The following is a 141787-nucleotide window of genomic DNA, read 5'->3' as shown; positions in this document are numbered from 1 at the left end:
CATGCAGGAATAATTTAGTCTTAAAGTTCTTGTTTCAACTCGATGAGGTCACATGATCAGGAGTAGATGCACGTTCATGATAAGTGATCATCAGTGTAATCAACAACCCTAAATTACTTTATAAAGCCACACGTTTTATTGTTTTTAGTATTTTATTTATGGTTTGTCATCTCTGAGAGGTGGTATATTTAATATATGTATTATTATTAATATTATTAATATTTTTATGTTCCACTCTGTTTTTGGGCAACTTACATTCACAAAAATGTTCCAATAGTAAAAAGTTCACATCAAGTAAATCAGCAGAATCATAACACATGTAGTGTCAGTAGTGTTTGAGCTTATGAAATATAAATATTACTCTTAGGTTCACATCATTCTGTGACTCAACAGTAAAGTAGATTAATGCTCCGTAGAGCTGAAGGGAATTGTGGAATTAGGTAATAAATTCCTGTGGGTTCGTCACTATGAGCAACCTCTCTCATATACAGGTAGTCATGTGATCCTTCTTCATGCTAAAATATTCATGATTGCAGCTTTGAACTCCAAATTCCTTCAAAATAAATCGTGATAACTCTTAAGTCAAACAAGTTCTCTTCAATCTCTCGTGTGCAGATTAAGAACTACTCTGTTGGTGTGACTGGTTCTCAATGAGGCCCGATGTTCTTCAGATGCACTTTTGAATTATTCTGGTTTACAGACTTTTTTCATATTCAAAATTCCCTTACACCCAACATTCATCTCGACGCAGCCCTCTTGTCCACGATGATTGTCTGGTTGATTAGGAAGCCATCTAGCGTAGTCAAATTCAGATCCATCAGTGTATATGAACCCCCCCTGAAGAACACAAAGGTGAGGATCAGTGATGACATGTGACACATTCTCCTCTATGTATCGTCCATCAGGGTCTTTCCTCCCTCTGATCACAATGAGGCGTTCACTGCTTACCCCTGATCTCTTGCCTCCGCTCCAAAATGGTTGAGGTTTCGAATCAGAGTTGTATTTCAAGCTCAGACACATCACAAGAATCATCTCCTCCTCATTGTGTATCGACACCAGTTCAGCATTCACAGAGTGGCAGTAATCCTGAAATCAACAGAAATGTGAAAGAGTGTTTGTCTTCATCAGAACTTTATCAGAACATGTAAGAGATGATAAGGATAGATTTATCTTCCTTTTTTCTAATGCCTGTGTGTGTGTGTGTGTGTGTGTGTGTGTGTGTGTGTGTGTGTGTGTGTGTGCGTGTTTTATCACCTCTGCCTCCTGGAAAGTTTTAGGAATCTTAAAGTATTTCACACAGCGATCACAATTCAAGCGGATCCATTGATCATCCGCACGACCACAACTGTCAAAACTTCGGTCCTTGCACATTTTTTGAACATCATCTGTGAAAACACAAGTTCTTCAATGACCGAGTTTCTTGGGTTTTAGTTGGATAATGATTTGCTGATAGCATAGTACTAACTGGTGCTCCATGCTGTCACGGTGTTGATGGTGCCCACCAACAGCAGGACAGCAGTTACCACAGCTGGATGCATGACTCAGACCTCACTAACTCTCAGTGCTTCTCAGCTGGAATATGACCTGGAAATGTGACAGTTTGAATGTATAAATGACTGAATGTTTAAGGTGGTTTAAGAAAACATAATCACTGGATCATATTCCTGTAATTCAGCTCTTTAAGTATGAGGCAGTTTGTATGAGCCAATCAGACTTCAGTATTCACTGAATCACCTGAGAGATATATGTGTTGTTCTGATATCCTAAAACAAAGAGAGAAGAAGAAGCTCACCACAGATGTGTTCTGGTCCCTCGTTGCTCTTCTGTCTGACTGTCAGGTGGATCTTCCTCTCACTCTTATACTCAACACTCATGGCCTGTGGACATGTCAATGTTCTGCCAATGTCACCAAATGGATCATTTTCATATGATTCATTATCAGAACAAACAGTAATAAAGTATTCCATGTGACTGAGAGACAGACTCTTGTTTAAGGTGTTCAACTGAAACTCACTTCAGCTGAGTTGGGGTTCTGTTTCATCCCACAGTAAACTGTCACTAAGCGTGTTTTCAACAACAACTCTCTCTGATTTCACTGTTAGAATTTAAATAAAACTGATAAACACAATAAATAAGTAATGTAAATGCATTTGTATCATTTCTTCCACTCACAGCTCATTAAAGAAATCTATTGACTACACAGTTTGGGTCTGATCCAACTCCCTGACTCAGATGTGGCTCCGCAAACAGAACAAAAGTAGTGACCCCCTTTTATTTTCAGACTGTCCCAAACAGAGTCCGTCTCTCTCTGTGTGAGACGATAAGATCAGTACTGAGTTCAGTTCAGGTGAGTGACATCACCTCGGGCCTAGAAACCGTTGAAATGTTTGAGGAACATTTGAATTCTTCACTTTATAGGAGGAAATTCAGAGCCGGGAGGAAGTTCACATCGGTGAGAACCAACAATGATAGTTTGCTTTGACAACACTGAATATTTATAGTTGAAGGGTGGGGATAGCAAATATTCAACGCACTCAAGTCCCTAAACGGCCTTTTAAATGTTCCTTAGCTTCATGTCGTGTCTGGTTCTACTTGAGCCCAGATGTCAAAAAATGATGTTTGTGGGTGAAAACATTTGACTTTAAATGAGTCACAAGGAGAGACTTTTGCTTTACTAACGTGTAACGTGAAGTGAAAGTAAATCCTGATCAATTTCTCTCACATTATAATTTTTATAATCTGGCTTTAATTCACCTCCTCACCATCTGCGTCTCCACAACGGTCGTATACGATCGGGTCAAAGTTTCCTGCCAAGTTCATTTTTAAAGATGAAAACGTTTGCGTGGGACGCAGCGTTGAAGCCTCTTTCAGGCCCAATTTGATGCGTTCACAGTGGTTAGAAACAAAGACCCATGAACATCTCATCCACCACTGCTGGAACTGGATTTTTTGGATCATGTTTCTTTTTCTCAATCCCACCTCTGCGATGCTTTTCTTTTCTCTCCTTCCTCTGTTTGAACACAGAGAAGTGGACGGTTCACTCGTTTCTGACACACTGATGGCAGGCAACTCAAATGCTTTACTGTTTATTGTTGGGGCACGAATTCCAAAAGGAAAGCCATCGGGGTTAATATTGCACCACTTCCCCGTTTCACAAAGCATCCATCCATCCATCCATCCATTTTCCTCCACTTATCCGGGGTCAGGTCGCGGTGGCAGCAGATCCCAAGACCCCCGAACCTGTCGTTCTCCACCCAGTCCATGAAAGTCACGAACAGACCGGGGACAAAGGGCAGCCCAGGCGGAGGTGAAAACACGGACACAGCTCCTACTGCAGTTGTACAGAGACCGAATGGCCCGTTGTAACGGGTCCGGCACCCCATACTCTCGCAGCACCCCCCACAAGAACCTCTGAGGGACCCAACTGAAAGCCTTCTCAAAGTCCACAAAGCACATGTAGACTGGTTGGGCAAACTTCCAGGACCCCTCCAGTAGTTTTTCAAGGGTAAAGAGCTGGTTCACTGTTCCATGGCTGGGACGGAATCCGTACTGCTTCTCTTGAATCCGAGGTTCGACAAACGGTCGGAAACTCCTTTCCAGCACCCTGGCATAAGCCTTCCCCCGGAAGCTGAGTAGTGTGATACCCCGATAATTCAAGCACACTCTCCGGTCACCCTTTTTGAAAATGGGAACCACCACTCCGGTCTGCCAGTCTGACAATACTTATTGTCAGATTTCATATTGAGCTGGATTCATTATAAATAATTTATACTCTAATAAGTAAAATGAAGGGTGAATTAAAAAATAAAATACATATCAGTAAGCTTTTGAAAAATGTGACTAAGTACTTAATTTTAGATGAATGAATTTAACTGAATTGTCTTTGCCCTGCAGCTTTAAATTGTGAGGTGTGAAGTGGTCAATCAAAAAAGCAACGATATATCCATATTATTCTTATCTTCTAAAAAGGGATTTTATCTGTGGTTTTTAAACCACTTGTTTCAGCTCTATTCCTCTCTGTTAACATCATTGATGGACAGTGAATTCATGTGTTAGGATTCTGATCATTTTGGGCTCTTAGATCATTTATTTTTTGTACCATCATTTCGGATTTGAGTGTGTGCTTTGTCTCGTAGTGGCACTTCACATTACCGCTTCTAAACTCACTCCATGGTCTCTGAACATGAGCCATACTGGTTTTGAACTGCCTGTAGGAAGAATGAAGATATACGAGTCTGTCCATTCTTGGTTAAAGAATCTGGTGTCTCTGGTCACATTTCTCTTCTAAGAGAACACAATGTGAAATAACTTCTCCGACTGTTGGGTCTCTCTCCCGTGTGTGTGTGCAAATGTCACTGGAGTTGCAACGCTTATAGGAATACACATATATGATTTACTGTTCCACGGCTAGGACGGAATCTGCACTGCTCCTCTTGAATCTGAGGTTGGACAAACGTTCGGAGCCTCCTTTCCAGCACCCTGGCATAAGCCTTCCCCGGGAGGCTGAGTAGTGTGACACCCCAATAATTCGAGCACACTCCCCAGTCCCCTTTTTTGAAAATTGGGAACCACCACCCCGGTCTGCCAGTCCTTGGGAACTGAGGCAGTCTTTGGAAGCCTGTTGGTATTTACCTGCTGTCTTTGTGGGGAGAGACCAACACATTCACTATGTCGCTCTCTCTGTTGTTACTGCTGGTCAGCGTCGCCCAGGCTTCTCATTTTTATGGGACAGTGATGAATTACTACCCAAAAAACCCTGACGCATCTGGATCCATCACGGTACGTACACAGCTCCCCTCGTCAATAATTACCAATAGAATGTGACAAGACAGAAGAAAAGATCACTTTTAACTGTTTTAAATGAATGAATAAAAGCAGGAAATAAAAAGTGAGAACAATAGTTCTGGGATGCGTCTCAACAATGTTTTAAATATACTACACAATAAAGGGTTTTAAGAATAACTTTCCATGATGTTTTTTTCTGTGGAACCATCTAAACAGTTAGTCACAAAAAATGAAGCAAACTGATTCAATTTGAAACAATTTGGACATTTGATTGAAACAGTTAATAGAATATCTCAAAAACAGATTTAAAGCAATTCATCAGTAGGAAAGTCAAATGTTCCTCTCAAAATATAATTGAAGTAACAATATAAACATTTTGAATCTCTTCAAACAAAATATACATTAACATCAAAGGGAACATTTGACCCAACTCTGGATGAAAATTGTTAAGCAGCGACAATGACAGACTTTCACATCTTTTCATCAAAATGTGGCTGATTCCAATGTCTGCTAACTGGAAGTGACACATTTCCAATATCTCTGTAGAAGACAGTTCGGGTTGATCTAATCCGGCATTTGTAGCTTTACCTATGAAAAATAATGAGGATATCCCACAACATTTATTGTGCATGTAATCTTGAACGAGGAAGTATAAAGACCGCTAAATCACACACCGGGCGGGAGGGGAGGTCAACGGCTCCAACAAACTGATCTTTCTACCAGGAGACCGATGTTCGTTCCTAACGTGAAACGAGAAGTCAACGTTGATGTTTTTTGTCAAGTAACTTGCCAAATTCAGGAACAACACTTCTGGGTTACTTTAATCCAGGAGATGATCTTTTTCTAAACTTAACTAAGTATTTCAGCATCTTTTATTCAACCTAAGTAAGTTGTTTCCTTTGAGGACGTAAGTTTATTTTGTATTCATGTAACAAGTGGAAATTGACATGTTTCTGTACTTTCGTTGGAAAACGCACAAAAAATGTATTACTTTTCATAATAAATCATAAAAGCCTTTGTATGAGGAAATATTGCACAGTTTTATAATACATTCAGTCCAAACACCACTACTCTCCTTGGATACTATAAAATTGAAATATTACCTTCATAAAAATCCCCACAAAAGTTAGTGATTTTCAGATGTTTTAACATCTTAGATGAGTGCAGGTGAAGGAAGGAAAAACTGACCTTCAGAGGACCAGAAATGAACCATGCACCAACCAACCTGGCCTCTGTCCTGTGTCTGTCTTCACAGTAAGATGTTTTCTTTGACTCGTCTCCACTGTGACACTACAGGTGGTCTTCCGCTATAAGCTGACCTTCCACAGGTGCACATATATCGACTCGTGGACCTGCCTCAGCGGGAACTGTGGGACCCAGATTCCTGTAGTGCTGAACATCGTGGACCAGGAGCTCAGTGGAGAGTGGTGTCAGAGAGAGGGAATCATGACTCGGCAGTTTCTCAGCAACGCTCCATTGCAGCTGCAGTGAGTGCACCAAATGAAGGATGTAGGCAAGGAAGTAGTTAAACCACATACAATTACAGACAAACCGACCAACAACAGACAAAAGACAGGACTGCAAACACACAAGAAAGGAATGAGACAACTAGACACAGGTGTGCAGACATTAAGGCAGGCTGGACACTGATTGGTGGTTGAGACAATGGCAACAAAAGAGGCTAAATAAATACAGGTGATACACAGAAAAAAGACAGGAAGTCAAACAAACACAGGACACAAGACGCAGGTACAAACTAAAACAGGAAGTGCAAACTAAAGTCTGTGACATGTTTCTATTCTAAAGCTCTCAAGGGAGTATCAATCAGATTGGGTTGGTTTTAATTATAAGCGTTAAAGCCTGTAGGGTTATTTTGATTTGTTATCCGCCTTTGAGCTGGAGCGAGCTAGAAACAGGAAACTTGGCCCCAAAAAACTGGAAAAGATGTGCAAGAGTTGCACATCTTTGGTTCTGGTTCATTAAGCAACTCAATAAAAAAAATATTGCATATATGTAATTTGCCATGTGTATCACACACTTTGATAGTTGTAGGGGCGCCCTGTCAGTCATTTAGGAGGAGACAGACAGATTTCCTTGTGTCTATTGTTATTTTTATAAATATGCAAATGATCTGTTACTTTCCTTGACATCCCAACAACATTTTTAAAACTGTCGGTGCTGCTGCTCAGGTATCATGTGAAATAATGATTTATTGGCACACTTTATATTAGGTGGTAAAAATGACTTTTTCATAATTTCCCCTGAAGGTTGACCAGTAGTGCCTGGATCAGTAACAAAAACAATGTTGTATTTTGGCAAGCTGTGACTTTGGTGGAGTTGAGGAACCGGTCGGACACCGACCGAGCCAACGGGTCCCCCCAGACCACCATTGTACCAGTTCTGAGGTAATTATGGAATTGTATGTGTTTTTGTCACAACACATATTTTATGTTGCTGAAATTATGACCTTACGCCACTGTTTGCCTCTCTGTGCTTTTTCACTGCGGTTTCTGTCAGATCAGCAACACTAAACATGTTCTACACAGACGTGAAATACATTATTCTATGTAAAGAAAGGACATATAATAAAAGAGTCTACAGATATTACAGTGGTGACAAACAATGAGAAAGAAAAAGTCACGCGCTCAACCCAGTTTGTGAGGGATTGCGCAATCTGAGGTGAGGCACAGCTCATCACTGCCTCACCTCACTGTCTCCTCTGTTTGAACAGGACATGAGATCACTCAGAGATTCTGATTATAAAAATGCGTGAAATAACTGGAATCATACAGAAATTACATTAATAGCACAGATCAGTAGAGAAATATTAATATTTATTTTATTTTAGCCTCACCTGCCTCACCTGACCGCACGTCCCTGCTCTTGACATTGAATAGATACCTTTGTCGAGACAAAACTGAATCATCAGCAGCGAGTGGCTTCCTGGCTCAAGCTTTACATGGAAATGTTTCTCTCCATCAGAGTTCCTTCAAACTGTCAGAGAGATTTCCACCTGTTGGCGTTCGACCCCGACGGTGACGAGATCAAATGCAGATATGGAAACACAACGGCAGCAGAGTGTGACGTCTGCACACCGCCCTCCGTTCTCAGCCTCTCCTCAGTGAGCGAACACAAACACTGATGTTTTATAATCGCACCATTATAGTCCAATCATAATCCAGGATCAGATCCTTTACTGCAGTGAAAGTACTTAATCACACTGTGATAATACTACAAGTAAAAGATCGTCATATGTTTGTAGCGTCGCTGTCCTGTGAGAACCACGTATCTCTAAAAAGAACAACAGCTATGTGACGAAACATTTTCCAGCTGATCCAAGAGGCTTTTAAAGAGTTTATTTAGCTGTGAGACAAATGTAGTAAAAAGTACAATATTTATCTCTGAGAAGTAGTACAGTAAAAAGTACAATATTTATCTCCGAGATGTAGTACAGTAAAAAGTACAATATTTACCTCCGAGATGTAGTGGAATAAAAAGTGCAATATTTTAGAGGAGGAGAAGAAATAAATAGAATAAAATGAAATACTTTACACCTCAAGTACAGTTCTCAAGTAAATGTACATAGTTACATTCCACCTCTGGTTTCGGCTCACTTTGACCAAAAAGACCAAACTGATAAAACAAGCAAAAAAATGAAAATAGCTTTAAAGCTGAGATTTTGTTCCAAATTAAATGTACATGTTGGGTATTTCATTAAGTGACAGAAAGTACATTCTTTTGACCTCATGTCCCTTTTTGTCCTCTTGCAGTCCTGCACTCTGTCATTCAGCCCCACCAATAGCATTAACGAAGGTTCGTACGCTGTCCAGCTGGTGATGGAGGACTTTACCAGGCAGACCATCACCTTGACTCAAGACAACGGGTCTGCGACGATCTTAAACACAAACATCGCTATCAGCAAACTGCCTGTCCAGTTTGTTTTGACTGGTAATATTTGTTGTTTTGGCAGAACCTGGATAAATATACAATTAACATTGACGATTTTCTTTCAATAATGTTGATGATGGATTGGATGCTTCCTCTGCTAGCTAGCGCTTGATACTATTGCAAACATTATTATACTAACTAAGTTGTAAGGGTACCAACAACAACATTCATTTTCAAATTTAAGTAAAAAAAATGCCAAAGTTTGCAAATGTTAAATGTTGTACAAACTGAATAAAATAGTCTGAATTTGACATTATTAAAATTCACTGTTCCTGTAAAGCATACTGTAAAATATACTCTGCTAATGTTACCGCCACAGATTTTTAGGTAGCAAGGTAATGTTTTAGGATCATATATATATATATATATATATATATATATATATATATATATATATATATATATATATCACTGTTTCACAACATTTGACCATAACTAGCTCCAAATCCAATAAACCAGCCTGAAAATTAAGAAAATCTGAAACGATTGCTTGAGCGTCTATGGAAAGGTCAATTGCTAATTTGGTGTCTCTAACATTAAGCTCAATGTAAAGCTCCAGCAAGCATGTTTGTTCCAGTCAATATAGTAGATGTGAAGATTTTTCACAGAGCAAGTGAAACTCTTGAGTCATTAAAGTCATTAGGATTCATCCTCTGGGCACCATGAATGTCTGTAAAGCATGTTATGGTAATCAAACAGTTTATAGAGATATTCTAGTCCAAACCAAAGTGGTGGACCGACAGGTGGATGGACGAACCGACTGGTATTTCCATCCTTAGAAAAAGTCTTGCTCGTCTTTATTGTTCCAGTGGATCCTGTGGTGCCGTCCTGCACAGAGGGACTCTATCTGCCCAAGTTCCTGCCTCCAACCCCAGCAAACAGAGCTCGGCTGTACACGCCTGTTGATCAGTCCCTGAATATCAGCATCATTGCTGAGGCAAATGTCTCCACGTAAGTCCAAAGAAAACAAACACTAGATATTAAGGCAGATGTATTGTCAAAGCTCCTCGTTAGAAGTCTTTATAGAAACTAGGCCATATATAAGCATCCATGACTGACTCAAATGTCGTAGATGTGCTCGTCCAGAATGGGGCTATACTTAATGTAACCTTAGCCGTATATAAAATAACTACAGTTTGGTATTTATTCTCATTTGATCCTTCTGTATTATAGATTATTTTATAATAGCCATTTCAAAATGTGTTCAGATTGAACAGAAGTCCATTTTAGAAGTAAATAAACAGACCTGCGACAAGACGCAGATTTGCTCCAGGTTGGAAACATTTCAACTTAAAGAAAACTTTCACTTTGTGTTGATCTTGGCGTGGACTAAGGCGTGTTTTCCACGAGTGCCGCCGCATTGTGTCGTAAAGATTTTGATCTGGCCGACAAAGTATAAGCCATATTGTGTAAAAAATTGGATTCTCTAAAGACAAAAAAGGTCTTCCTTTTAACTGGCTTACAGTATATACGACCAACTTCCCCTGTGAAAATGTAAACATAGACTCTTCCGGTCTACGCGTCGTAAACCGGTTCGTCAGTAGAAAATATAGAAATAAACAATCTTATTTCTGATGGTCTTGTTTACTTATGTAGGTCATTTAGAGGCATCAGTAATACACTGACTGTTTCATAACCAGTTAAAAGTTTGTTGTAGTAACTTTAACAAATAAATGTTAATCCCAAATCTATGTGTGTTACTCACAAAATAATTTTTTTATGGAACAGTTTTGACAATGGCAAATAACGCAAATTAAATTGCTTGCATCCAAGCTTTATTTGTGTTAATAAAAGATGGCAACTCATTAAATGTCAGCCAGTCAAACAACAAGGGTCACTGAACTAACAAAGGAATAAAGCTCAGTCAGATGGCGGGACACAGGTAGTAAATTTACTACATTTGGAAGCGTGGACTGTTTAAGAAAAAGTTTTTTTGACATCTGTTTCTTACAGGATCTCTGAGCTGCTGTTCAGCGGGCCGTACAACATAAACAAGGCTCATTCCGGAGCAGGACAGTACATCCTGAGATGGACGCCGTCTGAAAACGAAGATGGAGAAAGCCACCCCATCTGTTTCGTCGTCCAAGCTGTTCTAAAGTCAGTCTTTACATGGAGTTAGTACTTAATACAAATGTTGAACACAGACAAGAATATTCTAGAAATGTTGGAATCAGATGTGCAACTGTAATTAAAGTACATTTCAATGATGAAATGCTGTTTTGGCAATAAAAGCTCTCCTTAATTGCCCGAAACAGAAAGGGTAATTGTTAACAGTTAGGGAAGCAGGATTATTTGATTATGTTTTGTACTGTCTTCAAAAATGGACGTCCCATTTTGTAACCAAGCTCTTCATTTATTTCCTCAGTTCAATGAAGTATCACTCAGAGCAACGATGTCTTGTTGTGAGCGTTGGAAACGGTGAGTTTCTATGTTTTAAATTCCATGGCAGATTTTGTAGAGTAAGGGCAGTGGTGGAATATACGATCACACTATGAAGTACTGGTACTTTACTTGAGTATTTCTAACTTATGTTACTTTATACTTCTACTCCACTACAACTCTAGAGGTAAAAATTGAACTTTATTTCACTTTGACAAAAACAGTGAGTAGTTACTTTTCAGACACGGATTAATAATGCAAAATATGAATCAACTAATAACTGATGATGTAATATTATATGTTAGGTCTACCAGCAGCATATGAAGTAAATCAAAAGACCTCCACCTCTACCAGCTGCAACATTAAAGTGATGAAGACATTCATGAACCAATGATGATATCCAGCAATATAATTTTAATTATATTATTAACTGCATAAAGAATACTTTTATGTTTGGTGCATTATGTATATTTTGATGCTAAGACTTGTAGTACTGTAACAGATTATTCCTAAATAAGTTTTATTACTTTTCTATAGATACTACTTCCACACATGCAAACCCATTAACTACACCAAGTAAAACTACACCCGAGACTGCGTCCACTCGGAGTAAAACAACAGCAGAAAATTCGTCCACTGGGAGTACAACTATACCCGAGACTGCGTCCACTCGGAGTACAACTACACCGGAGACTTCGTCCACTGGGAGTACAACTACACCGGAGACTACGTCCACTCGGAGTACTACTACACCGGAGACTGCGTCCACTCGGAGTACAACTAAACCAGAGACTGAGTCCACTCGGAGTACAACTACACCGGAGACTGCGTCCACTCTGAGTACAACTACACCAGAGACTGCATCCACTCAGAGTACAACTACACCGGAGACTACGTCGACTCGGAGTACAACTACACCCGAGACGGCATCCACTCGGAGTACAACTACAGCGGAGACTTCCACCACTGAGAGTACAACTACACCGGAGACTTCGTCCACTCGGAGTACAACTACACCGGAGACTGCGTCCACTCTGAGTACAACTACACCGGAGACTGCGTCCACTGGGAGTACAACTACACCAGAGACTGAGTCAACTCGGAGTACAACTACACCGGAGACTTCGTTGACTGGGAGTACAACTACACCCGAGACTGCGTCCACTCGGAGTACAACTACACCGGAGACTGCGTCCACTCGGAGTACAACTAGAGCGGAGACTTCGTCCACTGAAAGTACAACTACACCAGAGACTTGGTCCACTGGGAGTACAGCTACACCGGAGACTGCGTCCACTGGGAGTACAACTACACCAGAGACTTGGTCCACTGGGAGTACAGCTACACCAGAAACTTGGTCCACTGGGAGTACAACTACACCGGAGACTTCGTCCACTCGGAGTACAACTATACCGGAAACTGCGTCCACTGGGAGTACAACTACACCAGAAACTGCGTCCACTCGGAGTACAACTATACCGGAGACAGCGTCCATTCGCAGTACGACTACATCAGAGACTGCGTTCACTCGAAGTACAACTACACCAGAGACTGAGTCCACTCGGAGTACTACTAAACCGGAGACTGCGTCCACTCGGAGTACAACTACACCCGAGATTTCGTCCACTGGGAGTACAACTACACCGGAGACTTCGGCCACTCGGAGTAAAACTACACCAGAGACTGCGTCCACTCGGAGTACTACTAAACCGGAGACTGCGTCCACTGGGAGTACAACTACACCGGAGACTTCGGCCACTGAGAGTACAACTACACCAGAGACTGCGTCCACTGGTAGTACAACTACATTGGAAACTGCGTCCACATGGAGTACAACTACACCCGAGACTGCGTCCACTCGGAGTACAACTACACCAGAGATTGCGTCCACTGGGAGTACAACTACATCGGAAACTGCGTCCACTCGGAGTACAACTACTGCAGAGACGTCGTCCACTGGGAGTACAACTACATCAGAAACTGCGTCCACTCAGAATACAACTACACCGGAGACAGCGTCCATTCAGAGTACAACTACATCAGAGACAGCGTCCACTATGAGTACAACTACACCGGAGAATACGTCCATTCGGAGTACAACTACACCCGAGACTGCGTCCACTGGGAGCACAACTCCACCGGAGAGTGCGTCCACTCGGAGTACAACTACACCCGAGACTGCGTCCACTCAAAGTACAACTACACCGGAGACTACGTCCACTCGGAGTACAACTACACAAGAGACTGCGTCCACTCTGAGTACAACTACACCGGAGACTTCGTCTACTGGGAGTACAACTACACCAGAGACTGCGTCCACTGGGAGTACAACTACACCGGAGACTGCGTCCACTCGAAGTACAACTACACCAGAGGCTGCGTCCACTCGGCGTACAACTACACCGGAGACTGCGTCCACTCGGAGTACAACTACAGCGGAGACTTCGTCCACTCGGAGTACAACTACATCGGAAACTGCGTCCACTCGGAGTACAACTACTGCAGAGACGTCGTCCACTGGGAGTACAACTACATCAGAGACTGCGTCCACTCGGAGAACAACTACAACGGAGACAGCGTCCATTCGGAGTACAACTACATCAGAGACTGCGTCCACTATGAGTACAACTACACCGGAGACTACGTCCATTCGGAGTACAACTACACCGGAGACTACGTCCATTCGGAGTACAACTACACCGGAGACTGCGTCCACTGGGAGCACAACTACACCAGAGACTGCGTCCACTCGGAGTACAACTACACCCAAGACTGCGTCCACTCGGAGTACAACTACACCGGAGACTACGTCCACTCGGAGTACTACAACACCAGAGACTATTTCAACTCGGAGTACAACTACACCGGAGACTGCGTCCACTGTGAGTACAGCTACACCAGAGACTGCGTCCACTGGGAGTACAACTACACCGGAAACTGCGTCCACTCGGAGTACAACTACACTGGAGACTGCGTCCATTCTAAGTACAACTACACCGGAGACTGCGTCCACTGGGAGTACAACTACACCGGAGACTGTGTCCACTCGGAGTACAACGACACCGGAGACTGCGTCCACTCGGAGTACTACTTCACCCGAGACTATTTCAACTCGGAGTACTACTACACCGGAGACTGCATCCACTCGGAGTACAACTACACCGGAGACTTCGTCCACTGGGAGTACAACTACACCGGAGACTGCGTCCACTTGGAGTACAACTACACCGGAGACTGCGTCCACTCGGAGTACAACTACACCAGAGACTGCGTCCACTCGGAGTACAACTAAACCGGAGACTGCGTCCATTCGGAGTACAGCTACGCCAGAGACTATTTCAACTCGCAGTACTACTACACCGGAGACTGCGTCCACTGGGAGTACAACTACACCCGAGACTGCGTCCACTGGGAGTACAGCTACACTGGAGACTTCGTCTACTGGGAGTACAACTACACCAGAGACTGCATCCACTCGGAGTACTACTACACCGGAGACTGCGTCCACTCTGAGTACAACTACAACGGAGACTGCGTCCACTCGGAGTACAACTACACCAGAGACTTCGTCCACTGGGAGTACAACTACACCGGAGACTGCGTCCACTTGGAGTACAACTACACCGGAGACTGCGTCCACTCGGAGTACAACTAAACCGGAGATTGCATCCATTCGGAGTACAACTTCACCGGAGACTGCGTCCACTCTGAATACAACTACACCGGAGACTGCGTCCACTCGGAGTACAACTAGAGCGGAAACTTCGTCCACTGAGAGTACAACTACACCAGAGACTGTGTCCACTGGTAGTACAACTACATTGGAAACTGCGTCCACATGGAGTACAACTACACCCGAGACTGCGTCCACTCGGGGTACAACTACACCAGAGATTGCGTCCACTGGGAGTACAACTACATCGGAAACTGCGTCCACTCGGAGTACAACTACTGCAGAGACGTCGTCCACTGGGAGTACAACTACATCAGAAACTGCGTCCACTCAGAATACAACTACACCGGAGACAGCGTCCATTCAGAGTACAACTACATCAGAGACTGCGTCCACTATGAGTACAACTACACCGGAGAATACGTCCATTCGGAGTACAACTACACCCGAGACTGCGTCCACTGGGAGCACAACTCCACCGGAGAGTGCGTCCACTCGGAGTACAACTACACCCGAGACTGCGTCCACTCAAAGTACAACTACACCGGAGACTACGTCCACTCTGAGTACAACTACACAAGAGACTGCGTCCACTCTGAGTACAACTACACCGGAGACTTCGTCTACTGGGAGTACAACCACACCAGAGACTGCGTCCACTGGGAGTACAACTACACCGGAGACTGCGTCCACTCGAAGTACAACTACACCAGAGGCTGCGTCCACTCGGCGTACAACTACACCGGAGACTGCGTCCACTCGGAGTACAACTACAGCGGAGACTTCGTCCACTCGGAGTACAACTACATCGGAAACTGCGTCCACTCGGAGTACAACTACTGCAGAGACGTCGTCCACTGGGAGTACAACTACATCAGAGACTGCGTCCACTCGGAGAACAACTACAACGGAGACAGCGTCCATTCGGAGTACAACTACATCAGAGACTGCGTCCACTATGAGTACAACTACACCGGAGACTACGTCCATTCGGAGTACAACTACACCGGAGACTGCGTCCACTGGGAGCACAACTACACCGGAGACTGCGTCCACTCGGAGTACAACTACACCCAAGACTGCGTCCACTCGGAGTACAACTACACCGGAGACTACGTCCAGTCGGAGTACTACAACACCAGAGACTATTTCAACTCGGAGTACAACTACACCGGAGACTGCGTCCACTGTGAGTACAGCTACACCAGAGACTGCGTCCACTGGGAGTACAACTACACCGGAAACTGCGTCCACTCGGAGTACAACTACACTGGAGACTGCGTCCATTCTAAGTACAACTACACCGGAGACTGCGTCCACTGGGAGTACAACTACACCGGAGACTGCGTCCACTTGGAGTACAACTACACCGGAGACTGCGTCCACTTGGAGTACAACTACACCGGAGACTGCGTCCACTCGGAGTACAACTACACCAGAGACTGCGTCCACTCGGAGTACAACTAAACCGGAGACTGCGTCCATTCGGAGTACAGCTACGCCAGAGACTATTTCAACTCGGAGTACTACTACACCGGAGACTGCGTCCACTGGGAGTACAACTACACCCGAGACTGCGTCCACTGGGAGTACAGCTACACTGGAGACTTCGTCTACTGGGAGTACAACTACACCAGAGACTGCATCCACTCGGAGTACTACTACACCGGAGACTGCGTCCACTCTGAGTACAACTACACCGGAGACTGTGTCCACTCGGAGTACAACTACACCAGAGACTTCGTCCACTGGGAGTACAACTACACCGGAGACTGCGTCCACTTGGAGTACAACTACACCGGAGACTGCGTCCACTCGGAGTACAACTAAACCGGAGATTGCGTCCATTCGGAGTACAACTTCACCGGAGACTGCGTCCACTCTGAATACAACTACACCGGAGACTGCCTCCACTCGGAGTATTACTACACCGGAGACTGCGACCACTGTGAGTACAACTACACCGGAGACTGCGTCTACTCGGAGTACTACTACACCGGAGACTGCGTCCACTGGGAGTACAACTACACCTGAAATTGCGTCCACTCGGAGTACAACGATACTGGAGACTGCGTCCATTCTAAGTACAACTACACCGGAGACTGTGTCCACTCGGAGTACAACTACACCGGAGACTGCCTCCACTCGGAGTACAACTACACCTGAGACTATTTCAACTCGGAGTACTACTACACCGGAGACCGCGTCCACTGGGAGTACAACTACATCCGAGACTGCGTCCACTGGGAGTACAGCTACACTGGAGACTTCGTTTACTGGGAGTACAACTACACCAGAAACTGCGTCCACTCAGAGTACAACTACACCGGAGACTGCGTCCACTCGGAGTACTACTACACCCGAGACTATTTCAAGTCGGAGTACTACTACACCGGAAACTGTGTCCACTGGGAGTACAACTACACCCAAGACTGCGTCCACTGTGAGTACAGCTACACCAGAGACTGCATCCACTCGGAGTACTACTACACCGGAGACTGCGTCCACTCTGAGTACAACTACACCGGAGACTGCGTCCACTCGAAGTACAACTACACCGGAGACTTCGTCCACTGGGAGTACAACTACACTGGAGACTGCGTCCATTCTAAGTACAACTACACCGGAGACTTCGTCCACTGGGAGTACAACTACACCGGAGACTGCGTCCACTTGGAGTACAACTACACCGGAGACTGCGTCCACTCGGAGTACAACTAAACCGGAGATTGCGTCCATTCGGAGTACAACTTCACCGGAGACTGCGTCCACTCTGAATACAACTACACCGGAGACTGCCTCCACTCGGAGTATTACTACACCGGAGACTGCGTCCACTCGGAGTACTACTACACCCGAGACTATTTCAAGTCGGAGTACTACTACACCGGAAACTGTGTCCACTGGGAGTACAACTACACCCGAGACTGCGTCCACTGTGAGTACAGCTACACCAGAGACTGCATCCACTCGGAGTACTACTACACCGGAGACTGCGTCCACTCTGAGTACAACTACACCGGAGACTGCGTCCACTCGAAGTACAACTACACCGGAGACTTCGTCCACTGGGAGTACAACTACACTGGAGACTGCGTCCATTCTAAGTGCAACTACACCGGAGACTGTGTCCACTGGGAGTACAACTACACCGGAGACTGCGTCCACTCGGAGTACAACTACACCCGAGACTGCGTCCACTGGGAGTACAGCTACACTGGAGACTTCGTCTACTGGGAGTACAACTACACCAGAGACTGCATCCACTCGGAGTACTACTACACCGGAGACTGCGTCCACTCTGAGTACAACTACACCGGAGACTGCGTCCACCCGGAGTACAACTACACCGGAGACTTCGTCCACTGGGAGTACAACTACACCCGTGACTGCGTCCATTGGGAGTACAGCTACACTGGAGACTTCGTCTACTGGGAGTACAACTACACCAGAGACTGCGTCCACTCGGAGTACAACTACAACAGAGACTGCGTTCACTCGGAGTACAACTCAACCGGAGACTGCGTCCATTCGGAGTACAGCTACACCAGAGACTATTTCAACTCGGAGTACTACTACACCGGAGACTGCGTCCACTGGGAGTACAACTACACCCGAGACTGCGTCCACTGGGAGTACAGCTACACTGGAGACTTCGTCTACTGAGAGTACAACTACACCAGAGACTGCATCCACTCGGAGTACTATTACACCGGAGACTGCGTCCACTTTGAGTACAACTATACCGGAGACTGCGTCCACTCGGAGTACAACTACACCGGAGACTGCGTCCACTTGGAGTACAACTACACCGGAGACTGCGTCCACTCGGAGTACAACTACACCAGAGACTGCGTCCACTCGGAGTACAACTAAACCGGAGACTGCGTCCATTCGGAGTACAGCTACACCGGAGACTGCGTCCACCCTGAATACAACTACACCGGAGACTGCCTCCACTCGGAGTATTACTACACCGGAGACTGCGTCCACTCGGAATACTACTACACCAGAGACTTCGTCCACTGTGAGTACAACTACACCGGAGACTGTGTCTACTCGGAGTACTACTACACCGGAGACTGCGTCCACTGGGAGTACAGCTACACCAGAGACTGCCTCCACTGGGAGTACAACTACACCTGAAATTGCGTCCACTCGGAGTACAACTACACTGGAGACTGCGTCCATTCTAAGTACAACTACACCGGAGACTGTGTCCACTCGGAGTACAACTACACCGGAGACTGCGTCCTCTCGGAGTACTACTACACCGGAGATTATTTCAACTCGGAGTACTACTACACTGGAGACTTCTTCCACTGGGAGTACAACTACATCCGAGATTGCGTCCACTGGGAGTACAGCTACACTGGAGACTTCGTCTACTGGGAGTACAACTACACCGGAGACTGCGTCCACTCGGAGTACAACTACACTGGAGACTTCGTCCACTGGGAGTACAACTACACGGGAAACTGCGTCCACTGGGAGTCCAACTACACCGGAGACTGCGTCCACTCGGAGTACAACTACACCGGAGACTTTGTCTACTGGGAGTACAACTTCACCGGAGACTGCGTCCACTGGGAGTACTACTACACCGGAAACTGCGTCCACTGGGAGTACTAGTACACCGGAAACTGCGTCCACTCGGAGTACAACTGCACCCGAGTCTGCGTCCACTCGGAGTACAACTACATCGGAGACTACGTCCATTCGGAGTACAACTACACCGGAGACTGCGTCTACTCGGAGTACAACTACACCGGAGACTGCGTCCACCCGGAGTACAACTACACCGGAGACTTCGTCCACTGGGAGTACAACTACACCGGAGACTGCGTCCACTGGGAGTACAACTACACCCGTGACTGCGTCCATTGGGAGTACAGCTACACTGGAGACTTCGTCTACTGGGAGTACAACTACAACAGAGACTGCGTTCACTCGGAGTACAACTCAACCGGAGACTGCGTCCATTCGGAGTACAGCTACACCAGAGACTATTTCAACTCGGAGTACTACTACACCGGAGACTGCGTCCACTGGGAGTACAACTACACCCGAGACTGCGTCCACTGGGAGTACAGCTACACTGGAGACTTCGTCTACTGAGAGTACAACTACACCAGAGACTGCATCCAGTCGGAGTACTATTACACCGGAGACTGCGTCCACTCTGAGTACAACTATACCGGAGACTGCGTCCACTCGGAGTACAACTACACCGGAGACTGCGTCCACTTGGAGTACAACTACACCGGAGACTGCGTCCACTCGGAGTACAACTACACCAGAGACTGCGTCCACTCGGAGTACAACTAAACCGGAGACTGCGTCCATTCGGAGTACAGCTACACCGGAGACTGCGTCCACCCTGAATACAACTACACCGGAGACTGCCTCCACTCGGAGTATTACTACACCGGAGACTGCGTCCACTCGGAATACTACTACACCAGAGACTTCGTCCACAGTGAGTACAACTACACCGGAGACTGTGTCTACTCGGAGTACTACTACACCGGAGACTGCGTCCACTGGGAGTACAGCTACACCAGAGACTGCTTCCACTGGGAGTACAACTACACCTGAAATTGCGTCCACTCGGAGTACAACTACACTGGAGACTGCGTCCATTCTAAGTACAACTACACCGGAGACTGTGTCCACTCGGAGTACAACTACACCGGAGACTGCGTCCTCTCGGAGTACTACTACACCGGAGATTATTTCAACTCGGAGTACTACTACACTGGAGACTTCTTCCACTCTGAGTACAACTACACCCGAGACTATTTCAACTCGGAGTACTACTACACCGGAGACCGCGTCCACTGGGAGTACAACTACATCCGAGATTGCGTCCACTGGGAGTGCAGCTACACTGGAGACTTCGTCTACTGGGAGTACAACTACACCAGAGACTGCATCCACTCGGAGCACTACTACACCGGAGACTGCGTCCACTCTGAGTACAACTACACCGGAGACTGCGTCCACTCGGAGTACAACTACACTGGAGACTTCGTCCACTGGGAGTACAACTACACGGGAAACTGCGTCCACTGGGAGTCCAACTACACCGGAGACTTTGTCTACTGGCAGTACAACTTCACCGGAGACTGCGTCCACTGGGAGTACTACTACACCGGAAACTGCGTCCACTCGGAGTACAACTGCACCCGAGTCTGCGTCCACTCGGAGTACAACTACATCGGAGACTACGTCCATTCGGAGTACAACTACACCGGAGACTGCGTCTACTCGGAGTACTACTACATCGGAGACTGCGTCCACTCGGAGTACAACTACAATGGAGACTTCGTCCACTGAGAGTACAACTACAACAGAGACTTCGTCAACTGAGAGTACAGCTACACCAGAGACGTCGTCCACTCGGAGTACAACTACACTGGAGACTGCGTCCAATCAAAGTATGACCACCATTCCCTTTACAACTACATCGCAACACAATGTATCCTCATACTGTTCATTTACTCACGAAAAGTTACTCCTCATGTTTTACTACTTAGTTATGTAGTAAAAGGTGGTGAAATACTTTGTCTGTCCTGGAGGACTCTGATTAACCAAAAGCAATGCTATTGCAGTTTTCTTCTGTCCTGCAGTGTAACGTTGTGTTTTCTAGTCATCGTAGGACTGAGAGTGGGGTTTTCCTCTTCGTCTCTGCTATCTGACGACGACATCAGGAATACTGTCATACAACAGGTAAGCCTGCTTCTTTCCCGTCAAAGTATCACACAAACACGCAGAGATACTACCACTATGCAGTACTTCCAGTCTTTAAAGGTTAGGGCTGATTTTCAGAAGCAGTGGTGTTAAAAGTATTCACTTAATTAGTACAAGTTCAGCTTTAAAATTTTACTCAAGTAAAAGTTTAGAAAAATACCAAAAATAAAACAAATTTTAGAATAATATGTATTATTTCATTGTATTATAATTGCTGATGCATTAATGTGTTTGTCACTTAAATTAAACTGCTGCAAAGCTCGTCAATTTCCCCTGCAGACCCATTCAGTTTGATCTTAATCAATAAAAATGTATTGTGTTTCTTTTTATTAAAATCTGCAAAGTAACTAAACTTACTAGATAAATGTATTACAGTACAAAAGTACAGTATTTCCCTCTGAGATATAGTGAAGTAGTATAAAGTAGCTGAAAAAAAAATGGAACTTCAAACTTGTACTCAAGTACAAAATGTACTCAGGTACAGTTGTGCAAAAAATGCAGTGAGACCGGTAACATGTACAGTTCACCTTCTAACCCATTCTCAACACTTTGTGTCTCCTCCTCCAGCTTCAAGAGGAGCTGGTGAGACGGGGGATGCCAGCAAACGTCACTCTGAGTTTGGCCCGAATCCAACGTCCCCAAACTCTGAACCCTTAGGGACCATTTCAAACAGTGTTTTAATTAAATAGTGGTGTATTGCATCTTTGGTAAACTACTTTTCCAAAATTGATGATAAAAAATGTCTTTGGGACTATTTCAAGTCACTGAAGCTGAAGGGGGGGACATTGATGCACATTATTTTGTTTCCCCACAGAAGTCAATAAAGTTATAGGTTTTTGAATTTCCAAACGAGCGAGCAGAAATGAGTGTTAAATGTTTGGCAGTTAGCAAAGTGATGACTTTGTTTGTACACACATTCCTTCCTGCTTGTTTTATTTCAGCCAACAGCTGGTTAGGAGGCACCAGTGTGGATTAAGTGAGACAAGCGCACGCCGTCGCACCACTCATACAAAAACGTTCAAACCTTTTTTAAGCCATCTTCTTCTTCCTCTTCCCTCCTCTTCTTCCTCTCCTTCCTCTCCTTCTTCCCTCCTCTCTCCACAGTAAGCTGATCTCTTCTAGCCACATAAAGGTCAAAGGTCAGGAGGAGTTTGTAACAACAGGAAGTCTGAATGTAACTGATGAATCTTTAATAACACGAACAAACTGTTCTGGACGAAGGATTTATCACTTAAGTCTTTGTGTGTGTGTGTGTGTGTGTGTGTGTGTGTGTGTGTGTGTGTGTGTGTGTGTGAGAATGATTAAGACGTTCAGTTATTGAAGAAATTGTTTAATTATTGATAAGATTATGAAAGCCAATAAAAACAGCTGATTGCATTATTGATTAGGCCAGATAAAGGTTCCACAACACTATTATGAGATCACGAAGGACACACACACACACACACACACACACACACACACACACACACACACACACACACAGTTCCTGTCTGTATGTACAGGTGAATGTTGAACACCATAAAAACTAAAGGAGACAAAAGGAAGTAAAACATATTGTTGTGATGTGACAACTTGATACTTTATATTACAAACATAAAATCGTAAATATGGTAAATACATTTAAAAGCAAAAAATATCAAGAATAAGTAAAAGAACAGATATTGAATTACACTGTGAAATCATTAATTATGGTATTTAACGGCAGATGTAGATTTTGGTTTTGCTGGCCTCCAGTGGTTGAAATCCTGATGTCAGAGTTCAGTACATCCTGACACCTAGATGGCATCTTGTGAACTTTATGAACACAAGTAGTTTTTGTCAGAAATACTTATTTTTGTTTTATATAGAAATGTATAAATAAAATCCTTTAATCCTCCATAGTTGTGTTCGTATATATTGGAGGGGGGGGGGGTCAACCTTTATAAAACGGACCAAGAGCATGCAAGAGGAAGCAACAAAAATGTCGGACAAAGCGCCGAAAAATACCCAAATACAGTCCCTTGCAAAAGTATTGAACCATGTTTTTGTTGCGTTGCAATGTGGAATTCAAATTCATTTTTATTTGAATTGCATGTAATGAGCTACACAAAATAGTCAAAATCGGTGAAGTGCAACGTAAATTATTGTTTCTATTTTGTATTCAAAAAACTGTCGGAACTGAAAAGTGGTTTGTGCATATGTGAGCTGCCTGAACTTATATTTTATAGTTTTACAGCCACATGTTGAAGATCATTAACAAATGTAATTTAATCTTGTGCCATTGTGACTTGATTTTATCACACAATTGCCTTGCAGCTTACACAAAATAATAATCTATGCATGGAAGAATAGACCAAAATCTCAAAGTAATATTTGTTGTGCATATGACAAAGACAGACTTGAATAAACAGCGGTGTCTTTGATCAAAACTATAAGAAGACATTTAGACTTTTGCAACTATAACATCGACGAAATGACAAAACGTTTTGGAAGATGAAATATTTTACATGAATCACCAAGTAGAACAGATTTATAATAATGAGCATTAATACTGTGTGTGTGTGTGTGTGTGTGTGTGTGTGTGTGTGTGTGTGTGTGTGTGCAGCAGTATCGGATGTAGAGGGGCGTTTGTGCACGTGCAGCCGTGCATAAACAGCTCTGCTAATGTGGAAGGAGAGGTGAGACGTCATGGATCACACACACACACACACACACACACACACACACACACACACACACACACACACACACACACACGTCAGAAGTCAGCTCTTGTACTTTTACTGTCTGCCGGCCGATTGAACAGTACTTTTCTTCGTAGTATCATAATAATAGTCCTAATCATAAAGTTATTAACAGCAGCAGCACGTTTGTTTGCAGGAAGAGAAGTCCGATGACTAACGGAGGTAAGACAACATCCTTCTGTTTAGATTATGTAAAGTTAACAGTGGAGAGACTCTAGAACATTCAGTGATGCAACATGTTGAGGTTGATGTTCAGCACCTTTAAACCAGGGAGGACGTGAAGGAAGAAGTGATTTGGACGACATGAGAAATGTTATGTTCTTTTCATTAAACTTGCTCAGTTGCTGAACAATCGTACAACTTGCAGAGCTGCAGCCGTCAGGACGCTGGCGAAGTTTATCCCGTGTTTTCCATGTGTGTGAATGTGAATGCAGCCTGGATGGTCTTTTGGGAGCGTTGAAGAGGATGAGTTAAAGGAATAGTTTGACAATTTGGAAAATCTGCTAATTTGGTTTTCTAGAAAGATGAGAAGATGTTTCCATGTTTGTTTTTGTATGGATAAAAAGAAGAAAGTAGAGCATATAACATTCTGATGAGTGATCGTATGGACGGAGCCAGGATAGCCGTTTCCCACTGTTACCAGTCTTTATGCTAAGCTAAGTTAGCCTGCTGCTGGCTGAGGCTTCATATTTAGTGTGGTATCGATCTCCTCACCCGATTCTCAGCAAGAAAGAGAATTGTAGTATTTACCAAAACAGATATGAGATGGCGTGAGATCGTTAATGGGAGAGGAAAGAAGAAAACATTACTTTTATTTTTGGGCTTTTCTTTAATCTTATTTAGATTAAACCAATGGAGAGGTTTACAGCAGACACATCTCTCTTTGGTGGTGATTGATTTCTTTTGTCAGAGATCACAAGACAAAATGGTTGGAAACAACTATCATCATTTTTAACAATGTTTCATATTTTATGACTGCATCACCTTTTATTAATGCATAATCTTAATTGGAAAAGTAACCGGTAACAGTACCTGCCTACATATAGTGCAGTAAAAAGTGCAATATATATATATATATATATATATATATATATATATATATACACTACTGAGATGTAGTGGAGAAGTAGCAGGAAATGTAAATACTCAAGTAAAGTACCTCAAATGTGTACAGATCTTCAGTAAATGTACATACATGACACCACTAATACTGTTGGTTTATGCAGCTGGATCTGACTATGTTCATCTGAAGTCCTCCACCTCCTTCTTCCTCTCCTTCCTCTCCTTCTTCCCTCCTCTCCCCACAGTAAGCTGATCTCTTCTAGCCACATAAAGGTCAAAGGTCAGGAGGAGTTTGTAACAACAGGAAGTCTGAATGTAACTGATGAATCTTTAATAACACGAACAAACTGTTCTGGACGAAGGATTTATCACTTAAGTCTTTGTCTTTGTGTGTGTGTGTGTGTGTGTGTGTGTGTGTGTGTGTGTGTGTGTGTGTGTGTGTGTGTGTGTGAGAATGATTCAATGAGACATTCAGTTATTGAAGAAATTGTTTAATTATTGATAAGATTATGAAAGCCAATAATGACAGCTGATTGCATTATTGATTAGGCCAGATAAAGGTTCCACAACACTATTATGAGATCACGAAGGACACACACACACACACACACACACACACACACACACACACACACACACACACACACACACACACACGTTACTGTGTTGACATGTTGTTGATGTTCATACTGCTTATAAAAGTTTTAAAAACCTTTAAACTTGCCGTCCTCTAGATGTCGTGGCGTTCGTCTTTCCGCTGCTCAAAGTTCCGTCACGTCTTCGGGAAGCCGTCCACCAAGGAGCACGGCTACGATGGGGTGCCAATCACGCGCAGCGTCCACGACAACCACTGCTGCTCAGCCAATCCCTGCTTCATCGCCGTGGTGACGGAGTGCGCCGGGGGCGGGTCCTTTTTAGTCCTGCCCATCCATCATGTGCGTAGTCCTTCGTGGTCCTCACCTCCTCCTGTTGAACACCAAAAAAATAAAAAGGATTATAGCGTTTGATATAGTGGACAAAACCTAATTTTTTTTATAAATAAACAAAAATAATTAAACAAATTTCTGAATAAATAAATGGATAAAACAATACAGAAAGAAATGTGTAAATAAAAGCCTTTAGTCCGCCATAGTTTGGGTCGTTTATGGACGTCAAACGTAGCGACCAGGTGCCATGGATCCAAGAGGATGTTACCTAGCAAAAGTACTGAACCACCTTGGCATTTTCCCTTTTTTGGTGCATTACCTACACTAAATACTAACAACTGTGAAATGAAACAAACTTGTTTTAAAAAATTCTTAAGAATTCTCAAGAAGAAAACTGAAAAATGCTTTTAAGACCAAGGTCAATGAGGTCTTCTTATTGTAAACAAACGTATACCTGAGATAGAAACGTCCATAATTGTTACCCCATATGATAAAAGGATCAATAGTTAGAGATATTATTGGTTAGCTTTGACTCAATTGTTTGAATTAATTAAAAGATAGCGCTGTTCTCTCAGACAGGCAGGGTGGACCCTCAGCACCCGAGGGTGTGCGGCCACAGTGGGAGGGTCCTGGACGTCAAGTGGAACCCGTTTGACGATCACTGCATCGCCTCGTGCTCAGAGGATTGCACTGTAAGCACACATGTCCTGTCTTTTTTGTTTACATTCATGTTGTTTAAGCCAAAATGTCCCCGCGAGTATAGTAAACATAACCCAGTACCGTCTGTGTGCAGACGAAGATCTGGGACATCCCGGTCTGTGGCGTCCAACAGAACCTCACCAAGGCCAGGAAGACTCTGATTGGTCACTCCAGGAGGGTGGCGCTTATTGAGTGGCATCCGACAGCTGAGAACCTGCTGCTAAGCTCCGCCTATGACTACAAGGTGAGGATCCTCATTGGTCAGTGGCAGCCTCAGTCAAAGTTCTGACATTTAATTTGGTCCAAAGCCACGCACAAATCAACACTTTTGTTATTGTAGTTTTTTGTGATTAGGAATTAGAATCCGTTTTAATGTAGTAAATCCTAACCATGTACTTTATCATATTGCAAAATATTAATTCATATTTATACACCATTCAATCATAAGGCACTAATGTTAAACTTTTGTTTGTATATTTCTCACAGACAAATGCACAGTATTCTTTTACACATAACCCAGCATCTATTTTAAGAATAGGGATGCCAAATATCCCGTGAGAGGCTGGACACAAAAGAGAAACATCCCTCAGTTACCGTATAGTCTATAAAATTACACCACAGTGTTTTTCTCCAAGAGGAAGTTAACAAAGTCAGCACGCTCAACTGTGTTCTGTCCAGAGACCGTATATAAGAAGTGGACATAGTGACCACAGCGTCAGCCATTAGTTACTACGGTTATGAAGTCTTGTGTTTGACATTTTGGTCATAGCATTTGGTCAAGCATCCCCTGCTTTATGGTCTGTTTGACTCTAAATGGAGCATAATGTACTAAATGAACATCATGCTGTATTGAAGAAGACTGTAAACTAGAGATTGAGACCATAAACTCATGTTTACAATGTTTACTGAGGGAATAAATCAAGAGAGAAGTAGAGTCATTTTAGACTAGACTTCTATACAACCAGAGGAGTCGCCCCCTGGTGGACACTAGAGAGAATGCAGCTTTAACATATGAAGCTTTGACTTCACTTTTCAGAACAGGAGGTTTCTGCCTGGTTCTGGCTCTAAAGGACCACATTTGAAACAGGAATAGCCAACATTGAGTATTTGGTCTGGCTTTAAAATTAAGAATAAGTTGCAATAAGCACCACTGAGTATATTTGAACCACTGTCAGCTGCCAGAGTTTGACCAGATTTAGGCCAATTCTGGCATGTAATTTACCCCAATTCTGAACAATGTAAATCTGGCCACCAGGCACATACATGCTGCACGTAATGTGGTCAGATTGAGCTATTTGTGTTTTTTAAACTCACTGAGAGAAACAGCCCTGACATCTCTTTTTGCCCCAGGTCCTCCTCTGGGATGTGTCCCAGGTAGGTGCGGTCATCAGGTACCCGGTCCGGGTGGTTCTGATGCCCATCCACCACCGCTACCCATCCGATACGCTGCTGCTGTCTGTCAGCTTCAGCAGTGATGGCAGCAGACTGGCGGTCACGTCCAAAGACAGACGGGTTCGAGTCCTGGACCCACGGACAGGAAGGATCCTACAGGTGTGTTTTTGAGCTATTCATTTCAGCTGAAGGTGTAAAAAACTGAAAAATTATAATTACTTTCCGGCAGGTGTCTAGCAGCAAGTCTCACAGATCCAGCAAAGTTTTATACATCGGAGGTTTGAAGATGCTTCTGTCGACCGGCAGCTCACCCTGGAACCACAGACAGATCGTCCTCTGGGACCCTGTAAGACACAAACACTTCTACATCTAACTGAGAGATTGATTATTTGAATAGATTGAATGATTTATGAAAAAAACTCCAAAAAATGTTTGTCTTCCTGCAATTTTCCTCTTCATTTCAAACCAGAACCTTTGTTCTGAGCTATGCTAGAGGACAATTATCAGCTTGTTAATGCAGTAGGAAACACAACAACATGGATCTATAAATATGGATGAAAAACAGCTTAAACTGATCTTCTTCATAAAGAGAACTAGGTATATATATAACTAAAATGACAAAACAGAATACAGAGGAGGATTTAATGAGATGCATTATGTTCCAGGGATTAATTACACTGGAGTATACATACCTCTACAATTAGGTTGATACATTAAGTTTGTGGCAAAATTCATACAAAAATATGCAATGGTGGTCTTGCTAGATTTAATGAGCATCAAAGCCTCAGCACATTTCAGTCCATCTTCAAGTATGACGAATTAGTTTTTTTGTGTGCAGGACGATTTATCTGAGCCGCTGTATGAAGAAGATTTGGACGGATCTGCTGGAGTCCTCTTCCCGTTCTACGACCCAGACACACACATGCTCTACTTGGCAGGAAAGGTCATACAACACACACACACACACACACACACACACACACACACACACAACACATCTACCCATAATTCTTGGATTTATTTGCTGCAGTTGTTTGGGATTGAGCCTTCTATAACTTCATATAACCGTCGTTTGCATTCCAGTTTGGTTGTTGATGCACTCATACGTTTTTCTTCTATGAAAAATGTTACCGATCCGAAGTTGCCTAAATATGCTAGTATCGAATGTGGCAAACAGAACTGATGTTCCCTCAAATGCCTTGATTTAGGGTGACGGGAACATCCGGTACTACGAGCTGAGCACTGAGAAACCTTACATCAGCTTCCTGATGGAGTACAGGTCTCTGCTGCCACAGAAAGGACTTGGTGAGATCAACACATACTTGGAGAATTTTTGGAAATTTCTTTTTAAATTGTGTGTATTCATGCTCACTATTACATTTACCTTTAAACTTAAATTTCCACTCTGGAACGCAACCCTAAAAATACCAAGTTTAGCTCCCAGTCCCATAGAGTGCTGTAGGATTGAGCCCTAATACCCTGAGATGAGTCAGCTAGTTCCATTTACACTTTAAACAAAGGCAATATTAACTTATTTGAGAACACATTTTGCTAGCTGAGCCAAATGTATTTGTAGCTACCTAAAAAGTCTGTTTCTGAATTACCTGTGACGTGTTACTTCACTTCAGGGGTGATGCCAAAGCGCGGCCTGGATGTGAGCGCCTGTGAAGTTTTCAGATTTTACCGTCTGATCGCCATCAAAGACCTGGTGGAACCACTGTCAATGATCGTACCCCGAAAAGAGGTGAGCAAATTGGTTTGCTCTCACTTTTCTTGCATTTACTGATGACCAAGACAGAAACTAGTTGCAGCGTTTCCTCCGTCCTTTCAGTCAGGTATCTTCCAAGAGGATCTGTACCCACTGACAGCTGGAAACCAGGCGGCCATGACGGCTCAGGAGTGGCTGTTGGGGATCAACAGAAGTCAGTAATGCATTAGTGTCTTTTAGCCAAAAATGTCTGACAGATATATGATAGACCCATGCCTCTCTTACATATCTTCATCAGGCCCAGTGCTGATGTCCTTGAAGCCTGGGACTCGGGTAGCCAACCCTTACCCAGAAACCCCGGCTGAGAAAGGGCTAGTGAGGCAGCTGAGCTCCCTGAGGTTCCAGATGGATCTGGCTGTCGGTGCAGGGACCGGGACCAACCTGGACATTATGGAAGAGGTATAATCACGTCAGCACTGGAATGTAAAACAGTTGGCAGCTGAGTTACAGTCAGATATCGGTTTAGATCTGGCGGATTTGCCACTCCGATAGGAAACACTGGTTTACGTCAGACCAGAAGGACTACATCGCGATCTCATTCTTTTGGTCACTACGTAAAGCTCGTGAACATAGTTGAGGGTTGCAACGTAGATAGTTTGGTAAATCTAGAGCTTTTTGAAAACCGAGTTTTGAGCTCAGTGTAAAATGTGTTAAATACAAGTGGCATGCCCAAAGTAGAACTGCTGCAAAGTTTAGCATCTGGCGAAAAGCAATTCTGTGATCGAATTAAAGACTTCTTGCAGCTATTGTTTACAGTAAACTCAACTTGTCTCCAAGTTCTGTCCAGCTCTGTTTTGTTGCCGTCATATAAACCAGCTGAGCCTTTCTCTTGAGGCCTTCCTTGAGGAGCAGCTGGCCTACCAGGACGCCAAATACCCCAGGGAGATGAGCGATCTGTCGGGGTGGCAGCCAGATGAGACCCAGATCCCGCTGTGGACGTACTGCTGCACTCCGCACTGCTGTGAACCTGCAGAGAGGCCGCCGCCTACAACCGAGAGCGAGGTGCGGCTCAGATATGCGCGTGAGAATACAGAGTGTGCCAATGTTTTGGTTGGAGTTTCTCCTCTTCCTGCCAAGAGACTTGTTTCTCTAATTTCAGCTCCTGCAGGCATTTTACAGACAGCAAGACGAGATCAGAGGCCTGAGAGAACAACTCAATGCCAAAGATGTTGGTATTCAAACACGCACACACAAAAATCAAAAGCCAAACACCTGTAAGATTTAAACTTATCACTATTACAGTGATTGTTTCTGTTGTGCAGGTGAGGATCACTCAGCTGGAGCTGGACATCAAAAACACCAGAAACAACATGAGGGCAACCTTCTGATTCAACCAATCAGCTCTCACGCTGCTGTTTTAAAGCTGAACCAATCAAACTACTCAATATTTCCACCAATAAAAAACCCCACAGCTGACATCATGATGTACTTATAGTGTTTGTTTTAGTTTGTTTTGCGCTTACCGTATTTTTCGGACTATAAGGCGCACCGGATTATAAGGCGCACTGTGAATTAACGTGTCTATGTTCACACATAAACCGCACCGGATTATAAGGCGCATTAAGCAAAACAACACAGTCCGGTAAATCAAACTTTATTCAACTCAGTTGTAACAACAAATACCGGTACAGAAAAATACACTCACTTATCGATTCATTCCTCTTCCACAAATCCATCGAATTCTTCATCTTCAGTGTCTGAGTGAAACAGCTGTGCGATTTCGGCATCAAGAATGCCCGAATCCCTCTCGTCATTTTCCGAGTCAGTCTCGTTGCCGTTATCGGTACTTGGCTGTTCAGTGATGATTCCAGCTTTCGTGAAAGCTCGGACGACGGTTGCGACCGATGGTTACTTGTTGTGCTTATTGATCGATTTTGACTTTTAGTTTAGACATTACATTCCTGTTACGGGGCCGATCAGGTAGTGACACAGCGTACCGTAATGCTCCGAATATCCATTGAGCGGAGCGGCTTCGTTGCTTACCAAAGTCGTACTTACACATTTCGGCAGATTTTTGAGCGCATTGTACCACATAAAATCGATCAATAAGCACAACAAGTGACCATACATAAGGCGCGCTGGATTATAAGGCGCACTGTCAATTTTTTAGAAAATTTAAGGATTTTAAGTGCGCCTTATAGTCCGAAAAATACGGTAATTTCTTTAAATATGGATAGCCATTAGCTCAGGCACATTCTCGGCGACCAATAACTTGGTAATTAATATTTATAATAATAACATCTGCATCATGATGCAAGATTAATGGGAATGTTGCATGGCTCACTTGTCCAGAGCAGGTCAACTTCAGGGAAATAAAAATACAAATTCTGCAGGAGAACAAAAGACTAAAGCGACCGGAGTTCTTCAATCTGCACTACCGGAACGCAAGAAAAATAATGTACGCTTATTCGAGTTGTGTGTGCGCAGTAAACATAATTAAACTAGCCAACATTAAAGGGGTAATTTCAGGTTTTTTTAGAGTGGGATTGTATGAGTTTCATAGTCATAGGTCAGTGTATTACACACAGTTGATGACGATTGACAAACCAAAGTTTGAAGAAAGAAAGCACGGTAAAAAGTATATTTTTCACATACAACCCCCATAAAACATGTAGAAAATGAAGTGTCAAGTTTATTATCTTGTATTCAGGTCCTATAGTGTGTCAGTCTTTAGTTTTCACTGTTCATTGATCTACCAGCAAAATGAGGTGCAAACTTGATGAAGTGAATCATTCAGGTGGTGAGTGGTGCCTCCCCACACTCCCTAAAAGGAACACGAGGAATGTGACAAATCATCTTCTAATGAGCCTCTAAATTAGTTTGTTCATTTTTAAATGCTGTCCTGCACTATTGCACTGTGTTTACAGTTGCGCACCAATCACCAAGCAAAATTCCTTGTATGTGCAAGCGCACTTGGCAATAAACTGTCTCCGATTCTGAGTCCGGTTGGTTCTTTCTGTCATGGTGCAGGAAGCAGAAGCAGTTTGTAATGAAGGTGTTTTAGTGCTTTCAAGCCAATCATTTACTTGAGCACCGCCTATATGAAAGAACATGTGTTATATGGCACGTGATAAATGAAGGAGGAAGTCAAAGTGAAAACAATAACAAAGCAAGTAGCTCACGCGGTGCCAAGCAGGACTTGACTTAGAAGTAAATGCGTCTTTACACTCAAGTGTAAGTAAAGGAAAGATTGGACCCAAGCAGGTAGCTGGGAAGGTAAGTGGCTTTAAAAACAACCTGGAGATGATTTTGAGTGGTTAAAATGAATTGAATCCATCATGTTTGTAAAGTTACTATAACTGTGACGCAGCATTTCAGGTTGTAGCTGACGGAGTAGAGCAGCTTCACTTTTGGGAAATATAAAAAATAAAAACTATGCAGCATTTTGTTGTTCTGGTTCGGCATCTTGGATATCAAGCTTTAAGAATCGTACTGCTCATCCGGTGAAGGATTTATACAGAAGTTATTGTATATTTATTAACATATTATCATAAATCTGTATGTCGAAGGTTTTGAGTACGACGCATTTAAATTTCAAATGGACTTTAGCTTCAACTCTTTTGTTCTACATTTTATCTTAAGCAGCTTGGTCTTTTAAAAGAACGCATGTGACAGTACGACTGATTACTTCCTGGAACTAGCAGTTATTGTGGTTTCCCCTTTAACCGTCGATTGCAGCATGCAAAAACCACAGGCAGTCTTCTGGCGAGCACTAAAGATGCACGATTTGTTTCTTTAACGGAGAAATAGTTCTGTTTTTGCATCTTGCTCAGTTTGCAACAGATTATCACACAGCATGTGAAGAGAACAAAAACACAATGGTGAATTAAAAACTGCGAGAGGAAGAGAGCAATGAACCTGAAAAGCAAAGCAACACAAAACTTTCCCTTACAAAGTGATTCACCACGACCCAAAGCTTAAGTGTTTATATTGTCAAAAGATTTCTTTACTTTCAAGTAATTCTTTGTAACTATCATGAACACAACCCGGATGATCATTTTCTTCCATTTCACAACTTTTGTGTTCATTTTCAGAATCATGGGACACTGAATCTGCTGATGCAGCTCAATCATGGCCTTCAGTGACTTCACAGTTCTGCTTTTTCATCCCCTGATTGTCTTCCTTTTCCTGTCACAGCCACACGGAGGTAACTGCGGTGCAACGCGTGAATAATGGCACTGTGTCCAAGGACACAAATCAACTTTTAAAATATTCAACATTTTGTATCCATATTGATTGATACTCAACAGATTCTAAGTTTCAGCTGCTTATGTTATCGTGAGTGTGACCGACTGGTGCCACTCTTCAAGTGTTCTATTTAAATACTGCTAGTCAGCTTTTCTAAATCCTGAAAGGACCAATCATGCATTTGTTGTAAAGTTTTTGAGTCCTGAACAATGTCAACGTATCCTCATACAACGGAAACTACAAAAGCCAACAGTCCACGAGACTAATGTAACCAACAGGCATTCAACTAATGAGACATCCTTACCTTCACGTCGGTATTTTAAAGCGCCTTAATTTAATAGACCTGTGGCAGAGCTGCATCAGCTGTCCATTGTTTTACTATACTGCTGTATTTTATCATCTGTCAGATGAGCGCAAGAGTGTTCAGACAACGTATACAGTCACCACTGCAGCCTTTATCTCATTGTGTGAAGCACTACAAATGTTTGAATGACTCCTATAACAACATGAAATACAGCAAATTAGTGCTGAATGCAAGAGAATGTTGTTGTTGATTTGATCATGTCATGATTTTAGCAGTTGAATTGTATGCACTGAATTAAAACGGTAATATCAAGATAACATTTGTAGAGGTCCGCTACGGTTTGAAGTTATTCCAGCTATGTGTCACGCCTCTTTTAAACTTGTGCCAAAAAGACTTCCGCAAAGGATACACTGGTGTTCCCTCACTTAGAGCTCCTCCAGCAAGCCTCCTTGTATTGGGATGTCATCAAGATGTGGTGCTGAGATTGATTTCCGGGTCAAAAGCTAGACATTGTTGTATAAAGTTGTTGAATCTGGGCTAAGTGTGGACTAATATAGGCCATGAGTATTTCTCATATCCCGGTTTTGGGTCACAAGCCAGAAGATTAGGGTGCAAGGAGAGAAATCAGAAAGACCCCATGTATTTTACTCTTTATTGATACTGGAAGTAGACCCTGACCTGAAGACTAATCTAGAACAAGCTGAAGTGTTAAAAGGCAGTCGGGAGTGTCGGAATTAACCCACAGTTCTGTTTCTCCTCAGGTCAACTTCAGGTGATTGGTCCATCTCAGCCAATACTGGCCACAGTTGGTGGTGACGTCATTTTGCCATGCCGCCTGGAACCTGCCATGAATGCTTCTGACATGAGGTTGGAGTGGGCGAGACCCGACCTGAGCCCTGGGTACATACATGTGAGGGCAAACCGTCAAGAATACGTAGCTCACAAACAGCCGTCATTCAGAGGAAGAACGTCAGTGTTCATCAACAAACTGCAGCACGGAGACGTTTCACTGAAACTCTCCGAAGTGAGAGTGTCAGATGAGGGAACGTACAGATGCCTCGTTCCCTCACTGGGTCCACCCACTTTAATCAAGCTCGTCGTTGGTAAGTAATCTTTCAATCAGCTACTCTTTCAAACCTTACAACGAGGACCTCTAGCCAACCCGTTCTCATGCTGAACTCGGCACAAACGGATGCTCAGTCAGGACCCATTGGCGCCACTTAGGTTTAGGCAACAAAACTCCTTGGTTAGGTTCGGAAAAGATGGCGGTTTAGGTTAAAATAACATTTGTTCTTCAGTTATGTATGTGACATAAGGCAAGTAGTCACACAGGACACACACAGCAGTCTCCTGGGTGAAAGAAACTAGGCCGCATATAACGTTAACTTGTATCAGACAGACATCATTAACCCTAACCCTACAGCCGCCCTGACAAAATGTTATTGCAAACAAAGTCATACCTCCTCTCTTTTATTTAAAAGGTGCCGTCTCCTCGCCTGCTATCAGTTCAATATACACATCCAGCCGCAAAGTGGTGTTACAGTGTGAGTCTAGAGGCTGGTATCCAGAGCCGGAGGTGTTGTGGCTGGACGGTGAGGGAAACCTCCTCTCTGCTGGACCTACAGAGACAGTCAGAGGTCCTGATCACCTCTATACTGTCAGCAGCAGAGTGACTGTGGAGAAGAGACACAGCAACAGCTTCACCTGTAGAGTCCAACAGAGGACCATCAACCAGACCAGAGAGACTCACATCACTGTTCCAGGTAGAAGAGATTAATACATGTATCATATGCCTAATCAAAATGCAATGTTGTTGTGTAATTTGTCATTTCCATTGATATCTTCACAGTCCTGCCTCAGTGGATGAAACTTATCTTGGCTCCATGCTTTCTCTGTGTCGTTCTGGGTGTTGGATTCACATTACATGGATGGAGACTGGGTAACATATTGCTGCTTTTCATTTCAAGATACTGTCACTATTTCTTCCATTGCATCAGAGTAATGGATAACTGCTGTTTAGCCAGGTTTCACATGGACGCTACAGATACAAATAGGTGACATATTCCTGAAGATAGAGGGACCGAGGGTCGAGACATTACAGCAATTGAACTTTAAAACCAATGCTATAGCTAACTGCAAACCGGGCTAAATATTTTATGAGAGATTGGCGCCTAAAGACAAATGGCAGCACTGGTTTCCGTTAACAATGAAGATGAAGTAACTGATCAATTACCTGTTTTGTTGTTTAGGAGGTGAGAGGCGGTCTGTCTTCATACAAAACAGAAAACCAGCCGAGACAGAACAGCAAACGGCTCCAGCATGACGACAACTTCAGGCAGAATAAGAACAGGAAGTAGAGCTTCTGAAAAGTCTGGAAGAGATCAGACAGCAGCTGAAGAAATGACACATTCATACGACATGCACGCCAACCAACAAAGAGCTAATAGAAAATGAACTATCATTGCAGTCGATGCCACTGGATTCACACATCAACATTGTCCTTGTGAACACAAATAACTGACAAAAAAAAACAAGTTGTGCTGCCGAGCAAATACCGTCTCACTGCTCCTGTGCTATTTGCACTTCCTGAAATAAGTTAGTATGACGACATTTGGTGCACAATGGGCCCATTTCTATGCAAATGAGCGTCATTGCAAAAACAGTCCAATTCACAAAGTTCAGTGCTAATAGCCACACGCAGTTCAAGTGAAATGTCTTGCTTCTTCACAGAGTTGGTGGTAACTTAAGGGCATTTATACTGGGACTGGGATATTGAGCCCTCGTACCCTGGACATAGACCGTTTCAAATTCCTCTGGTTGGGACTACTGAGCATTACTGGCGGTCGCTCCTAGATGCCCTTTCAGTGGAGTAAACACGATGCAGTGCCATGGGCTTCCCTACATGCTGGAGAAGGGTTCCGCCACTGTAACTAAGTAACATACAACAAAGCAGCCAGACACAAGAAGAACTTGTTTCTATTCACCATCACGTCGCCACGTAAGGTCTAATAATAACAAATTGTAAATACAGCTTATAGAATGTATATTATAATGTAATAGAAACATTATGCAATAACATGTACAACATTTTTTTCTTTTGTTACCTGCAGGTCTAAAGAGACTGTATACTGCACATATACTCTCAATAGAGGCATATTAAAGGATGTTGTCTATCGGAGATAACACAAGTCTTTATTATTCAGACAGCACATTGTTAAGAGTTTGAATATATTTAATAAGCTTCATATCTTTGTTTAACTGCGTCCGTATCATTTGTTCTCGACACGGTATTTATTTATAATGAAAGATACCGAGAATTGAAGTCTAATTCCTTGTATTATTTATCCACACAGCTAGTTATTAAAGCTGATTGTGATACTGATTATGAAGGTACTTTCAACTGGTACAATCGATTTAATACTGCCTCAGAAATGTACTACTGCAATATTGTACAAAAATGCACTGATGATTGTGAGATAACACTCCCCTAACCCTTTTCATTAACTACTGATAAAATAAAGTTTTTTAAGGATTGAGTCTTATGTCATCGATTTATCTAGTAACCAGTATTACCTTGAAATCATTTTGATCGGATGAGAATGTAAATGTAAAGCTCGTATTACCTTATTTTGCTTCTCTACCCACCAGGCAACCACCTTTCCGGGGATGGAAAGAGTACTAGAATACACGAGTACTACATATACACAAGTAAAATGACTTGTGTGAAATGTACTCAGTAAACTTAACTCTATTACATTTAACCGGAGACCGACAATGAATAAAAGAGCTGTGGACACCTCGGCTGGTGCAACAAGCATCATTAACCCACATGAATAAAACATCATCACAGCAACAACACAGAGATGTATAATCTATGAACTCCACACAAACATCTACACACGTCAATGGCCATTTCATTTATTTTGAAAAGGTTTCTAACTGGACGATGATAAACATGAGTAGCAGGACTTAAAGTAACAAGAGTTTTAGCACAGCATTAATGCTAATAGCATGAGAACACGTACGTAGCACTTTCAAGCTGTTAAACAAAATTATCTTTTAAAAGAATCAACAACATCTAAGACGATTTAGGGAACAGGACTGAACGTTGAGTTCGACATTCTCAGTCACACTTACAATATGATCAAAAATACAGATGATAGAGCAAGAGAACTTACTTTTGGTCCTCATGTTCTTCAGGAAACTGAGACAATCTCTTTCCTTTCATTAGGAGACAGGAGGAAATATTTTATTTACTCTTTTTTTTGTCAAAAGAGCTTCAATAACAAAATGTAAAGAAATGTTTGATGAATAAACCAGGTGTGTAAAATGGTCTCTGTTTGCATTCCATCTTATATCCCTAATGTTTCTGGGTAAATTGAACATGCCAGGCTGAACACCCATGTGACGTCCTCTTTGTTCACATGTAGACCGACTAATGAGAGGAGTGAGAACAGGTGAGAAGGTCAGGTGACTGCAGGGCTAAAGGGGGACAGGTGAAACTAATCAACCAGGTGGGAAAAACACACACAGACAGGAAGTGAAGTTATCTGAAACGAGAGGAGAGGTGGGTCACAAAATAAAACAGGAAACACAAAACATGAAGGAACAAGAGGACCATCAACCAGACCAGAGAGACTCACATCACTGTTCCAGGTTTAACTGAGTTCTGAATGAATCAAACACAATGTCACTGTTTTAAACAGTTGGGTTGAACGCGTCATTCTGTTCTGTGTTGTATCATTTCAGCTGATTTGTTCATGGATCTGTCCTTTTTTAAATTTCGAAATTTTTAAACACTCTTGGGGGCATTACTGTCTTGCTGTCACTTGTTTTCACTCTATTATTGATCAAGAAATGTAAGTCACATATATATATATATTTTCCTTTTTATTGTATGTGATATGTGATATGAAATCCCAAATATCAACCAAACAAAGATAGATAGATAGATAGATAGATAGATAGATAGATAGATAGATAGATAGATAGATAGATAGATAGATAGATAGATAGATAGATAGATCCCACGAAGGGAAATTATTTCGTTACAAGCAGCAATAGGTTCCAGAGCAGCAATAAGGTCACAGGTATAAAAATCTTAATATTATATATAAAAAAAAAGAAAAATACACATGTCACAATATATACAATTATAATAGAGTAAAGATGTTACATAAAAATATATAAAAGACCAGAATGTTTCGGGTTTAAATCAAGATATACCTTTATGTAATGTAGGTTAAATGCAAACTGGTTTCTTTTTCTGGAGAGAAGAACCAGACGACTGTAATGCAGAACGTTGTCAACGGGCGTTTCTAGGAGTTGACAAGGTTTGTGCACTCACGGAAACGTGTCACCCAGTGAAAGAAAAATGACATAATTGTAATTTAATTTTACACGCAAATACATTTTTTCAATACATCTTTTCTTCATGTATATTTGGGAATCATGATTTGCTCTATTGACAGTATTTATCATCTTCCTATTTTATCAAACAGATTCAAACTGTGCCGCGTAAACAAACCTTTTTTATTAAAATCATCAGGTCCAAGTTTCATGTAGAATATGAATTCAAATATGTTAAACAGAAAATGAGCAGAGGAACAAGAGGCTTGACGGCTTCACGCTGAACTGAAACAGAACTGACATGTGAGCGCCATCTGCTGTGTTGTTGCAGGAATGAGAAATTCTGAGATCATTTTCTGTGGATAGCAGATTCACACAGCAGTGAGTAAAGAGGCGGGGCTTAGCAATGAACAGATGAACAATGAACTTTAAACATAAAAAACCTTCACACCACCCTTCTTCCTTTCTTTTCCTTTTCTTGATGCGAGGGTCTGAGGACAGAGGATGTTGTACATTGTAAAGCCCTCTGAGGCAAATTTGTGATTGTGGGCCATACAAATACATTGAATTGAATTAAAAGTTATAACGTCGCCTTGTACGATTTTCATTACATAAATAAATTGATTGATTGAGATTGATTGTGAATGAATTTCTTCATTTTATTTGTTTGATATACACACGGCATCCTGCAGCAACAAGAGCACAGGGCCAACGTCAGCCGGCCATGCAACACTGAGTAGTCTCCCCATAACGGCCATATTCAAAGAATGCAATTGTGTGGCATTTTAGCATTTTAGCATTTTATTCACTTTTCAGAACCGGAGGTTGGCGTCTTGTGCTGACACACTCTTGCAAACAGGAAGCTCTATACACATTGAAGATGATGTAGCGTTCATGATCACCTGAAAGGTGAGTTACACATCCCACATGTTATTTTGTGGTTTAAAACTTCTATTAATTACTCAAAACATGCAAAGTGTAAAATAGTATTCACTATCATAGTTCGAGCTGTTTGAGGTTCAATATGTAAAGATGTATGGATAGATTTATGACAGACCAGCTTGTTTCAATGCTTGAGCCTTTTATTCATGCAGAAAGAAAGATCGGTTATATGTGTAGAATAAATGTAAGGTTGTGCTGAAAGGATTCTTTCCATAAAACACTCTTATTGAGGCACAAGGCCTCAAAGACAGTCCAGCTCCTGTTGATGTCACTTGTCATATCGTTCCTTAAGTAGCATTACAGCGATAGAAAAGAAAAGAAAACTATAGATATGAAATACAATCAGATGTATTTGAGATCATGCACACAACAGTACTCCCTCTGTGTTTGTGCTTTTTACGGGTACTTCATGCCTCGGTCCACGAATCAGACTCTCTTGACACAGACAGACGGTGCACGATACCTGCAGTCTATGTCATCCCAGCACTTCTCACCTGCAAGTACAAAAACAAAAAGGTGAGTCAGTGACTGTTACTCAAACTGATTCATGTGACCAATCAGTATTGATGGATGAAGTCAGCTAACACCTTATAACACTAATACAAATACAAATCATGAATGTAACACAAGAGGACCTTGCTGAAGATACAGTATGTTATAGTTGAGCTTGTTTGTTTGATTTCTCAAGAACTGCTCATCCAAACAACTTCACACTCAAAACTGGACGTCCTTGAGTACTAAAGAACACAGCCAACAAGTGTGACGTTGATGTGCTGAACGGTTACCAGAACATAAATACATGCAAACACAGAGTCGTTCCCTTTTAGTCAAAATTGACTCTTTCAGAATCGATTTCATTCGGAATCTTTTTTTCCTGAGTTCACGCTCCTATTTTCATCCATCTCTTATCACTAGCATCACTCCTACAGAAAGCACTGTGTTGTTTTACCTCCATGATTCATATGTAGACAATGCTGCTTCCCACTTTGGTTGTTAGGCTCTCCATCACACCAGTTCATGTAGCCGAAAGAAGTACCATCACTCCAGAACCATTTGTTCTCCTGGAAGAAAGAATATAATTGAGTATTACAAGAAATAACAGTGTTCAAGTTATTTGATTTAAGAAACTTAAGATAAGCCTTAATTAGTCCCCAGAGGAACAATCCATTTGTTGCAGAAAATTATTAATAATAATAAAATTATATAGTATATTAAATACAAATAATACAAATAGTAATAGAAAGAACAATTTTAGGGGAAAAGTGGCCATGTAACTAGAGTGGAGCAGAGCAAAAGAGAGAGAAAGTAATATTATATCTGTTAATATAATATGGTAAAGTTTGAGTAAAGATTAATATACAATACATAATAAATAAATAAATATGGAATGAATTATAATAACATATAATTAATATTATATGTATTTTGTGTGCAATATTTGCAAATGGGGCATTGATGAATAAAATACCTCTTGTGCATCAGAGCCTCCAATCCATGTTGATTTATACTCATGACTGCCGCTCATGATGATCCTCTGAATCTCATGGTACTCCATCACGCTGTGAACGGATGCAAGGTTTCCACCCATGGACAGACAGTTTTTCTACAGTACAGGAGATAAACAGAGAGAAAGAAAGAGAGAGACAGAAAAAGAGAGACAGAGAGAGAGAGAGAGAGAGAGAGAGAGAGAGAGAGACAGAGAGAGAGAGAGAGCGAGAGAGAGAGAGAGCGAGAGAGAGAGAGAGACAGAGAGAGAGAGAGAGAGAGACAGAGAGAGAGCGAGAGAGAGAGACAGAGAGACAGAGAGAGAGAGAGAGAGAGAGAGAGAGACAGAGAGAGACAGAGAGAGACAGAGAGCGAGAGAGAGACAGAGAGAGACAGAGAGAGACAGAGAGAGAGAGAGAGAGAGAGACAGAGAGACAGAGAGAGAGACAGAGAGAGACACAGAGAGAGACAGATAGAGAGACACAGAGAGAGACAGAGAGAGACAGGTTTTGCGTGTGTCAGGCAAGATTCTCAATTTCTATTGCTAAAGTTAATTTGGCTTCCACTTCATGTCTGTCTTTAACATGTACAAAAATGACAGTGTCATCCGCATACATGTTTTCAAAGCCACCAACATTACCTCAGATTTAGCCCAAGTCATCGGTTTTGGAATGTAGCGGAAACAGCGACCACTGAACTCAGTCCAACCCGGGGAACAAGATGTTCCCCTCTTGACCAGATGACTCTTTGCTGAGAAAAATAGAGTTTAGTGGTTAATGTGGAGTTCACTGAAAGTCTCTTCATGTAGAATATTTACATTACTGTATTGAATCAATTTATTTTGATGGTACATAGATGCTAAAACATGACATAACAATATACATATATATATACATAGATATATATATATATATATATATATATATATACACATACATATATATATATATATATTATATATATATATATAATATATTATGACGCAATGCACAACAAAGTAACACAATGTAATTTAACACATTATAAGACAACATAAGATAATATAACTTAAAATAACATAAAGTAACTAATGCAAATTTTGTTATTCTATGTAATATTAAAATGGAAAATCAAACAATAATAAAATAATATCAACTGTGTAGGTGAAGCATCTCAGCAAGACACAATCTGTTGAAGTGAAAATCTAAAAGCTACTCACCTGTTTGGTCGTTTTCAGGCATTCCCTCTGGAAGAGCTAGAAAGTTTGACATTTCAGTTATTGACCTGGATTATTACTGTTCATTGACAATAAATTACTCTGTAACAGTTTCTATATATAATACTCACCAGCAGCTCTAGTCAGAGCAATCATGGCACACACAAGTGCAGACACAGTCATCGTCTTCATGGTGAAGGCCATGAGATGATGCAGATGCTGAAGATGAAGACAACAAAGACAGATATATTACTTATAGTTCTGTAGAGAACAATGACACATGTCAGACCAGTGAAGTAAAGTCAAAAGATGATAAGAAAGTTTGCAGCAAACCTGATGTCTGTAGCTTCAGCCGTCCTGTGATGAGGTGCAGAACAAGAGGAAGACCTAAATAAAGCCCCTTATCTTACCATCTCTCAAAAAAGAGGGAACTGACGACGCAGATGTGGGACTGTTGTCATACACAGAAAAACATTTCTTTGTTCTTCAGATGCAGATAACATACAGAGAAATGGAGAAGTTCCTATGGTGGCCACAAGTGCTCTGCACATTGCAGATAAACAAAACGCAAGCAAATTCAGAAAAAAATTGCTACCAATTTCACAGCACATATGGGTCAAACGGGAGGAGTATTGTAATACACAAATGGACGGATGGATAGATATATATATATATATATATATATATATACACACACTGTATATATATATATATATATATATATATATATACACACACTGTATATATATATATATATATATATATATATACAGTTGTGGTCAAAAGTTTACATACACTTGTAAAGAACATAATGTCATGGCTCTCTTGAGTTTCCAGTTATTTCTACAACTCTGATTTTTCTCTGATAGAGTGATTGGAACAGATACTTCTTTGTCACAAAAAACATTCACGAAGTTTGGTTCTTTCATGACTTTATTATGGGTTAACAGAAAAAGTGACAAAATCTGCTGGGTCAAAAATATACATACAGCAACATGAATTGGCAATTTTGGTGACTTAGAAAGTTGTGTCAATGAAATGAGCTTCATAGCATGGCCTCTTAACTTCTTGTGAGTGATTATGAGTGACTACAGCTGGTGACTTCTCTGAGGCCATTTAAATAGGGCTCATTGGATACAAACACCCACAAACGCTACAATGGGAAAGTCAAAGGAGCTCAGCATGGATCTGAAAAAGCGAATCATTGACTTGAACAAGTCAGGAAAGTCACTTGGAGCCATTTCAAAGCAGCTGCAGGTCCCAAGAGCAACAGTGCAAACAATTGTTTGTAAGTATAAAGTGCATGGCACTGTTTTGTCACTGCCACGATCAGGAAGAAAACGCAAGCTATCACCTGCTGCTGAGAGAAAATTGGTCAGGAGGGTGAAGAGTCAACCGAGAACCACCAAAAAGCAGATCTGCCAAGAATTAGAAGCTGCTGGAACACAGGTGTCAGTGTCCACAGTCAAGCGTGTTTTGCATCTCCATGGACTGAGAGGCTGCCGTGCAAGAAGGAAGCCCTCGCTCCAAAAGCGGCACCTTAAGGCTCGACTGAAGTTTGCTGCTGATCACGTGGACAAAGATAAGACCTTCTGGAGGAAAGTTCTGTGGTCAGACGAAACAAAAATCAAGCTGTTTGGCCACAATGCCCAGCAATATGTTTGGAGGAGAAAAGGTGAGGCCTTTAACCCCAAGAACACCATGCCTACCGTCAAGCACGGTGGTGGTAGTATTATGCTGTGGGGCTGTTTTGCTGCCAATGGAACTGGTGCTTTACAGAGAGTAAATGGGATAATGAAGAAGGAAGATTACCTTCAAATTCTTCAGGATAACCTAAAATCATCAGCCCGAAGGTTGGGTCTTGGACGCAGTTGGGTGTTCCAACAGGACAATGACCCCAAACACACATCAAAAGTGGTAATGGAATGGCTAAATCAGGCTAGAATTAGGGTTTTAGAATGGCCTTCCCAAAGTCCTGACTTAAATCCCATTGAGAACATGTGGACAATGCTGAAGAAACAAGTCCATGTCAGAAAGCCATCAAATTTAACTGAACTGCACCAATTCTGTCAAGAGGAGTGGTCAAAGATTCAACGAGAAGCTTGCCAGAAGCTTGTGGATGGCTACCAAAAGCGCCTAATTGAAGTGAAAATGGCCAAGGGACATGTAACCAAATATTAGCACTGCTGTATGTATATTTTTGACCCAGCAGATTTGATCACTTTTTCTGTTAACCCATAATAAAGTCATGAAAGAACCAAACTTCATGAATGTTTTTTGTGATAAAGAAGTATCTGTTCCAATCACTCTATCAGAGAAAAATCAGAGTTGTAGAAATAACTGGAAACTCAAGAGAGCCATGACATTATGTTCTTTACAAGTGTATGTAAACTTTTGACCACAACTGTAAATAGATAGATAGATAGATAGGTTTGTAGCCTTTTTGCCGATGACTTTCACCGTAGTCTGAATCAAATGTGATAACTTTGACTTTTAGGATACAGAAATGTAGTCATTCCATATCTGATTACACTCACCTGATTAAACTAAAACATACCCAGTCCACATGCATATTCCTTTGATTAAGTACTATCAATGTGGACAACAAGGTACTTATAGGACAAAACTTGTGTAATTGGCTGGTAATGTATAACCACTGGACTGTGATCACAAACTTCTTTGGGATCAAAAATATTCTCGTTTTTTGTTTTTTTTTACATTTAAAATGAGGTGATTTGGGTTGCACCAGATAAGATAAGATAAGATGGACTTTATTGTCCCGAAGGAAATATGTCTTGGAAACATACAATGTCTGCTGTTAAAACAATACAAAATAACATATTGCACACATACATTACATGCACAGACTGCCACCAGCCAACAAATACATTTCACACTGCCCATCGTACAACACACCTGTAGTGTATAGTTAAGCCATATAGCCAATATGCCAAATAAACAGAAATCGGTGTTACAGGGGTTAGGCTCTGGCTAGCTTGCCGTTTAGGGCTTTGATGGACAGGGGGACAAAGGAGTTCTTAAAGCGGTTCAGTCTGCACTTGGGGACTCTGAAGGGGTCTGAAATAATCTTCTGGGCCTGTCTGATGATAGTTTCATCAAAGACAGCCTGGAGTGTGGGATGCTGTCTGACTCCAATGCTTTTCATGGCTTGTTGTGTTAGCCGGGTGATCTGGGCTTTCAGCTGTACACTGAGGTTGCCAAACCGCAGGATGCTCTCAGCTACGGCGTGGTAGAAGAGGACCAACACTTTCTGGTTGACACCAAAGACCCTCAGCCTACGAAGGAAGTATAGCCACTGTTGGACCCTAGTGCAGACATTTTCTACCTGAGTGCTCCATGTCAGTTTGTTGTCAATGTGTATGCCCAGGTATCTGTAGGAGTCAACCTGTGCTATGTTCTGGTCATGGATAACCACCGGTGGTCTCCAATGTATTTAGGGTCCAATACCATCTCCTCTTGACGTTGAGGATGAGGAAGTGCTTGTCGCACCACTGGACAAAGTTCTGAATCTCGTGTTTTTATTCAGCTGTATCTGATGTGTCAGACATGAGAGCTAGGATGGCTGTATCATCAGAACACTTTATCATGTAATTGTTAGCAGTGCTGCATGTGCATTCATTAGTGTACAGGTGAACAGGAGTGGTGAACTGACGCACTCCTGGAGGACGCCGATGCTGATGGTCAAGGGTTTAGACAAGGTCCTGTTCCAATCAACAAAACCCTTTACATCTGAAAGAAACATGTTTGTATCATCAGGCCTATAGCAGAATCATAGAAGTTTGATATCATAACTGAATTCTCAGATACTTTATAAAAAGACATTTTTCACCACATTTGGTGTGGATTCTTTTGTCATGTTTTTTGTTCGTAGAAAAGCTTCAATAAGACTGATAGACTGTATTCATTTACATAATGAATGGAGTAGCCTGGTCCGGCTTTTGCTCCTCATGCAGAGCTGTCTATTGAACCAGAAAGGTTTAGAATGATTCTTCCATCTCCGTGTTTGTCGTTAGAGTTTCTGGGTGTGTGTGGATGTCAGACGTTGCGTGTCATTTTAAACTGAGAAACCTTGAATGTGGTGGAGATAAAATGATAACTCTGATGAAATCATAACTCAGCTTTTCTGTTGAAGTTATTTTCAGAATTATTCTACTTCTTCAAAAAGCTCTGGGGCAGTGAGATACCAAGCTGTTCGTTAATTGATAGCCATCTGCAAGTCATGTTGTAAAACATGCAGCACGACAGTCTTTCACATCCAAGGCTTCTTTTTAGCTCTCTGTATACTTTGTTTGATGAAGACAGGATCAAGCATGATGATGATGTTAAATTAAATATGTTTCACTATGAACCATTGATATGCAACAACATATTCCTGAGGCCTTGTTGTTGCAGCAGTGAGCTCGTCAGGTTTGGTACCATCATGCCTGTACAGAGAACAAAACGACGTGCTCAACATCCGTATTTAGAAGCCTGCAGAAATGTTGCACAGAAGTGCTCAACTCAATTCAACTTAATAGACAACAATAGACTTTTGCATGACTAAAAGTATAACAATAAATAAAATTAATAGTATTTAACTTGACTGTCGGGGTCTTTCTCTGGAAATATGCATCACAGAGAATACAAATGTATTACAGGAAGACACAAAAGTATTGTGAAGGATCACAAAGGTAGTTGACGGTGACCTTTTAGGGGCTCTGTACTTAGTTTTATTTCTGACTTACCTGGTAGGACATTTTCAGAAAACAAAAACAAAACTTGTTTTAATTTGAAAGGCTGAAATCTTCTTTTTTTTTAAGTCACGCAACTACAGGTTAAAGTTTCTGACATATTGTATTTCTACTTGAATCATAATAATAATGATGAAACGCATCTGTTAACACATCAACAAGTGACAAATAAACCTACACGATGGTATTAGTCAATATGCGCCATACAGGGAACACATTTGGACAATAATGTCTGACTTACAGCTGGACTATGAAGCTAGTAAAACATACAAACTGTTATTGTTATCCTACTGGAGGGAGCACTGACTGTGTTGCAAGTTGAATAACAATACATGAGGTTATGGAAAAGTTTTTTGTTTGTTTCAACTATTACAAACAGTCTGCTGATCCAGGTGACTCAGTCCAATGTCTTCAGGGAGTTTAAACACTGGTGTTGTCACAGCTATATTTATTTTAACCAGTGTTTGAATTACACTGTGGCTCCTGGGGTTCTGATCACAAGCTGCTGCTCAAAGCTGCAATATGTGCAAATATGGCTGAAATACAGCATTAAATTCAAGCATATGGTAATCTTATGTCATGATCAGATCCAACCTCCAGTCACTGACTTAAAGTTCAGATTATTTTATTATCAGTCACTTGGTGACTTCTTCTCTTCACTCAAGTCTGTTAGGATCAAGATTCAATTATATTCTAATAACTACTTCAAACTAATTAAAAAGTTATATCATATTTGTTTAATATTCTGTAAAATAACTAAATCTCCAAAACGTGATTTTATTGGGATTATGTGACAGACCATTTCATGTAGTCTTGTTGTGATTCAAAATGAGTACTGTCACATTTCCAGGCCATATTCCAGCTGAGCAGCACTCTGAACCGGCTACGCAAACAAAGCACAGAGGAACTCGGATTACAACACACGCAAGAGGAGAATGACATCATGCCCTGCTCAGGTAGACATTACTCCTTTACACTTTATCCATGACCTGATTTCAAATGTAGCACCTTTAAAAGGAAAAGGCTCATCATATTCTATATGTTTCTTTCAATCAATAAATCCCCCGAAAAGTCCAATTCCAGCAATGAATTGATTCTGACAGGGATTGTGTATCAGAGCCTGACACATCTTCCTCCTCAGTGCCATAGAGCTCAATTGCTGTCCAAAACCTAATAACCCTCTGGTTGTGTTCCAATCCAATTCAACATATTTAGTTTTCTCTCTGAAAAAAGTAGTTCATGTAAGAGGTTTACGCCATTTCCCCATATTTTGGTCTTCCTGATCTTCTCTGTTTCTTGATATAGAACCTCAACACTTTTATTTGATGTTTTTGTCAAGTTACAAAAATGTCTCACCTGGCACATCTGCCTATAGTCTCTACAGTAACAACCATCAGATCACAGATACAAGAACACACAAACAAAGAAGCACATGGCAACTTAGACAAACTGGCAAGAAGTGTGTGGAAAAGGGACGGTTATAAAGCACAGGGCTGATTAGGGAAAGCAGGAACAGGTGTGTAGGTGGGAGGGGGTGTCAGGTGACAAGAGAGACACAAGAGCGTGTGAGGGCACCTAGTGGATGGTTCGAGGAAAGTACAGGTGAGCAGGTGCTAGAGACAGGAACAGTTCGGGGGAGGAAAAACCATCCGACTAGAAAGTCCTCGTGAGTTTTTTTACTCGGTACAAAAACTGAAATGCTAAAATTGCATGTTCTTGTTTTATATAGCTATCTTCGTATTTACTTTACATACTTGAAACACATGTCAACGGTATCACTTTCCTCATCTAACTCTCAGCAAGGAAGCAAATAAGCACACTTCCCAAAAATACTTCAGGAGTTATTTCATGTTGAGGGTGGGATACTTCATGTCTTGCACCCCATGCATTGCCCAGTTTGTCCATAGGTCTGTTATGTTGACCGCATGGCCCCTTTCAGACACACTGACCAGCTATTCGTGTGCCGTGGGGATGGAGAGGCCGGTAAAGCCAAATCCAAGAAACACTGGCTTCGTGAGTGCATCTCCTGAGCCGATAGGCAATCAGGAAGAGACCCTTCAATTCTGTTCATAGCAGTGCCGGCTGCTTCGTCTCTGTCTCTTGGACACTTCAGGCTCCTTTTCAATGTCGGAGGAAAGTGTGTTTCCAATGTTTTGCTTTTATAATGATTTTTCGTCCATTATGTTCTTCTTAGAACGTTGGTTCATGTGACTTATGATCAACTGCGCTGCTGTTTGGGTGGACCATGACTCACTAATAGAGTCGTGACAGTGAGATGTGAAACAGGTGAACAGCCCATCAGCATGGAGAACACTGTGCGCTGTCACTGGTCAGGACTACATTTGTGTGTCATGAAACATCAGCCAATGCTTTAAATACATACACCGCGTTCCAAATTATTATGCAAATTGGATTTAAGTGTCATAAACATTACATTTTTTGTTTTTCAATTAAACTCATGGATGATATTGTGACTCAGGGCTCTTTAGATCATTGAACTCAATCTCAGACACCTGTGATAAGTAGTTTGCCAGATGAGCCCAATCAAAGGAAAACTGCTTAAGAAGGATGTTCCACATTATTAAGCAGGCCACAGGTTTCAAGCAATATGGGAAAGAAAAAGGATCTCTCTGCTGCCGAAAAGCGTGAAATAGGGCAATACCTTGGCCAAGGTATGAAAACATTAGATATTTTACGAAAACTTAAGTGTGATCATCGTACTGTGAAGAGATTTGTGGCTGATTCAGAGCACAGACGGGTTTGTGCAGATAAAGGCACAATGAGGAAGGTTTCTGCCAAACAAATTCGTCGGATTCGGAGAGCAGCTGCTAAAATGCCATTACAAAGCAGCAAACAGGTATTTGAAGCCGCTGGTGCCTCTGGAGTCCCACAAACCTCAAGGTGTAGGATCCTCCAGAGGTTTGCAGTTGTGCATAAAGCTATTATTCGGCCACCCCTAAACAATGCTCACAAGCAGAAACGGTTGCAGTGGGCTCAGAAATACATGAAGACTAATTTTCAAACAGTCTTGTTTAATGAGTGCCGTGCAACCCTGGATGGTCCAGATGGATGGAGTAGTGGATGATTGGTGGATGGCCACCGTGTCCCGACAAGGCTGCGACGTCAGCAAGGAGGTGGCAGAGTCATGCTTTGGGCCGGAATCATGGGGAGAGAGCTGGTAGGGCCCTTTAGGGTCCCTGACGGTGTGAAAATGACCTCGGCAAAGTATGTAGAGTTTCTGACTGAACACTTTCTTCCATGGTACAAAAAGAAGAGCCGTGCCTTCCGTAGCAAAATCATCTTCATGCATGACAATGCACCATCTCATGCTGCAAAGAATACCTCTGAATCATTGGCTGCTATGGGCATAAAGGAGAGAATCTCATGGTGTGGCCCCCATCTTCCCCTGACCTCAACCCTATTGAGAACCTTTGGAGCGTCCTCAAGCAGAAGATCTATGAGAGTGGGAGGCAGTTCACATCAAAACAGCAACTCTGGGAGGCTATTCTGACATCCTGCAAAGAAATTCAAGCAGAAACTCTCCAAAAACTCACAAGTTCAATGGATGCAAGAATTGTGAAGGTGATTTCAAAGAAGGGGTCCTATGTTAACATGTAACTTGGCCTGTTAAGATGTTTTTGATTGAAACAGCTTTTGATTTCAGTAAATATGACCCCCTAATGCTGCAAATTCAACAAATTAGCATTTTTAGTTCTTTAGAATCTATAAAATGTTTTTAAACTGTTGTGCATAATAATTTGGAACAGTGCATCTTGAGTTTTTTATTTAAAAAAAAAATACTGTTATCATTGGGAGGTTTGTTCAATAAAATTTGAATTATACTCTAACAGTTGATGACTTGAAAATTATTCTGACTTTCATTTACATCGACTATTTAGGAAAATTTGAAAAAAATATAATTTGCATAATAATTTGGAACACGGTGTATAGTGTGTTTGTGTGTGTATGTATGAAAACGTGCAACCGCAGAGTGTGTTCAGGAAGGTGAAGAGAAGATGTAGTTACAGAAATAATGTGCTCGTTCTTCATGTCTTAATATACCAACACTGTGTGACAAAGCTGATGATCCTTCATCAACAAGTCAGAGTAATAATCTCCGAAAACTGTGTCTATCATGTAGTCCCTACAGAGGAACCTATGATATGATAAGATATGCTTTACTATGCTTTATTATAAAATGTACTAGTGAGTACTATTTAGACGGGTCTGAAAGAGTTTATTAGTTCAAGGCTCACTCGTTCAGGTCAATTCAACCACGCCCCGGTTATTAATAACCATCGCTATGCTGCTTCTTCGTATGCTTTGACAGTCAGTCAGCATCAAGACAGGACGGAGCTCACAGGTTTCCTCCTCACACTCTGTGAGTAACTTGTTACCTTATTACACTTTTCATAAGTCTCATATCAAATACACTTTTTGTTCTAGTGGAGAATTTCATCTATTCGCAACTTTATTCGTCTTCGCAGAAGTAACATTTCATTTCCAACATTCAAACTGGAGGTTGTAGGTGCTTAGCTCATGAAACCTAAAGAACTGCAAGCCCTGTTTTACAGAAAACAGCTGTTTTTGTTTCACTGTGAAACCAAATCCCTTAATGTCTTGCCTCGAAATCCCATCCATTTTGTCACTAGAGAATGTGATGGCTTTCATGCTAAGGTACGCTTTCAAGATCTTTTAACCCTTAACAACTCAATGAAACATCCAATATGTTACAATTCATTCATTTACCTCATATTTGAATTATTAACTGAATAATTAGGTCCTTTCAAAGTACAAAGTAAGTGATATCTTAATGTTATTTTTTAATTCATACATAGTTCATTTGTTAATATTTTTTTTAAGTTGGTGTGTTTTTCAGGGGTTTAGTTTTTGTCTTTTTGAATTAAACAAAAGAGGATGGTGTCTCTGGCTACCATATAGAAAATCTTGATTTAGATTATATTCAGGATTAAGAAGTGGAAGTAAGGAGATTGTTGTTTTGTCCTCTCTGCAGCCTCCATCACAGTCTCTCCGAAGAAATCTCAGTTCTTGAAGTACGAGTCTCTCTCTCTGAGCTGTGGCGGGGACAGGAAGTCCCCTGTATGGAGAGTAAAGGCCAAAACGGTGCGAGGAGTCTCAGAGTGTGGACGCGACTGGGGCTACCTGCAAGCTTCGACCTGCATTATCAACGAAGCCTACAGCTGGAACAGTGGCGAGTACTGGTGTGAGTCCGCAACCGGAGAGACAACTCCAGCTGCCAACATCAGCATCACCGGTTAGTCCATCACTGTGGGAAGGAGGGACGTTTGTCCTCCAACCGATCAAACCCTTACTCGTTGGTTATTTGTCATGTTGTACGTTTAACAATCACATATTTGATGAACAGTCACAGTGACAAGCATGTTGCATATCCTGTGACTGTTTCACAATAAAAGCCATCCCATATATGTGTATAAAGAAGCACACAGATGCACTCGACTTAATAACCGTAAAATATCTCATAACTCTGCCCTCTGGTGCACTACAACTGGATTCTCAGGAAATAAAAATCAATTTATTATATATATATATATAAATAAAATAAGCTACTCACATATACAAGCTCTAAGAATGCCTTTTTGCACACGGTCGTGAGGTCTGGTTCCCTGCAGACGACGCCTTGTGAAATGAACGATTTCCTGCAGAGATCAGAACAATATCGATGCAATGTTTGATGAGTGAGTATCTACTCAGCATGCTGTAACTTCAAACCAAGATGACAGAACATTTTAGAATGTATTACTCTGAATGTGTTCTGCAATAACTGGTTGCTTTGTCAAACAAACAATATACAAAAAAAAAGTAACACGCAAAAGCTAAATTATGTAACGACCTGTTGAAGCTTTTTTCTTTACAACTTTTCAATTATCTTGCGTTTCTAAGACAGCAACGTGATCCTGGAGAGTCCTGTGTTTCCTGTGACAGAGGGAGAATCTGTGACTCTGCGCTGCACAACTCAAAGCAACTCCTCAAACCTGAGAGCCAGCATCTTCATGAAGGACAGATCGCTTGTCGGTGCCGCCGTCACGGGGCAGATGACCATCCCCGCAGTGTCCAAGTCTGACGGAGGCCTCTACATGTGCGTGATCGCCGAGGTCGGGGCGTCAACGGAGAGCTGGCTCACTGTCACAGGTAATACAATGGTCAAGCCCATATGTTCTGTCTTCCTGTAATCTGTCTTCCTGTTCTGATGGACAGATCCCTCCAAATGCACTTTCAATAAATGTTGAGGGACAGAATCCAAAGTAACAATTCTATGCAAAAATATATTTAAAGTACATTTTTGCAATCCTTAACCTCACCACTAGATGCCGCCAGATCATACCCACTGGTCTGTTAAGATAGGCTTGAAAAATTGCACAAGTGGACGTTGCACATTTTAAAGTGATATCTATGACAGAAACAACTCTTTTCATTCACAGAAGGAGCCACAGAGAGAGAAGAGGCAGGTCGGCCGTCTGAAGGTTTGACTGGAAACGTGACAGAAGGTGAGCTCAGAAAACAGGTTATTTATTCACTTCTATAATGATCTGTTGAACATTATTTACTGGTCATGAGGCCAACATGTCCCTTGCTTTAAAACACACAGATGGTCCACATCCCCTCTCATGTTTGGCTCTAATATCAGATACAGTATGGATATTGGAGAGGAGGGGATACACATGTTTCTGCTACCCGTTCTCACCTCCAACTCGCCAAATACTGATGGTTGGTCGGTGCTCCTTGGAGTCTGACACCGACGCATGAGGAGGAGGGGAAAAATGACATAGTTCATCGTAATTAAATATCTTTAATATCAATGTCCGTTTTTTAACCACATCTACGAAACAGGAAGTCAGTGGTAAAGTAGTAAAGCCCGCCTCTTGCTTGATTTGATTGGCTGCCTCGGTCAAGCGTGACATTGACGAGCGGAGCGGCTCCCCGACTGGCGCTGAAGAGTTGAAAATATTTTTCTGTGCGTCAAAAAAACACCTGAAAAAGCAAGCGAGGAGGTGCGCCGTACCGAAGGAAGACGATGGTTTTTCGGGTGAGGCGTTTCCAGCGACGCGTCTCGGCGTGACGACAGAAGGTTATTTCGATGGACACAGTGAGACCGTGTCCCTGACACGTCCAAAGCTAACGCTAGAGGGGTACAAAAAGTATCTTAGTTTGAAGTTTAGTGCCACTGAAGAAGATTTGGCATTTGCCGAGTTGGGAGTGACAATGTTTTGGTTTGTGATGCGTTTGAAACTAATGCCGAGTTCGACCACCAGCAGGTCCTGGTGGTCCAGCAGCTCTCCTGCTGTCCGTCTCCAGGCTGACGTTCCACCTGGTGGTGGGAGCTCCTTACCTGCTGTCCACCATCTTGTTAGCTCTCATATGCAGAGACAGAGCGAGAGGTGAGTCCTCATGACCGCGGTGATGGAGGTAAACTGGGAGAGAGGGGAAGACATTTAATGTTCTTCATCTTCTGCTTCCTTTCAGATGATATATATTTGTACACATGGTTTTATGTTTCACACTCAAATACATCACAACTTCTTAACTTCACCTGCAGGAAAGACACCAGGCGTCACCATGGAGACACCACGGCGCATTGAAAGCGAGCAGCGATTGGCTAAGGATTATGTAAATGTCACCACTGAGCACGACTTTTAATAAACTCTGCACAGCAGGTGTGTTACAGTGAAGCTGCACAGCTGTGACCAATTATTACAATGGAGGGATTCAACTATAGTGTTTTTATTTGTTAAACTTTTTCTGTTTGTCAGAAACCAGACTGGGAACTCTCGCACCTGCATGTGTTATAAACCAGTTATTAATAGTTTTTACTGCTTAGAAATGCTAAATAATTGTAGATTTTAGAGTCACTGAAGCCGGTGATGATGACGACAGTTTGCTTCTACCAATAAAGCATTGATCTTTTTTATATTTCAGGATTGTTAAAGTTATAATACTCTTACAAAAGTTGTTTTAGTCAGAGTGTACTATAATGCTGCTTACGGCTTAGTTTTACAAGCACACAAGTTCATAATTCTTTTTTTTTCCAATATGAAGGAAAATGTAAAAACAAAGTCAAACATAACCAATCAACCCAACGTTATTCCTGAATATTACAAAGTTAGTGTCATTCAGTCTGACATGATGGAGTATTTTTCCCTGCAATGAAAGTCTTATATTTGAAACTACTAAAGATAAATGTGATCTAGCTTCCTTTCCTCCACACTGGTCAACGGTAATCTAGTGAAGGTGTGGTCAGCTTGCTTCCTGTCTGCTAGTTTTCACTGCATGAACGATGATGTGTGTAGTTTATACATAGTCTTGTATGGTTTTGTGCCTTGTCCTATTAAAGGACAGTGAATTAAAAAAATGTAATAAAGACTTTGTTTTCCTTTTTTTGACCTGTTGATTTGTAACAGAAGCGTTGTCAGATCCCGTGGCGTCGCTTTTTACAGCGAACTATGACACCGCACTACGGCCGCAGTGAACACCGGGTCAACGGGAATTCAAACCAAAGCACTTGCTTTCAGGTTTTAGCAACAAAGGCACTCGTATTCAGGAAAAACACCACGATTGGGCTTAAAATAAGTACGTTAACTAAGTAAAACAAAAGCAACGCAAACTCTAGACCTTTATGCAAGAAACAAATACGTTTCCTGCTCATCAGTCAAAACATTGTCAGATAAATAAACATGAAAATGATATTGATATTGTGTGTGGTGAAAGAAAAACTCATCTTAAGGTTAGTGGTCCAGATCCTCGACCAAGCTGTCGTTAAACTTTTAACCTTATATCATATTGTCACACGCATATCATTTTGTTTATGCATGTTTTTACTGTTTGTTCATTGGTTCTTTGGTCATTTAGCACTAATTCAAACGAGATGAAGGAGGCTCTCCATTAAAGCAGTTAATGTTGGTCCATGAACATGTTATTAACATGTTATTAATATGTTAATATGTCACTGCTGACCCTAGTTAGCTCTGAGAACCTTTCTCTTCTCATCTCTCAGGTCAATCACCGAGCTTCTCTCTTTAACACAAACCCTCCACTATCGCAGCTCTGCCTCATATTTCTAGATCTACAAGTCCAACCTTCTGCTGCATCAACACCAGAATGAATCCAAACAGGAAGAGGAGGATCTGGCCTACATCATGTCTCATCTGTATTTCAGTCTGATGCTCAGACAGTCAGCAGCAAAGACATCATGGAGGTCACAGCTCTCTGCATCAGCCTGAGTGAGTACTGAGTCTTTGTTTGATTCTCTCAGCAGACCAATATGAACACCGAGTGTGAACTTCACCTCTCTTCATGTGTCTCTCCAGTGGTGGAGGTGTTGGTCCTGCTGGTTGACCACAGTTACTTTGCTCAGAAAGCTGGTAAGTTGGACTTCATTCCGTCAGTGTGCCAGTGTGATATTCTTAATACTTACTCATGTCACATATATTATAACCACAGTTCTATGAACACACTTTGTTGTCCTGCTGCTTCAACATCTGCTAAGCTGCTCATACTTCTGTCAGGATGTTTCATATTTAACTTATTTTGCTCACTTTCTCTGTGTCTGTCTCAGATGCAGCTCTTCCTCGTGTTCTTCCAGACAGGCAGCAGTTCTTTGAGTATGAGACCGTCAGTGTAGTCTGTGAAGAGTTCGGTGGATCGACTGAATGGAGAGTGATGAGGAAGCTCCACCAAATAAACCCAAAGACTTCTTACAGCTGGAACTCGTCGGCACCGTCCTGCACCATTTATCCCACCTTTAAACGTCACAGTGGAGAGTACTGGTGTGAGGATGCAGGAGGGAACACAAGTGATGCTGTCAACATCACCGTCACTGGTATGTTAAGTCAATTATAAATGTGACACAGTGACTTCAAGGTCTTAATATTTTGTACGTCGGCGTCTGAGGCCAGAAGTAAACAATATAATAATAATAATAATATGATCTAACTATTTATAGTTGCATTTATCTTTTGCACTTGGTTGTTTTATTATTTTCCCCCTTGTGCTAGAAAAATCCTGCACAAATGAAGTTTGTGAAGGAACGTTTTATAAACAACAATTATAAATCAAGAGTTTTCAAAACGTATTGATGTAGGTATACATAAGGTAAGATATATCATCTTGTATAAGAAGAAGATCTTCTCCCCTCTCAGGGCGACCAACATAAATGCAGTCCAAGACACTATTCATTCCCAAAAAAGGTCTCGCACATAAAATAATACTACACTTTCAGGGTAAAACTACAATGTAGAAAATCATCTGAATGCACAGATACAAATAAAGTATTGAGCGTACAGAACTCCGGCTAGAAAAGTCCTGCACAAATGAAGTGATCACTACTGTTACATGCGTCAATATACTGTCATGGAGTGGACCCTCTTCTAGGCAAAGTACATGCGGATGTTTAACCCTAAACATGTAAGATATGTTTCCCCACATTGTTCAGCTGGGTCAGTGATCCTGGAGGTTCCTGCCCGTCCCGTGAAGGAGGGAGACGACGTGATTCTACGTTGTAAGAAGAAAACTCAGTCTGAACAAATTGCCGATTTCTACAAAGACGGTTCTCACCTTGGGACGCTGTATGAAACCAACCTGATCATCCAAAATGCTTCCAAGGCTGATGAAGGACTCTACAGGTGCAGCATCTCTGGAGCTGGAGAATCACCACAGAGCTGGCTGGCTGTTCTAAAACTGAGTGAAGGTGACCTGATGTGTTTGGATGATGTGTTTCTCTCCAGGTTCAAGTTAGATGATGAAAACTTGTTTATTATCTTCTTTGCAGCAGCAGACGAGGAGACTCGTCCTCCGCTCAGCCGCTCCACTAACCCCCTCTCCCTGCTGTGGGTTGTACCCGGCGTGTTGGTGGTGGTCCTGCTGCTGTTGATGGTGATGGGGCTACTTCTCCGTAGGGAAGATGGAGGTACCAGAACAACATTACGTTTGCATAGCCCTGGTTTGTCTTCTCGATCACGTTGTTGTTCAGCCAGGAGATGTTTGTGTGATCATATTCAGCTCTAAATGTGTGAACCTCCCTGAAGTCGGATAATGAGAGCTCACAAGCTTGATCAACATCCAGACGCCCGTCCGTGGGTTAGGGTTAGGCAACAGAATGTTAATTAAATAACAAAAATACAATAATCAATTAAAAACCATATATATATATATATATATATATATATATATATATATATATATATATATATATATATATATATATATATATATACTGAGTAGTTCACTACTTGAACACGCAGCATCAAATCACAAGAATGCTGGATAAATAGTTTTAAGATGAAGACCTATTGAATAGTAAATCATTCAAAATATGTTTATTTGTTTCCCAAACAGAGCCAGAGGTGTCCGCAGCAAGAACCAAACCACGTCTACCGGAGGAGAGTGTCTTCTATTCTACAGTCTACTATCGGTGAGACGCCGATACAGAATGTCTTTCCTCTAACAGTTCATGTACTTCTGCACTCAACTCAGTTACAACCACAGGTTAGCGGAACACTGTTAGAGATTACAGAAAGAAGTGCTTCACTAGAAAAAGCTTCACAGTGAAGTCCAGTGAAGCCAGTTCTACCTATCTGTAGGTTCCCTGTACAGGGAACTTGAGATTAACTTTTGCACACACTGTTGTGAAGTGAAGAAGACTTCCCACCATTTCCCTATCTGAGGGATCTCCATCTTGTGTGTTTTACAGACATCGACAGCTGACTGAAGGAGAGAGGAGGTGATCTGTTCAAAGCTCTACTTCTGTTTGTTAGTTAGGAAGTCACACTGTCACACTCTTTCAGTAGATTAGAAGATGTCTTATACATCTTATAAAATGTAAAAACATTCTATTTTCTAGATCTTAAATTACCTTCAAAACACGTGGTTTTCTTTCCATTATCAAATGGATATTTTTAACCATGAATTGCATTGTGATGTCAATTTCACAAACTATTTTAATCTTGTCATGGTCATGGGGTCCAGGTAGTATAGAAACCAGTTTGATAGCAGATAATGATCTCTCTTTCTTGAAGTCGTTTTTAGTGTCAGATCCTCAGAGAAGAAGGAGATGACAGAGGATTGTGAGAGACATTGTTAGATTGGTAACATTTCTGTTCGGTCTGTGTATAATTGTGTAGACGGTTACAGTCATCGCTCCTCACAGATTGCACTTTGTCACATTTTGCTTCTAATTTTCCACCTCAGCAAATCATAGACTCTAGTTTGTGATTTTCAGACTTTTTAATCAAATTTCTGATGTTTATTATGCTCAAATTAAAAATGTGCATAACAACAGGTGGATGGAAACTCTCTTACTGCCAGTTCTCATGAAGGAACGAAACTATTTAAAGTAGTCAAGCTGTTTACAGCAGGTGAAAAAGGGTCATGTGGTTTTTCTCTATCTGGGGTCATAAGTATTTTGGAGGTATGCGGTTTGTTAGAGTGTTTGATCTGATCTGTTCACATGTCTGAGGAGCTGCTGCTGCTTTTAAATACACTCGCTGTGGTCAACTGGCAACACGATGCTGCTACAGCAGAGCAGAAACAGACACGCCGACTTTACAGACACATTTAGAATAAGTGCCATTAACATTTTAAAGCCACTGACGTCTGTCACTGTGACTTGCCTGTCAGAGAAGCAGATCATACTAATAAACTGGAAGCATGTAAAACCAATTCTTTTAACTGTTTCAAACGGGAAGTCTGTTCACAGGTGTTGTGGAGTACCACCGCATCCATGCAAGTAGCTGTAGCCTTTTGTGGCTCCAGAGGGAGCAAACGGAACTCTGATAATGTTGCTGTGACGTAATTTTGTTCACTAACTTTCTAAATAAAATAGTATACAATTCATACTTAAAATGTAATTCTGTTTGCATTTTGTATTTCAAGGATGTTTTACATTAGAGAGTAAATGTCTCTGCACGAGTGAAATCAATCCTTAATTGTGTTGGAACAATTTAACCCAAAAATATGTGTTGTCTTTCCAACCATGTACAATGTTGCACAGTCAGATGTAAGCACATGCGTTGTTCAAGGCCTTAAATAAAAATGTCTTCAGGCTTTTTTTTGAGAGGTGTCGGTTTAATAGTGTTGCAGTTAAAACCACCTTGTGGTCCATGTTTACAGGAACAGAGCTGCTGCAGCTTTTAAATGTGCTCACAGCTCAGAGTTAGACCTGAGTCAAGCATAGTGACACACAGAAACACAGTGTGGGACCTGTCAGTGTAATGCCCTATTGATTATTAACATAATCACAGTTTTCAGTTATGCACCAATGCTATCAAATGCTATTAAAGGCGCCGACCCAAAATATACAGGGAAAGAGTCATTTTTAAGATATTTAAAAGGATGCATTTTTCGTTTTACATTTTTTTTCTTTTTGTTTTGTTTTAATTCTTCTACAATAATATTTACAGGCCTATTGCAACTTTGATAGAGTTCATGCTAGTTATATAGTAGCTTTAGGATTATCCTCTCTGCTGTGATAGTTGTCCCACCCACAATATTCACAATATGTGTCACATCGTTGGTATGCCTTATGCAGTTTATTATACAGGGTTTGACATAGCTGGAACACTTGTACCGTCTACTTCAATCAATGACTATATTAGTATTGTATAAAATGCATAAACATAATTAACTACCTTCCTAATCTACATAAATAGCTGATATAAAAAAGTAAATAAGAGGCTGTACTTGTTGTGGTGGCAGAGTGGCAAAAGCAACACTTCAGTCCTCCATCAGAGTCTATACCAGGGGAATGTGGTCAATGAGGTCCAGTTAGAGAGAATTTCCTCATCCAAAGGTCCAGAACATCACAGTAATGTCTAACTTGTTCTATGATTTAGTCTCATATATACTGAAGTAGCCAACAGTTGTATGTCTGTATGTAGTCAACAGCTGACTGATTAAAGTTCAATTAAATAATATCTCAACAATATTTATTGTCAGATTTCAAATTGAACTGGATAAATTATAAATAATAATATGATATAATCTATTAATAAATAAATGTTCTCTCGTTTAAAGTAAAATAAGGGCTGGATTTAAAATTACAATACATAATGGAAAGCGTTTCAAAAATGTACTTAATTTTAGATAAATTAATTTAACTGAATTGTCCTGCAGGTTTAAATTCGGTTCAATCATGGTGAAGAAGGGATGTCAATCAAAAACACATGATATTGTATTTTTGTCATCTTCTGAAAAGATGACAAAGATGTGTGCAGGGACTTTATCTGTGGTTATTGAGAGCTCTGGTCTACACCATCCATATACCGCCGTGTACTCAGATTGTTTTGACAGCCAAATACACAATCAATATATTGACGTGTAAAAAAACTGAAAGAAATGGATTTGAAGCATAACATTAAGCCTCATCTTGTTATTACCACACAGTATGAGTGATGTGAGCTGCTGTTTGAAGTCGAAAAAGTAGTGCTGAAAACACAATAATGCCCAATGTTACTCATCCCCAAAACAATAAAAAAAAAAAAGTATGGATTGTGTCTGTGAACGCTTCACTGCCAACTTAACGTAAATACCGAACGAATCGTTCCCCGATACCTTCTTAACGTTTTTATTCAGGCATCTCAAAGAACTGGATTTGAATAAAAAAAAAAAAATGGTTTTGAATTAAACCAAAATGTGATTTTTTTATAAAAAAAATGTAAAGGTAAGTATAGAGTATTTTATTTGTAAAGGTGCAAATGAAAAAGGTACTAAATCTGTCTGTAAATGAATCCCCAAGTGACAGGCCTTTGTATTGCAATGTGTGTAATGATGCTCTACTACATATCCTACCCTCAGACCTATCCTTCAGCAGCCAGGATTCTACACTTTGATTCACAGTGAAAATGCGTGGGTGATGTTTTAGTGATGAAAAGTTTCTCTCACGGGACTAAAGACATGTTAACTGTTTCTGTTCCTAAAGCGTGGCCTTTCTTTCCTTAGCTAGAATATGACATATCAAAAGCAAAATAGCAGTCTGAGAACAGCATTGTTTGTGAGTGAACATTAATAAAAAATATGCACTATTTAAAAAAACTTCAAAACTGTTTTATGAGGAAGGAAATTAAGCAAGTTTAACACATTTGATTAGGTCATTTGTAAGACCTCAACGACACACACAATTTGTTTTGGTGAGAACATTGAATGTTAGCAAAGCCTTCAAGAAGCCTACAGGAAGTTGTGTTGTACTGGTGTAATACAGGGAAGGAATCAAGGACATTCTATTTCATGATATTACACAGTGTCTTCAAAATAGACCGTGGGATGGATGAAAATACAAAACTACATAAAAAAAGCATCCACTTGTTGCTTTGAGTTTATACTCAAACATAACAAAACACTCAATCTTTAGTCATTAACTTTCTTCGTATTTTCTTCATCCATGTGGTTCTGTGCTTCCTTCTTCTTGTCCGTTGTTCCATCAATCACCCTCTCAGTCATCTCTAACAGTTTCTTTGTATTCAGCACTAGTTGTTCAAGTTCCCTCCCTCTGTCAGTCAGACCCCATTTATACAGAGAGATTATTTCTTTCAGCTTTGTGCATCCTGGTGCACTGAAGAATCTTCTATCTTCATCTTTCTCTGTTAAATCTTTCTCCACTGTCCGAAGCTTCGTATCAGTGTCCTCCACCAGACTCTCCATCTTCTTCTGTTGCTCATTCAGTTGATCTCTCTGCTTCTCCAACTCCTCCTTCTGTTTCATCAGCACACCGACCATGTCTTCATGTTCTTTCTCTTTTCTCTGTAATTTTTCTTCATTTTCTGCCATTTTCTTCTCAGTATCTTTCGTCTTCTGACTCTCTGCCATGAGCTGCTGTGTTTCTCTTTGTGAGGCCATCATGGTTTCTGTTAGCAAGTAGACAGGCAGTTGAATTTTAAGTGTACATATATGTGTGTGTCATTGCTGTTTGTGCATTGAACATGAGTTGATACAACCTCAGCTGAAACTTAAAGGGTTCAGTTACAATAAAAAAGAGCTCAATTTAAAATCATCATAAACTGTTTTTTCCCACTTTTTCTCGTAAAAACTCAGTAAATGATCTTGAATTCTAAAATGACGGACAAAGGTTAAAATGAATTTGTTTGTAACTTACTGTTTTTGTTTCGCCTCAATCTCCATACAGAGAAGATAACTGCAAGAACACACGTGAAACAAGCCACCAAGCTGATGGTGATACAAGCAGCAGAACTACACGGGACCACGAAGAAATCATCTGAAATAACCAAACAAAGGATGAAGTTTCACATCAGCTGTTTGACATGATTCATCATAACTGTATTAATCTCTTCTACCTGGAACAGTGATGTGAGTCTCTCTGGTCTGGTTGATGGTCCTCTGTTGGACTCTACAGGTGAAGCTGTTGCTGTGTCTCTTCTCCACAGTCACTCTGCTGCTGACAGTATAGCGGTGATCAGGACCTCTGACTGTCTCTGTAGGTCCAGCAGAGAGGAGGTTTCCCTCACCGTCCAGCCACAACACCTCCGGCTCTGGATACCAGCCTCTAGACTCACACTGTAACACCACTCCTCCTTTGTCTCTGTCCATCCCTGATAAACTGATGTCGGGTGAGGAAGCAGTTCCTGATGAGCACAGCGAGATATTAGCTTAAAGAGTCCATGATCTTTTCTGCCTTGACATATATCCACTTGATGTCTGTTGCATATTCAAAGAACATGTATGACGCAAGTTGCAAGTATGTTTGGAAGATCTTGTGTGATGCATGACTGAGTAATTGTTATTAAAAAGCTACATTATTAGGAGAGTGTATTCATTTTAATTCCCTTCCAAAATGTGAGAATATGAAGCATGCAGTAGTTATGTCCAGTAAAACATATTGCACAATAATGATGGTAATAATGATAATATATGTATACTTACCAACAACAAGCTGCACAGTTGAGTCTTTATCCAAATCTGGAAAGTAACATCTGTATGTTCCCTTATCAGAGAGTTTAACTTTGGAGAGAGTCAGGGAAACGTCTCCGTGCTTCAGTTTGTTGACAGACACAGATGTTCGTCCTTTGTAGGACGGATGCTGGTTTACGTGAAGGTCTTGGCGTTCGTGCCACACGTGGACGAATCTGGGATTCAAGTCAGGTCTCGCCCACTCAAACGTCATAGCAGCAGCATCCGCAGCCGGTTTCAGATGGCATGGCAATGTAAGGTCATCGCCAATCGTTACAATCACTGGCTGGAGGGGTCCAACTACCTGAAACTCAGCTGGAAAGAAACATCCTGCAGTTAGATTTTAAACTTTTCATATCTGTAATGAAACATATTCACCAGCCCAAAGTGCTTCATTTGTCTGCTGTATGTCTACATTCAGTTGATTGGCAATAATTCACTTTTTTGACTGACATATTCTGATATGTGAGACCTGAACATATTCATTAGTATCACAGTACAGACAGCATCTTTATCCACAGAAAATGTACCAGTTTCAGCATCTCCCCACACTGAAATACTTCCCTTTAAACACCAGGTTGTTTCTGTTGTGTTAGTGTATTAGTCATACCTCCACAGTAGTGTGTCAGGAGAAGGACGGCAGCAGTGTGATAGAAAACCAAAACACTGAAAGCATTGAGCTCAGCTCTCAACAGCCTCTTCTTCAGGTGAAGCATCACAGAGTTCTGTAAAATTAAAATAAAAGTAAAACAAACAACTTCAAAGATATTAATTCCGAAAGACAGAATGGAAAAGTGGGTACATCTGGTATCTGTAAGGCCACTGCACATTATATTTGAGCAGGTAGATGCAGGGAGTCCGCCTAGGTTTGATTCTTGGTTCTCCAATGTTCAACCTCTACATACTCCATTTAGGCCAAATCATGAAAGACAAAGCACACAAGAGAAGCGGTGATACTTATAATCGCTTTGCATATAACAGCCAGTTTTACTGAGCTCTTTTAATGACTCTCTATATACAGTCCAGGAGTCCACCTCGCTGGAGATAAAGACATCACTGAGCTATTTAGTGGCATTCAGCTCTTGACTTGATTTAAGCTTTAACAATGTGGATCTGTAGGAATATGGTTTGAATTGAAACACTGCTAAGTTGGAAAGGTGATACAAAAAGGGAACGTTGCATACAGCCAAACAGGTGACTACTGTTCCTCAGCTGGCTATTTTGTGTGGTCCAGTGCAAATATTAGTATAGGTGTCTCTGTCCCACCCTGGTTGACTGTAACCGTCGGTAACTAATGTCAAGTCTGCACTCGGTGTGGCAGTAAAGGCTGTAAAACATTAACTAGCTGTAAATAAAAGTCCCGCTGTGGGATATGTTCAACATGTTTACAATAGCCACTGATCAAATACCAGTTTATTTCTCTTGTTTGAAAAACTCATATGTCATTAACATGATGCGACCATTGTTTTACACATTAAAACTGTAGTTTCCTTCATACTGAGGCAGTAGTGGCGTTCTAATTGGAATAGTAAAGCCTCTACTTGTAAAACAGTTTTTTTACATATTAAAAATGCAATAATTAACATCATCGTTACTTATACACAATTTTGACTCTACAAAATACAGATGATCAGTTGTGACGACAGACCTGTCTTAACGACAGACGGTTAAGACATTATTATTAACATCCTTACAATGAAAAGTTGGTGAGAGCATCCCGGATAATAGGAATTAAAAGATATAAAGGAAATCTCATACCTGGTGTGTGCCTCAATGATCGTCTCACTGCACCATAGGACGCTGCACCAGCAAAGTCCTCAAATGAAAGACTTTGACCCCTGCCATCTGTTATAAAAAGGTGTGTCCATCTTCTGATTTCCTGTCAGTGCAACGTCTAACAACCATGTTTAGCCAATAGACTGAGCATACCGGGAAACTTTGAGGTATGAATGTGTGCAACTGTGAGGATCAAGGATGTAAAACTATACAGCTAGTTAGGTTTTATTTGTCTGGGTTTTGAATTATGTGTCTCTCAAATATGTGCTGCCAGGCCAATATAATGTAGATGAATTGAATAAAAAATGTTGACACTAGAAGCATTTAAAAATTCCATTTTACAAACTATACAAACAATGTGATCTTCTTAAAACAGTATTTCAGTTTAGGCCTTAAGACACTAGGGAGTGCTTTTTTCCTGCAAATAATTTGAATGTCAAATTATTATATAATATAATATAAAATATAATATTTAAACTATTGTTTTGGTATAAGTCCTTTCACACATAATGCAATTATTACATGGCGAAAAAGTATTGTCAATTGTTTCTTGAGCCCTGCACACCGTGGGTAAAAGCATCAACCAAACACGTTGTGGTTGTGGAGACCGTAGCTTGAACCAAGATGGCCGACTTTATTACTCTTTCAGCCTTGACAAAGGCAGCTCAGACTAGATCCACCTGTTACATTCTTACCTTTCACATTAAGAGCACTATAAATATATCTTCATATATCTTACATGCATTAATATCTACATCCACTGGATTAAAACGGATGTTCTGCCTTTTACATACCTGTTGCCATGGTGAATCGTGGAGTCGTGGTGTTGATTATGGTGGTTGAAAAATATCAAAGTTACCCTTTAAGTAATTCATAATCTGCAAATTACTTTTCAGCTTACTTTATAGAATAGATACAATGCATAAAATCTGTAAAATGCATCATCTTGATAGAAGTGCAGCTGTGCACAATGGCCAAACAACAACAAGGAGTTTAAAGGGAAAAATGAATATGAAAGTAGAATACATAATAAATAATAACAAAAAAATCCCACTGAATAAAAATAAAAATAATATGAATACAGTTAAAAATATTAAAACCCATACCTATCTTCTGCTTTGTTCTTTTCTACATCAATGGGTATTTTTCAGACTAAACAGAACGTCTTTCAGCTCGAGTGGACTCTCTACTGTACTGTCTGGAACCTTGGTCCCTCTAGCTGTGAATAAACACAGCATAACCTACTTTTCCCAACGGATATAGACTGAACAACCATCTTGATTACACCAAAGTAAGCAACAGGCAAAAAAAAGACTTTTTAAAAGACTTTTTCCCCTCTAACACTCATTTGGTGACAGTTGCATTCTCAAGTTCCTGGTCCACTACCTGAAGCTTCTCCTTGAGCCCCTGCTGTTCTGTCCCCACTTCCTCCAGCTGTGACCGGAGTTCCTCTTCTAGTCTTACTGTTTCGGTCTGCTGTTCCTTCAGCGAAGTATCAGTGTTCAGTTTCTCTTCCTCGTTTGTTGAGAGAATGCGCGATGCTGGATGAGAAAGAGAAGGCATAACAGAAATGTTGTTTTGAAGCTCTTGTGGATTTGTAGCCCGAGAAGCACCATTTCATGACATCCATCCTCAGTTTAATCACAATCACAGTTAATGTTACAAAAAATAGCTATGATGCTGTGCTTTAGCTTGCACAATCAAGGAAATAGCATGTGTGCTTTTGAACAAACAGCAAATTTGCACATAAACTTGAAATTTGTACTTGTCAGCAGCAACAATGGTAAGAGATGACCAGTCAGCTTGTTTGTTGTATCAGAGGTACTGTATATGGTTATTGTATCATTTACAGTTTGGCAGATATATCAGGTGACTTCCTTGTCACCTTGGTTACCCAGGAACAGAGGTATAAAACATGTCTGACTTACTGCAGAGGGCAGAGTAGGACCTATTTGACATGAGCATAAGAAAGTTACTGGTTGTAGTTAATCTTTTAATGCTTAGCAGATTGTGGGCAGAATCTGAGACTGTGTGCATTGACCACACTAATTTATTATTTGACTTATTTTAAAGATCCCCTCCAGGTATGTTTCAAAATATATAAATATACTCAGCATTGAAAAACACTTTGAGAGTGATAAAGTTTTTCCACAAAAACATGTCACTCCTCTCTTATTGAAAAATACTTTTCTCTTGATAAGTTAAACTGCTGGACACAAGATGTCGCTTTGTCTCTGGGTCAAAATACGTACTTGGTTAAGGCAAGGCACCTTTACTTACACAGCCCATTTCATTACAAAGAAACTCAATGTGCTTTACATTTAAAAAAAATTTAATTAAAATTAAAATTAAAAAAATTAAGGATACCACAATGGTATAAAAAAAAGATAATGCAAAAATAAAAACATGAATTTATACATACACCCAATACCTACACACACGTTAACCGTAACCTAATACTAACCTTACCTTATGCTAACCTTAACCATACCTTACCCTAACCTAATGCTAACCTTACCCTAACCCTAACCGTGGCATAAAAAGGTGAGTCCCCATTGTGACTGTGTATTCAGATTCATGTCCCCTCAAAATGGGTAAAAACACAACTACACACACACACACACACACACACACACACACAGACAGACCCACGCACACACACACAAGAACACTGTTCATAAGCTTGTGAAAACTGCCCATGTGCACATACATTACTCTGCACAGTAAAGGCCTGTTATGAAGGTGAAAGGTCTTGCTACTTTCCTTAAATTCAGATTTCAACTGACAGGCTGTGTTTTTTTGTGGCTTAACATTAATTTCACTTCACACATTAGTAGAACTCAAAACCTTCCATTGCATCAACACCAAAAATACCACAAGAAGAGGAGGTTCTGACCTCCATCACACTTTGTCTGTATTTCAGTCTGATGCTCAGACAGTCGGCAGCGAGACAACATGGAGGTCACAGCTCTCTGCATCAGACTGAGTGAGTACTGAGTCCGTCTCCCAGTTCCTGAATGAGATTTCAAAACAAAGGAATACAAAAGATGCATTTGGCTTCTTTCTAGCATTATGTTTTATTAAGTTTAGAGTCATACAGCCGTAGACATTCTGCAACTTACATGCATTTGTGATTGTGTACGTTGTAAAGTCAGAGTTCTATTATTACAATTATTTTGCCAACTGAAACTGTCACATAGACCACCTGCACTTGTCAGAGGCTTATCATATTTAATCATATAATTAAGTGGTGCTGAAGCAGCAACATGTACAGTTGTCTCTGTCTGATACTCGGCTCTCTTTCTTTGTCCAGTGATGCATGTGTGGATGCTGGCTGCTCAAGTTCACTACAGGTATTGTGCTCAGAAACATGGTAAGCCACAGCTAGTTAAACATCCACTGTTCATGAAGCTTCATTTAAATGCACTTTGTTATATGTAAAATGCAACAATGCTCAATACACTGATTCCCACAGACTGTCGTTTGCAGAGCAGCAAACTGACATTTGAATGCACACGCTCAGCAAATTGGGTTGTTCCTGTTAGGCTAACCCCGAATAAAGCTGCAGTAATTTTACCCTGCATTAAAAAAAATGCAACTTTCACACAAACTTCAACCTATATCGAGACTATAGATTGAAGTGCAGTCGCGCACTATAGATCATGCATGTTTGACACGAAAGGTTGTTTGTTGTACACATATCATTTTTTTTATGTTTTTGAAATTTTGTAACGTCGAGTTTTGTCGCAATCCAATTAAATAGTGTATTGCCATGATAATGCTAATGCTACTGCCATAAAAAATACATCAAACTGTTTAAATGTATTCATTTCTGTCTCAGTTTAACAAGTTGCGTTCTGTGTCTCAGATGCAGCTTTTCCTCGCATCCTCCCGAACAGACTGCAGTTCTTTGAATACGAGTCCATCTCTTTCGCCTGTGACTTTGATGGCTCGGCTGGATGGAGGCTGATGAGGGAAATAAAACCGACAAACTTTTCTAACTGGGCGCCATCGGCGGGGTCCGGCACCATTAAACCTGCCTTCTCCTCAGACAGTGGAGCGTACTGGTGTGAAGATGCAGACGGACTGAGAAGCAGTGCTGCCAACATCACTGTCACTGGTGGGTTTAGCTACTAACTCCACATACATCACAGCTTGTTTTAGTCTAAAAATGATTGATAAATTGTTTTGATTATGTCAATAGTAGAACGCTTTGGTGAAAGTCAAGAAACTGCAATGAAATACTTCCTCACATGGCAAGTAGCACACTACTAAGTAATAGGAATTAAACACATGCATTTAGAATTTAATTTAGAGCCCTATGCACACATGTCCTCTTGTTAAGATTTGTATTATGCATGACACCTTACATTTAAAGAGTTTAGAAATCTGGTAAAATAAGTACAAAATCAAAGGATATTTGGTTCTTTCTACTAATGCCTATTATTGTTTCTGTGGTTAATATTTTCTATTTAATGTAAATCCTACCAAATATGATAAACCTAAAATATTTCTCCCACATTGTTCAGCTGGTTCTGTGATCCTGGAGAGTCCTGTTCTGCCGGTGAAGGCGGGAGACGATGTGACGCTGAGCTGCAAAAAGAAAAAAAGTGCCGGCAGCCTCATAGCTGACTTCTATAAAGACGGCCTCCGCATCAGGACCGGCTATAAAGGAAACACGACCATCTACAACGTTTCCACATCAGATGAAGGACTCTACAAGTGTAACATCTCTGGAGCTGGAGAGTCAGCAGAGAGCCCGCTGGCTGTCAGAGGTGAGACGTGGAATAATGCAAAACTAGGTACAGGCTACATGAATTGTTTGCATGGTTCAATGGGAGGAGGAACATGTGGCATTGAGAGTTTTGTTTGCTGTTTCAGGTGGATATATAATGTAATCAGAGTTACAAAAAATGTTGACTTGATTAGCTTAAATACGTGAAGTAAAATGCTTCATAAGATAAGATAAAACTTTATTCAGCCCAATGGAAGTTGCTGCGCAGCAGTTACAATACAAAGCAGGAAGAGCGCAAACATAGAAAGTGTTAGCTAACAAGAGTGCTAATATAGAAAATATTGTTTTGGATGGAAACATTGCATGATGAAGTTAAAGTATGTTCTTTCTTTAGTCTTTTCAGAACCTCATGAAGAAGAGACTCATCCTCCCCATAGTCACGGCCCTATGTCCCCCAAACTGCTGTGGAGCGTTGTCTCTGTTTTACTGGTGGCCCTGCTGCTGTTTGTGTTTGTTTGTGGAGTACTACAATGCAAAAAACACACAGGTGAAAGAAGCACCACCAAAGGTAACTGCACTTGGAAGTGTCTGCTGCACGCCTGGTTTAACTGAGGTTTAAACTCCAAGAGTTCAATATGAGGTCATTGAGTCCTACGAGTAATTCTTTTGATGCCAGAAAATCAGAAAGCCGAAACAAATTCCCTTAATCACCACTGACCGAGGATAACGAATGTGCAGTATTATGCAGGGTTTCTTCTGAATCACTCGTGGAGTGCAGACAGTGTAAGTTAATTCTACATGTACATCTGGTTTAGCTGATGTTACGACGTGGCTCAGGTGGCCGTAACACAAAGTTAGACACAACAGAACATTTGACAACAGAAATGTTATCAACTAATCTGAACCAAATTGAGATAAGGATAGTTAGGGTGTGGGGTGAGGATGTCAGGATAATCAGTGGTGTCAGTATTAGTGAGTGACGGGTGTGTTTGTGTGTTGTATGGTTCAAAACAAGGCATAATGATAACTTTAAACAACATACTAAACCAAAACTGAACCGGTACCTGTGGGGAACAGGCGGAGAGCTGCAGCCAGGTCTTTAGGCCCAGGTGTTTCCACTTGGCCCTAACGACCCCCTGCCCCCAGCTATCTGGAAAACATGGCAAACAACAGGGGAAGTAGGGGTCTTCACACTGTATAAATACCCTAGCTATTTAACAATGAGACAGTCCACTCATCTCATAAGTCATTCTGTTGTTGAAGAGAAACATTAAACCTTATGTGACCCAATTGGCCGAATGTGAAAAGAGTTTTTTTAAGTGCATAGGTGCGTACTGGACGAACCCCTGTCTGCTGGCTTTGGTCACATATATGCTAATTTCCTGTTGTAAGAATCTGTGCCTACAATTTTTTTTCTGATAAAATACAGCATGCTAACAAATTCTGCTTGTTTTATGTTTTAGTATCAGGAGGTGATGGTTTAGTTGATCCAAACCATGCGACATATGCTGTTGTCAAAAAATCCAAAAGGGTGAAAGGTATGATGTAGTTTAACTTGACCTTTACTTAACTGGTGTGTACATTCTTCAGCACAAAACCACAGACAGTCTGTGATGCAACAGTTGTCATGGGTTATTGGATGAGTTTAGGAAATCCCCAAAATAGCATCTTTGTGTTTTCAACGTTTCAGTCTCGGGTGTTGATGATGTGGTTGATTCACCCCACGCGACGTATGCTCTCGTCCAAAAGCAGAGGAAGGAGAAAGGTACAATGATAACTTCAAGTGTATGACCATTTCAGAGGATGCACGAAATGGTTCTGTTCTGACTAAACTTGACTGTTGGTTTTGTTGCCCTAACCTCACTGTTGTTTTTTAAGGTAATGTAATTCCGAAGAAAAGTTGTGCCAAGGGACACAAAAATACGAACAGTTGTCCCTGTGGACAAAACCATTAGATTGTATTTCGTGACTTTTTCACGAACTGCCGTGAGACTGTGTTTTCATAATATACTGGCAGCTAAGTGAATATAAGCAGTTTTTTGAGATTACAGTGAGGACCAGCCACCTGCAAATTAAGATAACTTGCTCATCGTTGCTGATCTGAGCAATGAGGCGCTTGATGTATTCTGCCACAACAGCACCAGCAGATCAGCTTGGCTCCTTACATTGTATGGACAGCCTGGCAAATAAAAGCTGGCATCTGATTTTACTCCACTTTTCCTAACATAGTATAAACATTGTTGCAGCACAAAACCACAGCAAGTCTGTGATGCTACACATTCATGTTATTTGAATGAAGTGTTATAAAATGCTTCACATGTACACAGCTAAAAATGAAAAATGCATCATAGACTACAAATAATTGTTTTGTTTTGGGGTTTTTTCTATTTTTTTCAGTCACAGGTGGTGGCGATTTGGTTGATCCACATCACGTAACATATGCGCTTGTTGAAAGGAACGAAAAAGGTACTTGTTTAAAGAAGAAGTCATATACTTTAGAAAAAATCACCAGCTTGCAGGTTTCTCATGGCAACAGTAACTAGATGTCACATACTGTTTAAAAGAGCGATGATTGAGACCCATTGGTATATTTACAAGCAGGCTGTCTGCCTTCAGATATGGGAGATAATTATCGGTCATAAACCACACGAGAAAACCACAGACAGAAACCAGCTGCGCCTCAGTCTACATGCAAGACGTGCAGTTTGACAGTTGGGGAGAGGGAACCTTAAAAGAACAATCCACAAATATACAACACAGTAAATGTTTCCATCATTAACAAGAGAAAAAAAACTGTTATGATTGAACCCAGACATGAGACACACACACACACAGACTTCAGGGCATCTTCTTATTAAAGACATGAAATTGTGACCAGTTTTAAATGTTGATCTTTTATAGACTTTTATAGCCCTGAAGTGATATACTGACATGCAATTGAAATTACATTTTTTTTAACAGACTGATATAAAATGTACCTTTGATTCCAAAACAGAACCCAAAGAATCTACGAAGCCACATCTACCAGAAGAGAGTGCTCTCTATTCTACAATAAACTTTGCTGTGGGTAAGCCTGCCCCTTTTTCTTTTAAAATGTAAGTAATTACTGTATTAATCACGTTACTAACCAAAAGCTCAGTTTAACACTTCCTGTATATTTGTCCCTGTAGAGATATAGTATCACCTGGTTCTAAACAAAGTACATTTGGTCAATTTAGCTCCCTGGATTTTTTTAACTAACCTTTATACAGATTAACCCATGAGTGAATAAATAATTGTGTGTGTGTAATACCAGATTTAAATGAAGATAAGAAGACAAATGACTTACATATTTGTTTCATAGTATTTCTATTTTCTGACAGGAAATGTGTTGTCCAGGGAGAGCAGACACACCTGACTGAAGAAGAGGAAGTTCACACGCAGCGATGTTACAGTGACACAGTACTTATCTTTTTCTTTTCATATTTCACTTTTTTTTTCATTTTAACATGTTATTTTGCATCGCCTTTGTCTCTCCATTTTGATATTACAATAATGTTTTTTAAAGGTTTATGTTTTATAAAGCCATGTACTGTAAATATCACCAAATGTCAGCAGTGCATTTACATTCAGACATCGCTGAAAACAAGATAATACTATACTCAGCTTTTGCTGTAAAGTGTCTCTGATTCCATGTCATGGTTTGGTCCAACACATTCTCACCTCAGTGCGTCAAATACAGCATCTTGGTTAATGCTCTCTAAGTTTCAAACTATAACACTCAATTTGCAAAAATATGATGGAAATATGACAATTCTGTTTAATGTGAAGATGCTTACAGTCTCATCTCTCCACACAGATTGCATTTTGCTTTTATTAATTCATCGACTTTTCCATCAAAACAAAGCATATCATCTTTTTTTGTGATTTTCAATCAGATTTCTGGTGTTAATTTATGCTCAAATTGAAAGAACAGGTAGATGAATTCACTCTTACTGCCAGTTCAAATGGACGGAACAATTTAAAGTGGTCAAGCTGCTACAGCAGGTGAAAAGGGTCACGTGGTTCATCGTCCCCCTCTGTCTTTATCTGGGTTAGTCTTTGGTTTCGTCACATTATCAGTGTCCATTTTAAGAGTCAGTGGTTTAGCCACATTGTTTTATCTGATCTGATCGCACGTCTGAAGACGCTGTTGAATGGAGCTGCTGCAGCTCTAAATACACTATATTGACAAAATAATGCTTTTTAACCTGAAGCAGACATACTGAGTTTACAGACATTTATATTTAGTTTCCATTAACTCATTAAGCCACAGACGTCTGTCGGCCCGGTCTTCTCACCACATTCAACCAAACAGAGCGCTCGGCTCAAGTTTAGCTCAAGGTAACTTTGACATATGACCTCATGACAAAAATGTCACGTTATGTTGTGAGCGTACTTATTGTCCAGTTCGCTCTCCTTTGCCTTCCTGTCTCACTTTATCTCTGGAGATGCTGTCAAAGCAGAAATCAAATTAAAAATGTACTTAAGATAATGTATGGGCCAAACTTTACACTGTTCACATTGAAGAAAATGAACTATACAGTATCAAACTGGTATGGTTGTCAGGTCGAGGTACACTGGCAACCTTTTCTACTAGATGTTATGGTTTTAAGGGACTTTGTTTTCACAATTATGTTGGTAATGGCTGCCTGGATAATGGGCAACATTTCCCAACTTTCCTAGGTTCAACGTTTTGGGTATTCAGGTTTTTGGTTTGGTTCGGGCACCTACACTTTGTTAGTTTGATGATTCCTGCATCTTACTTTAATTTTAGTCAACAACCCAACTGTGTTTTCATCTTTGTTGGAGGGATTTTCTGTCAAATAAATAACATTTTCCAGTAAGTCAGTAAATCAGATGATATATGAAAACGTTTTGGGTTTATGTGTGTTCCTATTGCCTTTGTTAATTTGTCGTGGAACTGCAGGGCAGAATCCAAAACAAAATTATCTTGAGCTGTCAGATATTTGAAATGCATATCTTTACATTGTTCCATTTCAAATGTTGTATGTTTTATGAATTTATTCTATCAAATAAGATTAAATCACACAAACAGCACTATTGAACATTCATTAGTGACCATGTTACAGAACGAGACATGTATTGTTAAATGCTGCCCTCTAATGACCAACTATTCTTATTGCCAAATAATAGAAACACCAAACATACTATATTGTCTTTAATATTGTGGTACTATTACTATTGTAATGTTATTAATTGGGATGCAACACATTATTATTATTATGATTATTTATTATAATTATGATTAATTTAGCCATTGAATGATTTAGTCCAAACTTTTCTTCCCTGCTGATTCCTCAACCCTCAGCTTAACGGTGTGCATTAAATCAATTTCGCTGGTGATTCACTTATTATACCTGCTCTACATGGCAGTCGGCATTGATTTATTATTTGTCATAATTACTTTGTTTGTGTGAAATACTGTTGTCAATGTACACTGGGCTAAGAACTCGGTAGCCACCCCCATAATTGAGGCTACATTCCTTTTTCTTTCTTTAATATAACATATATTATAGAAAACTATTTTTCAGGCTGAATAACAATTCCATACTTACCAGTTCTGAAGAATATCCCACCCTGCAACCATACAACTCCAAAGAGAAGGATAGAAGACCAGAGAGATTACACAGTAAACTGTACAGCATAACATCTAAGAGCAAGGTGCTCTTGTTGCATCTGCAACAATGTTTTCAGAGTCATGAGGTGGAAAACCAAATCAAATGCATCAACCTGCTGTTTGGGCAATGCCAAGACTGCAAAAGAAGTTATTGGGTTGGGGTCTGTATGGACCACCAGGGGAACACTGAATCTCATGGGAGCGACCTGCGCTGAAAGGTGTAAGACTATGGAGATAGATCTGTCTCAATATTATGTGTGTGAACAGATCAACAAACTTTCTGCCAGTCTGAAGGAAAATCTTCTTGTCACTCAGCCATTTTCGGAAAGCACGTGAAGAACAAAATGTATAAGTATATACATGCAAACTCAGCCTTTTGTGAACAGGGATGTTTTCGACGGGCACTGCAAGAGATTTGCACACATCATCACATATCTACAGCAGATAGCAAACCAGGTGAACACGCCTTTACATGATAACAGCTGCTCTATGTGATCATTTTATTTGAGCACTCTGAGGTGATCGGACTTGACGCACACGACAGGTAAGCTGTTAGAAAATTAGATTTTTGTTAAGTTTTAACTTATTCATCGTTGTCTATTTAACATTTAACATTGTTTTGCTGGTTTACTTAACATTATTTTTTATTTTTATTTTATTTTTCATACCCCAGTATGCCTGGTGATCTGATAAACAGTGAGTACCGTAGTTAATTATTTTGTTCTGTCTCTTTCTGTTTTCTGTCTGTCTTATTCTCATTTTTTCACCCTTTAGTTTTGTTGTTTTGTATTTAACTGGTTATCAAGCCGTCCTCTGCACTTTACTGATGCAGTGTTGATCCAGCCAGATTTCTGCTCTCTGCCAAATTAACACACACATGATAAGAGCTGTTCAGATATAGTAATAATAACTCTAATAAAGCAATTAATCTCTGTTTGTAGGCACAAATGTCCTGTTGTGTGTTGCTAGGGACCCAAGGATTTTGAGTTTGACGTGTCTGTTCTGTCTCACTCTCAGGTGACGCCTCCTCAGCAGGTGATAAATTGAACCAATCCAGTTTTACTCCTGACTGTATTCCCATGGGAGTGACTTGTGGCTCTGCTGGCCTGGTTGTTGGTGTTTTAATAACTCTCCTTGCTGTCTGCTGGAACCGTAAACGTAAGTCACAGCTCATTCATGATTACAATAATAACATATTTATTTTTCTGCAAAACACCAAACCAATTTTACTTTTGGTTTTGTTCAATATTATTCTATTAAGTTAAATGTGTTTAGTGGACAAAACATCAGGGATTTTACTTTCATAATTCAATTCAAAACAAACTATTCAAATGTTTTATTTTGGTGTAAAATGCTCCTTTGATTTACTAAAATATTGGTTGCTGTTTAATAACACATTCTTCATGTGTTTCTGTGTTGTTCAATGTCACATTTTATTAACAGGAGAAAACGACAAACAAAACAAAAAAAAACAGGATGACTTGACACAGAAGGTTCTGGACTTGAGACAGGAGATTCTGGACATGACACAGGAGATTCGGGAACAGGGGAATAATCAGGATGACTTGACACAGGATGACTTGATAAAGGATGACTTGACACAGGAGGTTCTGAAGAAGAAACTGGATGACTTGAACGCCACGCTGATGAATAATAAGAGTGAACTGGACAAAATGAAAGATCTACTCCAAAAACAACTTGATGAAGTGAAGAAAGAGAAGTGGGAGAAGAAGTCAGTGGAGACAGAAACAGAGAGACAACTGACATCAGAACAACGGCAAAACCTATTGGATGATAAGAAGAAATGGGACGAGATAGAGAGAACCTTTGAGATCCTGATACTGATGATAAATCAAATGCTGGGGTCAATAGAGTCTCAGGTCACTAAAACAAGGAGCGGAATATTTTAATCTCGTTAGATCAGCCAAAAGACAGAAAGGTGAAAGCAATCAGAACAAATTCAATTCACCAAAAGTCCAACAGGTGAACATATAAAGAACATTTGTTAAAACTGGACTTCAGCTTAAAACTACAAATGAATGAATTGATCCCTGCAGGGACTTAACATTAAAAATGGTTATGAGGTCTTCACTGGCTTCCTGTCCAACAAAGAATTGACTTTAAAATCCTGCTGTTGGTTTATAAAGCACTGAATGGTTTAGGGCCAAAATACATCTCTGATCTGCTGCTACCCTATGAACCATCCCGACCCATTAGGTCAGGGGTGGCCAACCAGTCAGAGACCAAGAGCCACATTTTTTACTGTGTTACTGCAAAGAGCCACATCATACACATGGGCACACATGAACATCACCCCATCCCTTCCTCTCACACACACACACACACACACACACACACACACACACACACACACCTTTGCTCAGCCAGATTTATTGTAACTGTCACACACCAACATGATAATGACAGAAATTGACTCCTACAGTACTAAGACCACAGGCCAGTCATTTTCAACAATGAACATTGTGTGCACTGTCTCACACAGACAAACTCTCAGTTCAACCAAGTCCACAAACTAAAATATAATAATTTACAATAGCGTTTTTCTTTTACTATGCATGTTACTTAGTGGGACTTCTGGCATTCCTTGCCTTGAACAATCCTCTTCAAATCTGGCTTGTATTCCGTTGTTGCCACTCGAAGCAATTCGTTCACATGGGTGTCAGTCAGAACGGCTCGGGAGCCGCGGGTTGGCCAGGCCTGCCTTAGGTGGTCTGGGACCGGTCTACTTTCTGTTCCAGAGTCAGAACTAAACATGGAGAAGCAGCGTTCAGTTCTTCTGCTCCACACATCTGGAACAAAGTCCCAGAAAGCTGCAGGTCTGCAGAGACCCTCAGCTCCTTGAGATCCAGACTGAAGACTTCTCTGTTTGCTGCTGCCTTTAACTGAACCACATTCAAGGATATTAATCCATTTATGCATTTCACTACTGCATTTTATTTCTTAAACTGCACTGCAACTATTATTCTGTTTTTTAGCTTTTTAGTGTTTTAATGACTGTTTTTAATGTTTCAATGAATGTTCTTAATTGTTTTTAAATCTCCTTTTCTTTTGCATTATGTTTTGATGCTTTTAATGGTTTTATGTGAAGCACTTTGAATCGCCTTGTTGTTGAAATGTGCTCTACAAATAAACTTGCCTTGCCTTATGATAGTTAGTGTGACCGTGGGTTTATTATCACTTGTTGCAGCTGAATGTCAACAAGTAACAATATCAGCTACATTTAATTGGTTGTGTGCAGAACATGTGTTGAAGTTGAATGAGGATAAGATTTGTGATTTGTGTTGCTTTGTATCTCTGTCAAGTAATGTCACTGTTCAATTTTGTTGTTGTTCAAAATTGCTCATTATTGCAGACATTTTGAAAATCTAAATAAAATCATGTATAAAAAGTTTGTCTTGCGTCACTGTGACAACTTATCACAATGTAATTCTACTGTAAACAACATGATCCACAGAAGACGTAGAAGGAAGAGGCTCAGGTACAGACCCCGTTAAGTGGAGCACAAGGATGTAATGTAAGCTAGCAGCTCACGCCACACAAGAACATTTTGAACAAGCCTTTGTCTCTCAAATGTAAAAGTAATTCCTTTAAATATATAAATAGGTGTTGGGTGCTAAAGGAGGGAGATGTTCAACTCTGTTTTATTGATCGGACACAGGTTAAATATTAACCAGTCAGTGTTGTTCACTGTAATAAAATACAACAACCAGCCACCTGGAGATCCTGACGTTGTATATCTGATGCTCTTTAAGTTGTATTATATTATGTTTTCTACATTACTGTAAAGGCTGAAATGATTTCTAACCTCTGTGGACGAGGTTCAGTCAGTGGTGAAGAGTAACTTTAATCAGGGTTTCAGAGGAGAGGTTTAGAGTCCACTGATGGTTTAAAGAATACAGTAGAAGCAAACTTACCTACACAATATTTGAGATGTATATCTTGAAGTATAAAAAGTTATCGAGGCCACTGTATTGTCATCCACACCGTCATGTAAATGACCACACCTCTTTATTCTCCATGATCACTCACGTTCAAAGTACAGATCCTTTTATGGGAGGACTGACCGCGCTGTTTATTGAGGTGAGGCGACGCCAACACAACAGGTATGTGGGACTTCTGAAATGGCTGCTTTCATTAAAGTTACGTTCACATGTAGAAAGCAGGTCTTCCTTCACAGCTGACTGAAGGGGAGACTTGTGTCGATGCTAGATCCAAGACATTCATGTCTTTGGATTCATGCCGTATTTGGGTCATTTATTCACCCTTTCCCAAGTGATCATTTAGAATTGTGTATTTAATTATAGCAGCAATCAACTACTGTTTTTCAGCAAACATTTTAAATTGGATCTCTGAGTTTGTTACATTTGAAGAAAGCTGCTCAATGTGATCATGTGATTTGAGGACTTTGTCTCTGAAGCACTCTGAGGTGATCGGACTTCTTGACGCACACGACAGGTAAGCTGTTAGAAAACTACTTTTGTATTTTTAGTTTGAACTACTAAACATTCATCGTTGCTTATTTATGAAATAAAATCATCTCAAGTGGATATTTTCTTAAAAATATATTATTAAACGTTTTTAGCAGCTTTTTTTACATCAGAAATACTAAACACATAAAAAATGTAATGCAATTCAGCATGTCTTCTCTATATGGTGTCTTATTTGAAGATTAACATTCTGGTGCTGGTTTACAGAACATGAAGCCTCAGAACCTTGAGATGTTTCTACGGTCACGTCATCTGATGAACAGTGAGTACTTTAGTCAATTGTCTCTACATTTTTGTACTAGTCATAGAATTAACACACACATGATACGAGCTGTTCAGATATAATGATAATAATAATAACTCTAATAAAGCAATGCATCTCTGTTTGTAGGTACAAATGTCCTGTTGTGTGTTGCTGTCAAGGACTTTGAGTTTGAGTGTCTGTTCTGTCTCACTCTCAGGTGACGCCTCCTCAGCAGGTGATGTTCCAGATAAATTGAGCCAATTCAGTTTTACTTCTTGCTGTATTCCCAAGGGAGTGACTTATGGCTGTGCTGGCCTGGTTGTTGTGCTTTTAATAATTCTCCTTGCTGTCTGCTGGACATGTAAACGTAAGTCACAGCTCATTCATGATTACAGTATTATCATATTTTACTGCAAAACACTATATACTAAATAGTAACAGTAATTTTATTCATTTTAATGATGAGATTAGTGGACAAAACATCAGGGATTTAACTGTCATAATTCAATGCAAAACATACAGAAATTAAAATGAATTATTTTGGTGTCAAATTTTATATGGGAAGGAAATGTTTCTTTGATTCACTGAAATATTGTTTGCTACACTATTTTATGTGTTAGAGTGTTGTTCAATGTCACATCTTTTTCTCACAAAAGGTAAAACAGCAGAATTAAAGAGGAAAAATACACAGCTTCAAAATGAATATCAGGACGACATGGATCAGATGGTTACTACACTACAGCAACAGAAGAGAGGACTGGAGGAAACCAGAGATCAACTCACAACACAACTTGAGAAACTGCAGACGGAGAAGGAGGAGAACAAGAAGCAGCTTCAGTCCGTGGAGGAAGAAATAACAGAGAGAGAAAAGACGTTTGACAAACCGCAGACATTAATAACAGAAAAAGAAAAGCTATTACAGGCTCAGTGAAAATTAGACGAGACAAAGAAAAATGATGAGAGACTTAAGATGAAGATAGAGAATCTGCTGGAGCCCATAGAGTTTCAGATAACACATAAACAGGAGGAGGGATGAAGCCAAACAGGTACGAAGGTGAAACAAATCAAAGTCACCAAATGTTGAACATGTCAGGTCCACTAACATTTCATTGGAACACCATAGAACTGACTTCAATGTAAAACTACAATACATCCATGCTTACTGGGATGAAAATGACATTATATAAACACAGTGTGACAGGGGGATTTAAAAAAAACAAAAACTGGATTTAATTACTTAATAGCAGACGATATGTCAAAATATAGATATGATTTTATTGACATACTTGTTTGTGTATATGAGATACCAAATACATGTATTTGCAGTTTTGTCTGTATTTTGTTCATTATTAGCTGATTGTTGAAGACATTTTTAAACATTTAAATCAAAATAAATCTGATTAAAAAAGCTTCAGTGAGAGTTTGTCTTTCTTCACTGTGAAACGTATCGCTGTTTATTTCTACTGGAGACAACATGAAGTGTTAGGTGAGCAGGATCACAGTACGAGTTATTATATTTAATCATGTTTTTATGTCAGTGACTTTAAGTTGCTTTATAATGTATTTTATAATTCCAGCTGCTTGTGTCTCTTCTACGTCGTCATCATGAAAAATACCTTCCTGTCTGTTTGTGGTGTAGCCGTCGTGCTTTGGTCCTCATCATTGATGTGTACGTTATAGTGCTTGATGATAAAACATATTCTAAATGAAGCAGAGGTTCAGTCAGGAGGACTCTCTTACACTCCTTTTCATTCTCTCTCTCTCTCTCTCTCTCTCTCTCTCGCTCTCTCTCTCTCTCTCTCTCTCTATGATCAGATGATTGTGGGCGTTCACTTTAAACCAACCGGATTCTGCACAGTTTCCTTATCAATCGATATGAATTACAAGCTGAAAGGGGAGTCAAGCCACTGATAGCAGGGAATCAACTAGAAATCCTGAGCACTGGGAAAACTAGGAAATAACAGAGCGCTCCTCACTGGGTGAGACGCTGACGACCTGAGACAGACTAATACAATCAAGGAATTCATTTACTAATGATGCTGAAAAAGAAAAAGGAAGTGAAACAAAACAGGACTCATAGGGAGAGTAACTTTCAAGATAAAACACAATAAAACAGTACAAACACAAATCTAAGACCCTGTCACTTGGTTTCCTCCTCTTGATGAAAGGATTGTGGGTTAAATGTGTGAACATTTAGCTTTCATCTCTCAAATTCCTTTAAATATATAAATAGGTGTTGGGTGCTAAAGGAGGGAGATGTTCAACTCTGTTTTATTGATCGGACACAGGTTAAATATTAACCAGTCAGTGTTGTTCACTGTAATAAAATACAACAACCAGCCACCTGGAGATCCTGACGTTGTATATCTGATGCTCTTTAAGTTGTATTATATTATGTTTTCTACATTACTGTAAAGGCTGAAATGATTTCTAACCTCTGTGGACGAGGTTCAGTCAGTGGTGAAGAGTAACTTTAATCAGGGTTTCAGAGGAGAGGTTTAGAGTCCACTGATGGTTTAAAGAATACAGTAGAAGCAAACTTACCTACACAATATTTGAGATGTATATCTTGAAGTATAAAAAGTTATCGAGGCCACTGTATTGTCATCCACACCGTCATGTAAATGACCACACCTCTTTATTCTCCATGATCACTCACGTTCAAAGTACAGATCCTTTTATGGGAGGACTGACCGCGCTGTTTATTGAGGTGAGGCGACGCCAACACAACAGGTATGTGGGACTTCTGAAATGGCTGCTTTCATTAAAGTTACGTTCACATGTAGAAAGCAGGTCTTCCTTCACAGCTGACTGAAGGGGAGACTTGTGTCGATGCTAGATCCAAGACATTCATGTCTTTGGATTCATGCTGTATTTGGGTCTTTTATCACCCCTTCCCAAGTGATCACGTAATTACAGCAGCAATCAACTACTGTTTTTCAGCAAACATTTTAAATTGGATCTCTGAGTTTTGTTCCGTGTGAAGAGCTGCTTGTCCTCGTACTTTTTAAAAAATCTGGTCAGTGTGAATTTTGGCTTGTGTGTGACAATGAGGGAAGTCAAAAATGTTGTTGCTAAGCTAAATAATATGATGACAGAAAAAAGTAAAGCCATCAGGAGAGCGAAAGCTTGCTGAAGGTGCTGTTGTAATGTCAGGTATTGTCTTTTGAGAAATGTTGAATCACATTCTGGCAAATTGGCTCCACCAAAAGTGCGCAAAGTTAGCTATTAGCCCATGTGTGGATGGGCCTTGAAATCAAAGTTGTGAGAGGCAAATCTGGAGAAGGGTTTCCATAGTTATTACATGCTATTGCTGCACAACTAAAATATAAACACAAATGTTTCTGTTTAATACTAAATTGTGTTAACAATATGAAACTACATTGCTTCAAATACCCTTTTTGTTAATGTTTCATAAAAGTGTATTTGGATCTTTAGCACTCCAGGATGGTCCACATTAAGGATGGACTTCACAGACCTGTGGGACCCGTCAGTGTTTTCCAAAACATTCTCGTCTTCCTTCTCCTCACACACTTTTGTGGAGGTAACTTACACGCACACACACACATTAGTAACAACCTGGTATGTGTTTAAGTGACACTAACTCACGTAAATGTAAGGTAAAGGCAGCCATGAGTGGCCTGTAGTTTGGTGGTCTACCTGTCAGCCCATATCAGTACATCTTTAAAATGCTAGTTGCAGCTTTGTACTCACATACTGTCAACCTTATAAAGTAAAAAATCCAAGACTTGAAAGACAAAAGCCACGATCAACAGCTCCTTACTGAATATTCAACCTCACAGAGTTGAATTTGTATTTATCATCAGACCTACTGTTTCCCAGGTTGGTCTCAGGAGATAGGTCCACCTCCGCCCGTCATAGGGATGGTTGGTGATGACGTCGTTCTGCCATGTCAGCTGGAACCCCCCGTGGATGCTGTTTCCATGACAATGGAGTGGGGCAGACCTGACCTGGAGCCCAGATTTGTCCATGTGTGGCATGGCGGTCAGGAGCTGCTGACTGACCAGAACGAGGCCTACAAGGGAAGAGCATCGCTGTCCGTCAACAAACTGAAGCACGGAGACATTTCACTGAGACTGTCCACAGTGATGCTCTCTGATAACGGGCGGTACAGATGCTACATCCCAAAACTGAGTAAAGATTATTTTGTTGAGCTTCTTGTTGGTAAGTAAACTGACTACACTGTCCGTTCCACATATAGAACTTTTATACCTTAGAATTGGCCTTTCATTGCTCCAGACATTGGAAGCAATTTGAGGTTGACTCTCTTTCCAAAGTTGACTTCAACATGTAGACAACAGGAGGGATTCAACCTTGTGACACATTTCTGAGCTATAAAACTTACTATAAAACATTCAAAGTCTTGATTTTCTTGATGATTGTCTTTTTGGATGCCCCTCCAGTGGAGACAACATGATAACGTGACATACTGTATAGGCTACCCCACTGCTGGTGCCCTGTCATTTCATTTTTAAACTGTTTCCCTCAAAACACAGTTGACAACAGTGTTTTGTTGCCATTTTTTGGAGCCCAGGCTGCTCATCAACATGGGCCACAGTTGGTAGATGGGCAACACGGTGGCTTGAGATGCTTGAGATAGGATGATGCTGTACATCATTCAAGCACTGGACCAATAACTTGTGTTTGATCCGATCAGGTGCTGTCTCCTCACCTGCTATCAGCTTAGCGGGCCTCCACAAGGCCAGCAGTGGAGTGGTGTTAGACTGTGAGTCTAGAGGCTGGTATCCAGAGCCGGAGGTGTTGTGGCTGGACGGTGAGGGAAACCTCCTCTCTGCTGGACCTACAGAGACAGTCAGAGGTCCTGATCACCTCTATACTGTCAGCAGCAGAGTGACTGTGGAGAAGAGACACAGCAACAGCTTCACCTGTAGAGTCCAACAGAGGACCATCAACCAGACCAGAGAGACTCACATCACTGTTCCAGGTAGAAACCTAAAATACAACTTTCAGCTTCCTAATCATGAAACACACACAGACCTTTTGTCAAACATAACTTATATACTATATTCTATACTGTAAATGTTCTTCTCTCTTTTATTATTTCAGAGGATTTCTTCATGGCTCAATCAAGTTGTACTGCATCTATTGCCTTTAGCACATTGTTTGGCTTCATGTTTGTTCTTGCTGGTCTTGGTTTGGTCTGGAAATGGAGACGTAAGCCAAATATTAATTTGACATTTTTTGATAGTACATTTTCTGTCTCTTAAGCTTATGGTTATGAGATGATGAGAAGTATAATATACTGTAAAACACTTGCTTTTGTTTGAACACAGAGATCAACACGCATCTCAAGACTAATAATGAAGAGGAAGCAAAGAAGACAACAGGTTTTAATGACACACCACAGCAGCCTTTGATGGAAGCAGACAGAAGAAGAGAGCAGCTCATGACAGAAAGACAGACAATGGAGGATGAGTTAGTGAAGAAAGAGGAAGAACAGAACGATATGACACAGCTTATTGATACACTGACAGAACTGAAGAAAGAACTGGAGGAGCAGAAAGAGAAAATCTTAGTCCAAATGAAGGAGGTAGAGAAACTGGTGGAGGAGAATGAAAAGAAGGTTAAATCAGTGGAGAAAGATGAAACAGCCAACAAAGGTCAGGGACTAAAAGATCTAAAAGAACTCATAACAGAGAACAACTGGAACCTGCAGTACAGGAAGAAAGACCTACAATCACTGAACATGAACTTAGAGAAACTATCAAAGAAAACAACAGATGACTTAAATAGATTAAAAGAGAGGAAGAAGAAAGTAGAGAACCACACGGAGCAAGTGAAGAAACAACTGGAGGAGCTTCAGAGGAGCTTCAGAGAGAGGAGGGAGGACAACATGACAAAACCAATCCTCAACATGAAAGCATCATGAACTTTAAAGCAGCTATAATCAATACCTTAATAATCACAATGTGTCAAATGACGACGTGAAAACAATGTGATGGTGTGAAAAATAAAGTGTAATTATATGATGATTGCTTTTGTATTGTTCCAGTCTATAGATAGAGGAAACTTCTTGGACAAACATTGAGCTTCGGTTTTATTTTTTATTTAAATGTTTTGCATTTGTTAATCATGATCAACAACAATGTGAAATTATGGAAATACAGTCAACATTTCCTTTCAACTTCTCCAAGATTGTTGGATGGAATTCAGGGTTAAACTGATGGATTTTGTCTTTCACATTTTTTGGCACCTTTTGTATTAAGATTCACATTATTTTGTAAAACAAAAGTACTGCATACATGCAATGTGTTGTTCATGTAGTTAATTAAGCAGTTTTACAGTTATACTTTAGTTAATAAATGTACTTCAGTTACCAGTATAAGTACACTGACAGTAGAGTAACCTCTCATTCTAACACCTCACTTCTTCAGTGCTGCTGTTGGTTGAAAGCTGGATTTTAAACTTATTTAGTTCCTGATGACTTCTGACTTTCATCTTGTGTGAGATAAGACGAGATATCCTGGTCTGCTTTTTATTTCACCTTTTTATCGGTTAAAGACTCACTTGTGTGTTTTTGTGTATTTGATCAGTTAAAGTCAATATTCTGCTGTAGTGTGAACAAATGTATTGTATAATTAAAGTTTGTTGTTATTAATATCAAACCAGTAACCAACTGCTGTCACAGTTTATGGTACATCTGGTTATAGAATCATAACATAGTCCAAAGTCTCATCTGAACAAACTACATGCAGCTTTAATTCAAGGTAAGAGGACTTCAAATGAATTTGAATCTCATCTCATCTCATCTCATCTTCGTCCGCTTATCCGTGATCGGGTCGCGGGGCCAACAGCCCCAGCAGGGGACCCCAAACTTCCCTTTCCCCTGCCACATCAGCATGAATTTGAATCACAATGTTATATCTCCTTATGGTAAATAAATAATCATACTTCTATCTGGTTGTATGATTTGTTGTATTACACGTTGGTTTTACTGCTTTTGTCCTAAAAATGAATGTGTAGCTTTGTAACAGAGATTGTCTGAACAAGTGAAAGCCAACAAAGCTTCGATCATAGAGGCTGCTGTGTCTTCTACAATGTTTGAGTCACATCATCGCACACCCAAATACATGATTACATCAGGTCCATCTGTCTGTCTGTCTTTGTTCCTTTTAACCACAACAGTGTCTTTTTTTTCTTCTTCTTTTACCACCAACAGGTAATGGACATGAAGACAATTAACCGTCCATAGGGATGAAGATGCATGCTAAGGTTTTTTATTAAATTTGATAAATATTTCACCAACAACACAAACTTTAACAGAAGCCCAATGCAGAATAGAGACTTCCTCCATGTAAATAATTATGAACAGAAAGAATACCTTTCTTTTAAATTGATGCACTTGCTGGTAGAACAAACGCCAAAAGAAGTCTCTGACTGACCGTCCATCATCTATCCTTGCCAGACTCTTCTTAGATTTTCCAATGAATATGGTATGATCAGAACTTATAACCAATACAGTTCCTCATCTGTATACCAGCATCATATGTGTCACTTCTGTGGCACCATTCATAAGTTAAGTAGTATATTTACTTTAATGTTATTTTTAGCGTTTTTATCTATAACATTTGTATAGAAGGGGGGCCCTGCATTGAAACTGTATTTTTTTTATCCGTCATTTACAGTAAAGTTAGAAAAATAACTGTCTGGAGAACTCAAGGTTTTAATAAAAAATATGCTTTGGAAATGGATTAAACATTTGTATTTGCATATAATTTGATTCTGGGGGAGTTTCCTGTTTCTATGGATTTATTTTTTCTTTACAATGTATTGGATGGATTGCCATGAATTTTGGTTCAAACATTTGTGGATCCCAGATGGTGACTCCTACTTTAGTGATCCGCTGACCCCTCCTCCATAGTCACCATGAAATTCACATTTGGGTTTTTTAGTGATGTGTGTCAACTTTTGGATGGATTTACCTGAAATTTGGTTCAGACATTTATGTCCCATGAGGACAAAATTAAATTGATTCTTTAACTTTCCATCTAGCACCATAATCTGCATTATTTGTCCAACTTTGGTTTGAGATCAGATACTTGCAAGACTAATGGCCTCCCCTTGATTACCAAGATTTCTGAACTTGACTATTCCTTCAAAAGAAAATTAACTGTAGGAAACTACACAGAATAATCAGATTTGTTTATTTGAATAGAAAACACTTACAGTGTAGTTTCATTAAAAAAAAGTTTGTCGGCACAACTGTTTTTGCAAAACATCAAATAATGTACAAATATCGCTCTATACAAAATAATACCTTTACTTATACATTGTAAAGTTGTACCTCCTAGTACAAGAGATATTTCTCAAAGCAAATACTGTGAAAAGTGTCCAGCATCCGGCCTTTTGAAGAGGGGGAACATGCTCACGTTGAACAAGGACATCTCGTGTCTCCAAGTCGTCACAGCAGTTCTTTTAGTGATGTCATCGTGAACTAGAAAGGTGAGCTCAGCAGAGTGCAGATGTGTGTCTGTCAGGTCAAACAGGGTATTCTTTTATGTAAATAGAAGGAATATAAAGAACTGAATAAGAATTAAGCTAATTGTAAATAAAGCAGTTTGTAATTAATACTGGAAATCTGACTATTCGGGAAGAAACAGGGCGGAACCAATCTGGCTAGAAGTCTAGATAAGGGGACGCGCAGTGTCACACCGTGTCGCAGTAATACGGTCCGGAATCGGACAAACGCCGCACCAGAAGAGATCGCATGATGCGGAGATCTGCGGTCTGACTGTGCGGGACTGACGGCTCTGAAAGTCCGGAGAGGCAGCCGGTAAGAGAGCTGAGAGAGCAACAACTGAGAGACTTTATGTGACGTCAGGACCGCTGCGTCACCAGCTGGTTAGCGTTAGCATTACGTCACGGGGATCTGGAACCCTTTGTCGTATATTAGCGTGTTGTTTATGATCGATTGTCCGGTTATGTTTTCTGTCTGGTTGTAAATCATGTGATGGTGAAGCGCAGTAAATGGTGATAGCTTCAGAGTGTAATTGTTTGCTGATGATCTAATAAATACATCTTGATTCACTTTTGATCACTGACTGCTGAAATGAAGTAGAATCATATGACCTGGTGTTAAGTTATGGCAGCAGTGGGAATTGGCTGTATGTGCTTTTATATGTATGATGTTAAGATTGTAGAATGTGGCGCTGGTGCTTTATAACTACAACCATCATGAGTGCTTTGCCTGTTTACATGAGTTGCATATTGAATATGGGTTTGTTTCTGTTTAAAGGTCTTTTACCTACACTAGGTGATTATACTAAAAGCTCAGTGATTGAACGACTACTATGCTGAACCTACCAAAATAAAAGGAGGAAAAAGAAAAGTTGTTGCTTCATTGAGTGAAATCCAGTTAAAATCCTTTGGTAGACTCATCGATCCTTCGATCCTTCTCCAGAGGGGAGAGCGCACATTTTAACAACATTCTGCTGTATAGAGTGATTGACTGAGTACGAATGTCAAACCTCCCCTCTCAACATCAATGGGCTGGAAGGCGTCATAAAACACACTTCACATGGTTCTCCTGGCAAAGGGAACGGTTTTGATAGTGAGTTTGATTTATTTTACCCTTTATTTTGTTTGATTATTAAAAATGTCAAGATAGTATTTGAACGATGAAAGTTGATTTCCAGTAAAATATATATATATATATATATATATATATATATATATATATGTATATATGTATGTATATATATATATATATATATATGTGTATATATATATATATATGTGTATATATATATATATATATATATATATATATATATATATATATATATATATGTGTATATATATATATATGTATGTATATATATATATATATGTGTATATATATATATATATATATATATATATATATATATATATATATATATATATATATATATATATATATATATATATAACAGTAGTAAAAAAACAAATGCAGATTTTTCACCACATTTCAAACAAAACATGTTATGAATTGTTGAATTTACCAGAAGCAGAAACATGTAATGACATTTGATCAGTGTGATCTTGTGTTTTTCTGCTGATCCTGATGAATTATGTTTGCAACACTAAGAATACTTTGTGGTGTTACAGATGGTAACTTTGTCTCCTCGTCCCTGTTTAGACAATACACAGTATGACAGAAGACTAATTACTATCATTCAGTAAGTATGAGCTGAGTTCATGTTGGATCTCTCCAGTGTTGTTGCTGAGGCTGAACTTCAGTTTGTCTTTAAGGCTGAACGACCTAAACTCGTCCCACCAGAGGTCAGAGGTTGAACGGTTACCACAACCTGGACCTGACATCTGTAAAACACAAAGGTCACTGACTTCAGAGCAGAATCATTCAATCATGAACTCATTAAAATAACAATGTATTATTTGTATTATTATTATGATTATTATTATTATTATTATTATTATTATGATTATCATCTTTTATTTCAAATGGAACTCAACAAGTGACGACAGAAAGAAGAAAAATGGGAAAATGCAACAAGCTACATTGATAAAGGAACAAAGACTCACAGTGACAGTTTGTCCAGACTTTAGACTGAAAGATTTCTCAAATATGAACGAGATGTTTCTTCTTCTTCTGTTGTCCTGCATTTCTAACCTCCAGCCTCCCAGCTGTTGTTCCTGCAGGACATCAGGAGATAGAGGAGGAGGAGACAAAGAGAGACAAACAGATTCATGGTTCAGTTGAATCTACTTAGTGTTGATAAATGATTGGACGTCATTTCCCTCTTTACATGAACACAAGAGTAAACAGAAGGTTATTATTTTGGTTTGGCTCATTAGAATATCTCTGAATACAGCTGGTTAACATATTGTGTACATATTCTACACTCATAAAGTACTACTACATTCTTCATACACACACATTACCTCATGGGACGTGTTTGTGAGACTGATATATTTGCCCTGTTGGTCGACACCAATGACAATAACAGGTCCTGAGGTTGAGCTGTGATTGGCCGAGCTGCTGTCCTCCTGATGAGGACTGTGATGCTCCAACACTCCACATCTGTTTGCATGTATCTGATAGAGAGACACGACACACACATCAGTCATGTTAACACTAATCACCCAGCCAACAGACGGACTGATGGGTGATGATCTTTCAGCTGTGTTCTGTTCTGATCTGAAGGTCTGGTTTAGAGAGACCACAACTTGATTTTAGAGTAAATGTTAGACAAAGACCACATACCTGTTGAATGTTGCCCGTCTCTGTCATTCTGTAAATCATTGACAGACTCCCGACCTTTATCAGCTGCCTCATGCAGTTTATTTTGCAAATTTAGTCACTGCTCTTTCATTTCCTCCTCTGAACTTCTGAGCAGTTATTCAATGTAATTTTGTTTTCAGTGTGCAAATGTCTTTGCAACAGCTTGAGACATTTCATGCTGTTGCAATGTACCACGCGCAACAAACTCTTCATTAAAACCACAGGGGGCAGGATAGGATTCATCAAGCCTCATAACAGCTACAGTCTCAGCCATCTATTCTAAATTAACACTCCAAGCTTCTTTAGTTAGCACGGCTACATTTCATGCTACATGTTCTAACTTGTATCAGGTCCACACATAGACTACATCAGTGACTACTGTCACCTCACTAATGATCATGTACATTTTGTATTTAAGATTTTAGAGACTTTGCATCAATTGTATATAATACATGGAAGATTTTAAAAACTATGGAGTCAGTATGTGATTTCAGGAGATCCACTTTTGCAGAATTTATTATTTTAAAAAGGTTAAGAAAAACAGAAGTTAAAGACTCTACACCGACATCTGCTGTAGATCATCAAACTTAAGTACCTTTAGATTTAAGCATTCTTTTAAAATTGAAGATCAGGACTTCAGGTCTTTAAAACAACAAGGAATTACTTTGACAAAGTATGAATATGAATTTTTTTTATTGGATCATATTTATTGTGTCTTAACATGAAATTGAATTGTTCTTGTTTCTAAAGCAGAATCAGGATTATTCAGCTCCACAGTGACCCTGAGTCCCACAGCAGCCAAAGACTTGAGTTTAAGAGAGCAGGAACTTCTCAATGTCCCGGTCCTGAAGGTAAGACTGACAGCAGCAACTTCTTCTTAATCTTATTTATTATTTTAAGTGATCTTAAACTCCCCACACTTTGGTTCCGAAAACCTCAGTTTTTTCCTTTGCATTCACAACGTTCATCATAATTTCACGGTTACAAAGAGACACCAAGGAGTCCTAACAAAGCGTCAGTATGTGACGAGTTGTGACGAGAACAGGTTATCTGATGAAGAGTGGGTGAAGAGATACTGCAGTGTTGATGGGTAGACGGTTTGCAGGTGTGCAGCTTCCTTATACACCCGAGGGTCCCCCATTTGGACGCAGAGTACATCAAAACTTAGAGAGTTTTGTGTTAAAAGTAACTGGCAGAGAACCCACGAAGAACGAATATAGTGATGTTATAGTTCTGCAGAAACCTCAGCGTCCTGGGAACAACATGAACTAGGTCACTTCTACATGAGACAAACACATCTCCCATCAGCCAAGCAAACAAATAACAAAATATCATAAATCATACTCGATATGACTGGGACAGACCGGAGCAAACAGCTGCTACACTCCGTTAGCAACGTGCTACCTACGAACATGCAGCATGAAAAAGCACGAGCGCCTGACGGAGATTACGGACATAGTTTCCATTTCTCTCCCCGGTAAACCATCGCAGAGATATTCAGCTTCGAACACAAAAAGTCACACAGCTTTCATCGAATATTGTACTTACTTTTGGTCGAATCTCAGCGAAAAAATGGAATATCTCCGTACTTCCAATGCATGTTTGTCCAGCTGCTGGTGCTCCGTGTGAATCCGTTCGATTCGTGTCTCTCCGACACTCCTCGGATTCTTGGGAGGGTTGGAAGCTCAGCAAATCAGATTTCAGAGCTGGACCTTTTTGAGCTTTATTGGCTAATAGTGCTGTCAATCATCTAGCTTTCAATTCCAGGCAATTCTATTGGCTCCTACGGTTCGAAGGATGTCTCAATGGTGAAAATCGGAGAAGGGGGGGCTGAGATACAGCCCTGAACAGAGAGTCTGAAGCAGGATTTGACCTTAAACTAAATAACTAAAAAGGGCATAGAAAGAGCTTAAAACACTCAAAAAAGGTCCAATCTTCGGTCTATTGATTCAATGAACATCATGAGTGATACATAGAAGTGATATAGAGTGTTTTTGAATTTAAAAAATACTTTTTTACTCAAATATTGGAATATTTGATCAGTTTTCTAATTTGAAATGCTCTATATTTCATAAATGTTTCACTGTATCTATGTATAGCTGTGTATATAGAGCCTATATCAGTTGTTCTAAGAGCCCAGCATATTAAAAGTCTTGGATACCCATACTTTCCAAAAAACAATACCCTAAAAGTGCTGTTTTTCAAGATCGAGCTTTTGAGTTTTCCAAGTTCTGCTGTGTTCCATCCTTATCTTATGTGAACCAGTAACATGTATTCTGATAGTTCCATGATTTTTCTCATCTCAAAAATATATTAAAAAAAAATATTTTTTTTTTTATTTTTTTATTTTTTTTTATACAATTAATTAGGTATTTCTTATCTTTATTCGAGCTGAGGCCTGCAAATAGGCCTCGTTTTTAAAAGGTTTTAACATCACCAAGCTGTCATGATGCTCCAGGAACAACACCTTCAGTTTAACTGAAGGACTTGAGACTGATCTCTACATCTTAACAGTCGTTGCACATGAACTTGAAGATTTCTTTGCAGTCTTTACATGCTCAACCTTTGAATCGCGCATCTGTGCTGAAATATTCTGGGAAAATAGTCACTTTCTCCGCTAAAAACTCGCCCATGAGAAGATGCACACTTCCCTCTATAAAGTGATGCAGTTGGCGGGTGTAGTTTGGTAGAAAGAAAATAGTTCCCACATGAAACTGTTCACAACAAGTCCGTAGAATATCTCGAGTAACTGCGTTACCATTTCTAGAAATGTACTGTTTTGGTTCTTTGACTCAGGAACTGTCACCAAAACAATCTAGATTGTTAAATAACATGACAGATAAGAGGACAGATATGTCTCTTTGATTCATGGGTGAACTGTCCCTTTATGTAATGACACCTAAGCAAGTTTCAGCTCTTGAGAAAGCTGAGTAAGTGACCCTTGAATTTAGAACATTTTACCACTGATATAATCTTTCTGTATTCTTTGTTACAGGACACACAGAGCAGAGACACCTGACTGAAGATGACTCTACTGTGTGCAAGAGAAGAAGAATCAAAGCTTTGTGTTGAACTTAGAGACGCTCACTGTGGTCGACCACCAACATGATGCCGTTACACCAGTCCGACCTGAAGCTCAACTCCACACTGATACACGTGTGAGGTTTCGATGATGCAGTCGGGCTTCTTGAACCACATAGAAGGAAAAAACTGTTGAGTTATATTTATGACTGAGATAATGGGAGGTGGAGCTTGTGGGGTTTAGTTGCTGTAATCATTCCTGTATAACTAAATGTAAGTAGATCAGTTAGACCTAGTTAGTTATTAGTATTTGTCACATTCAGAAAACACCAGTTTCAGACTAAAAGCTACATATAATATATATCATATCATATCATATCAGGGCATGCAGGTTTAAATAATAATAATAAAACAATGATTCCATAATAACATATTGATGGTAACATTGTATTTAGGTTTTACTGAGGCCCCTCCCTTTTTCCATAGAGAAATATTATTGATCTTGTTTCACTGTAGAAATATAATTATTTGGAACTTCCCAGAATACAGATACAGTTATCTGTGCATGAGTGTGTTTGTGTGTGTGATCCCATTTACTTAGCATTTAATTAAAAAATCATGTTTGCTGATCAGGAACAACATACAAAAAAAAGGTCAGTGTGTTGATTCACAGATGTCATATAACTAATTATTATGTCATGTTGCATAAACATCTTAAAGATTGTTTTCAAGTCATTTTTGGTGGAGTTATTGGTATAAACATTTATAGGACTGCAGAATATTATCTGGTTTTAAATAAATAAAGAAAATGACTGCAGGACAGAGGGATATCTTTGAGTTTATTTCATAAAGGACAAACAATAGAAGTAAAGAATCAACACGCTTATGCAAAATATTAAAAACTAGCAATAAAAAGACGATTCAGACTAGAAAAGCTAAATAAAACAATGTATCATATTTATTTACAGTGCACTCAGACCATAAAACATAATTACATCCATAATGATAAAAAAAAAACTCATGCACCGACACACCTCATCTGTTGAAAAGTTCAGTCTCTTGGTTTTTAATAAGAATTAAAGCAACTGGTTGCATTTGTTTCATAAGGAAGCTGGAATGTTAGTGCGTTTCCTCTAAACCAAGCAGACGATGTAAATGTCAGAAACATAACATAAAAAAACACCTAACCCAATCAGTGACACATGAAATAAACAATGGGAATTGTGAATTCTTATCAATAAAAAAGTTTAAAATTATACATTCTACAAAATAAATGTGTGTAGCAGTGAATTACCAACTTCAGACCATCATTGTATGATGTCACTGGCCTACACAAAGTCATTAACATTTTTTTAATGATTTATTTTTTTGCTGAATAAAGTGTCAACTCAAAGTTACTCTTCTGTGGAGTTTCATCAGCATCAGTTTGCCAGTAAAAGCTCCTCCTGCCCTCCCACTTTCATTTACAGTATTTTTCTGTTCTACTCTTCTTTTTCAGATCTTTCTCGATATCTAAAAGTTGTCTGGAGATCATTCTTCTCTGCTTCTTTCTACGTTTCATCTTTCATCTTGTCTTCCTCCGTTTTCTCTGACTCTTGTTGTCTCTCCACCTCCTGCAGTTGATACTAAACATCTGTCTCTTTCTTTTGTCCAGATTCCCCAGTGTCTCTCTGCTAGTCCACCATAAACCACTAAACATCCCCTTCTTCCTCGTCTTCAGTCCTCTGCTGTTGGTCTCTTGCTCCCTCCGTCATATCTGGGTTTCCGCTTAAATATTTAGCGTCATCTCCTCCGTTGTTCGGATGATGTTCTTCTTCTCCTCCTGCCATATTTAGATTTTTGTCACTTCTCTTTGGTCTCCTCTTCTTTGTCTTCTTAATCACTTGCTTCTCTTCCTGATTTCCTGTTTCCTTGTTCCTTTCTGTTTTGTGCATCTCCATTTGTTTCTCTGGCTGTTTCACAGGAAAGTCCAGTTTTCTCTGTTTCTTTTTCTTCTTCTGCATTCTCAACCTCCTTTTCGCCTGCTGGAGGCTTATCTGTTTGTCTTATATCATCGTTTATGAGTTTCATACCATTCTCTCCATCTCTGCTGTCATGACTCTTCTCTGGCTGCTCTGTGTGTGTCTCTGTCTTTAGTGAACATAGAGGTTCTGTGTCATTGGTCACCACGTTGTTGTCTTCCTCAGTGTCTTTCTCTCCTTCTGTCTGGAGTTCATCTCTTCGTGTTTGTCTCGGTCTTGCATCCTGACCTGCAGGTTCATTGTTAGTAGATTCTTTTTTAGTGTCTTCATTGTTCTTGTTTACATCGTTCAGCGCTTTAGGGAGCTGATAGGTTTGTCCATCAGCTAGAGATGGAGCGCTATCTATCTCTGGAGTGGCATCACTATTTCCTGTCTTTCCTAATGTCTGCTCCAATTCATTCTTTTCTCCATCAGTTGGACCCTGGCCTGCTGGTTTTATTACTCCTCCTGGCTGGATTTCATTTCTTTGTGTTTCTTCTTCTATTGCATTCTGACCTGCTGGTTCTTTATTTGGTTCTGTTTTCCCGTCATCATCTTTCTGGTTCAAACCATTAAGTACTTCAGGGAGCTGATCGGTTCGTCCTTCGGCTAGAGACAGAGCTCCATCTCTCTTTTCTGTATTCTTCTCATGTTGTCCTTCTCCCTCTGTTGGACATGGAGTGGCATCACTCTCCCCTTTCTGTCCTCCTGTCTCCTCCAACTCATCATTCTCTCCGCCAGTTAGACCCTGACCTGCTGGTTTTATTCCTCCTTCTTCCCCGAGCAGCTGTTGTTGTCCATCACTGTCCATCTGACCCTGAACTGCTGTTTCAGTATTTAAAGGCTTCGTGTCCTCTGGTTCCTCTTGGTGTGAATTTTTCTCCTCTGGACGTGGAGCTGCTGTTTCTTCATTCATTGATTTGGTCTCTTCGTCTGTGTCGTCCAAATTCAGCCTTGTTTCTTCTTCTGTCCTGTCCTTTTTAATGTGGGTGACAATAGGGTTAGTCTCTCCTCCAGCCTTCTCCTGGTGTGTCTCCTTCCTGTTTTGATATGAACATCCTGTTCCTTCACTTCTTGATGAGTTCTTCATCATCTCTCTTTCTACTGTATTCTTCTCATGTTGTCCTTCTCCCTCTGTTGGACATGGAGTGGCATCACTTTTCCCTGTCTGTCCTCCTGTCTCCTCCAACTCATCCTTCTTTTCATCAGTTGGAGCCTGACCTGCTGGCTTTAGTTCTTCTCTACCCTGAGCAGCTGTGTCAGTATATGTGTCCTCTGGTTCCTCTTTGTGTGTATCTCTTTGTTCTGGACGTGGAGCAGGTGTTTCTTCCTCTGTGTCGTCCAAATCCTTTCCTGTCTCTACTTCTGTCCTGTCCTTTTTAATGTGGGTGACAATCTGGTAAGTCCCTCCTCCTGCCTTCTCCTGGTGTGTCTCCTTCTCGTTTTGACATGAACGTCCTGTTCCTTCACTTAAACAGTCAATGTGATGTTTGTCTTTCATCTTGTCTTGATTCTTCATCATCGGTCTTTCTGCTGTGAGCTTCTCTCTGTTGTCTGATTCTCTTTCTATCAGGAACTCTTGTTCTGAATCATTGATTATGGAGTTGCTCTTCTTCTCTCCTCTTCTCTGTGTTTCTTCATCAACATGGTGCTCCACTTTTTCTGCGTGTAGAAACGGTAACCGGCATTTAGATAAAAATAAGAATGTAAGAATGATGAGATCAAACAAAAGTATGATCAAGCTGGAAAATCATTTGCATTGAAATGGCTGAAAACAATGGACACTTGTAGGAGGATGTTAAATAAATGCAAAACAATATATTTTAAAAAATACATAGAAATAACAAATTAATCATTTTCAATTTCCCCCAAATCAAAGGGGTATTATCACTACAACCATCTCAGCATTGTAAAAGCAGATTTGTGACTTACTGTTTTTATTTTTTCTCCATTTCCACAGAACGAAGGCAACCGCAAGAATAAACATGAAGCCAACAACCAAACCAATGATGGTTGAAGCAGAGGAACTAGAACCAGAACCAGACGAGCCTGAAAATAAATCATCTGAAAGGAGAAAACACAGAAAAACATGTTTATTTAAACCCAACATCAGCTGTTTGAATCTAAAACAGTGATGCTAAATAAATAACTAATTTCTACCTGGAACAGTGATGTGAGTCTCTCTGGTCTGGTTGATGGTCCTCTGTTGGACTCTACAGGTGAAGCTGTTACTGTGTCTCTTCTCCACAGTCACTCTGCTGCTGACAGTATAGAGGTGATCAGGACCTCTGACTGTCTCTGTAGGTCCAGCAGAGAGGAGGTTTCCCTCACCGTCCAGCCACAACACCTCCGGCTCTGGATACCAGCCTCTAGACTCACACTGTAACACTCCACTGCTGACTTTGGTTATCTCGATGATAGTGCCTGATACTGAGAAAGATAAAAGCCAGATAATAATTAGCAGAAATTTAATATAAAGATGTTCTTATTGACTGTAACGACTGTGTTTTGCATACCAAAAAAAAGGATGCTCCTTCAACAAGAATGTCCACTTACCAACAACAAGCTGAACATTAGATTCTGTCTTTAACCCTGGAACGAAGCATCTGTATGTCCCCTCATCAGTGACTCTCACTTTGGACAGCGTCAGTGAAGCGTCTCCCTGTTTCAGTCCGACGATGGACACTGATGTTCTTCCCTTGTACGATGGATTCTGATCAACCAGACGGACTTCACCGGACCGTCTCACATGGACAAATCTGGGGTTGAGGTCAGGTCTCGACCACTCCAGCATCTGGTTAACGGCATCCGTGGCAGGTCTCACATGGCATGGCAAAGTGACGTCATCCCCGACCGTTGCCAGCATCGTCTGAGCCTGACCTGAGAAAGAAACATCAGTTTTTTATACACATTCCATGTGGTAACAATAGACTAAACATTATCTGTAGTATGTTTATGATGTTGTCATTTATTTTACAAGATTATTATGATGCAGATGTTGGACTTAATGTCCAGCCACAGTCTCACAGCAGTTTGTGGAATAGTCACAAAATCCAATCTATTGGTTGTGTGTACAGGGACACAAATTGTCTGTTTTTTTCATGTCGCTTGGAATGTTTTTTTTTCAGGATGACATTACGTGAAAAATGACAGTTAGGTTAAGGCAACACAATCACTTAGTTAGGACTAGGAAAAACATTATTGTTGACCTTAAATTAACTAAGTGCAGTTAGGTTCAGGCAACAAAACCACAAACTGTTTGTCCCGTAAGTAGGTTTAGGAAAACTGTCACGAACAGTTAGGTTTAGGCAACAAAAGATTCAAGAGATTTATTTGCCATTTGCACCGTAAAAAGTACTTTGGAATTATTTTAGTCTGTTTAAAAGGAAAAATAAGAAAAAAGGCACAGAGGTAATAAAAGGCACATAGTTATTACGATAAATTAAAATAACATTAAAACATTAATAGCATTTAGAAATTAACAATAAATAGACACAACATAAATAAGTTCAACATACAACACTACAAGCTGAAAAACGACAATATTATATTTTAAAGTACGTCACTTGCTCTGACTGTTGCTTAGTCATGTGGATGTATTTCATTTGTATGTCCACCCCGAATAAGGATCCTAATTGATTTTCCATTGTTACTATTTTTGTCCTGAGAGACACGAAAAAAACGGACAATTGTACACGAACCGATAGATTGCATTTTGTGACTATTTCACGACCTGCCATGATACTGTGCTGAAATGTCATGGCAATCCATCCAATAGTTGTTGAGATATTTCAGTCTGGATCGAAGTGGCCAAGATACTAACTTTGCCAACCCTCTAGTCAAGATGCTATAATGGCTAAAAACACAACTCTGAAATCACAATTTTTTTCCAAGAAACAATTCTAGTATGTATTCAACACTGCCTTTGAAAATAAAAACAGCGGCATCCCAATAAACTCTGCACAACCACAACACACGTACAAGTTAATAATGATTAACTTCCCTACTACGATTCAGACACTATCTAGGTCAACGGGTATCTGTCTCTATCTCTTATCTAACTGACCTGCCAAAGTCAAACAAGCCATATCATATTAACACAGGAGACACTTTCACTTTCATTTCCACCACTGCGCCTCAGTGAGGGTGTAGCGCCCCCCACTGTGGCTGAACTGCAACAGGTTGTTTCTGCACACAAGGAAGCTTTGCCTCTGCGAAATCTCCGTCTGTGACACTAAAATAGCACTATTGTCCAACAGTTGTTACACACAGTGCACGGTGTAAAGTTTAGTATCATTTCATATACACTAAATTTTGTCTCTATTTATAATATAATGCAATCCAATACAACCGCTCTCCCAAAAAGCAGCTTTATAAAACTTATAATGTTCAGTTTTTACTGCTGTCAGTAGGATGTTGATTCACTCGTATGTTTAAATCCTGAGGTCAGTGGTAGTTTTGCATTTTATTGTGAGTTGATTCAAATGTTTTGTTCACCCTGTTTAGTGCATACATGAGGTCATAGTCTGAATGTAGGAGTATTGAATCTCAATTTCTACAATAAATGACCGTTATCATCATATGTATCTATACGTTACCTCCATGAGAGTGTGTTAGGAGAAGGAAGGCAACAGCGTGATGGAAAATCAAAGTGCTGAAAACATTGAGTTGAGATTTACACGTCTGGTGAGGCATCGCGCACTGCTGGAAAATTAAAATGAACAACAATTTAAATTCACAGAGAGATCATGTGGACAAAATATTTTGATATTCTGGCTAAATAAACATATTGATCTCTTAAAACAGTGCATGCTTACAGCAAACTTGTTTTCATTCCAAAAAGTAAGTTTCCTTTAAATTAAAAAATCTAATTCTTTCCAGTGAAAGTTGAATTTAAAAACAGATTTCTTACCTTTTGCATGTTGTCTGTCAGCGAGATGCACACGGTCAAAGTCTTGAAATCAAACAACTATACTGCGCCTGCTCCGTCTTATCTACCGCAGTCCCTATGTATTCGGGACTAGGGTTGATGTATTAATAGTTTTTATATCCAGACCTCCGAGTGTTCAGGTAACCCCTTCAATTGTTTTGTTTCCAGGATGGAAAAGCCTCTAAAGCAGCAGTTCGTCCAAATAATGATGTTCCTTCAGGGTCGGCATTAAAATAAACTAAAGAAATATTTACTCACAATTACAACTGACTACTGACCAAAAATAAGATGTCCACCTGCTCAGTTAAAATGTCAATCCAGTGAGTGATGACTATCCATAATACGTGTTGTAGCCTTTAGCTGGTCGTTTAGTTAATGTGTTACATATTTATAAGAGGCTGAACTTTGATCCAGGTAGATGATTACCACTTCTGTATTATAAAATACCACACATAATAAAAAAAAACTGAAGCCAATGAAACCATAACAGTGACAACAGTCTCTTTATTGTTTGTGGCTACCTGATATAAAACATGAGCTATATGGCAGGTCTGCAGGGGGCAGAGTGGAGCTTCATATTCAAGATCACATTATATACCTCAGATATATGGAGCAAGATCAAACAAGAAGATACTTGACTCTTTTACCACTCGTATGCATGACACTGTTCTCCCTCTCACCTCCCTCTTTTCCTGTGCTATCAAATCAGTGAAACCTTGGTTTGAATCATCCAATCAAAATGCCAGATTTCTCTTTTTGTTTTATTTTAGTTTTAGGAATACTAGCATCATGGCTCTAAGGATGGTAATATCTCTCGGTACACCACCGTGATCCAGCCTGAAATATTTCAAGATCTACTGAATGAATAGAGACATGTACTACACTGTAATCTGTCAACAGAACACTGTCTCTATTTGGGTTATAACACAGGAAAAATAGAAGCTGTAGCTGCAGGGGTAGCAGAAAGCAAGTCCAAAGCACAATAAAAGTGATTTGTTATGTCCAAATCTAAGATTACTTGAAGTATTCTTAAAACTAGAGCTAAAGTCTGCTTAACACCAGAAATAAAGTGCACAGGAAGAGGAAGTTCTCAACTGCATTATGCTGCATTTAGCTTTGGTTGCTCAGACAGTCAGCAGCAAGACATCATGGAGGTTAGAGGTCTCTGCATCAGACTGGGTGAGAACTACAATAGTAGTACTTTGTTCCTCTATATAAACAGCAGTAAACAAAATACATTGTAAGGATAAATGACTAAGTTGAGCATATCTCTTGCTTTTCTGCAAGAATCAACATATGAACCAAATATTGGTTACATTCAGACTTGCATTTCACCAGTAACTTTTATCTCTGCCTGTGTCAGATGTCCTTTATGGAATCTAGATGCCGAATCTTGTTTTGCGATGATTAGGATTAAAAAATATCTGAACTTTTCACTTGTTATAATACGCATTTTAAGTGTTTTGCAGCAGCACAAACCTTTTGTGTCTCCGCAATGATTGTTAATGTTTTAGTGATGAAATATTATTTCCACATAGAATATAAAAGCATCCATTTGCACAATTCTCCTCTTTTGTCTTTCCAGTGATGATTGTGTTGATGCTGTTGGTTGCACATGTTCAGCAAAGTTATCCTCACACACCTGGTAAGTAGCAGTTAGTTGTTCCCAACCCTAAAACCTAACGCTAAAGCCAGCTAGTATTTTGGATACTTTCAAGTTTAAGTCTTATGCTTTTTTTCTGTTTCTGTAAAAGCACAGTTGGTTCAAAATGTAAAAGCAGGTAATTTAACCAGTTCAAGAAAACACAACATCTCTGTACAAGAGCTTCTTCTGTGGCAGGAGCTTCATTTTTACATCAATGTAACAATTTTGTTCAACACTGATATCTGGCCCCATACTGCATTCTAACTCCCGACCTCTTATGAGTCAGTTCAGAACCTGGGTTCATCTGTTCAGGGTCTTCTCCCTGTTTCTATGTCCAGGGTAGCAAGTAGAGGTGACAGAACTGTTGTAATTAGGGCTCCCGGGCTTTGCAGCGCCTTGCTTGAAGCTCTCTTCTTAAGACATTTCTGCAGACGTTTTATTCCTTCATTATAGTATTCACCATGTTTCTTTCTGGGAACCAAGTTCTTCATTTATATTGTTCCCTGTTTGTCTCAGATGCAGCATTTCGCATCGTTCCAACAAGACTGCAGCTCTTTGAGTACTCGTCCCTCCGTTTTACCTGTGAAGGGTTTAATGTCTCAGCTGGCTGTACAGTGAGGAAAGTCAAGGAATCCTTTCAAAATTGTTCAAAGGACACGGTGACATCAACTGTCACCTGCACCATTGACTTTGCCTTTGTATCAGACAGTGGAGGGTACTGGTGTGAAGGTGGAGGAGGAGAGAGAAGCAACACTGTCACCATCACTGTCACTGGTATGTTGATTGTATCTAGATGATTTCAACTCTAAAACCACAATATAAGTGCCTCGTTATGTTTAGTATTGTACTTATTGCACTTCTGCTTTTAAATATTTGTTACTGATGTTCAGATGGTCATGTGATCCTGGGGAGTCCCGTCCTTCCTGTGATGGAGGGAGATGCTGTGACTCTGAGCTGCACAAAAAAGACTTCATCCACCAGCCTCCCAGCAGTCTTCTATAAAGATGGGCTCTTCATTGGGAACAGTTCCACAGGAAACATGTCCATTGAAAGTGTCTCTAAGTCTGATGAAGGACTCTACAAGTGTGACATCTCTGGAGCTGGGGAATCAGCAGAGAGCCGACTAGCTGTCACAGGTAAATGAGGACAAGCATGGTAATAACTGATGTTTTTATTGATTTAAGAACGTTACCTCTATGAGGTCTCCAGACAGCTTTCAGGACACTACATACATGAACACATTGCTGAATTGTTTAGTAATTCAGTGGACAATTTGTCAGTCGTGTGGTTAGCGGGTGCATTCAATGCATGCTGGGATAAGCAACCCAAAACAGGAGAAGCATATATCTAAAAATGAGCCACTGATGAGTTTTGTAACAAATCAAATATTATGGCATCTTTCAGGTGGTGATGTGATCCTGGAGAGCCCTGCTCTTCCCGTGTCAGAGAGAGACACTGTGACTCTACGCTGCAGAAAGAAGGAAACTCCCTTTGAACTAAAAGCTGATTTCTTTAAAGATGGCCGCCTCATCAGGAGCAGCTCTACAGGAGAGATGACCATCCATAGTGTTTCCAAGTCTGATAAGGGACTCTACAAGTGCAGAATCTCTGGAGCGGGAGAATCAACACAGATCGGCCTGACTGTCAAAGGTTAGACAACATTTTACTCAACATTAGTTGTGTTAACTGCTGTAATCTACTTAACGGCAAGCTCTCTAGGCAGATGGGTGAATCAGCACAAACTCATGTAATGCAGGCAAAGACTGAACCCACAGAACTTAGTAGAATGGCTCAATAAAGTCCGGACTCAAACACACGGCGTACAGACATAAATGGTTCATTAAAAGCAAAGCTAACCAGGCCTATCATAGTAGTGTTTAGCAAAAAGGCATGAATTCAGAGCAGGCAACCAAAACCAAAAGAGTAGAAGCAAGTTCTGTTTTAAGATGTAATTGAATAACATGTCCCTCAAAGAAGGGGTGCAAAAAAATAAATAAATAAATAATTGAGGCAATCCTACAATGAACGATCCATTTCAAGCATCATGAACTTGTTAGTGGTTAGCAGATTAGCAATAGAGTTAAAAAGACGTATAAAACTATGAACCACATCATGTTCAAAGACATTGAATTTATTAAGAATGCATTTTGAGGAAATGTGTTTTAAATTATTCTGAATTTTCCCATTGGATCAATGATACAGAATATATATGATACTGTACAACTGTGTTAAATAAGCCAATTTTTACAGCATCAAAGATGATTAAGGTGAAACCATTTTAGAAGTATACCATTTGTATAGTGTATAGTTTGAGTTGTGACAAGTAAGGAGCAGAAAGATTCCAACGCAAACTCAGACCTGCAATATGCTTAATATTAAAAACTGAGCCTTTTGATGAAGAAAGTACTTTCTGTCATCTTTCCAGCAACTGACAAAGACAATCATTTTTCCCTCCATTACTACATCCTGATGTGGATCGTCATCACTGTCGTGTTGTTCCTGCAGCTGCTGGTGATGGGACTACTTTACTGGAAGAAACAGCTAGGTAGTAAAATTATTCCTGAGGTTTGATGATTCTGGTGATTGACTCAAGAGTTCTGCAGGTCTTTCAGCTGTCGCTAATTAACGCTAAAATATTTGGGGTGAAACTTGGACGGTTACAGTTGTTGTTTCAATGTCAGAAACATATATAATCAACATGTAGCCAATTATGAGTCTCTCACGGACTCAGTATCAGTCGAGTTATTATGAATCCCACTCCTTTTCTTGGCAAGGCCCGTCCTGTGCGGCATTCAAGCACTAGGAGTGGCCAGGGGTCCGGGCTTGCCGAGGTACTGGTAACCTGATTTACCACTTAATAAGGTATAAGAAAAACATTGATGGGCTTGAAATAAGTACTTAAACTAAGTAAAAAACGTATGCAAACAACATAAAAGAAAAACACATCACATGAATCCCCAACTTTAGGACACCAGCCTCAAACTCCGGTCTCCTGGTTACAAGTTTGTTTGACCCATCCACCTCCACTCTAGTCCACCATAAGCAGTCTCTCCTACAAATGACATTCAAAAAGCAAGAACAGCTTTCTTATTGCACGCAAAATGACTTAAATGATTGTGTCAATCATATGCCAGATGGTGAGAGTGTGCTGATACAAGGACTCACATCAAGAGCGTGGCTAAATATACTTGATCTGGATCTAACTGGGAATCACTTGTGAAGAAGTTATTGATATTATGAAACACTTTAAATTAAATAATCATTGAAGTTTTCCACTGTTTCACCTGCTACTGAGACAAGTCCACCCAAAGTGAAACAAGTTGAGTGGAATTATCTAAATAATACAATTTAACATATATTTTTAAAACAATAAATCAACAAACTCAAAAACGTTTTTTCTGTACATACCCGTGTACGTATTTCTGCCTCACTTAAGATTCTACAAAATGACTCTGCTGATATAGGATGATAATAAATATTTCCCTTTATCTTTCAGTCTTATTAGAGGCAAAGCTGAATTATCCAAAAAAGGATCTGCATGCTGTCGTCAAAAAAGACAGGAAGAAGAAGAAAGAAGGTAATTTAAATCGCTTTGAGGTAAAGTGCTTAATCCGTCATATGTCTGCATTCAGAGTTCAGCATCAGTAACTAAAAGTCACTTTGAGGTCGTGACTAAAATAGTTTGAGAACTTCTGTTTGATGAATTCACATCAGCTAAGTACATCACACATGATGTTTTGTTTTAGACGCTGCAGACGCTGCGGATAATTTCAGCTTCAGCCTTGAGACAAACTACAGCACAAAACCACAGACAGAAAAAGGTCAGATGGGTGTTTCAGTCTTCAGTCCTCCATGAAGGTTTAACATGCTACAGTATGACGTAATGTGGACGATGAATCGTCCGTCTTACTGATCGTGTGTCTCTGTTTCAGATAACGATGAACCGTTGCCTCAAGCGTATCGCTCCACCTTCACCATCGATGACACTTCGCCAGCTCTCCAAAATGGTTCTCATATTATCTTAAGACATTGTCACATCTTAGTCATTACCAACAGAACAAAATATAACTGTGAAAACACAAGCGTCTTAAAAATGCTTTTCAAAAAGCCCTCATTTAAAATCTATTATGCCTCAGTTGTCAGCTAACAGGGACTAAAACAAGACTGTGCCCACAAAAGACAACCCAGCATTGGCCATTTGTTCAAATGCTAAAAATAACATATGTTCATGTTGTGGTCATGTAGGTTGGAAGATAACCTTTCTGTTTATACACCATGAAGACTTTTATTCCTGAACCTCAACCGTGCACTTTTAGTTACCACAGAATTGCAGACATTTTAAGATTAGAAACTGGGGGAAAAGGGGCTGGTGGCCTATTGACACATACTGATGAGGGAAAGTGGAAACAGGTGAGCAGGTGAATGAGAGAGTCAGGTGATTGGGGCAGGTGTGAAGGTCTGAGGGCATCTGTTTTCATGGATGTGGACAGAAGAGTCCAGAGAGTTAATTTAATGTTTGCCTGGGATGAGGAGAGAAGGAAAAACAACTGAGGCAGACATTTTGTGACAATAGGAGTCATTTTGTAACAGTGACCTGGGCTGTTTAAGTTAAGAGTGAGAACCAGTTGGATCTGTGACTTTGCCTCCCCCTAGTGGTGGATTAAAAAAATAAATCAACACTGTTGTTCAGAAGCCAATCTCAGTCTCCACACTCAAGGACTTTGAGACCTGAAAAATCAGCATTTCTGGAGACTTGAATTTACACTAAAACATTAAGGATTTAAAATAGCACATGAAAGCAGAGGAATGCAAGCAGAGACTATATTACAGCTTTATTCATCAAACATTTAATTTTGTTATTGAAGCTGTTTTGACAAAAACGAGTGAATAGATTATTTGATCGAGCCCAAAAGAAGTTTAAAAAAAAATATGAAATAAAATTATTACGTTGCTGAGGTAACTGTATGTCGCGGCAAAGTGCGGTCCCGTTTGAATTTACACTATTGCAAGCCCTTGCAGCCTCTCACACTCAACTATTTAACAGGTGACGTTAGTTAACTCCCTACCTGGAGACATTGGGCCCATGTGACCAGCTGTGACGTCAGTCATCCTGTTATACAATGTACAAGGTGTGGACAGAGCATGCAGCAACCACCAGATAGCAGCATTAATAATGTGGGTGTAGTTACTCTTTAGAATATAGTTTTGTGCATGAATATGTGTCATCTGTGTATTTCCTGTGTCTTACAGATTTTGAAGAAGAAACACCTTACTGAAGGAGATGGACAAACGTCTTACGTCACGCTATTTGTGCAAGGAAGTTTAAAATAAACTTTGCATGAAAGAACTTTTAGTTTTTAGTATGCTTTTTGTACGCTGTAGTATGCAATAGTTTTTTTTAAATTTAAATTTAATAAGAGTACTGTTTGTTTCGCATCAAAAACTATCTTGTTACATCCTTGTATATTTATCTGCCTGGTACAATCAAAGAAAACTAAAGAGCAATGTGGTAACAATACTGTCAGTTTTTAGCAATAAATCAAGTAAATATAATAACAAAAGAAACAAAGTGATAACTGAGCTGTGGGGCAATAGATTGTTTATCTGCATTACAAAGTGCATGAATTGTAAAACTTAAAACACTTAAAAATAATGTTTGTACTTGGCCTGTTTCTATCTGTATGCTTATGGGAATAATTGAGGTGTTTTTTATTACTTAATTATATTTCTTACATAATTGACATTGAATTGAATTAAAATAAAAAAAATAAAAAAAAGGCTTTTCAAAGCATCTCCAAATAGACTGCTAAACATCATCATCATCATCATCATCATCACAAGTCTTCATCTGAGTGCTCCAGCTAACTATCAGTGTTTGATAATAAAGGGTATCAGTTACAATTAAACCACCTTGCTTTGCTGAAGCTGCCACTGCTGCTTTTAATATTATTTTTTTTAATATTTACAATTATCAACAATGGGTCTAATATTAAATGTTAATAGACATGTACTATTTAGGTCATGTTTTCACTAATAAATAAACGTATACCAGTGAAGTAAAATGACTTATTGATTTTTCTTTACATGCTTGATGTTGAAAAGCTGATTCTACACTATATTGCTGGTCTTAAAAGTCGAATAACACCAATAATGTGTGAAAGTTATATAGAACTCCTAATGTATGAATGATGCAGAGTATTTTAGGGTTTGAAATGAGTACAGATAAGAGTTGAAAATGCATGAAAAAAGCTTCAAATGGGAGTTTTAGAGCAAGGACTTAAATGAGCTTACTGAAAAGTTGAGGTTTCCTTTAATTTTCTTTGTTGGAATGAGAATAAAACATCAGCTGAGGTCTAAGAGCTGAACTGTAGTCACTTTTATTAACTAGGTCCAAGGTACAAAATTAAGACTGTCCAGGGTTATTCTACAAGAAGATTAGTAGGACATGTTAGGATGTGTGTCAAACTACACTGATGAGCTCATCTCAACCACCTGTGTCTCATCCAGCAGCACTCAAAGGTTGCCATGATGGTGATCTTAACTGCTAACGTGATGCAGTGTCATACCGGCTGTCGTACACGTTAGAACACTTTGCATGAGCTGGTGCTGTTTTACTTTACACCTTGTCCCTGCCTGAAAAAGAAAGGAACTTAAATGAGGAAAACCTTCAATTTATTGTAAATTATTTATTTAAATGAAATGTGAAAAGATACAGGTAGCCAGTGAAGTGACGCGAGCAGAGAGGTAATGTGATAATATTTTGTATTTAAGAGTTTTGAATTGTTTTAAGGTAACTACATTTTTTTTTAATTTTAAACCACACTTTTTACATTATTTACACTAGTTATGAGTGTGAAACATGATAATCTTGCTCATGTAATAATTCAGTATTACTACTGACAGCATTGACAGAAAATGTTTTTATTTTGAAGTGCAAGGAAGTAGGCAGAAAAAGATCTGGTGTGATATTCAGTGACACCAGTAGATGAGACGAGAAAGTCTGACAATAAGACAGAGAGGCTGATATTTATCCAACACTCTCCCTATGGCCGTGTTTGCAGGTGAGAAACATGTCATATACGTTTACGTTGAGTTCGTTTTTATTTGTGAAACCATGTTTTTATGTTGAGAGTAATTTATGATAGAGAATAAGGCTGCTAGCTAACGCTAGCTTAAGTAGCTACTCCAGGCACATGGCTTTTCATTTCATGCTGTGTCTACTTCATCTCATTAGTCACTGAAGTAGTTGCTGTAATGTGTTTTTCTCCGTGGCTTTGCTGTGTGTGCAGGTGAGAAACGTGCACAAGTGTTCATGTTAGATTTATTTAATCTGTGGTGCCTTATTTTGCACGTTTAATACATATTTCATGCTTTGAAATAGAGGCAGCTTACTAGCGTTAGCTTAAATAGGTAACATTGTTCTAGGCGCATGCTAGCTGTTTGGCTTTAGAATTGTTTTATTCTGCAACATGTTGAAGGCCGGGCGTCACATTCCTGTTGCGTCTTTATTAATCATTGCATTTGTATTTTTGTGACGTTGACTACTGAATTACTTGCTGTAATCGTGGTTAAGGAGGACGTTAGCACAGTCTGAACATGAGACATTCAGGACAGCAGCGCTGCATTATTTAGTTTCTTTTTGCTGAAGTCTGTAAACTTTGTTTCTCCAGAAGCTTGATGAAGGTGACGTTTCTGAAGCTTCAGTGACATCTTCCTTCTCCCTCCGGTTCTCTGTGTTGATCGGCCCTGAAGATGGTCCGGAGGCGACCTGGTGAAGTGTGATTGAACCCCAACTCCGATCATGTGAGCTACTTGAAATTAATGTGGACCGTCTCAAATTTTAAAAGTTAGTTTTTTGACATTATTGTTAATTTAAATTTAAAAAGCTAGTAAATGAATTTACTACACATTTAATAAAAAAAATTTTAATCATAAAAATGCAATTGTATTGGTTAGTTTTTTATAATGTCCATGTTTTAATTTTGTTTCAACAATGCAGCTAAGATAAAAAAAAATAAATGAAAGAAGCATTTGGTCAAAAAACAAGATTTTGCATTAAGCCCTCAAAGAGCTAAACAGGTGGCTGGTGCATCTTAAAATTGGGAAGAGAAATAAATAAGTGGTTAACATTAGTAATATGATTTGAGCTGTCATTATCACACATTTTAACGTTAACTTACTGGTAGCGTTAACATAAATACGATCAAACGTGACTTGGCTCAGCGAGCATTTTATAGTTGAAAAGACGTTTAAAAGACGTCTACGTCCACCGTTGAAAAGGCGTTCAAAATTGGTTCAAAAGTGAACGTTTTTTTGCCGACCATTTCTAGACGTTAATTAAACGTTCACGTTTAGACCAGTTTTCAATGGGATTTACAATACTAAAATTCTTCGTCCTCTACATTGTGCTAATAATAGTATATCACGCAGAGCGCGTGGGGCTGTACACAGTTTAAATGTGGATGACGTGAGTAAAACAAAGTAATGTGCAAATAAGAAGACGGTCAAAACATTGTTTGGCTTAAAGCAATATACAAAGAACATAAAGTAATTATACTGTGTAATATCCAAGTCGCATCTTTACGTTTAAAAGGCGTTCAAAACTGGTCTAAAAGTGAAAATGTTTTTCTAATACTTGTTTTATTTACAGACGTCCACCTTGAAAATATTGCAGACCTTCTGAAACCGGCTCCTGTGTGGCCTTGACGACATTTAAAGGACAGAGACTATGGTTGTATATGAAGAGTATTGTTTGATATTTAACTATATTGTTGCTTAATAAACACAAATTAATTGTTTCCTGTGTCACTTGGTCTTTGTCCTGTAAGTGGAAACTGATGATGTGTGATATGAGTAAGTGTTTAGTTACTACATATTGAACCGTGAGCATTTAGACGTTTAAAACACGGTGACGTTGAAAAGACGTTCAGAATTGGTTCAAAAGTGAAAGTTGTTTTCGCCGACTTTTTATAGACGTTGATTAAACAATCACGTTTAGACCAGATTTCACCGGGATTTGCAATATTGTCTTTCAACTGATAAATGTGGATGTGGTTTCTTATTAAGCCTCTGAAATGATGATTTACTACTATTAGCACAATGTAGAGGACGAAAATTGTAGTATTGCAAATCCCGGAAAAATCTGGTCTGAACGTGAACGTTGAATCAACGTCTATGAATAGTCGGCGAAAAAACTTTCACTTTTGAACCAATTTTGAATGTCTTTTCAACGGTGAACGTAGACGTCTTTTAAACGTCTTTTCAACGGAAAAATGCTCACTGGGGCATTTGGGCTGTTTTTGTTATCACTGTTATCTGTTCAATTGACTTTGCAAGTGATGCAGGACCATCATGTGATGGAGAGATCTCGGTTAAGCCTTAATACCCAGATGGGATGAACGGGAATAAGTAACTAAATAAGTGGTTGATTTGAGCTGTTGCAGAGTTTTTGATTTCTCCTAGTTGGCGTAAAGTCATCGTCAGCTTACTCACTGTAAATGCAAACGTCGGCTGCAGACTGGTTAGCTGGCGTTAACTGTAAGGTAACCGTTGCGTCATCATCAAACATTTTAACGTTAGCTTACTGGTAACGTTTAAATAAATACGTGTAGTTTTTTATATAAGTAAACATGACTTGGGAGGTACTATGTAAATAAAGTTATTTTTATTGTTTTTATTATAATTTCTCTGTCCTGAACAATGAACACTTGAAATGTAAAACATTGCGATTTCACCTAAATTTAAATTTTTGAATTTCCACCAGCAAGGAGGGAACAGGTAAGTCCATGTAAGCCCTAAATATTGAGCTAGCTATCTTAGCAAGCCAGCTATCTTCCCATAAGAAGTAAACATAGTCATTGTGATGTCACCCATTGGTTTGTGGACTTTCGTTTTTAAAGACTTGAGTTCGCCATTTTTGCCATTGCCATCTTGGATTATGGCTGTCACCATCTTGACTTTTTGTAATAAGTGAACAGAAGTGACCATATTTGGTGACCCTGATGGACATTAGAAAGAATGCAGGTTTTAAACACTTCTGCATTGGCTTTACTCTTAAAAACCGGAGGTTGCCTCCAGTTCATTACATCAACACTAACAAACTACACAGGAAGTGGTTGTGACCCATATTATATTTATCTGTTCTGTGATGCTGCACAGACAGTCAGCAGCACGATATAATGGATGTTATAGATATTTGAATCAGTATGATGAGTAGTTTTTCTTGCTGTTAATTTGTTGTTCATATACATACTATGTATATCGAAAAACCTTTGATTTACACACCATTAATTATCTACAAAATTATCAACACAACAAACACCTAAAGAAAACATAGATCAGCCTTGAAAAAGACTGGAAGAGGTTTCAGTAAACTTTGTTTCTCTACAGGTTGATTAACGTACATTTTTTGCAGCATCAGTCTAATGTTCTTACTTCTTTGTGTTGATCGGACCTGTGGATGGTACAGTGGGGAAGGACACTAACAACCAATGTAGGAATGCTGGTTCAACCCCTGCCACAGGTAAGTGACATAGGAGTGATTGGGATGGGTGAATGAGTGGTTTCATTTCTTGCTTGAGCTAATGCCGTTTGTTGCAATTTCTCATCAATTTCAACTTGCAAATTTCAAAATTTCCAACATCGACCAGCACGGAGGGATCAGAGAACGGGTAGGTCCATGTGTGCCCAGCAGGTGGAGCTAGCTAGCTAGCTTCATGGGCAATTTTTTTTATTTTAAATGAAGGTTGAAATTTACAAAATGACATTGCAGCTTGCTCCACTTTAATTTGTATCCTACAGGAGCGGAAGTTTTTAATTAAGATGCAAATTTGACGTTAAATACAGCAGCAAGTGCCAATGATCTGGGTCCAAGCAGATTGAAAATGAGCACTTGAAAATATACCCACATGCATGACGTGCTAAATTGTGAGCTAAAAGAACTTGGCCAGATGGGGATTTGAACCAAAACTATCCATGTTCTAGAGGAGTGACTAATAGTGACTTATTGACTGCACCAACCGTCAAACATGGCTTTGTGTATACCTTCTCACAACTTGAGGCAATGGCAACACATGCTCAGAACTGGGATATTTTTGCCTCTTTGGAGTTAAAACACTCCAACAATTTAAAAATTTAGTTTGTAATTGGTAAAGTAGCATGTCATGTTTTAGACCACAAGAGTTGAAAACACTTTGGCAGAAAATGCATTTACCCATGTGCAGGTAGTTTCCGCATGACCTCTCCAACCCAGCCCACCAGTCCCTTTACCAGGAAGCCAAACCAACCTCACAAACAGAAGGCAGAGAGGTCACAGAACTTCAACCCTGCTTTTTGGATTCATTGTCAAGGGTTTTGGGTTCAAGCCCTGCCACAGGTACGTCACATAGGAGTAATTGGGATGAGTGGTTTCATTTGTCGCTTGCGCAAACGTTCGTTGCAATTTCTCGTCAATTTCAACTAGCGAATTTCTAACATCGACCAACACAGAGGGAACAAAGTACGGTAAGTCTATATGTGCCCAGCAGGTGGCGCTAGCTAGCTTAGCAAGCTAGCAAGCTTCACGGGCAATAACCTTTTTTTCATACATTTTTAATTAAGATGCTAATTTGATGTTAAAAACAGCAGCAAGTGGCAATGATTAGCACTTGAAAACATACCACATGCATGAATTGCTAAATTGTGAGCTAAAAGAACTTGGCCAGATGGGGATTTGAACCATGACTATCCATATTCTCAAAGAGGTGACTTATTGACTTCACCAACAGTCAACCTTGGTTGTTAAGCACACCTACTTACAACTCGAGGCCATGGCATCACATGCTCAGAACTGGGATATTTTTTTATCATTGTTAAATTAAAACACAACAATAATTATAAAATTTTGTTTAGAATGGTTAAAGTAGAAAAGCAAGCTTCAGGCAAAAAAGCTTTGCCTCTAAAAGCTGAGCTACTTAAATTGTCAGAAATCAACTCAGTCCCACACATACAAATGAGGACAGGTCTCAGTGTTTTGATAGACCTCTTGAAACCATCAATAACCACTACATCTTGAAGGCCCACATTTACTCCCTAAGGACCCTTGTGAGCTCCTTAGTGAGCACTGACACATCTTACAGGAACACAAGAAACACCTAAAGAACCCATACAAAAGCCTTGAAAAACCCTGGAAGAGGTTTCAGTCCATACACTTTGTTTCTCTGAAGGTTGGGGAAGGTGAACTTTCTGCAGCATCAGTCTAATGCTCTTATTTTCTCTGCGGTGATCTGGCCTGTGGATGGAACAGTGGGGAAGGACGCTGACAGCCAAGGTAGGAACGTGGGTTCAACCCCTGCAACAGGTAAGTGACAGGAGTTATTGGGATAAGTGAATGAGTGGTTTCCTTTCTGGCTTGCGCGAACGCAATTTGTCGCAATTACTCGTCAACTTCAACTTGCGAATTTCTAAATTTCCAACATCGACCAGCATGGAGGGATCAGAGAACCGCTAAGTCCTTGTGTGCCCAGCAGGTGGAGCTAGCTAGCTTTATGGGCAAATTCTTTTATTTTAAATGAAGGTTAAAGCTTACAAAATGGCATTGCAGCTTGCTCTACTTTAATTTGTATCCTACAGCAGCGGACATTTTTAATTAAGATGCAAATTTGATGTTAAATACAGCACCAAGTGCCAATGATCTGGGTCCAAGCAGATTGAAAATGAGCACTTGAAAATATACCCACATGCATGAAGTGCTAAATTGTGAGCTAAAAGAACTTGGCCAGATGGGGATTTGAACCTCTTCAGAGTTAAAACCCTACAACAACAAAAAAATGTAGTTTGTCATTGGTAAAGTAGAAACGCACATGGCATGTACTCTTTTAGACTACAAGAGTTGAAAACAGATTGGCAGAAAAGCATCTACCCATGTCCAGGTAGTTTCCTCATAACCTCCCCAACCCAGTCTAGCAGCTCTTAGGCCAGGAAGCCAAACCAACCTCACAAGCAAAAGACAGAGAAAAGGAGGTCACAAAACTTCAACCCTGCTTTTTAGATTCATTGTCACAGATTTAGGGGATTTTGGGTTCAAGCCCGCCACAGGTATGTCACATAGGAGTAATTGGTATGAGTGGTTTCATTTGACGCTTGCGCAAACGGCGTTCGTTGCAATTTCTTGTCAATTTCATCCAGCGAATTTCTGAATTTCTAACATCAACCAACAAGGAGGAAACAGAGAAGGGGTAAGTCCATGTGTGCCCAGCAGGTGGAGCTAGCATGCTTCAAGCTAGCTAGCTTCACAGGCAAATACCTTATTTCATACATTTTCAATTGAGATGCAAATTTGATGTTAAATACAGCAGCAAGTGGTAATGATCCGGGTCAAAGCAGATTGACAATTGGCACATGAAAACATATCACTTGCATGAAGTGCTAAATTGTGAGCTAATAGAACTTGGCCGGATGGGGATTTGTACAATGAGTCTCCATATTCTAGAGGTGACTAATTGACTGCAACCACTAGTCAATTGTTTTTTTAAGCACACCTACTTACAACTTGAGGCAATGGCATCACATGCTCAGAACTGGTATATTTTTGTCTCTTTAGAGTTAAAACGCTACAACAATTAAAATGTTTAGTTTGTAATTGATAAAGTAGAAACACATATGGTATGTCACCTTTTAGACCACAAGAGTTGAAAACAGATTGACAGAAAGAGCATCTACCCATGTGCAGGTAGTTTCCTGATGACCTCTCCAACCAAGTCCACCAGCTCTTAGACCAGGGAGCCAAACTAACCTCTCAAGCAAAAGGCAGAGGAAGTCAGAAAACTTACACCCTGCAGTTTGGATTCATTGTCAAAGATTTTGGTAAAATTTGTTCAAAGATTGTTGATACAGTTGTGGTCAAAAGTTTACATACACTTGTAAAGAACATAATGTCATGGCTCTCTTGAGTTTCCAGTTATTTCTACAACTCTGATTTTTCTCTGATAGAGTGATTGGAACAGATACTTCTTTGTCACACATGGTTCTTTCATGACTTTATTATGGGTTAACAGAAAAAGTGACAAAATCTGCTGGGTCAAAAATATACATACAGCAACATGAATTAGCAATTTTGGTGACTTAGAAAGTTGTGTCAATGAAATGAGCTTCATAGCATGGCCTCTTAACTTCTTGTGAGTGATTATGAGTGACTACAGCTGGTGACTTCTCTGAGGCCATTTAAATAGGGCTCATTGGATACAAACGCCCACAAACGCTACAATGGGAAAGTCAAAGGAGCTCAGCATGGATCTGAAAAAGCGAATCATTGACTTGAACAAGTCAGGAAAGTCACTTGGAGACATTTCAAAGCAGCTGCAGGTCCCAAGAGCAACAGTGCAAACAATTGTTTGTAAGTATAAAGTGCATGGCACTGTTTTGTCACTGCCACGATCAGGAAGAAAACGCAAGCTATCACCTGCTGCTGAGAGAAAATTGGTCAGGAGGGTGAAGAGTCAACCGAGAACCACCAAAAAGCAGATCTGCCAAGAATTAGAAGCTGCTGGAACACAGGTGTCAGTGTCCACAGTCAAGCGTGTTTTGCATCTCCATGGACTGAGAGGCTGCCGTGCAAGAAGGAAGCCCTTGCTCCAAAAGCGGCACCTTAAGGCTCGACTGAAGTTTGCTGCTGATCACGTGGACAAAGATAAGACCTTCTGGAGGAAAGTTCTGTGGTCAGACGAAACAAAAATCGAGCTGTTTGGCCACAATGCCCAGCAATATGTTTGGAGGAGAAAAGGTGAGGCCTTTAACCCCAAGAACACCATGCCTACCGTCAAGCACGGTGGTGGTAGTATTATGCTGTGGGGCTGTTTTGCTGCCAATGGAACTGGTGCTTTACAGAGAGTAAATGGGATAATGAAGAAGGAGGATTACCTTCAAATTCTTCAAGATAACCTAAAATCATCAGCCCGAAGGTTGGGTCTTGGGCGCAGTTGGGTGTTCCGACAGGACAATGACCCCAAACACACATCAAAAGTGGTAATGGAATGGCTAAATCAGGCTAGAATTAGGGTTTTAGAATGGCCTTCCCAAAGTCCTGACTTAAATCCCATTGAGAACATGTGGACAATGCTGAAGAAACAAGTCCATGTCAGAAAGCCATCAAATTTAACTGAACTGCACCAATTCTGTCAAGAGGAGTGGTCAAAGATTCAACAAGAAGCTTGCCAGAAGCTTGTGGATGGCTACCAAAAGCGCCTAATTGAAGTGAAAATGGCCAAGGGACATGTAACCAAATATTAGCACTGCTGTATGTATATTTTTGACCCAGCAGATTTGATCACTTTTTCTGTTAACCCATAATAAAGTCATGAAAGAACCAAACTTCATGAATGTTTTTTGTGACAAAGAAGTATCTGTTCCAATCACTCTATCAGAGAAAAATCAGAGTTGTAGAAATGACGGGGAAACTCAAGAGAGCCATGACATTATGTTCTTTACAAGTGTATGTAAACTTTTGACCACAACTGTACATAAAGACCCAGGAATTTGAACATCGGACTTCTGAATGCCCAGAGAAGGTGACTTACTCTGAGCCATCAGTAAGACATGACTGTTCATACACCTTAACACTTAAGTTGATCACATCACATGATCAAAACTGGTGTGTTTTTGTTTCCAAGTAACTTAAACGCAACACCAATCAAAATGTAGTTTTAAAATTGATAACATAGCACATCATTTGGCATGTCCACTTTCAAGCCACAAATGTTCACAACAGGTGGACTTAGTTTGAACCCTCATTCCTATGTTGGCTGTTGGCATCCTTCACTACTGTTTCATCTGAAGGTCTGATCAACACAGAGAAGCAGAGAAAGTGAAAATATTAGACTGATGCTGCAGAAAGTTCAACTTCATCAACTTTTCGAGAAAAAAAGTTTACAGACTGAAACCTCTCCCAGTGTTTTTCAAGGCTGATTTTTAGGTTATTGAAGTGTTTTTAGTGTTCCTTTAGAATGTTTCAGTGCTCTCTGAGGAGCTCACATGGGTCCTTCGGGAGGTTATGTGATACTTGTAACATATAATGGTTATTGATGAGGTTAAACAGGTGTTTCAACACACTGAAACCTGTCCTAATTCATATCTGTGTGGAACTGAGATGATTTCTGTCAATCAAAGTGACTCAGCTTTTAGACGCATTGCTTTTTTATCTGAAGCTTGTGGGTTAAATGTTTTCCTTCTGTTGACCCTCTTTCATTAATGCACTAAGAACTGATCAGAGATCTCACTGAGTCTTGTTGGTTTTAATCCATTTTAATTTCAAGTTTAAAAAAGAGTGCGCAACTTGTTTTTAAAACGACTTGAAACAGATATTTACCAAAGCAAGACTAGCTTTATAGTTGCACATGCAAAATAACTCCTACATTGTTCACAATATAACGAACTGTCAGCTAACAAGGATGCTGCTGAAACAGTCCTACTGCTACAATGGCTAGGGGAAAAAGTTCTGGAAAAGCACCGGATCCAGATTGATTCCCCCGTCATCCCTTTTGGAGATTTTTCTGGAATCCTTAAGGAATAGCCTTCTCGACACATCCATGTGGAGTGCCCTAATCACATTATTTCGAAAACCATAAATACATTATTTCGATAACCATAAGACCTGCAGAAGTCTTAACGCAGTCTGGTCTCTCAACCTTTTAAAATCTCTAAAAGTCGCCTGAAAGGAAATCCTTTATCACCATTGCTGAGTCAATATCACCATAAGGTGCCTTTGAGACTTCCCCATTTCCAAAAAAAACCCTGAGATTTTCCATTGAACTTCATATTCATTGTATTAAGTAAATGTTATGCTGTTAGAAATGCATGTTGGTCAAGCTCCAACACTTTTTATAAATTAACTGCAAGCAGATAATGTACATGCAAACAGCAAAATATGTCCACCCTGTCATGGACAAATTCAAAGTAGAGTAAATACATTGTAATTACGTAGTGATTATAAAATGTACATTTTCAGAAAGCTATTTAGTCCCTTTCTCAACAATATATTTTAGTTAATGGGAAAAATATTTGGATAATAATGAAATTATGGCAAACTATTTGTTTCTCTATAAAATCTGCGAGAGTTGCACTTTCTTTTCTAAATAAAATCTAACAACAAAGATATCTGGTCAAACTTTCAAACAATCTTATTTGGCCCTCATTTGTTTATAAAGGAATCACACAAAGGGTTTTGCTAACTTGTGAAAATAATTAGTTTATTTTCATAAAACATGAAAATTACAGGGTGGACAATGACATGACAGGGTGGACCTTGGGCATGACAGGGTGGACACGTTGTGAAATGTCATTGAATGGCCTAATAAATGCAATAGATCTAACGGAAATTATGTAAAAAAAAAATGTCAGAGCTTGTCATACAAGCTCTGGGCATCAGGGATGTCTCCTCCATGGGCCACAATCCGGTCTGCTGACCTCTTGAGGGCCCCACCCACACCGTCTGGTGCCCCCTTCCCATGACTAGCCTCAAAGAAATTCCACGTTATTTCTTTGAAGCCATACTTGTAGGGTTCCGTTGAGAGGTAGAAGAAATTTCCCTTTTGTCGATACTGCGTTGCAGGCCCGTCGCTGAAAAAATGAAGTATGCTGACTTGAGGGTGTCGCTCTCTCACTACCTTCAGAACTGGATCAAGGTGGGCCCAGATGGCCACAGGGTCGTGTCTTCTGGAGGGTGATATGGAGCAGAAGGTGTGCGGCGCTTGTTCACCAGCAGTGTAGAGCACTCCAGTGTGCAGACTGGCCTGCTGGTGTGAGCCTCCAAAATGCACAGATTGTATTTCTTTGCTGTACTTGCATGAGTAATTTTCGCTAAAATCTATATGCAAGATAGACTCGTTGTGCGTCAGGCTCCTCCTGAGCTCCTTGTAGGCATCAAACTGCCATTTAATGTTGAAGACATGGCGCCTAAAATGGAGAAGCCTCTCCTGGAAATCTGCGTTAAGGTCATGCTCCGTTGTTGTTATCTTCCTTTTCACTGTGATTGTTGACACCTTCTCATCCTTCGTGATCTTCTCTGTCATCCACTGCGATAAACAAATGTTCTCTTCCCCAGGAGTTTTCAGCATCGGGTGACAAGTTAGGAGGCATTCACTGCACTCACCGTAAGCACAGACCTTGGCTTTCGGGTCACACATGGTTGCTTCAGACATTTCCTCAATGTTTTTTGAGGACAGCAACCCTTGGCTCTGCAAGGCATTGGCCATGAATTGCAAGTTCTCATGTTTTTTGCAGAGACATGTGTCACGGTCAGAGGAAGAGGGGGTTACCACCCAAAAGGGTCTGAGACGGCAAAAGGAGGTGTATGACACATGGCCAATGTGCTCAGAGAGAAACCTCCTATGCAAGTTCTTCATTGTATGAGTAAGCAACCTCTTCTGCATCTTTTTCTTCAGCCGTGTGACTGTTTGTTTGCGGCCAGTCGTCATTCGACTAACATCATCTCGAAGAAAAAACGATGTAACGTTCTTCTTAATCTCATTTCGACTGACGCACCTCCTCCCACAGTAGGTAAGATCCACAGGATACTTTGCTCTCTTTTTAGAGCAGCCAAAAGCAGTCTGGGCATGCTTTTGGAGCTTGTACTTCTTCAGAATGTTTCCACAGACCACTTTTGCTATCAATTGCTTCTCTCTGTTTGTTTTCGCATTTTCATATTTTCTTCTAATATCTTCAATCATGGATGTATGGAAAAGAAGAGCTCTTTTGATGGGTGAATTCACTTTTAGACGTCCCAACAGAGCATTGACTTTTGCACGTGGTGATTTCCCCATGGTTCTCGGTTGTCTTGAGTGTCTTGAGACTTTCTTTCTTGGCCCTATGGAACCTCTTCTTATATTTCTCAGTTTTAGTTTTCTCTTTTGCGAGCTGTGCCTCCAATATTTCTATCTGATTTTTCAGTTTCCTCTTCGAACTTCTTCGAATGCTTTCCCCTTGACGCCGTTGCCTGAAACACAAAATACTTGTAAGGATTTTTAGTAAGATTTTAGCGAGTTAGTTATCAATACGTCATTTTATGGGGACATAAACAGTTGATAATTGTCCTTCAAATAAATCTAAACTTTTTAATAAGTCTTATTAGCTAATCTTCCAATAATCTAACCTGGAGGGCCCTGGCTCAGGCTGATTTTCAGGAGCTGCAGGGGAGTTGGGTGGTGTCTCTGACTGTAGCAAAGCACTGGCCCTGTTTCTGGCTCTGGCTTGACTCTTTGCCTCTCTCCATTTCTTTCTTTTTGCCCTCTTCTCTCTCTCACTGAGCTCATTGACACCCTTCTTCTTTCCAGTCTCTCTGTCTTTATTCCATTTGTCCCTCTCTTTCTCAAGGTACTTTCTTCTTCTGTCCGGGTCAGCATCACGACGTTCCCGATATCTCCTTGCTATCTCAGCTCCTTTTGAGCTCATTCCTTGAAAAAGACACTTCAAAATGTTCCCTTACACACTAATTGGCGGTCCAGGTTAACTAGGCTTGCCTTATCAAACTAGGGTTGCTGATACCGCCAAAAAAGTCCATATTGTCCACTCCTACTATGTATAGCATGTACTGTTATAAAATGTGTGTAATAACTGTTGTAATATGTGTAACATTATCAGCTTGTGGCATAAACTACGCACATGTCCTTCCTGTCACGAACCATGTCCACCCTGTCATGGAAGGCTTGATGATAGGGTGGACAATGACATGGTGGACATTTTTGGCTAATGTTAGCATTTAATGAGCACATGGTGGACCTTCAGTTAGCAACATGAATCAATTAGCAAGGTGACTGTGTACTGTTTAACAAATATCTTTCAAATTTCTGAAAGGTTTTTATATTAATTGATATTTCACTACGACAGAGTGGACATGTTAAGCTTGACAACATCCAACTACACACATAATATGATGAAAATTACGAAATATAAGTGTAAATACTTACTCTGCAACTAGCCACTGTTTCAGCCTCCAATGAAGAAAGACAAAATGGTGGTAGTAATGTAACTGAAAACATCAGAGGGTTTCTTAAAGGGGCAATTACCCCATAATGACAGGGTGGACAGCAATTTCAGGGACACATGCAAAATGTTCAATATGATTATGAAAATAGACTATACATGATCAAAATGACTCGTTTTATCAAATAGCTTGTTTTGGACAATAAAACCATATACATTTTTGGGGGATTTAGTATCATTTAACCACTTATTACGCAAACTGTAGTTAGCAGAGCAGTGTGTGGGACATGCCAAAATCACGTACATCCAATGAAAAAAAACTGTATAAAATGAAGGAAACACATTTCAAGAGACTTATCATTGTACTGATATGTGTGTAAATGTTTGGCCATTTATAATAAAACCTCAGAGTTTCATTATTCTGCTACATTTTCATGATGACTGAGTGATTCTGATGAGGACACCAAAGGCACTTTATAGTGATATTGACCCTGCTATTCACCTTGTAATAGAACATTTGAGTGGCTATTAGCAGCATTGATATGCCCTGGACCCAAAGTTGGATCACAAAGCTGCAAAGGTAAGACATGATTTATGATTATGGCTATATAAGTTGTTTTTCGTATTCTTCGGCTGCTAGTTTATTGAGTTCTGCTGGTCAAGTGATGAGACTTATTGTTGCAATCTGTGCAGTCTTAGTTTTAATAGTGACATTTTTGTCAGCAAGAAGTAACAAAATTACTACATGCACCATTAGCAGGGTTTTGCTATGTAAGCATTTAGTTGCTTGATGTTGGAATTGAGTTTTGTTGAGTTTTGTTAAGATAAAATTGGTTATCAGAGCTTCTTCCAGTTACGTGTGTGCAGGATGAATATGTTGCCATATTCCTTATCTAGTGTTTTTTGTGATGTAAGCAGCTGTCCCCATTCCAAGAAACCACCTCTAGTGTGCGAGCATTTATTGGACAATGTTGTCCTCCAAAGGCCAATGTCCATACAATATAAAATAATACATTTTTCATATACAGGTTGTGGAAACAATATGATCCACACATGACATCTAGTGCAACACTAAATACAAAAGATCAGTCAATAACTAAAACAAATTAAGAGAAATTATGAAGATAGATATTATAATACATTTTTTCAGTTAACACAATTGAAAAGCAAACATTTATTTTAACTACTACTATATTTTAAGACATTTTCAGTTGCAATAAAAATTATACAGAAATCTGAAGATCCGGGAATAAAATAAGTAACTCAGGGTATTTGAAGAGATTTTGCATCATTTGTAAAAATAAAAATAAAAAGACCAGTACAACATGATTACTAATTTAATTACAGAACAAAATATATTTCAATAACAATGTGCAGATTGTATTTAGTGAAGAACATCCTCGCCATGGAATAACAAAGAATCATCACAATTATACAATTGGGATCAATGATACAAAATTTTTTTTTTTTTCACAATCTAACTAATCATATTGAAATTAAAGTGTTGTCAAAAGTATTACAGTCTGTGATTAACTCTCCTTATATTTTAGGAATGTTTGTTGATGTTAATGAATTAGTATTTTTTCTTCTATTGCTCTGACTGAAGGTTCAACTGAATCTCTTCTGTCACACTTTGTCTCCTCATGTTGTTTCTGAAATTGCTCAATCTGGTTTTCTACTTTCTTCATCCTTTCTTTCATTATTTTCATTATTTCATCTGTTTTATGTTGTATTTCCTGTGTGGTCTTTAAACGGTTATGATATTTCGTATTTTTGTTGTCCAGGTCATGTTTGATCTTTGATAGACTTGACTTTTTGTCACCTTTGTTCCATGAGTATTTTATATTTACTAACTCAAGTTTCTTTTCATTCTTCTCCCTCTCTAGCTCCACCTCCCTCAGCAGTGACATGTCTTTTTCTCTGGAGATTTTCAATTCTTTCTCCTGTTCCATCAAAACTGAAATCACATGTAGAATGTCTTTCTTTTCTTCCTCTTTATCCTGTAACATTTCATCATCCAAATCCTTTGTTTTCGTACATCTTTCGACAAGTGGATATTTTTCTCCGGTTCCATCTTTAGTTTCATTGTCACAGTCCATCTTGCTATCTGTATACAAACAGAGGAGGACAACTGAGGAGAAATGGTGCAAAAACCAAAACAGAACTAAATTCTGAGATAAAAGCTGGTGGTCAAATTATAACCTGTACAAACAAAAAGATGTAGGTCCTATTTTTAAAACCTGTTTATTCATTATTGTACTAAAACTCATTTTGTCTGCCATGAGGAAAATTGCAACGTACAAAGTTTAGCATAAAATAGACAAAATTGTGTTTGTTGGTAATGCAGTGATCACATCATACCCAGGAATTCTGGAAGGACCTGTGCTACAACAGTCAATAAAGTGTGATAGTTATTGACATTTAGAAATACGTTAAAGTTTGTAACTCACGGCTTTTGTTTTGTCTTTGTTTCCCAAAAATAAAGAAAGCTACAGAAATGCAGGAAATCAGGAAGCAAACAGCTAAGACCACCGTAATACGAACACCAGAAGAAGACGTGGTCATGAATACATCATCTGAAATGACAAACAAAAGAAACAACATGACATTTGTATACAAGATGACTTTAAAGAAAGAAAACAACTTTTTCACCTAGAATTCCGATTTGTGTCTCTCTGGTCTGGTTGATGTTCCTTTGTTGGACTCTACAGGTGAAGCTGTTGCTGTGTCTCTTCTCCACAGTCACTCTGCTGCTGACAGTATAGAGGTGATCAGGACCTCTGATTGTCTCTGTAGGTCCAGCAGAGAGGAGGTTTCCCTCACCGTCCAGCCACAACACCTCCGGCTCTGGATACCAGCCTCTAGACTCACACTGTAACACCACTCTTCTGATGGCTTTATCAATCTCTGCTATGATAACAACAGGGGAGGAAAGAGCACCTAATGAGAAAAGAGAGGACAATATTCATTGTATTAAATGTTATCACTGTAACCAAAATCACATTGCTGATTTAATAAACAGAAGTTCAGATAAGACTATTAAATAATATCTTACCAACAACAAGATCAACCACAGATGTACCCAGTGTTGGAATGTGGCATCTGTATTTTCCCTCATCAGAGAGTTTGACTTTGGAGAGTTTCAGTGAAATGTCTCCATGTTTCAGACTGTCAGTTGCCACTGAAGTTCTTCCCACGAATGATGGGTTCTGATTAACCAAAAGCTCCACACCATCACGCCTCACATGGACAAACCTGGGGTTGAGGTCCAGTCTCGACCACTCCAGCGTCTTAGCAACAACATCAGTGGCAGGTTCCAGGTGACATGGCAACATGATGTCATCACTAACCATTGTGAGTATTGGCTTGGAAGGGCCGACCATCTGAGACTGACCTGAGGAAGAGACAAAAGTAGTTTTAACTGCTGCGTATTTCCCTTCGTGTGGCTTCCTTTTCTTGTTTCACTATATAAAATGATTGTGCTCTTAATACATTTATAATTCATCAATAGAACATTTGAGTAAATTTGGTTTTGGGGTATAGCTTCCAAACTGTCTTGGTGGCTGAACTAGTTTACGGTTCAAAGGGTGGTACGCCTAAGTCCTCACCCTACCCCAATGCCTATATCCCCTGCAGGTGGCAAAGACTCAATGGGATTCTCTCAGCCTGTACCCGACCAGGCCCCATGAGACAGGGGCCATGCTCCAGACCGGCACGCTCCCCACCCGGATCTCACTATTCCGATTCGTCCGGGGTCCGTGAATCACTCTTTTAGCCTCTCACAGCATCAGCTATAATCCGGGTATTGTCCCAGATCATTGTGATGAAGAAGGGACTGAGCCTGAAGATGAAGTTCTGTTAATTTACCAGTCAATCTACGTTTTAACCTTCACCCATGTACATGAGCTTTGGGTAGTCACCAAAAGAATGAGATCTCAGAGTAAGGACTTCAGAGATCTGAGTAGAGCCGCTGCTTCTTGGTGTCAAGAGGTGCCAGTTGAGGTAGATCAGGCATCTGATCAGTATTCCTGCTGGATGAAGGCTTTCGGGCACCTCAAACTGGTGGGGGACCCCAGGTTAGACCCAGGACACAGTGTAGAGATTATACAGCATATTTTATGCAATTTGGGAATGCTTTGGGATCTCCCAGGAGGAATTGGAAGATGTTGCTGAGGAAAAGGACATCTGGACAACCATACTTAGCGTGCTGCCACCATGAAGGATGGAAGGACGATTGTTCTTGGGAGCACACACTGCTTGCTAGAGCTCAGAGACAAATGGAAGAATTTAGAATGTTTAGGGCTTTAAAAATACTTTTAGATGTTATGTTCCACCTGCTGAGATTTAACACATCAGGTCATTTTCTTTACAATTCAACGTCTATTGAGCATTAACTTTTACGCAAAGACACCTCACCCAGATTAGGGGTACCAAAGCCCCACGCTAAAGTCTGTAGCACATCCCTAAACCCTTGCAAACATATCGGGGCTATGTCAAAGCCTGAGAGAGCGGATAGTTATTGCACCAACTACTATAAATGTTCATGATATTAAGTTTGGCTCCAGTATAACTGATTTGGTTTCACTTATTTTACTTAACTTAAATTGTGACCTTTTACCTTTAAACAGTTCCAGTTTTTTGTACGTAACTTACCTCCACAAAAGTGTGTGAGGAGAAGGAAGACAGCAGTGTGATAAAAAACCAAAGTATTGACAGCTTTGAGGTGAGATTTAATGGCTCCTCTTTCCCAGTGGTGAAACATCCTGAAAACTAAAATAAACAATTGAAAAATAACTTGACAGTATATTTTGACAGTATATTTTAACAATCAGTCTTATAAAGCTCAAGGCAGTTTGCACAGTTATCGATCCATATTTGAATAGCTTTAAATATTTTTGCTAATACTATAAATAGCATAGATTATAAATAACAGATTTTTCATCACTGCAGTGTTGATCATAGCCAGAGCTTTCCATAGTAGACATTGGTTTTAATACATTTTACTATGGCATGAGAAGGAAGTATTGGTAGTCACTATGGTGTCATGTGCTAACCTAAGCACAGACATACACTTGGGAAACAAAGCTTGATATACAAGCTAGGTTGTCAAAAACAGGATTCAAAACTTAAATTCAAATACACTCTATGAAGATCATTAGTTTAGTCTAAATTTGAAAGTACTGACTGTACATATTGACTCTAATAACTGTTTAGAAATAAAAAGTGTTGTCGATTGATTGTAGATGTGCTCTTATTCTGTTATTCTGAAAGTAGGTCATTTGTAATTTCAATGAAAAGTTAGGGTAAATGTTGCTTAAGTCCTTTTTTTTGTTTAAAATTGACATACCTTGTGTCTCGAAGAATCGCCTACGTTGCAGGACCAAATGTGTACTTTGACCAACTGTAAGTCTGTGGTGTGTGTGTGTGTGTGTGTGTGGGTGGCTGTGTTTGCAGTCTTTAAGTTGGCTGACACGAGGAGCATGTCTGGATGAGTGCCTGTCATTATCTTTCAAAGAGTGTCTTTTTACATTTATATTGTGTACCAACATCAGAACTCCTTTAGTGGAGTTGCAGCAACTGCATGGTGCCCACCACAACATTCTGAATTAAAAAAATACATACATGTACATAAATACATGAATGACAACCCCACCCATACAGTTCCAACACATCACAGTGAATGACACTGTCAGATCATGTATATTGTTTCTCAACGTGGCTTTTTTCTTGAGTGAAATGACACAAAATCACAAGTTTTGTGTTTCATTTACTTTATTACTACAACTGCTTACATATTAACAGTTGGAACTGAACTTTGACATTGTCGATCATAAAAGGTAACTAGTGGCAAGATATAAAACAGCAGAGCATAAATCAACATGTTATGGGCGAAACAAGGAAGTTGAATCAAAAAGCATTCTGTGTAATTAAATGGATGTGTGGTTGATATACTGCAGAGGGCAGAAGAGGGTCTTTTTTGTGTGTCTTTGACCCGAGAGGAAAAGAGAGGAAGAGTCACTAAGAAGGAATTCCAATACCAATAGTACCATACTATTGAGTATGCCAGAAAAACATTTATGTTCTTAATACATAGTATGTCAAATGTGGTATGCCAACAAAACCAGAATGTTCTACTACATCCGGTAACATTTTGGATATGTTTGATGTTTTATGTGCCTGCCTAGTTTTAACAGTAAAAGTGAACTATTTAAGTTGTGCTTCTTGGTTCAAGGCTTTCATCCCCTGAGCTTCACATAGCAACACAAGTTGATCCATGTTTATTGATATGAAAGAAGATGCATTAGTTTTCACAGTATTAATATCTGTTTGAACAGGGACATAGCCTGGTTAACCCGCTCCAAAATGGATTGTTGCTACATATCTAGTTTTACCTGATTATTTAAATGTGTTCGTTGTTGTTAATCTTTGTGAATTCGTGCTGTAAACCTGTGATTCCCTGATGCTATATAAACACTCTAATAACTTTCTCAAATTATCTCTATGTCGCACACACAGTCAAACCTTCTAACCTTTCAGTCACCAGAAATAATCTGTGAAGAGGAAGTTCCCACCTACACAATATTCATCAGTCATTCAGTCTGATGCTCAGACAGTCAGCAGCAAGACATCATGGATGTCACAGCTCTCTGCAGACTGTGTGAGTACTGAGTCTGTCTCTCTCTTAATCTGCCACTATTAAACATTTATATCGTAATGTATGTGCAAATAAAAGCATCTACTATTTTCCTTTATGTCACCAGTAATAAATGTACTGGTGCTTCTGGCTGCAGAGAAATCTGGTAAGTAGAAGTTATTTATGTCCATATATGCTTAATGTGCATTCATTTGATTTGCTGACAAGTGCATGACTCATTTCTACCACAACTGCAAATATTTTACTGAGAAAATGAACGTCTTATTTTCAGATGCAGCTTTTCTTCGTGTAGTTCCAAACAGGCTCCAGCTCTTTGAATATGACTCGATCTTCTTTGATTGTGAGGGATTCGATGACATCACCGAGTGGAGAGTAATGAGGAGGATCATGGGAGTTGAAACAATATGTTGCGCTGATTATGAGACTTCAAGAGAGCCGTGTGTTATTCAAAATGCCTTTTCATTGGACAGTGGAGAATACTGGTGTGAAGCTAAAGGAGGAAACAGAAGTAATTATATCAGTATCCATGTTAGTGGTATGTTAAACATGATTTTATTCAAAAATAACAAAGAAAAAATAATAATGGTAATTTCTGGGTTTTGTTCATGTAAATTCAACATAGTCTGCCATTTAAAAGATGCTGTAACAATATTGATATGTGTGGTACATTACATTAGGATATTAAAAGGGGACTTAATGGAGATAAAAAAATCATGCTATGTTTGTATTTTAATACACTAAATTAGAACCTTATATCCTTGCTCTCTTTTTACATGAATTAATAATAGCATTGAATAACTGATAAAACCCTTATTGTCAGCTGGTCCTCTGATCCTGGAGAGTCCTGCTCTTCCTGTGATGGAGGGATATGATGTGACGTTGAGCTGCAGGACCAAGATGGCGTCCTCTGGCCTTATAGCTGATTTCTATAAAGATGGCACCCTAAAAGGGACCGGCTATGAGGGAAACATGACCATCCACAATGTCTCCAAGTCTGATGAAGGACTCTACAAGTGCATCCTCAGTAGTGTGGGAGAGTCAGCAGAGAGCTGGCTGACTGTCGAAGGTGAGACACAACAAATACCCTGAATGATGAACCATTTTTAAACACTTGCTGCAGAAGAATCACACATTTATAACACAAAGCTCTTACATTAACCTCTATTACTTCATGAAGAGACACAACCTTCCCACCATCACCCCCCAAATCTCTCACTACTGTGGATCACTGTGGTCATGTTTCCATTGGCACTGCTGCTGGCGGGACTTTGTCTATGTGGAAAACGCAGAGGTACAGTATATTGAAACAGAAGAAAAATATTGAGAACATTTTTTTTATGTTTTACTGTTGCGCTTGCTTTCCATTTTTCCTGATGATGACATTGTAATGGAAGTTTTCTTTTCTGTACTCCAGAATTGGTCTGCACGGAGTCAACACCAAGATCAAACTCAGGGGAAACGGAAGCAGGTGAAGCACACAAAGCGTGTAAATATTCTTGTCATCATCAAAGCTATCTTAAGTAAGACGAAAATTTTCCACAAATGTAATCTCTTCAGCAATTGTTAATATCTTTCTGTTCTAAAAAGTAGAAAATGTCATGTATGACAGTAACCTGATGACCTCTACCAAACCCCCTACAAGTATATACAGCAACAACATCTACAACCTCTTTAAATTCTATCGAGTGTTTGCGTGTTTTTTTCAGTGTCTGGACTGTTCATCCACAGAGGGCCATGTATTCTCACACCAGAGCAAACATCAGTTACACATGTACTTTACTTTACACAAACAAACCTAGAATGCTGCTTATAAACTATGTAAAAAAAAAGTGCTTGTATGCAAGTTCACCACCCTGCAGGTTGTTGTTTCCAACAGTATTTTCTGAACCAATGTTGCTTTTGTGTCACAAGCAACATTGCTTGTGACACGAAGCCGCAAAGGACAGCCTGGTCTAGTCAAATATGTCAAAAGGTCAGTCTTGGGTGTTTGATTTATATAGCTACATGCTTCTTGTGCACAGACCAGGTGAGAAAACCACATCCAGAAAAAGGTAGGACCCTCAGTGTGTCAGTGCTGCCTGAACTCTGATGGAGGAGGCTCTCCTTAGCCAACACTAATGTGCAAAAGAAAGCACTGTTTGAATTTGTTTTAAGATAGGACTATAAAGAACTCTTCAATTTATTTTTCCAAACAGCTTCAGGTGCATTGCCACAACACTCTGGACTGGAAAAGGGCCTTTTATCTCAATTTACACTCCCTAGGTTTCTGTCTCCTGGATGTTAAATTTCCTCTCCTTTGTGTTCACATTGAGATTGATGGCTCAACGAGGTCTGTGTGGTTGAGCTTCCCTATTCAGTACACAGTCAAGAAAGGTCAATTCACTGCAACTCATCTCCTCTCTGAGGGACCTAACTTAGCATCCACTGAATTACAATAACATACTGTATTATAAGTTAAATTCATGGTTGAAGCATTTCATTTATTTCAACTGCAGAAGCAGGGGTATTCAGCTTTACAGCGACACCAGTCATCGACACTCCCTCAGCAGGTCCCGAGCAAAGTACAACAGATGCATACACCTTCTATTATACCATTGATTAGGTAAGTATCAGAGCACACTGGTCTCCAGTGCGCACCTCGTCTCAAATTGCCATATTTAGCTTTTTAGAGTACTTCTTGTGGCTGCTAGTCAAACCGTTAATTACAAAAACTAATTCTTTTTGCAAGATTTACAAAGTATTTAAACACAATACATTGGTGTGCACTGATATAATCGATTGCCAACAGAACTGTATGAAACTGAAGGAGAAATTATTGTACTTGAAGTTACAAAAATAATAATAATTCTTGTAACAAGTAATCTACATTAAACCCACAATAATTATGTTTGTATGAATTCAAAAATATTTTTAGTTCTAAAACGTGTAAGGATGGACATGTTTTGCAATAGATCCCCTTTTATATTCTAAATCATAATTCATATTGATCCTGTGTGTCGTGCAGGTCACTGAGAGCAGAGACGTCTGACTGAAGGAGAGATGCTGTTTACACCTTATTTTATTTTAGATTTTATGTAATATTTTGATATTAATGTATGTTATATGTGTCATTTGAGGACTTCTGTTTCAAATGTTATACTTGTGATACGACTAGTTGGAGTGTGGCGAATACTCTTAATAAAAAATAAAACTTGCTTGCAGGAAATATGTGGATTCATTGAGCATAGCTGTGTGGCTGTTTATTGTATTTCTCAAAATGGACTGATGTGGTTTTAAGCTGTCTCGCAGCATCAGAGTCTATTTTTAAGAGTGAGCGGTTTATTAGAGCGAGACAGTATTGTTCTATCTGCTCACGTCTGAAGACACTGTTTATACAAACAGAGCAGCTGCAGCTTTTAAATACACTCAATTGTGGTCAACTACTGACATCTGAAGCAGCTTAACGTCACGTAACGTATTGAACCATTAATATAATGAGATTAAACAAGCTACTGACCTGTACTATCAGTGACTCTTGATCGGGCTAGCTCAGGCCTGCCTTGGATGATAAAATAAGTTAAGATAATTCTTTATTAGTCCCACAGTGTGGATATTCGCAGGATTACAGCAGCAGAGTGGATAGTGCAAACAAACAAACAAACAAAAGACATAAGTAGAAAAACAAGATCGAAAGAAGTATAATAAATACGTAGTTACACAGCAAAGGTATAATAAATAAGTAAAAAATGTAAACAAAAAAACAACAAAAACTAACATAGCCGGACTAAATGGTTGTTAAATATTGCACTGTGGAGTGAACAAATTATGAATATTGCACAGTGGAAACATTGGATTTATATTGCACATTAATGAATACATGAATGAGGAATAGTCAGGTTTTGGTATGTGTGGTCTACTGGGAGCAGTATTGATTGTGCAGTCTGACAGCTGCAGGAAGGAAGGACCTGTGGTATCTGTCCTTCACACACCATAGTTGAAGCAGCCGGTTACTGAAGGAGCTGCACAGTGCTGATACAGTGTCCTGCATGGGGTGGTAGATGTTGTCCATCAGGGATGATAGCTTAACCATCATTCTCTTCTCATCACCTTCTTAACCAGTCCAGTTCAGTCTCTTCCTGTCGGCAGTCGCGATGCTGCTGCCCCAGCAGACCACTCCATAAAATATGGCTGACGCCACCACAGAGTCGAAAAAGGTCCTCAGGAGTGATCGATGCAGTCCTAAAAACCTCAGTGTCCTGTCCCTTTTTGTAAAGTGCATGTTGTCTGTCCAGTCCAGTTTATTGTTCAGGTGAACACCCTGATGAGACTGATCTTCTGCTGCAACTGATCCTGCATTTTTATCCGATATCTATTTTTCCCTTCCCCTACCTCAGCTCTGTCTGCACAGTCTTCAGCTCCTCCTTGTTTCCTGATTGAAATACCCTCTTCATTTCCTTGAGGGCCTTTATCGCAGGATGCTGTTACTGCTCTCAAATATATTTATACTACTCTCAAATGTGTCATTTCCATCCCATGGATTGACTGTGTTGTACGTTTTTATGTTGTTCTGTACACATGACATCTTTTGTACTCATGTCCATCCTGGGAGAGGGATTCCTCCTCTGTTTCTCTCCCTAAGATTTAAAGTGTTTTTTGGGGGAGTTTTCCCTGTTTCGATGTGCGGGTCCGGGGACAGAGGATGCCATTTGTTTGTTTTGATTGTAAAGTTCTCTAAGGCAAATTCATGATTTGTGAAGTAGGGCTGTACAGATGACCTTGAATTGAATTATAGCAGCTACAAAAAATGTCACACTTCACATGACCTTTTACATAAAAATTGTTAAATGCAATAAATTATCGGCATAGAAGAGTTGTATAAAATGTCCAAGAGCTTCCACTGGTTTGATTTTGTGTCAGGCTTGGCTTTATTATGGAAGTGGAAGCTCTTGGAGGGTTGTTGTCCTGTAACTTTACGATTTTGGAGGATTTTACCCCTCCAGCCTAGCATGTTGTCGGCAGAGGGCAGACAGTGACTCATTGACTGGAGTTGATGGATCTTGGATAAAGCCTGCTAACGCTACATGAATGCTGGATAACAAGCAGATAGCCTGCAGGAAGAGGGCAGCATTGCAAATGAATGCCTACATTAAGTTTATTTTACCAAGTTTCTGAGTCACTGTAGGCCATGATCTCTTAATCATGACACATTGTTTAGACCCTTCATTCATTAATGTAAGAACAGAGTCCGTATCACAGAACAAACACAAATTGATGTTCAAGATGACCTTTCTCCAGTGTAATAGTAGTTATTTATTCCACATCTTCTTATCGGTAACCTTTACACTAACATGAGATACGTGCTATTTTCACAACATTGCAAAGATAATACAGTATTCAATCACAAGCCCAGTATGTGTGCTTCAGATAAAAGAGACGCAACACTGTTCAGTTGACCACAGTGAGTGTATCTAAAAGCTGCGGCAGCTGTGTGAACGTTGTTCTCACACATGTGAACAGACAGAGATGGAACAGGTCGGTTTAACTGTTTGACCATAATAAACTGACACTTCTTAAAAATAGACACAGATGCTTTGGTTCACCAAAGAACTCAGATGAAGGCTGCATGATGACATTAGTTCATTTTAAAATGCTTCACATGACCTTACAACAAAGTCAGCCCAGCTCATAATATATATCGTTATTTAATATGAATATACATAATGTGGTAGTTACACTATCTAGCCTAAAGTACACAATGTACACGTTATGCTCAATTTATTCTTCAATTATTATTATGCATAACTTATTACATTTTTCTAAAGAAATTACTGTTTTGTAATACAGTACACATTGGGTGTTGAACTTCCTTATTTCACTCATATGGCTTTGCTAATTTAGGTACACTGTGTGAAGATGTGATTGTTTAAAGCTCGCCCTTCACTCAGCTGTTGCTCAGTAACCTGTAAGACACATAACATAAGAACATAATGTAAAAGTATGTCAAGGAAATATTTAAGTACAGACTTAAGATTATTTTATTATCAAATAACATATTTGTGTGTTGAAAGATAAACTGAAGTGAAAGTATGGATTGGTTGACTGATTTATTGATTTAACAAATATTACCACAGAGCTTATTCCAAATTAAATGTCAACCATTTTAAATTCCTAATTGATGATTACATTTAGGTTACATCTAAAAATATTGACTTCATACAACAATTCCCAAATTGGAGTCAAACATTTTTATATTCTTTTTTTTACATTATATTTTATTATTATTCTAATTTTTAAAAGCATTAGAATCAAAGCTTTGACCAAAAAGTAAAGGGAAATGCTGTTGGAAGCGGTGTCAATTAATATCTGAGTTATCCCATATACTGTATGTGTTTTCGACTTTGAGTCAAAATTATGTTTCAGAAACACTGTAAGGTCTGTTACACCCTACTTGTTGCTTATGATACAGTGCTCAAACAAACATGGATGCCTGTGTCAGTAAAGGTTAGTCTTTCCAATCTCTACAATTCATCCAATATGATGTGGATGCGGCATAAAAAGCCAGTTTTGACTTCAGTCTTACCTACGGGATTGTAGAATATAAGGCATTCTCTTTAGAAGATGGGTTGGTACTTGCTGAGGGCTCTGCTTTGAAAATAGAAGGAATTATGTCAATGTGTTGTCAAAATATTGACTTACTAGAACACTAAATTCACTGAATTTATCACAAAATTTTTCTCTGATGTTGGTTATTACCAAAATCAGTTACCATTCAAATGGCTTTTCAATCACAAGTCTTACCTAGGTGTTGGGTGTCACCCGAGCCCAATGTGTAGTAAAGAGGTCTCAACGCCAATTCATCCTCATCTGAAGGAGAGACAGTATTAGTCAGCTGATGAGTAAATATATCAACATCAGTAATAATGCTCTGGATAAAGTTACGGTTAAGTTTGAATATCTGTTTGTTCCCTTCAATGTGTTTTCTTTGAACCAGGGATAGTTTAACATTTGGGGTTGTGCACTTTTTCTCTCAATTTTGAATTCCTGCTTTTTATGTCTCTCATATTTTTGAACAATTTTTGTCACTCAGCATGAAAACAATGCCAATGGAAAGTCAACTAGGATGCTTTTCCATGGTGGATGCGTACATTTAACACATCCACCTGACTTTGCAGCCAACAAAGAGCACTTGCAGGATGGGAAGGGAGGAGGATGTGTCCAACAAACAGAACATTCAACCATGTGTCCCAAAGTGTTTTTATGGTTTTGTTGCCTCAACCTAACTGTCTTTTTGTAATATCATCCCGGAAAAGATGTTGAGCTGAGCAACAACAGAAAAAGGACAGTTTGCGTCCTTATACACAAAACCAATAGATAGCATTCAGAGACTAATTCACTAACTGACATGAGACTGTGTTGATGGTTATTACCATTAAAATGTGCATGGCAGTTAATTTCTAAACCAAATGATACATTAAAAAATGTGAGCTGTTTTACTGAATAAATACACAATGTAGATATTGCTTATTGTGGTCTGTATAGGATATGAGGTAGAAAAAATATGTCACAGTAAAATTAAAGCAAAGATAATGTCAGGGTAAGTACCTTTCTTCTTCCTCTTTTTTGTTACGACCGCATACGTCACTTTGTCTGCATCCGCTGCATTGGCCTCCACAGAGACTGAGAAAACAACTATACATCCATTCACATAGTAGATACTGTAGACATAAGTCATTTATTTTAATCACAATTTTATTTTCACAAGTAGAGTTGTCATTTTAATCAATAATTCAGTAAACATCATTGGAAAAAATCAACAGGAAATTTGTGTTGCCTCTTTGCGTTGTACGAAGCACTTTATAGTAATTTTTTGAAGTGCTCTAAAGATCCAAATGAATAAATATAATATAGAAAATATTATATATATATAGAAAATATCTTACTTGCTGAGGGCTCTGCTTTGAAAATAGAAGGAATTATGTCAATGTGTTGTCAAAATATTGACTTACTAGAACACTAAATTCACTGAATTTATCACAAAATTTGTCTCCGATGTTGGTTATTACCAAAATCAGTTACCATTCAAATGGCTTTTCAATCACAAGTCTTACCTAGGTGTTGAGTGTCACCCGAGCCCAATGTGTAGTAAAGAGGTCTCAACGCCAATTCATCCTCATCTGAAGGAGAGACAGTATTAGTCAGCTGATGAGCAAATATATCAACATCAGTAATAATGCTCTGGATAAAGTTACGGTTAAGTTTGAATATCTGTTTGTTCCCTTCAATGTGTTTTCTTTGAACCAGGGATAGTTTAACATTTGGGGTTGTGCACTTTTTCTCTCAATTTTGAATTCCTGCTTTTTATGTCTCATATTTTTGAACTATTTTTTGTCACTCAGCATGAAAACAATGCCAATGGAAAGTCAACTAGGATGCTTTTCCATGGTGGACGCGTACATTTAACACATCCACCTGACTTTGCAGCCAACAAAGAGCACTTGCAGGATGGGAAGGGAGGAGGATGTGTCCAACAAACAGAACATTCAACCATGTGTCCCAAAGTGTTTTTATGGTTTTGTTGCCTCAACCTAACTGTCTTTTTGTAATATCATCCCGGAAAAGATGTTGAGCTGAGCAACAACAGAAAAAGGACAGTTTGCGTCCTTATACACAAAACCAATAGATAGCATTCAGAGACTAATTCACTAACTGACATGAGACTGTGTTGATGGTTATTACCATTAAAATGTGCATGGCAGTTAATTTCTAAACCAAATGATACATTAAAAAATGTGAGCTGTTTTACTGAATAAATACACAATGTAGATATTGCTTATTGTGGTCTGTATAGGATATGAGGTAGGAAAAGTATGTCACAGTAAAATTAAAGCAAAGATAATGTCAGGGTAAGTACCTTTCTTCTTCCTCTTTTTTGTTACGACCGCATACGTCACTTTGTCTGCATCCGCTGCATTGGCCTCCACAGAGACTGAGAAAACAACTATACATCCATTCACATAGTAGATACTGTAGACATAAGCCATTTATTTTAATCACAATTTTATTTTCACAAGTAGAGTTGTCATTTTAATCAATAATTCAGTAAACATCATTGGAAAAAATCAACAGGAAATTTGTGTTGCCTCTTTGCGTTGTACGAAGCACTTTATAGTAATTTTTTGAAGTGCTCTAAAGATCCAAATGAATAAATATAATATAGAAAATATTATATATATATATATATATATATATATATATATATATATATATATATATATATATATATATATAGAAAATATCTTACTTTACATTACTGGGTGGGATGCCAAAACTATACCAGTATACTGGTGCATTGTTTGTGTACTCACCTGCTTGATCCTCTACTGAGCTTAGTCCAAGTGTTAGTGTGGACAGGTAGAACAAAGCTGTAGTACAAAGATGGCGTTTGCATTAGATCTGTGCTTAATTTTGTAACAGTAATATTACATTGATTTGATTAATTTATAAAGGGGTGGAAATAGACAACTGATGACAAAATTAGAATTGTTCTTAAATGCGTTAGCATGTTGAAGTGTTTATTCATATAAACATATTTTCAAGCTTTATGGAGCTGTTTTTTATAATTGGGTCTCTATTTAGTTTGGAAATCTGTCCTGCTGGGTTACCAGTATCAATAATACTGCACCTCTCCCCCTACACTCCCAAACTGTAAGCAAAGCTGCAGGTCAATAAAACACTTTTTCAATAAAACAAAACCATTTGTTGGGTGAGATCTGTGCTGCATGCCCTACTCAATCATATAAGGGAAGCGTTCACTGTCTTTGCTTTGCGACCACATTGTTGTTGACAATCTCATTCAATCCCTGAAAGGTCGATCTCACAAAGTGACACATTTTCAGATTCAAAGCAGTTTAGATGCAGAGATTCCATTAGGGGGAGGCACACTTTTCAGCTGCACAGAATGTGAGTTTTTGTAAAAACAATTTAGGACCAGAACTGGGTTGTCAAGATGAGTAATCAATGGTTTATCTGCCATAAAAAACAGCACCATCTACAGACACTAAACGGCATCAACACAAAGTCAAACTCATCACCTACAGACTACAGTCAGCAGTAGCTATGAGCGCTTCTTATCAGCAAAGTTGTTAGTGAAATGTATCCCTAC

At 39.7% G+C, this 141787-nt stretch overlaps 14 protein-coding genes and 2 long non-coding RNA genes across 19 annotated transcripts in view; 10 read left to right on the top strand and 6 right to left on the bottom strand.

The window, feature by feature from the left end:
- The window catches only part of LOC137874469 (C-type isolectin Sp-CL4-like), a 6462-nt gene extending 268 nt beyond the window's left edge, over nt 1-6194 (bottom strand). The window contains exons 1-6 of one of the 2 annotated variants that reach the window (XM_068713153.1): nt 6011-6194; nt 1793-1877; nt 1466-1584; nt 1255-1385; nt 949-1086; nt 729-837 (exon numbers count right to left, since the gene is read on the bottom strand). In XM_068713153.1, coding sequence (XP_068569254.1) covers nt 729-837; nt 949-1086; nt 1255-1385; nt 1466-1538 — 451 coding nt within the window. In that variant the 5' untranslated portion in view covers nt 1539-1584; nt 1793-1877; nt 6011-6194. Of the gene's footprint in view, nt 1-728; nt 838-948; nt 1087-1254; nt 1386-1465; nt 1585-1792; nt 1878-4632; nt 4702-6010 lie in introns of those variants that run through there. The other variant, XM_068713155.1, reaches the window with a different exon arrangement.
- A 19857-nt stretch (nt 6195-26051) lies between these two features.
- LOC137874460 (coronin-2B-like) lies at nt 26052-31439 on the top strand. The gene is made up of 13 exons (XM_068713144.1): nt 26052-26261; nt 26828-26944; nt 27046-27195; nt 28302-28502; nt 28573-28689; nt 29182-29286; nt 29552-29648; nt 29972-30087; nt 30175-30265; nt 30350-30510; nt 30946-31113; nt 31211-31279; nt 31374-31439. The coding sequence occupies exons 1-13, from the start codon at nt 26061-26063 to the stop codon at nt 31437-31439; spliced, it is 1659 nt and encodes a 552-aa protein (XP_068569245.1). The 5' UTR covers nt 26052-26060.
- Nucleotides 31440-33203: 1764 nt separating this feature from the next.
- On the top strand, nt 33204-38139 carry LOC137874459 (butyrophilin subfamily 1 member A1-like). The gene is made up of 6 exons (XM_068713142.1): nt 33204-33327; nt 34146-34258; nt 35365-35706; nt 36085-36366; nt 36453-36542; nt 36853-38139. Exons 2-6 carry the CDS (start codon nt 34183-34185, stop codon nt 36924-36926), a joined length of 864 nt encoding a protein of 287 aa, XP_068569243.1. The 5' UTR covers nt 33204-33327; nt 34146-34182; the 3' UTR covers nt 36927-38139.
- A 2874-nt stretch (nt 38140-41013) lies between these two features.
- Nucleotides 41014-43971, bottom strand: LOC137874458 (ladderlectin-like). Its single transcript, XM_068713141.1, has 7 exons — nt 43908-43971; nt 43706-43793; nt 43578-43613; nt 43020-43129; nt 42363-42497; nt 41844-41955; nt 41014-41388 (listed from the first exon to the last, which is right to left on the bottom strand). The coding sequence occupies exons 2-7, from the start codon at nt 43776-43778 to the stop codon at nt 41321-41323; spliced, it is 534 nt and encodes a 177-aa protein (XP_068569242.1). The 5' UTR covers nt 43779-43793; nt 43908-43971; the 3' UTR covers nt 41014-41320.
- A 6279-nt stretch (nt 43972-50250) lies between these two features.
- LOC137874806 (uncharacterized) lies at nt 50251-56002 on the top strand. Its single transcript, XM_068713775.1, has 7 exons — nt 50251-50338; nt 51699-51788; nt 53340-53600; nt 54248-54496; nt 54787-54852; nt 55618-55743; nt 55902-56002. Exons 1-7 carry the CDS (start codon nt 50251-50253, stop codon nt 56000-56002), a joined length of 981 nt encoding a protein of 326 aa, XP_068569876.1.
- A 1537-nt stretch (nt 56003-57539) lies between these two features.
- On the top strand, nt 57540-64569 carry LOC137874805 (low affinity immunoglobulin gamma Fc region receptor III-like). Its single transcript, XM_068713774.1, has 8 exons — nt 57540-57582; nt 57670-57723; nt 57918-58181; nt 58794-59048; nt 59130-59267; nt 59696-59771; nt 60051-60080; nt 64476-64569. The coding sequence occupies exons 1-8, from the start codon at nt 57552-57554 to the stop codon at nt 64567-64569; spliced, it is 942 nt and encodes a 313-aa protein (XP_068569875.1). The 5' UTR covers nt 57540-57551.
- Nucleotides 64570-64630: 61 nt separating this feature from the next.
- LOC137874804 (butyrophilin subfamily 2 member A1-like) lies at nt 64631-65471 on the bottom strand. Its single transcript, XM_068713773.1, has 2 exons — nt 65231-65471; nt 64631-64932 (listed from the first exon to the last, which is right to left on the bottom strand). Exons 1-2 carry the CDS (start codon nt 65469-65471, stop codon nt 64631-64633), a joined length of 543 nt encoding a protein of 180 aa, XP_068569874.1.
- Nucleotides 65472-69984: 4513 nt separating this feature from the next.
- On the top strand, nt 69985-76592 carry LOC137874452 (uncharacterized). The gene is made up of 10 exons (XM_068713139.1): nt 69985-70019; nt 70347-70406; nt 70902-71153; nt 71563-71808; nt 72163-72336; nt 73232-73306; nt 73459-73533; nt 74166-74234; nt 74764-74835; nt 75131-76592. Exons 1-10 carry the CDS (start codon nt 69989-69991, stop codon nt 75163-75165), a joined length of 1089 nt encoding a protein of 362 aa, XP_068569240.1. The 5' UTR covers nt 69985-69988; the 3' UTR covers nt 75166-76592.
- Nucleotides 76593-77938: 1346 nt separating this feature from the next.
- LOC137874453 (chromosome partition protein Smc-like) lies at nt 77939-80839 on the top strand. The gene is made up of 4 exons (XM_068713140.1): nt 77939-77971; nt 78101-78123; nt 78445-78585; nt 78871-80839. Exons 2-4 carry the CDS (start codon nt 78102-78104, stop codon nt 79335-79337), a joined length of 630 nt encoding a protein of 209 aa, XP_068569241.1. The 5' UTR covers nt 77939-77971; nt 78101; the 3' UTR covers nt 79338-80839.
- A 662-nt stretch (nt 80840-81501) lies between these two features.
- Nucleotides 81502-83593, top strand: LOC137874456 (uncharacterized). 2 transcript variants are annotated; one of them, XR_011103311.1, is made up of 5 exons: nt 81502-81551; nt 81777-81903; nt 82143-82197; nt 82397-82546; nt 82836-83593. It is a non-coding gene; the product is annotated as an uncharacterized lncRNA (long non-coding RNA). The 2 variants fall into 2 exon arrangements; XR_011103310.1 differs by lacking the exon at nt 81502-81551 and having other exon boundaries at nt 81559-81903.
- Nucleotides 83594-84872: 1279 nt separating this feature from the next.
- Nucleotides 84873-89304, top strand: LOC137874450 (butyrophilin subfamily 3 member A2-like). 2 transcript variants are annotated; one of them, XM_068713136.1, is made up of 6 exons: nt 84873-84912; nt 85618-85723; nt 86023-86364; nt 86858-87145; nt 87268-87375; nt 87495-89304. In XM_068713136.1, exons 2-6 carry the CDS (start codon nt 85627-85629, stop codon nt 88088-88090), a joined length of 1431 nt encoding a protein of 476 aa, XP_068569237.1. In that variant the 5' UTR covers nt 84873-84912; nt 85618-85626; the 3' UTR covers nt 88091-89304. The 2 variants fall into 2 exon arrangements, with proteins under 2 accessions (XP_068569237.1, XP_068569238.1); XM_068713137.1 differs by having other exon boundaries at nt 84902-85198.
- An 11953-nt stretch (nt 89305-101257) lies between these two features.
- LOC137874457 (uncharacterized) lies at nt 101258-103700 on the bottom strand. The gene is made up of 3 exons (XR_011103312.1): nt 103379-103700; nt 103065-103170; nt 101258-101346 (listed from the first exon to the last, which is right to left on the bottom strand). It is a non-coding gene; the product is annotated as an uncharacterized lncRNA (long non-coding RNA).
- An 840-nt stretch (nt 103701-104540) lies between these two features.
- Nucleotides 104541-110965, top strand: LOC137874451 (low affinity immunoglobulin gamma Fc region receptor III-A-like). The gene is made up of 10 exons (XM_068713138.1): nt 104541-104575; nt 104982-105041; nt 105558-105815; nt 105932-106177; nt 106446-106691; nt 107467-107586; nt 108538-108618; nt 108788-108862; nt 108974-109048; nt 110292-110965. Exons 1-10 carry the CDS (start codon nt 104545-104547, stop codon nt 110315-110317), a joined length of 1218 nt encoding a protein of 405 aa, XP_068569239.1. The 5' UTR covers nt 104541-104544; the 3' UTR covers nt 110318-110965.
- Nucleotides 110966-126314: 15349 nt separating this feature from the next.
- On the bottom strand, nt 126315-130449 carry LOC137874865 (butyrophilin subfamily 3 member A2-like). Its single transcript, XM_068713831.1, has 6 exons — nt 130339-130449; nt 129645-129761; nt 128047-128385; nt 127644-127931; nt 127442-127567; nt 126315-127098 (listed from the first exon to the last, which is right to left on the bottom strand). Exons 2-6 carry the CDS (start codon nt 129751-129753, stop codon nt 126557-126559), a joined length of 1404 nt encoding a protein of 467 aa, XP_068569932.1. The 5' UTR covers nt 129754-129761; nt 130339-130449; the 3' UTR covers nt 126315-126556.
- Nucleotides 130450-131567: 1118 nt separating this feature from the next.
- LOC137874864 (low affinity immunoglobulin gamma Fc region receptor II-like) lies at nt 131568-134840 on the top strand. Its single transcript, XM_068713830.1, has 8 exons — nt 131568-131649; nt 131753-131791; nt 131918-132181; nt 132467-132712; nt 132824-132937; nt 133061-133114; nt 134142-134248; nt 134651-134840. The coding sequence occupies exons 1-7, from the start codon at nt 131622-131624 to the stop codon at nt 134246-134248; spliced, it is 852 nt and encodes a 283-aa protein (XP_068569931.1). The 5' UTR covers nt 131568-131621; the 3' UTR covers nt 134651-134840.
- A 2077-nt stretch (nt 134841-136917) lies between these two features.
- LOC137874863 (low affinity immunoglobulin gamma Fc region receptor III-A-like) overlaps nt 136918-141787 on the bottom strand; it is a 6214-nt gene continuing 1344 nt past the window's right edge. Inside the window, exons 6-12 of the mRNA XM_068713829.1 lie at nt 140991-141047; nt 140537-140611; nt 139734-139799; nt 139228-139302; nt 138424-138489; nt 138206-138267; nt 136918-137585 (exon numbers count right to left, since the gene is read on the bottom strand). Of these exons, the coding sequence (XP_068569930.1) occupies nt 138206-138267; nt 138424-138489; nt 139228-139302; nt 139734-139799; nt 140537-140611; nt 140991-141047 (401 nt within the window). The 3' untranslated portion in view covers nt 136918-137585. The remainder of the gene's footprint in view (nt 137586-138205; nt 138268-138423; nt 138490-139227; nt 139303-139733; nt 139800-140536; nt 140612-140990; nt 141048-141787) is intronic.

This window comes from Cebidichthys violaceus, unplaced genomic scaffold, assembly GCF_023349555.1.
Source record: "Cebidichthys violaceus isolate CVI_PGR_0920_01 unplaced genomic scaffold, fCebVio1.0.p SCAF_19, whole genome shotgun sequence".
NCBI lineage: Eukaryota > Metazoa > Chordata > Actinopteri > Perciformes > Stichaeidae > Cebidichthys > Cebidichthys violaceus.
The sequence above is the reverse complement of the archived record's forward strand: the minus strand, read 5'-3'. Positions and strand labels throughout refer to the sequence as shown.

Coding starts and splice junctions, on each gene's coding strand:
- LOC137874804 (XM_068713773.1), bottom strand. CDS start 65,471: ATGACGTTTGAGTGGGCGAGACCTGACTTGAATCCCAGATTCGTCCAC. Junction 64,933..65,230: donor AACTGTGCAGCTTGTTGTTG/GTAAGTATACAT, acceptor TGTGCTCATCAG/GAACTGCTTCCTCACCCGAC.
- LOC137874450 (XM_068713136.1), top strand. CDS start 85,627: ATGGTCCACATTAAGGATGGACTTCACAGACCTGTGGGACCCGTCAGT. Junction 85,724..86,022: donor CCTCACACACTTTTGTGGAG/GTAACTTACACG, acceptor ACTGTTTCCCAG/GTTGGTCTCAGGAGATAGGT. Junction 86,365..86,857: donor TTTTGTTGAGCTTCTTGTTG/GTAAGTAAACTG, acceptor TGATCCGATCAG/GTGCTGTCTCCTCACCTGCT.
- LOC137874806 (XM_068713775.1), top strand. CDS start 50,251: ATGGCCCCTTTCAGACACACTGACCAGCTATTCGTGTGCCGTGGGGAT. Junction 51,789..53,339: donor CAAGCAGAAGATCTATGAGA/GTGGGAGGCAGT, acceptor TCCTCTCTGCAG/CCTCCATCACAGTCTCTCCG. Junction 53,601..54,247: donor TGCCAACATCAGCATCACCG/GTTAGTCCATCA, acceptor TGCGTTTCTAAG/ACAGCAACGTGATCCTGGAG.
- LOC137874460 (XM_068713144.1), top strand. CDS start 26,061: ATGTCGTGGCGTTCGTCTTTCCGCTGCTCAAAGTTCCGTCACGTCTTC. Junction 27,196..28,301: donor GCTCCGCCTATGACTACAAG/GTGAGGATCCTC, acceptor TTTTTGCCCCAG/GTCCTCCTCTGGGATGTGTC. Junction 29,649..29,971: donor GCTGCCACAGAAAGGACTTG/GTGAGATCAACA, acceptor ACTTCACTTCAG/GGGTGATGCCAAAGCGCGGC.
- LOC137874451 (XM_068713138.1), top strand. CDS start 104,545: ATGGAGGTTAGAGGTCTCTGCATCAGACTGG. Junction 104,576..104,981: donor AGGTCTCTGCATCAGACTGG/GTGAGAACTACA, acceptor TTGTCTTTCCAG/TGATGATTGTGTTGATGCTG. Junction 107,587..108,537: donor TTACTGGAAGAAACAGCTAG/GTAGTAAAATTA, acceptor TTTATCTTTCAG/TCTTATTAGAGGCAAAGCTG.
- LOC137874453 (XM_068713140.1), top strand. CDS start 78,102: ATGCCTGGTGATCTGATAAACA. Junction 78,124..78,444: donor GCCTGGTGATCTGATAAACA/GTGAGTACCGTA, acceptor TCTCACTCTCAG/GTGACGCCTCCTCAGCAGGT. Junction 78,586..78,870: donor TGTCTGCTGGAACCGTAAAC/GTAAGTCACAGC, acceptor TTTTATTAACAG/GAGAAAACGACAAACAAAAC.
- LOC137874865 (XM_068713831.1), bottom strand. CDS start 129,753: ATGTTTCACCACTGGGAAAGAGGAGCCATTAAATCTCACCTCAAAGCT. Junction 127,568..127,643: donor GACACAAATCGGAATTCTAG/GTGAAAAAGTTG, acceptor TTGTCATTTCAG/ATGATGTATTCATGACCACG. Junction 127,099..127,441: donor ACAAAGACAAAACAAAAGCC/GTGAGTTACAAA, acceptor GTTTGTATACAG/ATAGCAAGATGGACTGTGAC.
- LOC137874864 (XM_068713830.1), top strand. CDS start 131,622: ATGGATGTCACAGCTCTCTGCAGACTGT. Junction 131,792..131,917: donor TCTGGCTGCAGAGAAATCTG/GTAAGTAGAAGT, acceptor TCTTATTTTCAG/ATGCAGCTTTTCTTCGTGTA. Junction 132,182..132,466: donor TATCAGTATCCATGTTAGTG/GTATGTTAAACA, acceptor CCTTATTGTCAG/CTGGTCCTCTGATCCTGGAG.
- LOC137874458 (XM_068713141.1), bottom strand. CDS start 43,778: ATGGCCTTCACCATGAAGACGATGACTGTGTCTGCACTTGTGTGTGCC. Junction 43,614..43,705: donor TGCTCTGACTAGAGCTGCTG/GTGAGTATTATA, acceptor CAAACTTTCTAG/CTCTTCCAGAGGGAATGCCT. Junction 43,130..43,577: donor GCCTGAAAACGACCAAACAG/GTGAGTAGCTTT, acceptor TATTTTTCTCAG/CAAAGAGTCATCTGGTCAAG.
- LOC137874805 (XM_068713774.1), top strand. CDS start 57,552: ATGGAGGTCACAGCTCTCTGCATCAGCCTGA. Junction 58,182..58,793: donor TGTCAACATCACCGTCACTG/GTATGTTAAGTC, acceptor CACATTGTTCAG/CTGGGTCAGTGATCCTGGAG. Junction 59,772..60,050: donor TATTCTACAGTCTACTATCG/GTGAGACGCCGA, acceptor TGTGTTTTACAG/ACATCGACAGCTGACTGAAG.
- LOC137874452 (XM_068713139.1), top strand. CDS start 69,989: ATGGAGGTCACAGCTCTCTGCATCAGACTGA. Junction 72,337..73,231: donor TGAAAGAAGCACCACCAAAG/GTAACTGCACTT, acceptor TTTATGTTTTAG/TATCAGGAGGTGATGGTTTA. Junction 74,836..75,130: donor TACAATAAACTTTGCTGTGG/GTAAGCCTGCCC, acceptor ATTTTCTGACAG/GAAATGTGTTGTCCAGGGAG.
- LOC137874459 (XM_068713142.1), top strand. CDS start 34,183: ATGGCCTTCAGTGACTTCACAGTTCTGCTTTTTCATCCCCTGATTGTC. Junction 36,367..36,452: donor GACTCACATCACTGTTCCAG/GTAGAAGAGATT, acceptor ATATCTTCACAG/TCCTGCCTCAGTGGATGAAA. Junction 36,543..36,852: donor ATTACATGGATGGAGACTGG/GTAACATATTGC, acceptor TTTGTTGTTTAG/GAGGTGAGAGGCGGTCTGTC.